This window comes from Aplidium turbinatum, chromosome 2, assembly GCF_918807975.1.
Source record: "Aplidium turbinatum chromosome 2, kaAplTurb1.1, whole genome shotgun sequence".
Taxonomy (NCBI): Eukaryota; Metazoa; Chordata; class Ascidiacea; order Aplousobranchia; family Polyclinidae; genus Aplidium; species Aplidium turbinatum.
In genome coordinates this window covers 18,823,975-18,968,153 of record NC_137473.1, presented here as the reverse complement: position 1 = coordinate 18,968,153, position 144,179 = coordinate 18,823,975, and the positions used below count along the sequence as shown (strand labels likewise).

The 144,179-nt window shown below is 37.8% G+C and overlaps 2 protein-coding genes across 2 annotated transcripts; both read right to left on the bottom strand.

Annotated features, from left to right (window-relative positions):
• Positions 1-59,049: 59,049 nt before the first annotated feature.
• LOC145764844 (cytochrome b-c1 complex subunit 2, mitochondrial-like) lies at positions 59,050-70,196 on the bottom strand. The gene is made up of 4 exons (XM_082576529.1): positions 69,664-70,196; positions 68,884-69,073; positions 68,239-68,394; positions 59,050-59,716 (listed from the first exon to the last, which is right to left on the bottom strand). The coding sequence occupies exons 1-4, from the start codon at positions 70,177-70,179 to the stop codon at positions 59,235-59,237; spliced, it is 1,344 nt and encodes a 447-aa protein (XP_082432655.1). The 5' UTR covers positions 70,180-70,196; the 3' UTR covers positions 59,050-59,234.
• Positions 70,197-84,391: 14,195 nt separating this feature from the next.
• LOC145765046 (cytochrome P450 3A31-like) lies at positions 84,392-129,432 on the bottom strand. Its single transcript, XM_082576784.1, has 15 exons — positions 129,301-129,432; positions 124,557-124,668; positions 123,753-123,802; positions 119,758-119,854; positions 117,899-117,978; positions 117,426-117,560; positions 116,900-116,966; positions 110,172-110,256; positions 108,639-108,769; positions 107,865-107,937; positions 93,429-93,589; positions 89,280-89,368; positions 87,698-87,835; positions 85,908-86,064; positions 84,392-85,435 (listed from the first exon to the last, which is right to left on the bottom strand). The coding sequence occupies exons 1-15, from the start codon at positions 129,369-129,371 to the stop codon at positions 85,358-85,360; spliced, it is 1,524 nt and encodes a 507-aa protein (XP_082432910.1). The 5' UTR covers positions 129,372-129,432; the 3' UTR covers positions 84,392-85,357.
• Between the last annotated feature and the right edge of the window lie 14,747 nt (positions 129,433-144,179).

Genomic DNA, 144,179 nt, shown 5'->3' with positions numbered 1-144,179 from the left:
ACTCAGTTGAAGAAAACGTGTTGAATTTAAAACTTAACGCGCTTATCATCTTTTGCTTTGAAAGAGAAAAAGAAAAAAGTGCTTATGTAGTGACGTCATGACCGGTCAAAATAGTGTTTCAGATTCAAAGACCGGAGCCGGTCAAATAGCCACTGCCTTTTATCATTGCAAATAAACTTTTGATAGTGGTTTGAATTTGGTCAAGTTTAGGTGGCCACCAGGTGGAGCTAGTAATATTTTGGGACTTGGTATTAACTTAGTTGGTTAGATCTATGCTTGTGGTTCCAACAATAGCAAATTTGTTGAAATTGAACAACAAGTCAATAAATGGGAGACAATTTCCTTCCGGTGTGTTTCTGTGCATTTCCACCCCGCACTTCCTCCTTCATAATAATCCATTCCAACGTTTGTGACGTCATGATTTTGTCCGGTTGACCAACAGGCCAACAGGGCGTCTTGTAAAAGAGCACCATTTTTTGTGGGTAGGCCTACGACAGAAAATAATAAATACATGAAAGAAAAAAAATTAGATACAAAATGCAGAGACCAAGGATGGGAAGCTGCAGGCAGGTGATATAATTGATCTCCGATAGCTCAATTGGTTAGCCTAGCGCTTCACTTCTGGAACGAAGAAGCTTCAAGATCAAGCCGCGCTGGTTCGACTCTAGGGGTGTGCGCTTGAGCAACACATTCTAAGGACTGCTCTCCATTCAGCGGCATCTAATGGATGGAATAATTCCCCGGCAACAACACTTCAACAATCGGAAACTTCACTCTGTCAATCTCGGTGACCGGCCTGCGTCAGTGATTCAAAGCCTCTACAAGTATGCGAAACTGCCAGGATTAAGCTCTACAACAGGGGTTCCCAACCTTTTTTACACTGTGGCCCCCTTTGAAAATTTTGAAAAATCAATGGCCCCCCCCTATTTTTTTCAACCTTTAAAAAAAATTAAAATACGTCATTTTAATTAAAAAACTTGTTCATACAGTAACAGGTAAAGACCATCTCATGAAGATTTGGGCAAAATTTACTAGTATTTTTATTTAATTTAGGCTATTTCTTTTGTGATATACTATAGTGTTGGAGTGGACTTAGAGATGATAAATTAAAAAAAATATTATTTTCACATTTTTCCATGGCCCACTTAAAAAAGGCTCATGGCCCACTAGGGGGCCATGGCTCCCAGGTTGGGAACCCCTGCTCTACAAGAAGCTTTCCCAGTCCGAGGATAAAGATTCAATCAATCTCACACCTCCTGTGGCTGATGTAGCAACTTTTGGATCCAACGCTTTAGCTTTAATTGCTAACATACAAGAATCTGACAAATCAAATCTTTGTTTAATTTGCTTACACAGATCCATCAAATACTGTGGCGTAGCCAGAAAAATAATTTGGGGGGGGCCAAATATTTGATGTATTGAAGAGAACGACATAGTGTTTGATTTAAGACATCGCCACCTGGTGTGCTGCGGCGTATTCTGGTGGGTTAAGCAAGGGAAATTTAAGCAAGGGAAAATTAGTTCTAACTAAATTTAAACTAAACTAAATTTAGTTAATTTAGTAAACGAAATTTAGTTTAGAAATTAGTTCTAAACGAAATTGTTCTGTTATTGTTTTTGAGAGGTTCTTGTAATAGCAAAGCTTCACAGCTACCACCAACAACAATTATCTTCTTTAGCTTTGTAATGGTTAGGGTGGCTTTTGTAATGGTCTTCGTGCAAGTTGTAACGAAATATCGTTCTCAGACTCAATGTCAATTTCCATCAGACTGCTCCACTTACCACCTGTCTACTATTATAGCAGTATTTTTAATACCAGGCCTCGAAATTCACGGCGGACACGGCGGTCATGTCCGCCGTCACAGCATGTGATGTCCGCGGGAAGTACCATCTAGATCGGTCATATTTGTCCGCCGAGAAATAATATAGGAACTAGCGATACAAATCGTCATTGCATAGCTCAATTTTATGTTCAATTTTATTACTAGCACGAACGTCGAACAATTGTTGCGACTTGCGAGAATATAATTTCTCGCGCATTCTAGCGCGCATCTAGAAAATTAAAATACTGTACGATATCCTCAGCTTCCATTCAAGCAGGAAAACTTTCGATTTTTACGTTGCTTCAACGATTGATGACATCGAATCAGCGTAACAAAGGTTAATACTTCGCTAAGAATCGATAGGAGTACGGTACGATTTTTCTACAGCAATCACGCGCAACTTAGTTCAAGTCTTCCGTCACAATGTCTGGCTTTGATCGAGTAATATTGATAAGCCAAGGTTGGTTACAAAATTAGATTATACGAGTAGGCTATTACAGCAAGATGCAGCAAAATTTTTGGTATTACGTACAGTAAGAAAAAAAAAGGTCCAGGGAAAATTCACTTTCGCTCACATGACACGCAAAAATAAACTTAAAGAAAAAAATCCTAGTGAAACTTTGCACAGCAGAAAATAGTAGCGTTAGTGTAGAAGTTTTCCGACTCGTGTCCAGAGTATTGTGACGCAAGAAGCTACACAACCTCGTTCGGAGAAGTTAATCAGATATGCGGCGTATTAAGCAGCTACGCGGCGCTTTGACTCTTGTTACGGCCAATCTCTGTACAAATCAAACGTCATATAAAACCGTTCAAGTCTATTGAATATTACGTCATGGAAGTTGCTAGAAAATGTGCCAAAATTGCACCAGCGTTCATAAGAATTGTGTCAAACCTGTCAGACCTGTTTGGGCCTGTTTAAACAGGAAATATTACATCAGCTTTAAACACCTGTTGGAATGACTTCATAATTGTCTTTCATTATTGCGTCACAGTACTGCATACGTGAATTTGAGATATTGCTATCTATTTTGGTCATTCGTAAAATGATTGTTTGAAAGTTGGCCGCACTTTTAACTGTTGGCTTAGTGCTTGCTAGCTGGACAAAGGTTCCGTCTTTTATCCAAGTAATCTGTTGTGTAGTGACAGTTTAAGTGGTGTAGGCGTTGCACCCCTCGTTTTCGGTAGCCGTGGGCTAATTTTACAGAAATACACTGTTTGAAAAGAAGTTCAAGTGTGTGTTTCTTCGGTCATTATATACAGACGAACGGATTCGGGAACTTTATGTTAAAATTTTCCCAAGAAGAGATTATGGTTTACCGCTGTGACCAACTCTTCAAACGCACGTCGTTGGTCTTTTCAAATGGCGAAGAATTATCAAGATAAACTGATTAAGCATGACGATCGACGCTAAAACTCGTGTGTCCGCCGTGAGACTTAATTTGTCCGCCGAGATAGCTGCTCAGACCGGACACGTTTGTCCGCCGTCAACAAAAACGAATTTCGAGGCCTGTAATACTATTATTAAAATTAAAAAAAAAATGACCTGTTCACCTTAACTTGACTAAAGATCACTAGATTGCACCGAAAACAGCAAAAAGTAACTGTCACTAGGTCAGTCTTGAAATCACCAGATCTAGTGAAAAATCACTAGCTGCGTGGCACCACTGCTTAAAGCAATTTTTGTTCTGAGCAGGGTTACCAGATATTATACTCAAGCTACAATAAGGCCAAATTCATTATAAAATAAGGCCAAATTTTTTATTTACTTCGAAGGCTAAATAAACGCTAACAACTTAATTAAAATATTTTTTTGAAAATGCCATTTAACGATCAAACATAACAGAAGATAATTTAACACGGTCAGACCATAATGACCGGTTCGTTCGCATAATTTGATTAATAAAATATTACTGTAGTAGCAGAAAAACTAGAAACCATTATTACTTCAATTCATCATCAGTATGCCTTACTTATACTTACTCATTTTCAATACTTGGCGAATAGGCTATAGCCTAGTAAGGCCTATCCGCCTACCTTTAAAAAAAAAGATTTAAATATAACTGTTTCTGATAAAGTTGGTTCTTTCTATTATTATTAGGGCAACACTAAAAGGCGGAAATGCGGAAACGCGGAAATAAGCCGAAATAACTTTAGAATTAAAACAGTCATGGTATTTAATGATCTCACAATTGCTTCTAAATAATATCTTTCAATGATATTTCAACATAAGAAAATGTTCGGTATTGAGTTGTGGCTAAAAATCGCATTTCCGCCTTTGTCCTATTTCAATAAATTCCATTAAATTTCGAAATTTACTCCAATAAACTGTGGAATTAAAACAGTCAAAGTATTTAATGACCTCACAATTGCTTCTAAACAATATCTTTTAATGATATTTCAACATAAAAGTAGGTTCGGTGGCGAGTTGTTGTTAAAAATCGCATTTCCGCCTTTTTCCATGTTGCAACATTTCATTCTTTCATGATGAAGTTATCGCTATGTTAAACAATATGGACGCCAAGATCGTATTTCCGCGTTTTCTACATCGGCATTAAATCGCTACTTCTGCGGACAATACGCCATTTCACGCCCGGCTTATTTCCGCGTTCCGCATTTCCGCCTTTTAGTGTTGTCCTTATTATTAGCCTATAATCAGCAGGTCTGGGAAGTTTTTAGATGGTTTACAGAATCAGTTGCTTACACCTTACTATGCTGTTGGCAGAGATGGGCAAGATCACCAGTATTGGTGATCTTGAAGATCAACATCACCAACAATAGGTGATCTTGAAGATCAAGATCACCAAACTATGTGATCTTGAAGATCAAGATCGTGATCTTGAAGATCAAGATCACTTTCAAGATCACTTTTTGTGTACTTGAAAAAAAATGAAGTTTTTGATTAATGATGTTGCAAAAAATAATTACTATAAGCAACCTGGGTCTTCCCAGCCAGCAAGCCCATATGGGCCCCATATACTATTTTAATGGGCTTGTGGGCATGTGGGTTCTATGTGGGTTTTTGTGTTTTTGCCATATGTGCCCAATATGGGCTTTCTTGCAGAATGTGTTGCTAAATGACAAGGTGGAATATAAAACTTCCAATCTTCAAATGCGTGATCATATAAATGCATTTTAATAAATTTAGCCACATAAAGTTATTGATCATGGGCTAAGCATGAAATATTGATGGGCTTCCCACTTTGTTTATGGGCAGACCATGGGCTGCCCACTTTGTTTATGGGCAGAACATGGGCTGCCCACATTTTTTATGGGCAGAACATGGGCTGCCTACATTTTTTATGGGCAGACCATGGGCTGCCCACATTTTTCATGGGCAGACCATGGACTGCCCACATTTTTCATGGGCAGGCCATGGGCTGCCCACATTTTTTATGGTCAGACCATGGACTGCCCACATTTTTTATGGGCAGACCATGGGCTGCCCACATTTTTTATGGGCAGACCATGGGCTACCCAAACAGTGATTCAAAGGTTTGTGGGCAACCCATACTAATATGATATACAATTATACATCTCGATCAGCATTTGTCTAGACTATGAGATTTTTTAGTTGTCTCAAACGACTTTTAAACAAACACAAAATGAAAATGAACAACCAAAATTACTGGGGGCACCTTGCTATGCATTGCGCAAAGCTCACTGCTTGCAGTTGAAGCACTTTGGCAAGGTTGGCAGTAGTACTATTTTTGCTGCTTACGTACCACAAATAGGAAAATGTCACATGGAGCTATATACCGTCATGGCCATTCCAGTGTATAAATAAAACAATGTGCACTGCTAATTGACGCTCTTGGCTTACGCCGATTGAGCACACTTTACTGGGGGCACCTTGCTATGCATTGCGCAAAGTTCGCTGCTTGCAGTGTCTTTGGCATCTGTCTGCAGTTATATATATACCTGATATACATATGGGCAGCCTGTATTAGATTTATGGGTTACATATGGGCAGCCCATATTAGATTTGTGGGTTGAGTGTGAGCAACCCATAAATGAATATGGGCAGCCTATATGGGGGCAATGTGATGCCCGCGGACACAATGTGTATGGGCCCCATATGGGCAGCTCACATGGGGCCCGTACATCAGCCCATATGGGTCCCCATATGGGCTTGCTGGCTGGGTTCTTCTTCTTTCGTTTGAGACTAGATCAAATCAAATTTCAGGGCAGGTGATGGAGAGCCAGGTGAGTGTAGCTTCGTCCAGCGTTGCAATACCATGCGTTCCATTTGGTGCCTTATAGATCGGACATTCGAGAACGACATGGTCAGCAGTTTGTTCGTCCGCGCCGCATTCGCAGGCCGGTGAGGGAGCCAAACCCCACTTGTGCATGTTGGAATGGAAGCGACCGACTCCAGTTCGGGTTCTGTTGAGCTTGACCCAAGTCGGCCGAGGCAGGTCCATACCAGGGTGGCGCGCCACCGGGTGAGGTATAAAACGATGTAGTTTCGTGTCGGTGGCACACCACGCTGCATTCCAATTGTCTTCCATGAAGTGTGCTGCGCTGATGGCATGATCGCTGAATGGATGTAGTAATTCAACAGCAGCTGGCACAAAGGGGTGTCTTGACTTTAATTGCCGGGGAGATTCCTGAGGTGGGATGTTGAGTTTTGCATGAAGCAAGTGGTTAGGATCCCCCGCCCGGCGAGCCAGGTGTATAAGGGCTCCCTTTCGGCGAAGCTCAGCAGGTTGGATGCCTGCGAGGATTGGTAAATACTCTGTTGGAGTTGGGCGCAGGCATCCAGTTACAGTTCGCAATGCGTCGTGGATTGGGCTGTCGATGAGACGGGTGTGGACACTGCGGCACCAGGCAGGGGCGCAGTATTCAGCAGTGGAGTGGACCAACGCCAGGGTTGCAGTGCGCAAGGTGTCAGCACCTGCACCCCAAGTTGTGCCTGCCAAACGTCTTAGCAGGGCGACGCGAGATGTCAGCTTTTTGCGTAGTGACTGTAAATGGTGACGGTATGTGAGTGACCTGTCAAGTGTAACCCCAAGGTATGTTGGTTCTGGGCAGGGCGGCAGAATTTTGCCGTTAACGGTCACTTTCAGATCACGTTTTGCCTCCCTGTTGTTGAGATGGAAGGCTGCCGTCACAGTTTTACTTTCGCTGAGCTTCAGTTTCCATTGGTGAAGGTATCCAGATATGGTCATCATGTCTTGGCTCAACGTCATTTCTAATGATTGCCAGTCTTTCGCAGAGTGCAAGATGGCCAAGTCATCAGCATATGCATATTTGTCAGATGTTGTTGATGGTAGGTCATGCATATAGACATTGAAAAGGAGGGGAGCCAAGACTGATCCCTGTGGGACACCGTTTTTGAGTCGCCGCAGTCTACTTGGTTTTCCGCTTCCGGTGGTAAGGGTAAAACTCCTGTTATGGATGAGTTCGGTAGCCACTTTAACAAGTCGAAATTCTGCCACTGAAATTGACTAGGATGAAACCGCCAACCAATCATAAGCTACGGTTTAAGTGACGTAAAAAATGGCGAAAAGAAGATGATAGAAAGCAAATTAAGTGATGGCTTTTTTGTCAGCTGGTTGGCTTAGGGGTTAGGGTTAGGGCTAGAAAGTAGTCATTTCATTGACGCGTGTTCGATTCTCACCACTGTTATTGCTCTTTTTCTTCTGTAATTACCAAATAAAGTTCAAAACAAGCATTAACTCTCTGGATGAGTGCTAGAAGGGTCACAATTGGACGGTAGCCTCTTATAACACGTTCTGATTGGTTGGCGGTTGCATTGTAGTCAATTTCAGTGGCAGAATTTCGACTTGTTAAAGTGGCTACCGATGAGTTCCATGATCATTTTGACCATGTGCCTGTCAGGGAGTAGGCGGAGTAGTTTGTAGACTAGGCCACGGTGCCAAACAGTGTCATAGGCTGCTGTTAGGTCGATAAAGACAGCCCCCGCTTTCTTTTTTGCCGAGAAACTCTCCTCAATATCCTGAGTTAGTAGTGTGACTTGGTCTACAGTTGACCTCCCGTGTCGGAATCCAGCTTGTTCTTTGGGAAGCAGTGGGTCAATTATTGGTTCGACACGAGCGTAGATCAGTCTCTCAAGGATCTTGAAAGGGATGCAGAGCAAGGAGATGGGGCGATAGCTCTTTGCATCGTCTAGTGGTTTGTTTGGCTTAGGGATCGCGACGACCAGAAATCTTCTCCATACTTTAGGAATCTTGAGGAGGCGCAGGCAGGACGACAGGAAATCGCATAACCAGGACTTTAGAACATAACCAGCGTGCATGATAAGCTCTGGACATATCCTATCTGGACCAGGGGCCTTACCAGGTTTTAGGTGCTTGAGGGCAGCATTAAATTCCCTCCGTGAGAAGGAGCTAGAAATGCTCTCCTGGTCGGGTGTGTTGATTTTCCATAGCTTTTTTACTTCTTTGGTAACAAACCGATCGGAGGTACGATCACACGGCTTATATATCCCATTTTTTATTACCTGCGATGCGATCTTATTAGCAGGAATGGGACATTGTCGGAGTAATTGTCTTGATCGTCCCGTAAGGTTATTGAGTGTGCTCCACGCTGTACGGCTTGAGTGCGAGAGATCGATAGATTGGATAGTCTCTGTCCAGCGTTCTTTTCTTTTTGCATCGAGTCTTTCCAGAAGAGCCTTGGCGGCTGAGGGTGTTGTTTGACCATCTGAAGAGCTAACAAAAGATTGGTAGAGGCGCTCGCACTCTGCATCCCAGCATGGAGTGTAGTTACTTCTACGACCTCGAGGGATGGCTTGTTTGGCACATGTTAAGATGGTGTTGTAAAAGTACTGGTAGGCCTCGTCCACATTGTGACAGTTAGGTGGAGGTAACTCATTTGTGAACTTGTTGGTAAGGTGGCAAAAGCGATTCCAGTCGGCTTTACGGAAGTTCCACCGCTTGACTGGTTCCATTGGAATTGGTGTCTTGAGCGGTATTGCGGTAATGAGAGAAGGTCGGTGTTGGGACCGAGGGAACTTCTGTAGCACACGTCTGTCCGGAAGCTGATTGTCGTTGCCAGTGCTAGCAAAGGCCATTTCTGGGTTTGTTCCAGTGCCCCATCGCCCGGATGTAAAGCTGGCTTCGTCTTTGGGGTTGTACAGTGGGGCATAGTTGTTATTTGATGCCCAGTTAGCCAGACATGCACCAGAAGGGCTGGTGATGCGGTATCCCCAGTCGACGTGCTGGCAATGAAAATCGCCAGCATAGAGGCAGGGGTGGGGGTACACTGGGATGGCCGTCGGAGTGAATGGCGAGGGAGGTGGCTTGTAGATGTTTACGATTTTGTAGCCGTTGACATCCACACTTAGCCATTCAATCTCTGAGTCTGAAGGGGATTGTTCAACTAGTCTCCAGTTCAGCTTCTCGTGGACAAATGTGGCTAAGCCGTGTGTCCTGTTTAGGATTGACCCAGCTAGTGAGTAATTTGGGATCACTAGCCTATCTGCGCTGTGGCAGTGGGTCTCCTGGAGGATGATGATAAGGGCCTTTTGTCGTTGAACTATTCTTTGTACGACGTCGATTTTAGCAGTCGTGAGGCCTTCAACGTTAAGCTGTAGGATGTTGGGACTTCTGGCTTCTTTCTTCGAACTCTGGGGCCGAGGGTTTATCCTTTTACCACCCCAGAGACGCCCTGATGTGTCTCTGTTTGTTGTCATTAGCCTGTTTTGTGCAGTTACCGGGACTCACCACGACGAGGTTGACAACATGAGTCCCAGCAACCTGGGTAAACCTGGTAGCATGAGTCCCAGAAACTTGGGTAAAGGTATATAGGTGGTATTGCTAACTTTTACTTTTAACTACTCGATCGCTGGCCTAAGAATTGTAATAAGTTAGTGACTGTTGCTATTTGGCCTATCAATTGTTGACGTAGTTGCGTAGAATCGCAACGTCACACCCACGGCCGAGGTTAATAATTACAGTAATACTGAAAAAGTCGCAAAATTTGCAATTAGTTTTATACTTTTTATTTGTTATAAATAAATAAAAATAAACTTTGAACTGCATCATTTTTTACCAAATTTTTGTGTGGTTCATGCGGAAGTTTTTATACGTGTTACCAAGTAGTTTTAACTTTCACTGTATTATGTCAGTGTTTATTGCACCATTTACCCATCTGGCAACATTGATTATGTTGTCTGCTATCAAAAAAGTTCAGAGGTTTGCGGTCAGACAAACCGCTCCATACTCAGACCCTAAACAAGTCTTGGTCTGGTTGATTTGCTGCAATAAACCACTTTACATGACCAAAGTTGGCTAGAGCACAGTCTCTATAACACTAGTCTGGAAACTCAATGGCGTTGCTAGGCAAGGCTGTGTCTTTGCATTTGAGACAGCGCCTCAAGTGTTGGTAGGGTACTTTTGCAAGTCGTAGCCAAAAGTCTAGGCACTAGGTAGGCTTAGCCGAGTAATGTCAACTGCAGGTTGTTTTAACTTTTAGTAGGCTAAATTCTTATTTGCAGATCACCGCTAAATAGGCCTAGGCTATTTTTTCTTATTACCAGATTATCCTTCTAAGTTAGTCTTAAGTTTTTAACATGGAGACTGTGGTCAAATTACAGAATCTGCTTGGAAGGGAGGCTATGCAAATACAGGCATATTGCCAACTATCAACGGTGAAACTGCATGATATTGTGGTTGCAGACTGTTTTTAACTAATGTAGAATGTTTAGGATGTTAGTTACAGTTAATATCTAGCATGACTACAAGTAGTTAAAATATGATGTGAGTTTTCAAATTGCTAAGGAATTGATTACTTTATAGTTTGAAGTAGTGGTCTTTAAAGTTCATAAGTTTCAATGTACCAAGTATATACAGCAGCTTAATAATTGAAGGGTTTATAATTACTAATTATTTGTGGAAGCTTTAAGCTGAAGTAGGCTTGAAATTAGTACCGTAATTGGCAGATGCTACTTAGCCAGCATCATTTCCAAAAACATTGATTGATCAACTAATTCAGTTGACACTTATTTTAAAAAAGTGCATAAAGTTGTTTTATTTAGTGATAGGCCTACAACAAAAAGTTGATATGTTTCAATCTGTGACACTCAAAATAGTCACTCCCAAAAATAATTTGTAAACAAAGAGCATTAGCAAGACAATTTTAAGTACGGTACTGGTAAGTATGCAGGTTCAGTAATTTAAAGCGACAAAGTCACAAAGGTTAAAAGTTCTGAGATTTAACTTGTATATATAGCATATGCCGGTATAGCAGCGTTTCTCAACCTGGGGGTCGCGACGGTCATTTGAATGTGAATTTCTCTTTCAATTGGCTTGATGATTTCTTTGTTGTAGTTAGCATAGATGATTTATCTGATGTTGAACTGTTGATGCTAATGTTACGTGCTTTGTTAGTGGACACATTGGACGTAGTGTATCTCACCGAAGAAAGTGCTCGGCTTGCAAAGAATTGCTTGTGCAAGATTATAAATGTACATAAAATCCAAGACTGTGTACCAGAGGAATATGCCCAGTTGTTTGAGTTAGCTGATCGTGTAGGTTTGTCTGCTCCTACAGATGCTTGACTGCACTACATGATTTTCTATATGTTTGTGTAGAGATCCTACCCCAATCAAGGAACTTCAAACATCCTCCGAAACCAGGCAACAATGAGCGACGTGGCAGTCGTGATACCCCCCTTTCAAGGGTTAATATGCTTGCCCATGGCAGCAGGGGACCTGGAGCCACCGGAAACACATAGGCCTAACAATGTTGGCGTTGCAGCGGTATTCATTATCTTTGTTTAATTTTCCAAAAAAATGAATATATACAGTCTTATATTATTGGCGATTCCATGTAGTCTTATGATTTTAAATGTTATAGTCTTCTTCTATCGAGTCTTCTAAAGTTTGTTGATACACCACAGATTGACACATTCTTCCGCAACGGAGTTGTACACTGACAGGTCCCACCTACTGCACCGGGTGGCAAGCCGAGGGCAAACAAGAAGGTGGTCCGCTGTTTGGGGCTCGGTGCCACAGATACATACAGCAGGGCCCGTGTCGTAGCCCCACTCCACCATTGCAGACTTCCAAATGTTATAGTGAAATGTTTATAATACTAAAGTTACGTTTTATTAGTGTTTGCATATTTTTCCTCACCATATACTCAATTGGAAGTGGCTATTTTTCCACACTTAACGCCGTGGTTACAAGCAGGTGTTGCCAGAGTTAGGATTAAAGTTAAGAAGGGTCAAGATAAGGGTTAGAGTTAGGAATAAGATTAGCGTTTTCATCTTTGCCCAAGACTAAAAAAAATTACAAAATTCAGGCTTTTGTTTTCAACAGCTTTAAACTTTTCTCAAATTAGACCAGAATTCCTTATCTGGCAACACTATTGAGGTAATTATTACACTATATAGTGTAAATTTCGCCACAGCTTTTGTAGTGGCAAAAAATATGACTCCTCATACGTATACAGCACTTAAGTTCAGTTTTTTTTTATTTCTGACCATCACAGCGAAAACAATACACGTCAACATAGTAAGGTTCTAGAAAAGTTCTTTAAAAGCGCCTTCGTAGAGGGTTTCTGTATGGATTGCTGTATACCTTGCACAGTCCAAGTCCGGCAATAAGCTTTCTTCACAATAGTCATGATATGCATTAGGCAGATTAGGGTTGTTAATTTCATTGCGCGCAATATGTCGGTGTAATACCCCACTTTTCGAAGGGAATATCCCCGTCATATGCGAATTTCCACCTTCCAAATCTTCATTCAACTGTAAAATACAAATAAATTCAGTAATGCATCATTTTCATGAAGTGCCATTAATCTCTCCGAACTTGGGTGACCATTTGATGCCATAGTTCTTTAGCATACCGGTACCAGTAATGTAATGCATATGTTTTGTGTAAAATAAGTCACGTTCAATTGCTATATATAGTAGGCAAAATTGGCACCCAAAGAAGAACGTTCATTACCGGTACCTCAAAATGTAAATATAGCTCGGAATTATTGAATTAATGCACTTCTAAAGTAGAACCATCATAATTGTGTATATTGCATATTATGCTTTCGAAAGCTAACTTTGCTTTCGAAAATTGGCACCCAAAGAAGAACGTTTATTACCGGTACCTCAAAATGTAATTATAGCTCGGAATTATTGAATTAATGCACTTCTAAAGTAGCACCATCATAATCGTGTACATTATGCTTTTGAAAGCTAACTTTTTCAACCTGCAGTTATGTATTTCATTGGCTATATTTCCAAATTTGATATTGATAATATTATTATTCCTATTTATTTGCATCAGACCAATCAGTCCATATTAATTACTATACAGGCAAAAAGACAAAAACAAAAAATACAAGAATAATCACAATAACCCGGTTAACAGATAATGCTGTTGCGGAGAATTGTTAACGAGTAAGCTGCAAAAATATTAAGTGTAGTTTAACATACCTTATCAAAAAATATTGTACGATAAGTTCTTCTTCACTCATGTCTTGAAGAGCCTCCAAACATTGTGACAACATTTTAATGACTTTTTAAAACAATATAATAAAAAACCTTTCTGTACACTTATTGCTGTTTGTAATAAACATATACTGTATTTATGAACATTCTCTATTTGTATTAAGCATATAAATTGTTTTGTATATCATGAGTGGCCCACGAGTAACATGCTAAATGTGACATATAATATCTGAAATATAGAAGTACTGTATTTCATTTTGTATGAAGCTAGCTGTTTGCATTCAAAAGTAAGTACCGGTAACCAATATTTTAGCCCATGGGTGTTTAATTCAAACATAGTTATTTTGCTTACCGTATGTATGTGCTTACGAGAATTACCACCAGCATATTTTTAGTGGAATTGGCTCAAAATCAACCATAGTTACGGTAGTGAATAAGAACCCCATAATATATAGGCTACAAATGTGTCATGTCAAATGCACTTCTTCATTTTGGTGCAAAATATGTAAAGAGGAACAAGAAAGGAGATAACATATGCAACTTTGTATTTTTATCAGTAGGCTAGTAAACAAACAAGTTTTTTGCCAGTATATCTGCAGTCTGTAGTGTAAACTGACAAACAATAAATATTCAATGGCAAGTTAGAATAAACTTATTGGGCCTAACCTAGAAAACTAGCCACAAGAATGGGAAATTTTTTGACTGTAATTCACATATTCTTAATGAACAGCAAAATTGTTGATTGTGACAAGTATAGATTTGACCAGTGCATCATAATTTGCACATGTCTAGTATAGCCTTATCTAGATTTACATAATGTAATTAATATCTTTTAAAAATTCTTCAGTATAAATAACCTGTACAGTGTACATATATATTTATAGACTTTGAATAGACAAAAGTAGCCTACTGTTTAATCTTCAGTCTAGGTCAATTTCCATTGGCAACAAGTGCCTTCCTTTAAACTAACCAGTGCCTAATATTCCTGGCAGAAAAGTTTATCAACTAACCAGCCTTTCAACAACCTATGTTTTGGTCTTCTGCTGAAGAAGCCAAAATTCAATTCCTTATAATTTGAACTTACATCATCTTTTAACTACTTGTAGTCATGCTAACCCAAGCCTCAGAAAAGTAATCCAAACGAATTTTTCTAGATAAATACTGTAACTAACATCCTAAACATTCTACATTAGTTAAAAACAAGTCTGCAACCATAATATCTTGCACAGTTTCACCATTGATAGTAGACAATATGCCTGTATTTGCATAACTTTGGTGCTTTGCTTTCATAATGTACTATACCACCACTAGGGGCGCTGTTTCACGAGCGACGACAACTGCCTTTTTCGTTAGCCTTCCAGACTAGTAATATAGAGACTGTGGCTAGAGTCCAGATTTTTTAACACCGCCATTGTAGACTTTTGAAACATCTAAAATTGGGTCAAAGAAAGCAAACATTTCTTTAAAATTCACACATGAAAATTGTGAACAAAGTTAAATCATTTTTTATTATACGTCAACATAAAGTACACGGAAGTTGACTTCTTTGTTATGACCAACACAGAAAACTTTTTCAATTTTGAAATGGCAACACTAACCAGATTAGATGGAGACTTTAATCGTCTTTTGTATCAACAGTGGATTAATGTTAGTAGTTGCCACTAACTACTTTGTACAGTACGAGTTCTAAAACAATGCCTCTATCTAGTAAGTAAACTTCAATTTTAAAGTGATCTTGATCTTATTGTTCTTCAAGATCAAGATCACACAAAAAAAAAGTGATCTTAGAGCAAGATCACCAAAAAAAAGTGATCTTCAAGATCACGCCCATCTCTGGCTGTTGGTACTATGTAGGCCTACTGACTGCTGACTAAGCTAAGAGACTTCACTAATTAGGCTACTTGGCAATCGTCCCGAAACCAGGTTCAACTCAATAAAACCATCCTGTCCACAGCTAACACATTCTCTACTCTCTACATGACTCTATGCAGTGTTGCCAGATTTTTTTTAAAAAAAGAGCCCAAAAATGCGCCAAAGCAACTTAAAAGTAGCCCAATTTGCCGTCGCGACGTCGACGGTTGAGCAACGAAGGCGCAGGCTTTCTAGGGGGGTTTTTGGGCATGCCCCCAAGAGTCATAGACAAAGCAACATCTTTATCCATCATGCTGATTGTGTAGATACAAAATACATACATTAATACTAATAATACAACATACAATAAGTACAATGTTCAATATTGAATCAAGCATTGTTCAATAGAAAAAAACTTAGACGAGCCAATGCTATACAAACTTCATACAAATTCCTATTTTCAAATTCAAGATACAAATGGTTCCATAGTAGATGCTAATGCATAGCATAAGCCCGTCAACTCAGATGAACTACCAAGAACCAACACCCAACAAAATTCTATCATCAACTGCTGAAGCTTCATTTTCATATATAGAGCTGTCATGCTTCCGCATTGATGACCGGGGATCAAACAGCATTTTTCCAATTGTTGCAGCAAAGTTCTGATCCTCACAATCGCTGACAAAAGTTGAAGTCCGATACGATTTCGCAGTTTGGTTTTGATTGCAGAAACTCTCGAAAAGGCTCGCTCAACTACCGTAATGCATTGCTGATTGGTATAACTATAGGCTACATTGTTAGTGTCAATTGAGCAACTTCTCTAAATTTATACTCCCCTGCAGCATTTCTAAACTCGTACACCTTGGTACAAAAAATACAAGAATCTATCATTGTTTTTCCCTAACAAGGAAGACCAGTTTACATTCAGTAAGTTTCTCCACTGACATTCAATTTTTCCCACTTTAATTTATAGCTTAGACACCAATAAAAGCTTCAAAAATTATGGTACGGTACCGTACTATACCAAGATCATAACTACCGGTACCCTATAATTTCCGATATTCGATACAAGTGCAATTTCGCTTTCGCCACTCGCCAGTCAGTCCTTCCATTCTCCCGGATGAAAATGAATACAGCATTGCTGTAACAACAGTCAAAGCTGCTAATGGTCAGCAGTAAATTTTAACAGTAAACGTCATTTTTTCCGTAATAAACCGAAACTTTACCCACATTTTCAAAGGCTGGTCGGATTCTACCAATTATTCAGTACTGCCAACTCAAAATTCACTGTCAAACAACTTAAAATTCTGCCAAATCTAGGCGCCGTCTCGCGCCAAATCAGAGACTAAAAGTAGCCCAAAAAAGCGCAAGTCGCAAACCAACATTTTTTGGCGCCAAGCCCAACTAAAAAGAGCCCAATTGCAGATAAATCGCCCAATCTGACAACACTGACTCTATGTCTCTACTTAGTATTAGTAATTAAAACGGATATAGGTCAGGCTTTAAGTGATGATAAGTGATACTTTTACTTGCAATTTACTTAAAATAATACTTTCTAAACCAGTCAAAATTTGAAACCATAAAAAGGGCTAAATAAGGCCAGATTGCTGGTATCAAATAAGGCCAGATTTTTTGGCCTTATTTGCATCAATTTTTTTAGGCCAACTGCAATTTGAAAAGGCCATTTATTTGGAATTTGGCCAAAAAAGACCATCTGGCAACTCTTGTTTTGAGTAGAAGAATGTAAAAAAGCCTGTGCTCCCATTTCAAAATTTTCGTTTTCAACTGAGTAGGTGTATCGTATTCGTATCCGATGGAACTCTTGTGTGTTTTGTAGATACACGGCGAGCAGGAACTTTGTTTTTGTGAACACTTTTATTGCAATTTCTTATCATTTTCTCTTTTATCAATTTAAAGTCGGACTTCCTCAAATGAGGAAATTTTTTCACAAGTGAAAACTTTTCAATGCTTTCATCTGCCTCTTTTCAAGAGTTACTCAATTCTACAAAAATAGTCAGATGCAGATCACTCATGGCGATCTCTATAACAGGCCAAGACACCACGCGCCCTCAGTCAAATCTTGAAAATATCAGTTAAAGCCTAAGAAAGTAATTGCCTGAATACAGGGTCATCAATGATTGACGATAACTTACAACTTCAAACAACTGTATTTAATAAGTGGTAGACAATTTTTGAGTAATAAAGGTAAGTTAATTTTTTGTCAAATAAATAAACATTTAGGAAAAACAAGTTTTAAGCTACCGTACTCAACTGGTCACAGCGGTAAACCATAATCTCTTCGTGGAAAAATTGTAACATAAGATTCCCGAATCCGTTCGTCTGTATGTAATGACCGAAAGAGAAACACTCTTCTGAAACGTCTATTCAAAATTGTATTTCTGTAAAATTAGCCACCTGGCTGTCGAAATTGGGGTGCAACACCGTACACCGCTAAAACTTGTGGTAGCCACTTTAACCAGAGATATAAATACAAGAGATAGGCAATAGAATCCGCGTACGCTTTAAACAGGCGGCGATGTTGAAAAGCGGTCACGGTTGACTGGATAGGGATCAAGCCGCAGCTCTCGATGCCCGCAAACTGCAAAACGTGATCATTTCAGTTCAGTTCAGTTGTTTTTTTATTTCAAGCAGTTTACCCAGAGGTTTACAGGTTTAGTGAGGAAGTTCCATGGAACTTGATTGTTCCAATTCAGTTTTGTAGAGCTTGCATTAATATTCGTCTATTGGAAAATTAAATATGGTAGATAACTTAATTGCTATCAAGCTAAGTTACCGTCTGTATTATTGACCAGTCGGCAATAAACCTAGCAGATTACGGTAGCCCTTTTGGATTTATTGATTGTTTTGCGAGTATGTAGGAAGCAACATGCAGGTTTAGCAAGAGTTTCAGTTTTTAAACTACCTGGCTAAATACTTAGTCATGGGCATAGTAGTTTTTATTGCCATTTGCAAGATTAGGTTATGAATTGTGGTGTATTTTACAATTATGAATTCTGTTGTTATAATCATTCATATTTGTTTTATAATTTCAGGAATGTTATAATTATACTATTTATTTGCAGTTATTTATTAGATTATAAATGCCAGCTTCGAATCGCCCAATTCCTCAGTGTCACACGTATAGAAGTAAAAGGTTTTTCTATATTTAAACTGTCAATGTTTATGCGAAAGGGAAGTACAAAGTGTGGCATAATGAAGTTTTGAAGAATGTCATACTTTAACTTAAGTACAGAGATGAACGTGATCCAAGAGATAATATTAAACAAGTTCTTCACAAAGGAAATGCTGGAATTTGTGAGAAACACTTTAATGCAGAGGACATAATAATAAATTCCAAAAGTAGCAGTAAATCTTTGAAGTTTGGTGCCGTCCCATGCTTAAACTTGCCACAGAGAACCGGTGATAAGCTACTGTATCCACTATGCGTCTAACACTGATCCGAGACCGAATTACACCATCAATACATGAAAACATTGGAGATGTCAGGAAATCTTTTAACAGGATAAAACGAATTGGGTGGCAATTTCAAGAACATGCAGATTATATTTCAATTCAAAAGAATGACCTTGTTCTTATTGTAAATATCTCAACATTAGGCTACAATACAAATTTAGTGTGTCTAACTTTCATTTTAAAGTGTCTGAGGACAGTCAGGACACAATGTTCTGTAACAAGCTTGGTGCCCAAATCACAGAATTAGAAGCACATCCAGAAAAAATGTGTCCCGGTATTACAACAAAGCCGGTCATTGGCAGTAGTTAATCATGTGGTTCCATTGCCCCGTGTATCACCGGATGTGGTATCACCACAGGTAGGGTATAGGTAGGGTATCACCGGAAGTGGTATTGACGGAAGTGGTATCCCCGGGTATCACCACAGGTAGGGTATCACCATCTGATTTCGGCGCGTGACATCACTCTATGAAAGTATTTTTTTTAAATTTGATAAATAATAATTGTTTTTGAAATGTGTACCTTTCTTATTTTTCGAATCTGTTAAGAGTGATATTAATGAAACCGTTTTGTTCTTCACAGCTGGTGGTGGTTAGGCGTAAAACTCTCATAACCCAGTAGGTCTAAAGTCCACTAAACAGAGATTTGTCTATCATAAGCAGTGTTGTTGTGGATGCACGAACTCAGCCTGCTTCCTGTATAATGATATCTTCAGAATAGCCTAGCAAGGTCTAAAGTCCAGTAAGCAGAGGCCGGCAGAAGAATTATTTACGGTTTCTAAAGTAGTGAGAGTGAGAGCTTGTAAATGATGTGATTTTAACTATTTTTCATCTTCGCTTCGAAGTACTGCCATAATTATTATTCCAATACAAATCCTAAACACACCTAAAGCATATACTTGAAGATCATAAAGGTTTATTAACGTTATTTATATTTCTTGCTCAACAAACATAAAATATCAACCTCACAAAATATTAGCTAATGTAGTGTTGCTAATTTAAACTGCAGATCTTTTGGTTCTAGGCATATAGAGCATCACGATTTAAATACCATAAACAAATGTTTTTCTTCTCGTACAATACGTAGCGGGAGCTGATCGCGTTTAAGTTAGCAAACTGTCTGTATGTATTTGTTTTGTATATGTTCTGTATGTGTCTGTATGTTTTGTTAATTTTTTATCGGTTTGGTTGCAGCCATGTTTTTTCGCTAAGCTGTTTGCTTGCAGGAGTGGAGTTTTCACTATTGAATCTGATGGATAGGTCTATTGGTTCGATTCCAGGTCTTTCCGAATACTGTGTTGCATTCTTATGGGGAGTGGATCTTTCGAGTTTCATAACTTGTCATTGATTGGTGGGATCTCTTGGTTCTAGGCATATAGAGCATCACGATTTAAATGCCATAAACAAATGTTTGTTTTTATTCTCGTACCATACGTAGTGGGAGCTGATCGCGTTTAAGTTAGCAAACTGTCTGTATGTATATGTTTTGTATATGTTCTGTATGTGTCTGTATGTTTTGTTAATTTTTTATAGGTTTGGTTGCAGCCATGTTTTTTCGTGAAGCTGTTTGCTTGCAGGAGTGGAGTTTTCACTATTGAATCTGATGGATAGGTCTATTGGTTCGATTCCAGGTCTTTCCGAATACTGTGTTGCATTCTAATGGGGAGTGGATCTTTCGAGTTTCATAACTTGTCATTGATTGGTGGGATCTTTTGGTTCTAGGCATATAGAGCATCACGATTTAAATGCCATAAACAAATGTTTGTTTTTATTCTCGTACCATACGTAGTGGGAGCTGATCGCGCTTAAGTTAGCAAACTGTCTGTATGTATATGTTTTGTATATGTTCTGTATGTGTCTGTATGTTTTGTTAATTTTTTATAGGTTTGGTTGCAGCCATGTTTTTTCGTGAAGCTGTTTGCTTGCAGGAGTGGAGTTTTCACTATTGAATCTGATGGATAGGTCTATTGGTTCGATTCCAGGTCTTTCCGAATACTGTGTTGCATTCTAATGGGGAGTGGATCTTTCGAGTTTCATAACTTGTCATTGATTGGTGGGATCTTTTGGTGATTTTATTGGTATATGAGGTTTCACTGTTGTTTGGAATGTTTAGGTTGATTGAACATTTCGTTGTACTTTGATGAATCTTTTAATCAGTGGAATGGTTTTAGTTCATTGTAAGGCAAAACCCATAACTTGACCGAAAAACCTTAATAAATACTGCATTTAATCATCTTGAACACTAATAAATACTGCATTTAATCATCTTGAACACTAATAAATAATGCATTTTATCATGTTTTCGGTTTATGTTGGTTTCAGTAAACCTTTATTTCACCAGGTCTTCGTTTCGCTGTAACAGCGGTTTCAGCTAAAACTTTATGGTAAGGTTTGATAAATGTAACTAGCCTGGAGTAATAGCTTGGTCAAAACAACGTAACTTTAGGCTTATCATGCAGGAATAAATTTTACATTTTTATTTTGGATGATGCTAATACCAGCTAAACAATCAACATTTCTTTTAAACAACGAGAACACCCAAATGAACAGCTATAGAACAAATTGTTGCAACATATACTTCTACAATCTGAGGACTGGAAAAAAAATCTACAAACCTAGCGCAATCTATATCACAAATTGTTACCTTAAGACAAGCATAAAAAAATACAAACTCCAGCAGAATGAGAGCACAAATTTTGCAACACGTAATGACACCTGCTGATAAAAACACACAAACAAATATCCAAACACAGATTTTAACGTTACAAATTTAGCAACACGTAATGACACCTGCTGATAAAAACATACAAACAAATCTCCAAACACAGATTTTAACGTTACAAATTATGCAACAGAAACTTGTGATATTTTGTTATAGTTTTTTAAGCTTGTAAAAATAAAATTGCAATTTGTTGAAAATATTTTTTAAGTTTGTAAAAGAAAACTTAAGTTTGTCACTTAACATAATTTTTCATGTGTATGTTTTCATGTGTTAAACTTTCAGATTATAATTTGTTAAAACTATTTTTTTATGTTCAGTTTGTAAGTTATGGAACTTATAAGTTTGTAGTTTGTTAAAACTATTTTTTAAGTTGTAAATTATGGAACTTAAACGTTTGTTAAAACTAATTTTCAGTTGTAAATTATGGAACATAAAGTTTGCACCTCGTTAGTTAATGTTTTTTTTTTTAATTTATCAATCATACAAACTGAAAGTTTATAGCTTGTGAAAAATATTTTTGGTTGTTGGTTTGTGCAATTAAAAGTTTGTGATTTGTTAAAACTATTTTTCAGTTTAATAAAAGTTGAGTTTGTGATTAATTTTCGTGTTTATGTTATTAGAATAAAACTTTTAGTTTACGATTTGTCAAAACTACTTTTTAGTTTGTAAAACAAAACTTAACTATTTTTTTTTTATTTAAAATAAATTTTCATGTTTATGTTATTAGAATAAAACTTTTAGTTTACGATTTGTAAAAACTAATTTCTAGTTTGTAAAACAAAACTTAACTATTTTTTTTTATTTAAAATAATTTTTCGTGTGTATCTTATTAGAATAAAACTTTATGATTTATTAAAATTATTTTTTTTTAGTTTTGTAAGTTGCAGAACTAACATTTTTAATTTCTTATTTTTTTTTCGTGCTAATGTTTTAAAAAAGTTTTAGTGTACAGTTTGTTGAAATAATTTTGTTTTCAGTTTTAAATTATGGAACTTAAAAATTTGTAGTTTGTTAAAAGTATTTTTTAGTTGTTGGTTTTTGCAATGAAAAGTTTATGATTTATTAAAATTTTTTTTTTTTTTCAGTTTTGTAAGTTACAGAACTAACATTTTTAATTTCTTAAAATAATGTTTTTTTTTTGTTTTTTTTTTTTTTCGTGTTAATGTTTTAAAAAGTTTTAGTGTACAGTTTGTTGAAATAATTTTTTTTTATTTCTCTCAAGAATAATACATCCGCTTATTTATTTTTTTTTTTTTAAGATGAAGTATTTCCAGCAACCATAAGCTTGCTCCCAGCAACCTTAAGCGTATTTCCAGCAACTTAAAGCACACTTATGATTTGCAAACTCTTAAATTGTTTTTATAATCTTAATCTAAAAATCATAAAACACTTTGGATGTGTCTCATGAGACTTTTAAATGACAACACTGTTTACTTAGGGTTTCACCTCCATTCGGTTCTGAAGGTTTTATTGTTGAGCTGTTGGATCCGTGATCGATCCCACGCTTACATTTGTAAAACGGATTAGTGTCTTGTTTATACTATGGTCACAAGTATTTTTTTTTCACATTTTCAACCCCTGTTATTTTTGTTAAACACACGCATGGTTTACTTTGTAGATGATAAAATTTTATACTAGTAGCCTAGTTTTATGAAGCATATTACTTTAAGTGATTTATATTTTCTACCTGCTACAACTACAATTTAATTTCACATTTATTCTTAGCGATTTAGAGATTACTTATGTATATTCTTCCTATTCCATAAGTACAATTCATCTGTGAAGATAATAATTACCTATAACTAACTGTTTTGAAATAACAACACATTACTTTTGAATCGTGGTAAGTTGTATTGTATAAATCAGTCTTAATGCTGTTTTATTAAAAACGTCTTTGGTAGGCTTCATATGCGTTGCATTTTACAAACTCCAGAACCACTCCACAAGATTGTTTAAGAAACAGAAGAAGTCACGGAATGGCATTGTTTTGATGAAATGCTTTGACGGGTAAAAATTTTGTAGTATTGACGTAAATTTACCATTCAAGGGTTGGTAGTTTATAAGTTTATAACACAAGATTCACTTTAGTTATAACTTAAGATTCACTTTAGCTTCCTTGTTGACTTGCATAAGTAACTAATCAATGTTGTTTTATGAACTTTCATAACAGGTTGCAGTTTCGTTAGGGTTCTTCAGTTTTATAACGCTCAGTGCTTAAACTGTTTTGTAATTATATCTTACCCAATATGTAACCTCTAACAAATATACCAAACTATTTTATCACATTGAAAGATGTTTTTCTAGTAACCCATTGTTTTATACGTTCTATATGCCTCTAACTTTATGTAATGATTTTTCCACATCTACTTATAACCTAATTTCAGTGAGGTAAGGTATATTTAAGCCAACAACTTTCTATGAGTATCAATCCACAACTAAATTTTTTCACTTCAATTCATTGCTGGGTGAAAGCAAACAAGCAGATCTCGGAAACAAAAGATTATTTTATACCAGTCCTAATACATTGTCTTGTATTACATCCAAACTTCAAAATTTATCTGTTACACTGATTGATTTGTATAAAAACGAACCCATAGTTCCTTAATTCCTATCAAATTCGTCTAACGAAGTGGATCTTACAACTTAATCGCTTCCCTTAATTGGATGACACCCTTCAATAAACTGCTAGCATCTCCTGTTTGAAAAGCTTAGGCATCTGCTATAGCACATAATTTCATGATCACGAGTTTTCACAGTTGAATTATGACTTTAAACGTCTTTGTTTTATCATAGTCAAAACATTTTTTAAATGAAATTGCAATAAACTGTTTTATGTTGTTTAAAACAGACGGAATATAACAATTTTTAGTTTGGTCATGCGTACTGAACACTAAGTTAAGGTGTTGATCTTAAGAACCAATGAACTAAAGTCCGCGTGGGATCGAAATCCCACATCTAGTATTTCAATTTTTGGGTAAATGTTTAGCACTTAATTCTGTTTGTTTTGTTTCTTAACCTCACGTCAGTTGCTTGTACACACGGTTGTGGTTTTTCTTAATCATAACAAGATTCACTTTTTCACATAAAAAACATAGAAATCTAAAAATTTGCCAATAAGTCTCTTTTGTTTGCTCAGATTCCAACATAAATAGATGAAAAATCGCTTTACCTTTGATCTATTTTACTATTTTCTGACAAACAATCAGGTTTTAGCAACACTTTTGCAACAACTTATTAGGTTTTACGTGTTTTCTAGCTACAATCTACTTATCACGAGTTTACTTATAATAAAAACGGTGGATAAAAATAAAGAAACTTAAGTTAGAATGATGTAACCTTCGTGATTTGCGATAATTTTGTGCCTACAAAATGTCAATTTTGAAACTGAATCAAAGAACACATATAACAAATAACATTTTACTTGTTTGTATACAGAAATACCAAAACTATTAATTATTTCCAACCATATAGCGCCATCCATTCGTTTAGAATCGACATAACCCATTTTTTTTTTTTAAAACAAGTCTGAACACGATTTATATGAAATTAGCGGTTAATTTTAAATCGATTACAATATCGTTTCAAATTGATTTTGTGGCAAAAATGTTTATTTATTTACATCATGTAAAAGTACGATTTTTTTTTTCATTGTGTTATTGTTTGGTAAATTTTTGTTAATATCTCCGCCTCTTGTGTAACTTTAAGTGTTTTACAAGATCTAAACAAAAATCAAGCAGTCTGATGCATTTCATGGTAACTTTTGAACAGGTCTAAACAGGTTTTGATGAAAATATGCTTGAAAACACATGATGATGCTTTATTAAATGATCCACGTTTATCACCACGAGCCATTAAATTTTTGTTAATATCTCCGCCTCTTGTGTAACTTTAAGTGTTTTACAAGATCTAAACAAAAATTAAGCAGTCTGATGCATTTCATGGTAACTTTTGAACAGGTCTAAACAGGTTTTGATGAAAATATGCTTGAAAACACATGATGATGCTTTATTAAATGATCCACGTTTATCACCACGAGCCAAACCAGTTGCAATAATTTTGTTTCACAACATCAAAAAACTTTGTGTTCGTAGATTTTAACAATTGTTTGGTCTGTAATCGACTTTACCGGTTTGTTTACCATCAACTTACGTTTAAACATAAGAAAATTACTTGAACGTTCTACTTGGATACATAGTACCATAGCATTTACGCGTGATGATTACTTTTAACAACTGCAAACCAATGACGCCAATTTATTCAACAGATCCATTAAGCAAAGATTTGTTTATCATTATCCGCAACTTTTTCTATTGTCTTTTCACCATTGAATCAGTTCCTCAGACTTTCTTTTGTCGTATGTTGTGTAATGTTTAATTCTTAAAAATATGTTATTTGAACAATTTTCCGCTTTTATGCTTATCCTCATCTCAAACAGATTGCTTGTGAAGACCGTATATTTTAATAGTTTTCATATTTTAGTAAAGATTTCCATGTTTCATTTAACTCTTTTATCTTACCCCTACATCTAAACTTATTGTATGGTTCCTCTTGAACTGTCTTTTGGTCACATGTTCCTGGTGCTTCATCTTTATTACCTTATCTCACTTAGAATACACTGGTTTGTGGTTAGTCTATGTAATACTGACATGTACACCTGGTACTAATTATTACTTCCAGACAGTAGATTCATCCTCTTTATCTTCACTTAATCTTACAGTACAACGGCTTTAATCTCTTCCAAACTCCTCTTCTTTAGTCTTTCTCTGATCTTATTGGCTCAAAACGTAATCAGTTTACCAACTAGTCTTTCTGTCTTTACATATCCATGGTATTTTACCGCCACTCGTGTGTTTTTCAGATATAAATCCAAAGGTAAAGCTTTAATTTTGTGTAACATTTTCAAAATAACGTCAAACGATTTTTTAAGACATGTACAAAATATCATAAAATTGTGTTTGAACCTACAAACAAATATAAAAAAAATGTATATCTACGTAATACTTTTCACTAAACACAGATGCAAAATTTTTAAATCACTCAGTTTTGATGATCACTGTCTGTTACACAACAACAATCTATTTTTTGCTTGAGTAAACGTTTTTTTTTTCTTTTAGATAAGTCACAATATCTGTACACACCTTTCCACAGTGATTGTCTACCAAAGTGGTGCTCCTTCCACAACACTTGTTCGAAATATTTGTGGTGACGTACTTGTATTTAATATGATTGTGATATGCTAACTGTAAGCTATCAAACAAAATCTAAGACACTGTAAAATATATACCAAAGAGCATTTGTCAAGAAAAACTAGAATATACTATAATAGAAAACTATTTTAACATATTCTATATAATTTTTAATAGGTATAATATGATATATATATATATATATAATAAAAAATATAATAGAGAGGTATAATTTTATAGGATAATCTAGTTATAATATGTTTTTCTGCAAATGCTCTTTGGTATATATTTTACAGTGTCTTAGATTTTGTTTGATAGCTTACAGTTAGCATATCACAATCATATTAAATACAAGTACGTCACCACAAATATTTCGAACAAGTGTTGTGGAAGGAGCACCACTTTGGTAGACAATCACTGTGGAAAGGTGTGTACAGATATTGTGACTTATCTAAAAGAAAAAAAAAACGTTTACTCAAGCAAAAAATAGATTGTTGTTGTGTAACAGACAGTGATCATCAAAACTGAGTGATTTAAAAATTTTGCATCTGTGTTTAGTGAAAAGTATTACGTAGATATACATTTTTTTTATATTTGTTTGTAGGTTCAAACACAATTTTATGATATTTTGTACATGTCTTAAAAAATCGTTTGACGTTATTTTGAAAATGTTACACAAAATTAAAGCTTTACCTTTGGATTTATATCTGAAAAACACACGAGTGGCGGTAAAATACCATGGATATGTAAAGACAGAAAGACTAGTTGGTAAACTGATTACGTTTTGAGCCAATAAGATCAGAGAAAGACTAAAGAAGAGGAGTTTGGAAGAGATTAAAGCCGTTGTACTGTAAGATTAAGTGAAGATAAAGAGGATGAATCTACTGTCTGGAAGTAATAATTAGTACCAGGTGTACATGTCAGTATTACATAGACTAACCACAAACCAGTGTATTCTAAGTGAGATAAGGTAATAAAGATGAAGCACCAGGAACATGTGACCAAAAGACAGTTCAAGAGGAACCATACAATAAGTTTAGATGTAGGGGTAAGATAAAAGAGTTAAATGAAACATGGAAATCTTTACTAAAATATGAAAACTATTAAAATATACGGTCTTCACAAGCAATCTGTTTGAGATGAGGATAAGCATAAAAGCGGAAAATTGTTCAAATAACATATTTTTAAGAATTAAACATTACACAACATACGACAAAAGAAAGTCTGAGGAACTGATTCAATGGTGAAAAGACAATAGAAAAAGTTGCGGATAATGATAAACAAATCTTTGCTTAATGGATCTGTTGAATAAATTGGCGTCATTGGTTTGCAGTTGTTAAAAGTAATCATCACGCGTAAATGCTATGGTACTATGTATCCAAGTAGAACGTTCAAGTAATTTTCTTATGTTTAAACGTAAGTTGATGGTAAACAAACCGGTAAAGTCGATTACAGACCAAACAATTGTTAAAATCTACGAACACAAAGTTTTTTGATGTTGTGAAACAAAATTATTGCAACTGGTTTGGCTCGTGGTGATAAACGTGGATCATTTAATAAAGCATCATCATGTGTTTTCAAGCATATTTTCATCAAAACCTGTTTAGACCTGTTCAAAAGTTACCATGAAATGCATCAGACTGCTTAATTTTTGTTTAGATCTTGTAAAACACTTAAAGTTACACAAGAGGCGGAGATATTAACAAAAATTTAATGGCTCGTGGTGATAAACGTGGATCATTTAATAAAGCATCATCATGTGTTTTCAAGCATATTTTCATCAAAACCTGTTTAGACCTGTTCAAAAGTTACCATGAAATGCATCAGACTGCTTGATTTTTGTTTAGATCTTGTAAAACACTTAAAGTTACACAAGAGGCGGAGATATTAACAAAAATTTACCAAACAATAACACAATGAAAAAAAAAATCGTACTTTTACATGATGTAAATAAATAAACATTTTTGCCACAAAATCAATTTGAAACGATATTGTAATCGATTTAAAATTAACCGCTAATTTCATATAAATCGTGTTCAGACTTGTTTTAAAAAAAAAAAATGGGTTATGTCGATTCTAAACGAATGGATGGCGCTATATGGTTGGAAATAATTAATAGTTTTGGTATTTCTGTATACAAACAAGTAAAATGTTATTTGTTATATGTGTTCTTTGATTCAGTTTCAAAATTGACATTTTGTAGGCACAAAATTATCGCAAATCACGAAGGTTACATCATTCTAACTTAAGTTTCTTTATTTTTATCCACCGTTTTTATTATAAGTAAACTCGTGATAAGTAGATTGTAGCTAGAAAACACGTAAAACCTAATAAGTTGTTGCAAAAGTGTTGCTAAAACCTGATTGTTTGTCAGAAAATAGTAAAATAGATCAAAGGTAAAGCGATTTTTCATCTATTTATGTTGGAATCTGAGCAAACAAAAGAGACTTATTGGCAAATTTTTAGATTTCTATGTTTTTTATGTGAAAAAGTGAATCTTGTTATGATTAAGAAAAACCACAACCGTGTGTACAAGCAACTGACGTGAGGTTAAGAAACAAAACAAACAGAATTAAGTGCTAAACATTTACCCAAAAATTGAAATACTAGATGTGGGATTTCGATCCCACGCGGACTTTAGTTCATTGGTTCTTAAGATCAACACCTTAACTTAGTGTTCAGTACGCATGACCAAACTAAAAATTGTTATATTCCGTCTGTTTTAAACAACATAAAACAGTTTATTGCAATTTCATTTAAAAAATGTTTTGACTATGATAAAACAAAGACGTTTAAAGTCATAATTCAACTGTGAAAACTCGTGATCATGAAATTATGTGCTATAGCAGATGCCTAAGCTTTTCAAACAGGAGATGCTAGCAGTTTATTGAAGGGTGTCATCCAATTAAGGGAAGCGATTAAGTTGTAAGATCCACTTCGTTAGACGAATTTGATAGGAATTAAGGAACTATGGGTTCGTTTTTATACAAATCAATCAGTGTAACAGATAAATTTTGAAGTTTGGATGTAATACAAGACAATGTATTAGGACTGGTATAAAATAATCTTTTGTTTCCGAGATCTGCTTGTTTGCTTTCACCCAGCAATGAATTGAAGTGAAAAAATTTAGTTGTGGATTGATACTCATAGAAAGTTGTTGGCTTAAATATACCTTACCTCACTGAAATTAGGTTATAAGTAGATGTGGAAAAATCATTACATAAAGTTAGAGGCATATAGAACGTATAAAACAATGGGTTACTAGAAAAACATCTTTCAATGTGATAAAATAGTTTGGTATATTTGTTAGAGGTTACATATTGGGTAAGATATAATTACAAAACAGTTTAAGCACTGAGCGTTATAAAACTGAAGAACCCTAACGAAACTGCAACCTGTTATGAAAGTTCATAAAACAACATTGATTAGTTACTTATGCAAGTCAACAAGGAAGCTAAAGTGAATCTTAAGTTATAACTAAAGTGAATCTTGTGTTATAAACTTATAAACTACCAACCCTTGAATGGTAAATTTACGTCAATACTACAAAATTTTTACCCGTCAAAGCATTTCATCAAAACAATGCCATTCCGTGACTTCTTCTGTTTCTTAAACAATCTTGTGGAGTGGTTCTGGAGTTTGTAAAATGCAACGCATATGAAGCCTACCAAAGACGTTTTTAATAAAACAGCATTAAGACTGATTTATACAATACAACTTACCACGATTCAAAAGTAATGTGTTGTTATTTCAAAACAGTTAGTTATAGGTAATTATTATCTTCACAGATGAATTGTACTTATGGAATAGGAAGAATATACATAAGTAATCTCTAAATCGCTAAGAATAAATGTGAAATTAAATTGTAGTTGTAGCAGGTAGAAAATATAAATCACTTAAAGTAATATGCTTCATAAAACTAGGCTACTAGTATAAAATTTTATCATCTACAAAGTAAACCATGCGTGTGTTTAACAAAAATAACAGGGGTTGAAAATGTGAAAAAAAAATACTTGTGACCATAGTATAAACAAGACACTAATCCGTTTTACAAATGTAAGCGTGGGATCGATCACGGATCCAACAGCTCAACAATAAAACCTTCAGAACCGAATGGAGGTGAAACCCTAAGTAAACAGTGTTGTCATTTAAAAGTCTCATGAGACACATCCAAAGTGTTTTATGATTTTTAGATTAAGATTATAAAAACAATTTAAGAGTTTGCAAATCATAAGTGTGCTTTAAGTTGCTGGAAATACGCTTAAGGTTGCTGGGAGCAAGCTTATGGTTGCTGGAAATACTTCATCTTAAAAAAAAAAAAATAAATAAGCGGATGTATTATTCTTGAGAGAAATAAAAAAAAATTATTTCAACAAACTGTACACTAAAACTTTTTAAAACATTAACACGAAAAAAAAAAAAAACAAAAAAAAAAAATTATTTTAAGAAATTAAAAATGTTAGTTCTGTAACTTACAAAACTGAAAAAAAAAAAAAATTTTAATAAATCATAAACTTTTCATTGCAAAAACCAACAACTAAAAAATACTTTTAACAAACTACAAATTTTTAAGTTCCATAATTTAAAACTGAAAACAAAATTATTTCAACAAACTGTACACTAAAACTTTTTTAAAACATTAGCACGAAAAAAAAATAAGAAATTAAAAATGTTAGTTCTGCAACTTACAAAACTAAAAAAAAATAATTTTAATAAATCATAAAGTTTTATTCTAATAAGATACACACGAAAAATTATTTTAAATAAAAAAAAATAGTTAAGTTTTGTTTTACAAACTAGAAATTAGTTTTTACAAATCGTAAACTAAAAGTTTTATTCTAATAACATAAACATGAAAATTTATTTTAAATAAAAAAAAAATAGTTAAGTTTTGTTTTACAAACTAAAAAGTAGTTTTGACAAATCGTAAACTAAAAGTTTTATTCTAATAACATAAACACGAAAATTAATCACAAACTCAACTTTTATTAAACTGAAAAATAGTTTTAACAAATCACAAACTTTTAATTGCACAAACCAACAACCAAAAATATTTTTCACAAGCTATAAACTTTCAGTTTGTATGATTGATAAATTAAAAAAAAAAACATTAACTAACGAGGTGCAAACTTTATGTTCCATAATTTACAACTGAAAATTAGTTTTAACAAACGTTTAAGTTCCATAATTTACAACTTAAAAAATAGTTTTAACAAACTACAAACTTATAAGTTCCATAACTTACAAACTGAACATAAAAAAATAGTTTTAACAAATTATAATCTGAAAGTTTAACACATGAAAACATACACATGAAAAATTATGTTAAGTGACAAACTTAAGTTTTCTTTTACAAACTTAAAAAATATTTTCAACAAATTGCAATTTTATTTTTACAAGCTTAAAAAACTATAACAAAATATCACAAGTTTCTGTTGCATAATTTGTAACGTTAAAATCTGTGTTTGGAGATTTGTTTGTATGTTTTTATCAGCAGGTGTCATTACGTGTTGCTAAATTTGTAACGTTAAAATCTGTGTTTGGATATTTGTTTGTGTGTTTTTATCAGCAGGTGTCATTACGTGTTGCAAAATTTGTGCTCTCATTCTGCTGGAGTTTGTATTTTTTTATGCTTGTCTTAAGGTAACAATTTGTGATATAGATTGCGCTAGGTTTGTAGATTTTTTTTCCAGTCCTCAGATTGTAGAAGTATATGTTGCAACAATTTGTTCTATAGCTGTTCATTTGGGTGTTCTCGTTGTTTAAAAGAAATGTTGATTGTTTAGCTGGTATTAGCATCATCCAAAATAAAAATGTAAAATTTATTCCTGCATGATAAGCCTAAAGTTACGTTGTTTTGACCAAGCTATTACTCCAGGCTAGTTACATTTATCAAACCTTACCATAAAGTTTTAGCTGAAACCGCTGTTACAGCGAAACGAAGACCTGGTGAAATAAAGGTTTACTGAAACCAACATAAACCGAAAACATGATAAAATGCATTATTTATTAGTGTTCAAGATGATTAAATGCAGTATTTATTAGTGTTCAAGATGATTAAATGCAGTATTTATTAAGGTTTTTCGGTCAAGTTATGGGTTTTGCCTTACAATGAACTAAAACCATTCCACTGATTAAAAGATTCATCAAAGTACAACGAAATGTTCAATCAACCTAAACATTCCAAACAACAGTGAAACCTCATATACCAATAAAATCACCAAAAGATCCCACCAATCAATGACAAGTTATGAAACTCGAAAGATCCACTCCCCATTAGAATGCAACACAGTATTCGGAAAGACCTGGAATCGAACCAATAGACCTATCCATCAGATTCAATAGTGAAAACTCCACTCCTGCAAGCAAACAGCTTCACGAAAAAACATGGCTGCAACCAAACCTATAAAAAATTAACAAAACATACAGACACATACAGAACATATACAAAACATATACATACAGACAGTTTGCTAACTTAAGCGCGATCAGCTCCCACTACGTATGGTACGAGAATAAAAACAAACATTTGTTTATGGCATTTAAATCGTGATGCTCTATATGCCTAGAACCAAAAGATCCCACCAATCAATGACAAGTTATGAAACTCGAAAGATCCACTCCCCATTAGAATGCAACACAGTATTCGGAAAGACCTGGAATCGAACCAATAGACCTATCCATCAGATTCAATAGTGAAAACTCCACTCCTGCAAGCAAACAGCTTCACGAAAAAACATGGCTGCAACCAAACCTATAAAAAATTAACAAAACATACAGACACATACAGAACATATACAAAACATATACATACAGACAGTTTGCTAACTTAAACGCGATCAGCTCCCACTACGTATGGTACGAGAATAAAAACAAACATTTGTTTATGGCATTTAAATCGTGATGCTCTATATGCCTAGAACCAAGAGATCCCACCAATCAATGACAAGTTATGAAACTCGAAAGATCCACTCCCCATAAGAATGCAACACAGTATTCGGAAAGACCTGGAATCGAACCAATAGACCTATCCATCAGATTCAATAGTGAAAACTCCACTCCTGCAAGCAAACAGCTTAGCGAAAAAACATGGCTGCAACCAAACCGATAAAAAATTAACAAAACATACAGACACATACAGAACATATACAAAACAAATACATACAGACAGTTTGCTAACTTAAACGCGATCAGCTCCCGCTACGTATTGTACGAGAAGAAAAACATTTGTTTATGGTATTTAAATCGTGATGCTCTATATGCCTAGAACCAAAAGATCTGCAGTTTAAATTAGCAACACTACATTAGCTAATATTTTGTGAGGTTGATATTTTATGTTTGTTGAGCAAGAAATATAAATAACGTTAATAAACCTTTATGATCTTCAAGTATATGCTTTAGGTGTGTTTAGGATTTGTATTGGAATAATAATTATGGCAGTACTTCGAAGCGAAGATGAAAAATAGTTAAAATCACATCATTTACAAGCTCTCACTCTCACTACTTTAGAAACCGTAAATAATTCTTCTGCCGGCCTCTGCTTACTGGACTTTAGACCTTGCTAGGCTATTCTGAAGATATCATTATACAGGAAGCAGGCTGAGTTCGTGCATCCACAACAACACTGCTTATGATAGACAAATCTCTGTTTAGTGGACTTTAGACCTACTGGGTTATGAGAGTTTTACGCCTAACCACCACCAGCTGTGAAGAACAAAACGGTTTCATTAATATCACTCTTAACAGATTCGAAAAATAAGAAAGGTACACATTTCAAAAACAATTATTATTTATCAAATTTAAAAAAAATACTTTCATAGAGTGATGTCACGCGCCGAAATCAGATGGTGATACCCTACCTGTGGTGATACCCGGGGATACCACTTCCGTCAATACCACTTCCGGTGATACCCTACCTATACCCTACCTGTGGTGATACCACATCCGGTGATACACGGGGCAATGGAACCACATGATTAACTACTATTGGCACTAATTGCATTGTATATTACAAAGCATACAATGTATTACAACGTTGACTGATTTTCAAAAAATTTTTTGAAAGTCAACTTGAAGTTAATCAAAAGAATTGTAAAACAAAATATCATCCTGAGATTATCCGATTTGCTCTCAGCCTGCAGTTAAAAAGTTCTTCTGCATATGATCAACTCGGATCAACTTCGTGGAGTTTTGCGCTTGCCATCAAAACGTACTTTATTTGATTATCGTCATATGCATCAAAACCAAACCGGGACATTCAACAATCATATTCCGGATGCATTAAAAAAAAGTCATTCATGGATTCATGCAAAGATTTTGAGAAATACTTTTATATAACGTTTGATGAAATGAAAGTAGCCTACGATCTAATTTAGTATTCAAACCGGAAACCGAAAAAACCATAGATTTTTACAGATTAGCCAATGGATCAAATTTATCAACCGATTTAGATGTGGCCAATTATATGCTGGTGGTTTATGTTAAAAGTTTTGCAGGAAATATCAGTCGGTCTCTGGCCTTTTATTCAACAAACACAGCGAAATGTCATAATTTAGTGAGCATTGTTTAGGGAGGTGTAGACAGCTTGGAGACACATTGTAATTTGAAAGTGCTGGGAACTGTTTGTGATGGTAGCGCAAACAATCAAAAGTGTTTGGAAACTTTGGGATCTGGTTCTGAAAAAGTAAAAAATCCATTCACTGAAGAAGATAGGTTTATTTATTTAATTAATTTATTTAATTATTAAATGATCCGCCCCATCTTATAAAAATAGCAAGAAATTGTTTATATGCAAGCCGAGTTGGAGGAACACGATTGATGCAATACCTTAATGGAGAATTGATCTTGTGGGATCATTTTAAAGAAGTGGCCTTTACTGAGATGAATCGAGAGTTGCGATATTTGCCAAGAATATCAAATAGTCACGCTTACTTGACTTCTTTTTCTAAATGTTGCTGTTGCTGCCCAAACACTAAGTCGCTGCGTATCAATGGAGTTGGAGAAGTATGGTTTTAATGCCACAGCTCAATATTGTTCCATGTTTCACAGGTTCTTGGATTTGATGAACACAAGATGCAATTTTACAGCAGGTAACCCGGATTTAAAACCATATTATTCAACTACTGATGCCAGACTTGAACGATTGCAAGGTGTATTTTTGCCGTATCTTAATGGTTGGCATGAACAGATAAATGCAGACACTCAAGTTTCCAGGGCAATTAGAAAAAAGAAATCATATCTGACCAAACCTTTAAAGGATTGAAATTATAAGTTAATGGCATGATTGGAATTATCGAATGCCTTTTCTTTTGTCAAACAACATGCCATTTGTTTGTACAAAACGTGTGAGCCAAGACGTATTGGAACATAGGTAAAACTTCCATTTTCTTATAGCCTAAAATATATCGTATGTTTTTATAACCTTCGTTTTCAAAACGTGAACTAAGTGAACTCCGAAATCGGAAATACTGTACTGAATGCCTCGTAGCCTTTCCCTTATCGCTTTTGATCCATATCCACGCACCGTGACGGTGACGTCATCATTTTTCAACATCGATTCACGAATTGGCCACTTTGCCTATCTCTGTATTTATATCTCTGCTTTAACAAGTCGAAATTCTGCCACTAAACTTGACTAGAATGAAACCGCCAACCAATCATAAGCTACGGTTTAAGTGACGTAAAAAATGGCGAAAAGAAGATGATAGAAAGCAAATTAAGTGATGGATTTTTTGTCAGCTGGTTGGCTTAGGGGTTAGGGTTAGGGCTAGAAAGTAGTCATTTCATTGACGCGGGTTCGATTCCCACCACTGCTATTGCTCTTTTTCTTCTGTAATTACCAAATAAAGTTCAAAACAAGCATTAACTCTCTGGATGAGTGCTAGAAGGGTCACAATTGGACGGTAGCCTCTTATAACATGTTCTGATTGGTTGGCGGTTGCATTGTAGTCATTCGCAGTGGCAGAATTTCGACTTGTTAAAGTGGCTACCAAAACTTGTCACTACGATACAAACTAATTAGATAAAGACGGAATTTTTTTCCAGCTAGCAAGCACTAAACAAACAGTTAAATGTGCGACTAACTCTCAAGCAACCATTTCACGAATGACCAGAATAAGATATCAATATCTCAAACTCACGTACGCAGTACTGTGACGTAATAGTGAAAGACATTGTCACGCAATTCAAACAGGTGTTCAAAGGTGATGATGCAATATTTCATGTTTAAACACTAATAAACAGGTTTGACACAAGTCTTACGAACGATGGTGCAATTTTGGCTCATTTTTAAGAAAAATTCCATGACGTAATACGCTAAGATTCAGTAGACCTGAACGGTTTTTATATGACGTTTGATTAGGTGAACAATTGTCTGGAACATAGCGGCCCCTAGTTATGACAGTCTGACATGGCATAACTAAAAAATAATTGACGACAATTGTGATCCAATGAATAAAAACACACGATACACAAATTGTTTGAATCACTCACGTTTAAGTTAATACGCAAATACAAAGGGCATGCAAAGAATGAACAGCAATACGAATAATACACGACGATACATGAAATTGGTACCATAGGTACACGCTAAAATGACGCTATGTACAATGGTTGCGATAATAACCGACTGTTCTGGGCTCAGACAAGTGTCGGCCACCGCAGACAAAACCAGGCTCAAACCTTAACACTTAGGTGTTCTTTACGGGGGCGAGGCACGAAATATCCCTCAACACGTAGTCTACTTTCACTTTCCCTGTACTCTCATCATAGTTGTAGACGGCAACTTTAGCTCTACGAACCACAGGCTTCCCTTTCCTAATTTGTGGGACCACCTCATGCACCCTCCCAAGTTGATACTTCCCACGTTTACCAATGTCTTGGAGAGAACCCACCACTACAAGTTGACCAGGCTCCAAATTGTCGGCCATTTTTAACCATTTTTTCCGGCCCTGAAGCCCAGGCAAATAAAAATCGATCCATTTACTCCAAAACTGCTGAGAAAGTGACAAATTGAACCGATAACCCCTTCTTAGTTGGTCACGATCATGTGGTTGCCCAACAGCATAGTATGGGTCTAAGCAGGGCCTCTGAGAGAAGTTTTCATCAAGGGTACGAAGAGTCATTCCGGGCCCCCCTTTCACTCCGGGCCCTCTTTGTCTTGGGCAAAGCGCGTGATGTTTGCTTAGGCGTACCGCGTATTGCACACCATACAACATTTTACTGCAGAATTTGACATCTGTGCGATATAATAGTATCAGGCTGCAATAAAACTATTACTTAATTTTAATAGGCTATGCACAATAATATTGAATATGAAAGATAAATATGTCACTTACCTCATGTGATATAGGCCTACCCTGCCCTGCTGCCAGATAAGAAAAAACTGAGAATCATAAACTACAAGTTTATAGGAACAGAGAATGGGATTGGCCTATTCAAAATTAAATTCTATTTCTATGCATCTGAATAATGACAGTTCATCAGTTTATTTTTGTTTTGTTGGCGAAAAAGAAAAGAACAAAAATATACAAAAACACAATAAACACAAATAATTCACACAACAAGGATGGCAGCGAAAGACCAAAAGGCCACCAAAGTCAGCTGCCACTCAAACATTTAAACAAAAGACCCAAAATTAAGAATATTAACACATATAGCACAATACCAGCACTTTACATAATACATTAACAGTGGAGTAACACAGGGCAACATAAAAAAAACTGTGCAGAGAAATAAGCAGATGATATATTTCAGGAGTGATCATTGTACAAATTCTTTAATAAACATTTATATTTAAATTTAAAAGCATTATAACACTTTTCCTGTATATATTTCTTTTGGTATTTGATTCCATAGTTTCACTCCATTAAAACATAGCATCTTCTTACCAGAGTTTGACGTTGCAGAACATAAATGACCTGGGGCCACAATGCTCTGCACCTAAATATCCTGACACCACAGTATGCGCGCCTATTTGACCGGCGCCTAATTGTCTGCACCTAAAAGATGTGGACCACATACAGCCAGTAGGCTACTATTGTACAAAGAGGATAATTTGTACAGTTTAACCACTACATAACAGTATAATGTGCTATTACTATAGAACTCTGATGTAATGGACCAACACTCTGGTCAGTTTTTTTCTCCAAGGCATTTGGATGTAACAGATGTCAGATTTCTGATACAGAAAAGGACAAAAAATGCTGCCCATGAATAGTCCATTATATCCAAATTCTGCTGAAGATAAAAAATTCACTATTTATATATATATAGTTATTAAACAATCAGTCCGTCATTTAACTTGAACATGCACAAAATTTTGCTGAGATTGAGAATGACAATGACCGTCCAAAAGCAAAAAAGCTCAAGTACTTTCAAAAGTTCACGCTTCAACAGGCTCAAGAGCATCAAATTAGTAGCTGTAGTATGGTATGATTGCAAGTTAGCCCACAATCAAAACTAAATATATATACTGTAATACTTTTACTACAATAACTTCATGATCGGTATTTAGTTACTAGTTAGCATGACAGCTTGTCTGGACTTTTCTTTCAAAAACTTTTATAACTTGGCCAAAATAAACTTTGTCAGAGTCTTCTTTAACTCTTAGCCAATGCTTGCAAGTCAACTATATACCAAAAGCAGTATTTTGTACATCGCTGAGTTCATTTATTCAGCAAAACAGATTTTTCTTGCCTTTTTTTCTGCAAAAACTTTAATAACTTTATCAAAGTTAACTGGTCTGGCTAACTTTGATTCTATGCTGAGCCTTGCCAGATTGACTAAACGCTCTTCACCTGTTGTTGATCTTAAATAATTTTTGATCAGCTTTAGTTTACACAAACTTACCATCTTGCTTTGCGTTTTTAATTAATGTTTTGTGTTGTGCATATCATGTGAATTGTCACACACAATTTGTGTTTGCCAGTTGTTGATGGTGCTGTTAAAAGGTGTCGCTTGTACAGCTTTAATGTAAAATTTTCAAAATTAGTTATTTATCTTAGATGTAGCCTTTAATTATTCCAAATGAGGACACTATGTGGTGTCGAAAACGTTGGATTTAGTAGTTTTTTTTTGTTTTTTGTGTGTTTATTAAATAATGTTAAATTCGTTAACGCTACTAAGTGTCATATGTATCTCGTACAACAAGTCAAGCTCTCTACCAATGCTCAAACACAACATCAGGTCAAAACATAATCAAATTAATCATCTGACCAATCCCCTTTCTTCATTAACTTTTGCATTCACCACATGCTTAGCAGAGATGAATGAAGCCACTTTCAACCTTGCTTTTGCTACGCTATGCCCCCCCCGGACAGGAGAATAACTAACTTTTATGATTTAATTTAGGGTGCTTTTAACAGAACATTTTTAACGTAAAGCATTAAATCACCGCTTTGGGCCCCTAATTTGCGCACAATGCACTTAGTTACCTTTCCGGGCCCTCTTGCTACATTACAGGCCCCCCAGGACTAAATAATAACAACTTTTATGCTTAAATTTAGTCATTTAGGATGGTTTTAATCAAACATTTTTGCGCGTAAACTATAAAATCACAATTCCGGGCCCCCAACAGTCACAGGTTTGGGCTCTCAAGGGTACACCGTACCCTCCGTACCCCCCTCTCACAGGCCCTGGGTCTAAGTATGGGGTCAAAAGTGAGGCAGAGGTGATGACAGTAAAATCCCTAGGGTCGTCACTCAAAGGTACCAAAGGGCGTTCGTTCACGATCCGAACGGCACTGCTGGTGTACGTAAGCAGTTCAATGAAATTGGGTTTACGTATTGAAGAGTCCAAAATGTGAAAAAAGTACTTGGTCATATCGGCCACGAAACCAAATCTGCCAAGCCGCAATCTAGCCAAGAGATCTGCCAGAGGGTTTAACAAATCAGGAGACGAAAGCATTACACCATTAACACAAGTTCCTCGAAATTCAGACTTGCCATCGTAAACAATGCGCTTTTTTAATTGTGACGTCACAAAGTATGGTAAATACCATTCAAATCCCTTGACATTTCCTGCTTCACCAGCACGCTCAATACAGCCATTAGATTTAAGATCCTTCATGGTGTCAGTAAGGAAATCACGAAGTTCAGGTTGTTTTAAAGCCTTCTTCCTTAAAGCAGCAGCTCTGTCTGACGCCAACACAAAATTGTTAGGTAAATCAATATCTTCCTTCAACGGTACAGGTATCTTAAATCGACCATCTTTCAACTCAATATTCGGTTCGACAAGTTTTCTAGCCAAATTATCATTGCGAGACAATTCACAGGTTTCATTTTGCAAAGTCAAATCGTGAATGACTTTATTCAGGTCTGCTATTTCCATATCACGAGACTCAATTTTACGCTGAAAGCCAGAGATGACACCCGACTCTGAAGACGTCTGCACTCTGCACACTTTAGCAACGCTTTCAACTAAGGGTGACTTACCACCACAAGCCAACCAACCGAGAGGAGTGAGTAAAGCATGCGGTTCACTACGATTTTCACCAACACGTTCTTCTTTTGCCCACATCAAATAAGCGTTGTCGTTGCCAATCAGTACATCTACAGTACTACAATCATTCAAATGAAACATATTGACGTCATGAAAATGACGGAAACCGCTTAAATCTTGTTTATGCGGTAAAGTTTTAACATCGTCAGCCCAAGCTGGGTTAACCACCGAGGTTATATCACAAAACAGTTCATCTGTCTCTAACGACTGGATGTTGAGTTTGACAAGGTCAGCACAAGTAGCTTTCTGACCAGCCAGGGTATCCATTTTAAACGACGCTTTATCGTACGGTTTAAGACCAAGTTCGCACACCAAATCACTCGAAACAAACGTCAACTGCGAACCAGGATCATGCTGACAATACACCAACTTCGATTTACCCGTCATTGGATTCAAAAAACAAGCAGCAGTAATGCGGTTAAAAGCTGCTTTAACATTTCCAATCTTAACATTACGCACAAGAACTCTGGCACCAGCATCATCTTTGCCGATCGAATCCAGAGAATCACGTGACGTCACATAAAAATCATGCAGAAGAAAATAGTGTTTCCTATCGTTGTTAGGCCCACACTTGCGACAGTTGTTTGCATGAACGCAATCCCTAACCATATGCTGGCGCAAACAATTCAAGCATTTTCCAGCTTGCACAATAACATCTCTCCGATCTTTAGGTGTCAAGCGCAAAAATTCTTTACAATTAGACAAAAAATGATATTCAACTTGACCACGTGACGAACAATAAATGTATGCCGGTAGGTTTTTACGTCTGGCTTCACCACCGCGCGGCGCGCCAACAGCAGTCGAGCACTGCGAACCCTCTGACACCACATCACCATGGGGTTCCACCGACGTCTGCCTAACCGGACATGAAGGCAATTTTCCTTTGCCAAACTTTTTAAAATGCTGCGACTCACCAGAATCGCCCATTAGCATAATGCTAAAATCAGTCGACTTGCGCGTTTCCTCCCGTACTACAAATTCAAACAAACTCTGAAAAGTAGGCTCATTAGTGCCACCATACTGATCACCTAAAAAGTCAAGATAACGCTGCTTAGCGTCAAACGGGAGTCGCTTAGCCAAATCCAAAACAAAACGTCCTTCTAATTTATCACGCTGACCATAAGCTTGCGCGTAAAGCAAACACTGTGACAATTCATCTTTAAACTCTTTCAAATCACTGGAAGAGATCGAAGTCAATTCACTGGAAGAGATTGCTACCATAGCGATACTTTCTAATTTCCGGTTGGGCGAAAAGACCTCCACGAACTCCAAAACGTTGGGACAAGCGAGCTAACGACATTTCTATCCTGTCTTCCTCTGACAAGCCAGGAGTGTCAGAAACCAAATTAGCAATCGTTTGCGCAGCTGTTCTAACACAAGCTGCTTGTAACAAAGTCAAACGAGTTCCTTTAAAGGGTGAAGCTGCCATCAAGGCCGTAATACAATTTTTAAAGAAGACAAATGGCATATTATTACCATCGTAACCAATCAAGGCCGCCTTATCGAAAAACGTCCTACTATTTTGGTATTCAAAAAAGCAATCCTGTTGTTGAGAACTCGATTTAGCGGGAGAAGACAAGCTATATCCCTTAAGGGGCTGATGGGGCTCAGTCACATGCCCAGCCCGATCACGATCCTTACACATGTTAAAATCAGGAGACGCGACACGCCTCTCACAACCACCCAAATTACGTGTAGCTGGGCGATCAAAACTAGCGGCGCAGAAAACTGTGAAGAGGGCAAAGCATTACTGCTAATGGCGGCCCCGTGACCTGTACGCTCTGGGGGAAGAGTTCGGCTATAATTCGCAGGCCTTGGCTCTACAGCCTTCGGAAGAACCTTAGCCGCGGCCCCGAGACCTCTTGAAACAACTGGAAAACGTGTGGATTGCACTGGTCCACTCACGGACTGAACAGGCGTCTGGAAAAAGTTATGTAAATTAAACTGCGATTGATGTTCACTTCTGGAATGGCTAGAAGAGCCCTTCTTAGAACTACGCCGGGAGCCCACTTCTGATCGATATTCAGCCAAAGCTACCTCTTTACGTTGTTCAGCCCTCAACTGTGCGTCTTTGAGTGCGAACTCAGCAGCTCTGGCTTCAGCTTTCGCGGCGGCCTCAGCAGCTTTTGCCTCAGCTCGTATGGCCTCAGCTCTCGCGGCGGCCTCAGCAGCTCTCGCTTCGGCCTCAGCTTGGATCTGGAGCTCCTCTCGTCTTAGCTGTAGGCCTAGGTTAATTTGTGCAATTATCCGAGACGAAGTCCTAGACATCCTAGTGCTTACCCGCACAGCAAACAATGTCGGCTGATCGTTGGCCAACGGTCGCGAACGTCGCGGTCGGCTTTTCGCCGCCAAACAACCATTTGCCAACTAACACTATTTCTTTAACTGAACAAAGAATCAGTAAAAAAGGGTACAACATGTTATAATTTGGTGATATAAACCACATAAAACATTTTTTTTACCAAATATATATTGTGTAAAACTTGGTTGTGGACACAATGCTAAGACAATGGTGGGCCAACGTCGCATTTGTCGTCGTGGGCATTCAGTTGAAAACCAACCTCCAGCCACCAATTGTTTATTTTGATATTCCGGGTGAAATAATCTTACATAATGAAAAGTACCCATTACAATTCTGTGAATTGAAGCTTTTATAAATTTTTATTTCAACAAACGTCAATATCATAAATAGGTTGTTAACACAACGTTGAACCAACGAAGAACCAACGTCACGTACGTCACCGTGGGCATTCGGTTGTCAGCCAACCTTTTGAGAATAAATCTCAATTTTGGTGTTTCTGACAAACGAATTAAGAAATATGGCAAGTATGTATTATAATTCTGTGAAATGAAGAATTTTTAAAGTTTATTTCAACAAAAATTTAATATGACTAATATAGTTGTTGACGCGACGTTGTGCCAATGGTGGACCCCACAGCGCGTTCGTCGCCGTGGGCATTCGGTTGTGAACCAACCTTTCTACAACAAATATCATTTTTCGTATTCACAACAAAATAATTCGAAGCATTGGCCAGTAGCCTATATGTTACAATTTGACGAAATTAAAGTGAACAAAGGTTTGTTCTAACAAAAACGTTATATAAAAAATAGTTTGTTGAAGCGACGTTGAGCCAATGGTGGACCCCACAGCACGTTCGTCGCCGTGGGCATTCGGTTGTGAACCAACCTTTCTACAACAAATATTATTTTTCGTATTCACAACAAAATAATTCGAAGCATTGGCCAGTATATGTTACAATTTGACAAAATTAAAGTGAACAAAGGTTTATTCTAACAAAAACGCTATATAAAAAATAGTTTGTTGAAGCGACGTTGAGCCAATGGTGGGCCCCACAGCGCGTTCGTCGCCGTGGGCATTCGGTTGTGAATCAACCTTTCTACAACAAATATCATTTTTCGTATTCACAACAAAATAATTCAAAGCATTGGCCAGTATATGTTACAATTTGACGAAATTAAAGTGAACAAAGGTTTATTCTAACAAAAACGCTATGTAAAAAATAGTTTGTTGAAGCGACGTTGAGCCAATGGTGGGCCCCACAGCGCGTTCGTCGCCGTGGGCATTCGGTTGTGAACCAACCTTTCTACAACAAATATCATTTTTCGTATTCACAACAAAATAATTCGAAGCATTGGCCAGTATATGTTACAATTTGACAAAATTAAAGTGAACAAAGGTTTATACTAACAAAAACACTATATAAAAAATAGTTTGTTGAAGCGACGTTGAGCCAATGGTGGGCCCCACAGCGCGTTCGTCGCCGTGGGCATTCGGTTGTGAATCAACCTTTCTACAACAAATATCATTTTTCGTATTCACAACAAAATAATTCAAAGCATTGGCCACTATATGTTACAATTTGACGAAATTAAAGTGAACAAAGGTTTATTCTAACAAAAACGCTATATAAAAAATAGTTTGTTGAAGCGACGTTGAGCCAATGGTGGGCCCCACAGCGCGTTCGTCGCCGTGGGCATTCGGTTGTGAACCAACCTTTCTACAACAAATATCATTTTTCGTATTCACACAAAATAATTCGAAGCATTGGCCAGTATATGTTACAATTTGACAAAATTAAAGTGAACAAAGGTTTATTCTAACAAAAACGCTATATAAAAAATAGTTTGTTGAAGCAACGTTGAGCCAATGGTGGGTCCCACAGCGCGTTCGTCGCCGTGGGCATTCGGTTGTGAATCAACCTTTCTACAACAAATATCATTTTTCGTATTCACAACAAAATAATTCGAAGCATTGGCCAGTATATGTTACAATTTGACAAAATTAAAGTGAACAAAGGTTTATTCTAACAAAAACGCTATATAAAAAATAGTTTGTTGAAGCGACGTTGAGCCAATGGTGGGCCCCACAGCGCGTTCGTCGCCGTGGGCATTCGGTTGTGAATCAACCTTTCTACAACAAATATCATTTTTCGTATTCACAACAAAATAATTCAAAGCATTGGCCAGTATATGTTACAATTTGACGAAATTAAAGTGAACAAAGGTTTATTCTAACAAAAACGCTATGTAAAAAATAGTTTGTTGAAGCGACGTTGAGCCAATGGTGGGCCCCACAGCGCGTTCGTCGCCGTGGGCATTCGGTTGTGAACCAACCTTTCTACAACAAATATCATTTTTCGTATTCACAACAAAATAATTCGAAGCATTCGCCAGTATATGTTACAATTTGACAAAATTAAAGTGAACAAAGGTTTATACTAACAAAAACACTATATAAAAAATAGTTTGTTGAAGCGACGTTGAGCCAATGGTGGGCCCCACAGCGCGTTCGTCGCCGTGGGCATTCGGTTGTGAATCAACCTTTCTACAACAAATATCATTTTTCGTATTCACAACAAAATAATTCAAAGCATTGGCCAGTATATGTTACAATTTGACGAAATTAAAGTGAACAAAGGTTTATTCTAACAAAAACGCTATGTAAAAACAGTTTGTTGAAGCGACGTTGTGCCAATGGTGGGCCCCACAGCACGTTCGTCGCCGTGGGCATTCGGTTGTGAACCAACCTTTCTACAACAAATATCATTTTTCGTATTCACAACAAAATAATTCGAAGCATTGGCCAGTATATGTTACAATTTGACGAAATTAAAGTGAACAAAGGTTTATACTAACAAAAACGCTATATAAAAAATAGTTTGTTGAAGCGACGTTGAGCCAATGGTGGGTCCCACAGCGCGTTCGTCGCCGTGGGCATTCGGTTGTGAATCAACCTTTCTACAACAAATATCATTTTTCGTATTCACAACAAAATAATTCAAAGCATTGGCCAGTATATTTTACAATTTGACGAAATTAAAGTGAACAAAGGTTTATTCTAACAAAAACACTATATAAAAAATAGTTTGTTGAAGCGACGTTGAGCCAATGGTGGGCCCCACAGCGCGTTCGTCGCCGTGGGCATTCGGTTGTGAATCAACCTTTCTACAACAAATATCATTTTTCGTATTCACAACAAAATAATTCGAAGCATTGGCCAGTATATGTTACAATTTGACAAAATTAAAGTGAACAAAGGTTTATACTAACAAAAACGCTATATAAAAAATAGTTTGTTGAAGCGACGTTGAGCCAATGGTGGGCTCCACAGCGCGTTCGTCACCGTGGGCATTCGGTTGTGAATCAACCTTTCTACAACAAATATCATTTTTCGTATTCACAACAAAATAATTCAAAGCATTGGCCAGTATATTTTACAATTTGACGAAATTAAAGTGAACAAAGGTTTATTCTAACAAAAACGCTATATAAAAATAGTTTGTTGAAGCGACGTTGAGCCAATGGTGGGCCCCACAGCGCGTTCGTCGCCGTGGGCATTCGGTTGTGAGCAAACCTTTTGCCAAAAAATCTTAATTTTATTTATTTATTTGCAATCAGACTCAAAGTCCATAGAATTCAAAATGCTTAGCCTATGCAATTAAATCAAATAGTTTTCAATTAGAGAAAACACAAGTCTCACGAAACAAAGTGTTACAATCACTCATACAAATAGCCTATATTAAAATGTTGCATGACCAAATGCTGCATAAATTTGATTAAAGAAATTCATCTTCTTTTGATAAACGTTTTTACAGCTTTTCAATGGTTTAAAAGTCAGTAAATCGGTTGGATATCGGAAATTTTTGGAAATGAAATATAAGCCGTCGCCAAAAATTCATATAAAAATAATATTTTGTTGAAAATATAACCAAGAAAACTCAAAATGCAAAAATTTTGTCTTGTTTGAGGATAAGGATTTTCATTAGCCTACATCTGCCGTATTTAACGTTTGACTAGAATTAACTACATCAAAATAAAATAATTTAATTTGGACCAAAAAAATGATTTCATCATGTTTTTACAATAACCGCAAATATCCCCCATAAAGTAGCCTACAAATGATCATATAAATGTTTGTGGTGGGCAAAAACTATTTCTCAACCATTCAGACTTTCGAGCGTTCAATACAAATTACTTCCTTTAGCCACAAAACTTGTTGTTCTCATCTCGTTTGCTTCGAATTTTCGAAGTATTTCGTTTCGACCTAAAAGTTTCTTTTGAAAAGCAAAGTCCAATTTTTTCACATTCATCCAATGTTTGAAGATGTTGAATCAATGTAAAATGCCTGATTTTGTTCGCCAGTGATTTAACCCAAATAGAATTGTGGTTTAATTAAATCCAAAGTTTGATTGAATTGAATTAAGTTTAACTACTAGATTCACCCGGACAACAGAGCAGAAATTGATTTTCATTGATTCAACGTTCACAGATGTTGATACAAAAGCATGCTTTGCTGGCTGGCAATAAACAGCTCTTTGTTAATTAGGTCATGCATTGGTGTTAATTAGGTCATCCTCTTCTTTTTTCATTTTTTTCCCATGCTGCCCCGCTTTTAAATTTATTCACAGTGAGTTGTGACGGCTTGAGGGCTTGTACGAATTACAAAGATAATATTGCGGTGCTTTGGTATGTCAGCAAGGTCCAACCAATGAAATTGCGAAAGATTTTAAGCCTACAAGCTCCAGCCTCGAATAATATCATTAGTCGCCTGGAAAAGCATTGGTGAGTGTATAGCCTACTAGGTACTGCATATCGCTGTTTTTATTGTTGTTAGCATTTTTGATAAAGCATGAGATGGTTCAATTAGTTTAATGTAGTAGCCTACTATAATTAATTATAATGCAATACCGATACATAATTATTCATAAATTTAAATTTTAGGACACACCTGGGTGTGTACTGTGCAGTGCATTGATTTTTGTGTTAGTTTTGATAATACTAAATAGCTTATCTCCTGTTTTTTCAATGAAGTCAACTTTTTGTAGCAAGCTTGCGCGGTGCTTTTTTTGTAAGGATTCTGAAAGTAAGGAAAAGGTTCCAGATGCTTATTTAATAGATCAATGAAAAGTCAATTCAATACCATTACTTATTTCAAGTCAGTTTGTTTTAAATGGACACTGGTAAAGCAAAGTGTTTCCTCCTACATTGATAAAAAAAGCTAACCCTCAATAATTTGTTTATTTTTATGTCGCCAGTTTTGTGGCTTAGACTACTGTGTTGTATCGCAATTTTGCAATTTTGGTACGATCTAATTGATTAAAAGCAATTAGTTTTAACATAAAATCTAAAAAAACACTAAATTATTTGGTCAAGTTTTTGTTAGGTCATTAAGGTCATTTTCACATTTTAAAGTAAATTGTTTTGAATATTCAGGTCGATGAAAACTTGCTCTATTTGTGAGAAATAGGCTGATGATGATGGATGATGGTGATGACGGATGATGATGAGGCTACATCAGATTTCGATAATCCTTTTTCACTCCAAGCACAAGCATGGTCAGCTTAAGCATTTACCCCTTTACCTTATGTTTCTTTTTCAACAAACTCTCAGTTTTTAATGAATAATAACTACAGACAAAGCTTCTGTAGTTAATTTAACCGTATCTGTCACTGCTTCCTTTTGGAGGCAAGAGTTACTGGCCGAGACCATCAGGTCTACGTCTCTCTTATTGCTAATTACTCCGTCGGCTTATATCAAATAACAACGGGAAAAAGTATGCCTTTGGTCTAAAGCCTTATCTATCACTTCAACCAATTTATTTCGCAAAATATATTCGTGATTGTGTATTTTAGGTAGAAAAGGTGATAAAGACTCGGTTTTTGACCTATTTTCGCCATTTCTTGGTCAAATTTCTCAGTTCACATTTTATTTTGAAAGTCCTCTTGCATAGAACACAGAATTTCATCAATTTTGTTTTTCCGTTTCTGTACAAACAGTATTCCATGCACTTTTTGCACTACAAAGCAATTTGCGCAAATAATAAATTACCTTCCTAATTGATGTCCGCCAGCAAAGAATGACTCATATCGCGTCAAAGACCAACTCCCTGCCCAGACAGCGAAATCGACATTGAATCAATGTAAAAATGACGGATTTTGCTGCCTGGGTGGAGAATGGAATTTTAGCGCTGTCGCGTAATGAATAACAAACACAAAATGAAACCGCACGCTAATAATAAACTGTCAATCAAGCTATTGAATATCAGGAAATTTCTTGCATTTTATAACTGGCTGTGACAAAAGGTTTATTGTAAACTTCACAATTATCGGATACCAGCATAATCGGAATTAAAAGTTAGGGCAAGAAAAAAAACTGAAAGTCAAGAAATCTCAAGTTTCTAGCGTCACTGCTTCTATGTGAAATTGCTGAATTAGCAGAGGGCGAGACCATAAGGTCTACGCCAGTAACAGATACGGTTAATGCAAGGTTGCATGAAAAAGGTGTTTATTACAGTGACGAAAAATCATAATTTTGTATTTGTAATAGAAGTAATTCGCAAAATCTTTGAAGAAATGGTTTCAAAGTTTATTTGTAGCAGGATAATTCTCATTTTCTTTTCCAGACTGTTGTAATCAATGTAATTCTGAGTTTATCCATGGGAGATACTTTCAGAGCTTTTTCAGTGTGATTAGTTCATTGTTTATGGGAAAAAGTTGCTTGTTAGAGTTAGTTACGTGGCTTCAGCAACCAACCTTTTCCACTAGACATATTGGTTTGGACCAGCTATTGGCAATTTATCCCAATGACATTATTATTTTTAGATGGAGTACGAAGAACGCATAACTTGTCCACAGCAACAAATTGAAATATCCATGCCGCTATTTCAGACTGGCTGAAATACGCAAGAGATAGGGATTGAGAAGTTTGAGAAGAGGAAGACAGGAAATTTGATTTAATTTGCCTCATGCCCTTTTCTAGACCGCTGTTATATTTAGCATGTTTTTTGTTTTTGCTGTGATGGTTAGAAATAAAAACAAACTTAACTGCCATCTGTCCTACTTTTTGCTTGTATAAGTGCCTTTTCTAGCAATGTTGTACCGAGTGGAATGCTAGTAGGCTATGGTAGGTGATAAGGTTTACTGCGAATTGAGGCCTCGATCCCACGTCTTCGTGGTCATCATTTTCAGCATAGATTAACTCGAAAAAAGTGAGTTAACAACACGCCATCATGTGGTCAAAGTTAAGAAACGTTTTCGGTTTGGTGAGCAAATGATGGCCAACGCTAGGCCCACGAGTAACCAAATCGTTTTCGCCACAGAGGGGATGATTGTAAATTGCGTCTTCCACGTCGACCCAACGAAAGCGTTTTGTCGTAGGTTGGCCAAAAGTGCACTAACGTTGGTTCTACGATTAAACAACTCTTTTTTGCCACAGTGAGGATAGTTGTAGGCTAAATTGCGTCGTGGATCCCACGTCGAACCAACGAAAGCGTTTGGTCGTCAGGTTGGCCAACAGTGCACCAAAGTTGGGTCTACGATTAGCCAAGCATTTTTTTTGCCACATTGAGGATAGTTGTAAATTGCGTCATGGATTCCACGTCGAACCGACGAAAGCGTTTGATCGTAGGTGGCAAATGGTCGGGAAAGGATTGGCCAACAGTGCATCAACGTTGGGTCTACGATTAGCCAAGCCTTTTTTCGCCACAGTGAGGATAGTTGTAAATTGCGTCGTGGATTCCACGTCGAACCGACGAAAGCGTTTGGTCGTCAGGTTGGTCGCAGGTGGCAAATGGTCGGGAAAGGGTTGGCCAACAGTGCATCAACGTTGGGTCTACGATTAGCCAAGCCTTTTTTCGCCACAGTGAGGATAGTTGTAAATTGCGTCGTGGATCCCACGTCGAACCAACGAAAGCGTTTGGTCGCAGGTTGGTCGCAGGTGGCAAATGGTTGGGAAAGGGTTGGCCAACAGTGTGCCACCGGGGGATCGACGTTTAACCAACCGATTTTTGTGACTGACGATTCGCCCAAGGTGGCCCGCTGGCCAAATTTGTTACGCGCCAACGTCGGAAACCAACGGAGGGCCCACGGGACGTTTCCGATGGTCTAACGTTGGACCAACGACACGTTGTTGTGCGGGTACATTTGAGGCGCTATCCTCAGGATGTATGTCAGCATCCAACATATCTGAGAACTCACTTACTTTTTGTTCGAAGTTATTTTTTAACGAGTTAAATTCGGGATCTACCCTCTCACGAAGTTCTGCCAAGATTGCAGAGTTAAAAATTTTACTCAAAAGAGCATGGAAATGCCGTAAATCCTTTTCCAAAGTAGATAAGTGAGATCGAAAAATTAACAGTTCCTGCTTATCACTCAAAGAACCTAGGGCTACAGAAAGTTCTCCAATTTGAGTCAAAATATCCCTTCTAAGATGCCGGGCCTCTCGAACTGACTTAGCCTCATCGTTACCGGGTCCCTACCCAGAATGGCCTGCCCGACCGCAAAGAACATCATCAGGCTTAAACTCAGTCGAATCTACGGCGGTCGAGTCCTTGTCGCCACCGAGTGTAGACATATTAAATGTTGGGGCTAAATTAACAATTAAAAAAATTAAGTTACACAAACACACAAAATTATTACAGTAGTTATAAAAAACTGAACTGCAAAGACCCTAAAAAATACAAAAAGAATTTAAATGCACAATACCGTAGTTGTTGGAGTATATAAATGAAGTCTTAAAGTTCCACAAAACTTGCTTGGATTCTTCCACTTGAATCTTCAAGCACAGATCGATTGTCTTTAATCTTTTTTCTTGCCAATGAATGTCAATGTTGTTTTTTCTTCAGAACCAACAAAGAAACGCCTTTAATTTTTAACTTGAAGTTCTTCTGCACCAACTGAGAAGAAAACGGCTTTAATCTTTTGCTTCTGTAGACTACCAACCAACAACTTCGTCTTTATTATACTTCTGTAGCCTACCAACCAACAAGATCGTCTTTTATTCTTTATGTGCTTCTAAGTTCCAACTGACAACAACGTCTTTATTATTTCTGTCTTGCCTGTGCTTCTGTACAAACACTAGCCAGAGAATCGTCTTTATTATTTATGGTCACAGCGGTAAACCATAATATCTTCGTGGGAAAATTGTAACATAAGATTCCCGAATCCGTTCGTCTGTATGTAATGACCGAAAGAGAAACACTCTTCTGAAACGTCTATTCAAATTGTATTTCTGTAAAATTAGCCACCTGGCTGTCGAAATTGGGATGCAACACCGTACACCGCTAAAACTTGTCACTACGATACAAACTAATTAGATAAAGACGGAATTTTTGTCTAGCTGGCAAGCACTAAGCAAACAGTTAAATGTGCGACTAACTCTCAAGCAACCATTTCACGAATGACCAGAATAGATATCAATATCTCAAACTCACGTACGCAGTACTGTGACGTAATAGTGAAAGACATTGTCACGCAATTCAAACAGGTGTTCAAAAGTGATGATGCAATATTTCATGTTTAAACAGGTTTGACACAAGTCTTACGAACGATGGTGCAATTTTGGCTCATTTTTAAGAAAAATTCCATGACGTAATACGCTAAGATTCAGTAGACCTGAACGGTTTTTATATGACGTTTGATTAGGTGAACAATTGTCTGGAATACTCAACGTGTCCGCCATTTGCGTCGATAACAAGTCGGAAACGATTTGAAAAGGACCTGCTAGAGCAGGGGTCGGCAAACTTTCTGTACTACTGGGCCAAATCTACAAACTTCCGGTTACGTGCGGGCCGCATAAATTTCAACCTATAAACAATCGCCACATTATCCTTAAAATCATGGCGTAGCTTACCTGCAACTCCTATTCCTGTGTCTATTGCACAATGAGACGTGTTTGTTGCCGTTTCATATTTATTATCAAACACGTATTAAAACGCAATGCATTGTTTTTATTTACTTATCATTTATCAATGTGAAGGATGATGTTGTTTCTGTATCATGGCCAAGGTGTTTCAATCAACTGGTAACTTTGTTGATGATATTTGCAATACGTCGTTCAAATGACGATCTGACAGGCGAGTGCGAAGTTTAGGCTATTCTTTGCGTAGCCTAATTCATTTTTGAAAAAAGCTGCTCACAGCAATATAGGCTATGCTTCCAAACATATGCACATTACACGTTTTGCATTGTCATACAGATGAAGATAGGTGGATTTCTGGACATATTCTTTATAAGAGTTGGCAATTGGAACTGAATCGTATTTGGCCTTCAATATGTAGGATGATTGAAGTTCAATTATTTTCATTTGCATCTCATGTGGCACAGTATTGACATCCATTGAAAATGGGGTACATAATTTTGAGTAACGTCAGACCATAATTTTGAGAGATTTTGTAGCGTACATGGGAGTTACCAAGTAGCCTAATGTCGGGACACATGTTAAAGGTCTTTTTGTTATGATATAAAATAAATTCATGCGTAGGTAGGCCTAATGATGAAACTTTAGTTTATGCACTTAAAGTAAGATCGTTCGAGGGCCGCAAAGTTTGTCCGCGGGCCGCAGCAGTTTGCCGACCCCTCCGCAGCAGTTTGCCGACCCGAGTCACGAATAATTCTTTGGGGTGTTTAGGTCTATTATTTTTTCAGATTAGGCCTAACCTTCAGCGCTTCCAAACTTTGGTGGTGTTTAGTCCAGACCTTGTTTTCAAGGTAAGACCAGATGCCAAAGGGGTTCAGGTCTGCAGATGAAGGAGGCCATTCTTCCTTGGAATGGAGAACGGCACATTGACTGAAAGCCAGTTTTGCGCTCTCTTACAGTCTTAGCTCCATGTGAACGGGCAGAATCTTGTTGGCATGACCAATTAGGCCTACTTTGCTCAAGCCAACAATAAACCCTCAAGGACATCATTTCGGTAGTTTTTTTGGTTCAATTTCACTCCTTGGTCCACAAAAATCAATGGACTCCTTCCTGATTTGTTGACCGTGGCTCACACCATCACTATAATGCCGCTCCTTGTCTCCGAGTGACTACCCCGGGATTTACGTCACCATCTTTTGACTAAACCCGATCATTCTGACTGTTAAAATGATGCTGGACATCAAATTTCTTCTCATTGCTGAACGAAAGGTTTGGCAGCGTGCCTCCTCCTTCAATGCGTGAGAGCAGAATTCTGGCTCTGGAGATAATGATATTTCTCAATGATATTGGCATTTAGCAACTGTTTTTTCATGTGTTTGAATGGGCTCATCTTCAAATCCTTCTTGAGAACTGTGAACATGGTTCGATAGGCCACGTTCGCCTCTTTTTGAATTGGATCTCTTTTAGCCTACCGGTAATCTTAATTAATTATTGATGACCCTATATGTTGTTATTGCTCTTGGTTTGCCAATTGAGCACTTTGCTAGCAGACATCTTGCTGTTGCGCATAGCTCACCTTTCCGGAAGTTCGTCCGCCCCCGTTAGCTTAGGGAACGTTCAAATATTACGTAACTCCTTCGAGGGGGGTTATGCAAAGCGTTACGTTAGCGTCACATCGGGGGTTCAAGCAAAACGCTACGTAACGCTTTCGAGTACGGAATGGTAGTTTTTTGTGGTGAATTCGTAGTGAAAAAGCGTTAGGCTACATGGGGGAGGGGGTCAAAAATTCGGAAAAAAAGCGTTACATAATATTTGAACGTTCCCTAGTGGTTACGTGCCCGACTCAAGATCACGCGGTGCTGGTTCGACTCTCGGTGAGTGCGCTTGAGCAACGCATTTCAGGACTGCTTTCCATTCCGCGGCACTTAGTGAATGAAATAATTCCCACGAAACATTTCAACAAATCGGAAAACTTCACTCTGCAAGTCTCGGTAACCGGCCCTGCGTCAAGAGTCTCTACAAGTATGCGAAACTACCAGAAATAACCTAACTTATGAAGGTTTTGTCAGGCCGAGGATAAAGATTCAAAACCAAACCAACAAGTTTGAGCACTCTGGCAAGATGGGTGAAAGTACCCAAATGTGGTATCTTGGGTAGCCTACCACAAATGGAAAAATCCTACGCTGCATTACTTATAAAGTAATAAGGCGTTCCTTGTAGGCTACGATTCAGGGGCGCCGGAACGATTTTTGACTGGGGGGGGGGGGGCAGGATTACGAAAAAAGGGCACTTTTGCTTAGGCTACTAAAAGGCCAATTTTTTTTCAAGTTTTAAGATAAGATATAGCGATAATGCTAATCTATCAGCTCACTAGCCTACGTATTGAGTAATGATAGCCTACAAGTGTCCGGTATACAAAGAAGGGCATCATGCTATGTTAGCCTATAGCAGTGGTTCCCAACCTGGGGTTCGCGGACCCCTTGGGGGTCCGTGAGAAAGCATTTGAGGGTCCGTGATTACCTTGATGAATTTTGGAGAAAAAAATATACTTTGTTCTAAGTTATATGCACGGATAGAGCACCAGCTATGCTTGGGAACAAATCCGGATTTGCTGCTTTAGTAAAAAACGAAGCTCCTCTCATGGTTGTTACCCATTGCTTCTTGCACAGGTAGCCTACGCCTTAGCAGCAAAAACTTTACGAGCAAGTATCAAAATTCTGACGAATTGCGTGAAAGTCGTTAATTTCATCAAAACCAGAGCTGTAAACCACCGTACTTTTAAAGCGCTCTGTCAAGAAGTAGGGTCAGATGACGGAGTACTTTTGTAGGCTGTCATTCTGAGGTACGTTGGTTATCCAGAGAAGTTTTAAAACGACTGCAGCAGCTAAAAAATGAAGTATCAACTCTTTTGAAAGCAAAAGGAAGTCCCCTCTCAAAATTGTTCGAGAGTAAAAGTTTTCTATACGGCATGACCTACTTTGCAGATATTTTCGGTCATATTAAGAATGTTAATCGTGGCATTCAAAGACCAGGTGTGACGATAACTGATGCAGCTGAAAAACTGAAAGCGTTTTTAGCCAAGTTGCCGGTTTAGAAACGCAGATTGGAAGCAGGTAATTACGCTAACTTTCCAATGTTAGAAGATCTTATCTTGATGGATGAAACTCAAAGAGAATGTACTCTTTTGATCTCTATGAGAAAAATTTTGCGCACACTTGAAACCCAGCAAATCTCATTTCAACATTATTTTAATTAAGAACACCTGCCGAACGAAGTTGAAACATGGATTCGAAATCCTTTTCTTTTTGACCTGAACAACATTAGCGATGACGATCTCAGTGAAGATGACCTAATTGATTTGAGATCAAAAGAGTTATTACGCATTGAGTTTCATTCAAAAACTGTGGAAGAATTTTGGTGCTCACAACTGCAAACGTACCATTCTTTGCAAAGCAAGCGATTATTGTTTTGTTACCATTCATAACCACTTAACCTTTGCGAGGCAGGATTCTCAGCTCTTGTTACAATGAAAACAACATCGAAATCGCCTGGACAGTGGACGTTGAAGATGACATGCGTGTTGCATTGTCAAAAACTCAACCGCAGTTCAGTCGTTTAGTTCGGGAAAGGCAACAACAACCATCTTGTTAAATTTGCTTACGTTGAAAAAGTTTCGGCATGGCACTTTGGGTCACCTTAATATTCAAATACTGCTGACATTTCTTGAACAATCCATTTATTTTCTTATTTGAGCAATTGTTTAACCTGACATTTTCCGCAGGAGTCACAGCGGCAATGCAATATGACACCGTTCAGTAGCTGAGTAGCATAATTATTACAATAGTCAATAGTAGCCTACTGTGATTGAACTGACTCGTGTGAAAATAAATTTCTTTGCAATAGTCAATATAGTATGTTGAGTTTCAGGCAAAATTTAGGTAGGGGTCCGCAGAATTAATAATTTGTCTAAAGGGGTCCGTGACAACAAAAAGGTTGGGAACCACTGGCCTATAGTGATGTAACCTACTGTCAAGCCTTAAAGCAGCCAGGTCCCGCAAAACTGGATTACAATCCCGATAAAGCAGTTATTGCGTGGTGCAACGATTCTATTGTAGGACGTCGCCTAGGCCCAGACTTCAACAACGCTAAGTGATCATTTTAGCATATTTTGTATTTTGGCCTCCAAGCACGCAGATTTGGCCGCCGAAAAGGAGTTCCCGGTAGGCCACGATGGCTGCCGAAAAAAAAAAACGAGTTTCAAGGCCTGTAGACCTAGTGTGTTGCAAAATTTTGTGCCGTAAATATTATTTTGAGGCAAAAATAAAAGATTATAATTAGGCTAAAAGCGAATGGCAGAAATTGTTATATTGCAAAATGTGCAGTAGCTTACATGACTTTAAAAGGGCACCATTGCCCCTCCATCTGCAGAAAAATTGAGGGCAGGGGGCATCTGCCCCCCCCCGCTTCTGGCGCTCCTGCTACGATTTACTGCACTGAGTTATACTTATGTTATTTCCCTTTTTATCCTAATTTATTTTGAAGGTATTGCGATCGTGCCAAACTTCTTTCAACTTAATTTGGTTTCAAGCACGTTTTGTCGCTTCTACCCTTTTCTCAACATTTGCTATGTTGGCGTGTAGGGGAGACCGGGGATAGTTCGGACGCGGGGATACCTCGGATAAGGCATTTGACGTCACAGTAGAGTATTGTTAAATCACGTTTACCAAAGCTTTGTGGCTCTATTACAAATCAGGATAAAGTTTGCAAGTAGCCTATGTCTGGTTTTCTTAGAAAGTTGAGGCCGAAAAAGTAATTTCATCAGTGATATCAAGATTTTAAAATTGTACGTGTAACGTCATAATTCCGTTGCAGTTAATCAAAACAAACTTTTTATTGATTGAGGTTGTAGTTAGAAAGCTATACTCAGATAAGCAAGTGATGATTTTGACCAGCAGTTTATCAGGTAGCCATATTTTCTTCATTTACCTGTAGTCACGTGATCGGGGATATTTCGGACACGATAGCCGAAGTATCCCCGTGGAAAAAATCAAACTTAAACAAAATCTTATTTTCAGATCTTTCGAATAATTTATTGGATTTTAAAGACATAATGATTCGGACATATAAAAGAAAAACAAATATTCTGTATTAACTGTCAAATCAACTCAAAACGTCTGCATAAAATTGCTGTCCGAGATGACCCCAGGCATGTCCAAAATTACCCCGGTACCGGGGTGACTTCGGACCGTAGAAATTATGCTTTTTATAAGCATTTCCGGTTTTCTGAAACAAACGATACTCCTACCCATTTTTGGCAAAGCTTTAAGGTTTACAACAAAATAACATTTACGAACTTGCTGTGTAATTTAAAAAAAATATGGGCTGTTTTCAAAAAATCGTCCGAGCTATCCCCGGTCTCCCCTATTGTTTTTGCTGTGGTGGTCAGAAATGATAACAACTGAACTGATTTTCTTTAGGCTATATATAGGAACATTGAAATAACGTTGTGTTTCAAATAGGCTACAAAGAAAATACGAATAAGCTTCGTTTTTCTTCTCACCTTACAATGAATTAATTGAGTAGATTAGATTATATCGACATTTTCTTGGTTCCTGTAATATTCTAGTCCAGTCATACTGCCCCAGCGGTTGATCAAAACGTATGTTTTCGAATTTTGAAATTGTCTGTGAGTACAGGGTTGCTTAGTTTAAGTTTGTAAATGTCATATAAACACTAGTGTGCGTTTCACCGTTATTGTGTTTCACGAGCAGTGTTACCTTTATGCAAGTTTTTGTTGGCAAAATAGGTCGGTATGCCAACTCAATTTATAATAAATTGGCAAAATATTATATATAAATTTAAAGACTTTTTCCGGTTGTTTTATGAAAATATTTAGCTTAGTAGGCCTAATGCAAAATCACGCAATACAGATAATAATGCTGTATTATGCCGTTTGGGCAGTTAGCTTACTAAATGAACTAGTATGAAGAAAGTAAGTACGGTAATGTAAAAGTTTTAAAAAATGAATTGTATCTTTACACTTAAAATATATTATATATAATATATCTAACAATTAAAACCAAAAACATATATGACTGCTTAAAACAAATCTATAAATCCTGCAAAAAAGGGCCATCGTAGCACTGCCCGAGGGTCGTGAGGCTTTTCTTTCCACTCAAAACTCGACTAGCCGCGTCTGCCACATTTTCCCTCCTTACCGCATCCACCATGGCGCAGATGCGCGATGTTGTGGCGACAGAAGACAGGGAAGAAGCTTGGATGGCGACATCCATAACAAAAGATCCGCTCTCGGCTTCCATTGAAATCTTAGACTTCAACTTTTGTTTTGCGGTTGACAAAGCCGAATCCGGAATGCTTCCAATGGCAATGTTGCGGCATTCGTCGTTGACCGCAGATACCACTTCAGCGATGGAGTAATGAGGCGAGACAACTATCACGCCAAAGATGCCACTGTCAGAGTAATTTCCGGATACGGTTGTAGTGGAAAATAAACTGGCAGTTCCTTTTTCGACAGCAACGTTTAGAAGCCCATTTGCCAACCCAGAAGCACGCTTGATGGATGAAGTTGTTCCTATTAAACATAATTTTTCAATTTAAATCGAGAAATGCACCAAAGAACCAGGCAGCATTAGTTACAAATAGCATGAAGAAAGCTTCAGGAAAAGTGAAGCTGTTTCGGTGAAGCATAAAATTTCTACGTATTATATCATCATCATCATTTTCAGCCTGTGAGAGCCCACTGCAGAGCGTAAGCCTTCCCCTTTTCATGCCAATTTACATGATTATGTGCTAGTTGGTACCAATTGGTTGTATTGCATTGTTTGTCAATGTCGTCCCTCCATCTTACTTTTGGTTTTCCTTTCTTTCTTTTGGTTTCTCGTGGTGTCCATGTTGTTAATTTTTTAGTCCATCTATTTGTCGGTTAGTTTTTTAGTCTAAATATTTGTCGGTTAGTTTGGTGTATTAAAAAGCAAAGCAGTATTCTATGACATCAAAAGCCGTAACAAACACAAGCTATACCGGAAACCACCAAGGGACCGGCCACTGGACATGACCACAATGGACAGTCAAGGAATACCTTCCTCATCACTGACATCGAATCCCCTAAGTGATCAAGAACGAACCTTGCTCATGAAAATTAGTTAGGCAGTTCACGGTTTTTCGACCTTTGTTCTCCGTATTGCGAGTGTTGAATGTCCCTAAATTTCAATCCAGCTTTATAGCGGCTTTTCACGCACTCCAATTTTGAACGTCGATTGCCACAAGGTTTCCCTTTCAGAGGTTGCTTCGCATGCTATTGCACCACCTCTTTTTTAGCCTACGTGGATTACACTCTTCCACTTTTAGCGACTAAACTTTCTTAAGCAAGGAGTCCTCTTCCATTCGATGTGGGCGGCCGTGCCGCCTACAACGGAGTCTCCTCCACCTCACGACCTCTTCTACTGGGTAACTAGTTGGATAACAAGCCTTCTTTTCAAATTCCAATCAATAATTAAATTTATCCGATTTTTTACGACCTTCCTGTTAGCTCTCAACGTCCGCAAAAAGAACATGCAGTGCAAAAACCACTGATGAAAAAGTGTGAATCTTCCATGTACTTGGCTCATGTAACGTTTTAACGAATACTTTGCTCCAGCGGCTCGATATCCCTCTCTTGGGTATGTAATTGTGCTAACGTTGATTTTACGTTATTTCGCCTTTGTTCTCCATGACGTAGCATGCCTGCGGCAACAGGCATTTTCACTCCATAATCGCTTCTGCCACTTGCCAAAGGCCATTATGTTTAAAAAGCCAAATACCTTTGTGTTGAAAATTTGGTATTTTTCGTTAGCAAGCAAGAGGATGACAGGATGCCTTCTCAGACATTTGCGCTGTTAGGTTTGAGTATATAACCGTATTGGAGGCTTTAAATGTGAGACAAAATCAGGTTTTTAGCCTATTCCCACTCGCAGACTTAAAGGATGGTAAGTTATGTATGTGGCAGTAGAGTGAGCGAGGGAGGCAGGGATTGTAGGAAGTCAACCCCTTACTTACTGTTCCGGCGGGTCGATTGCCCTCTTGATTAGAATTGAAATTGTGATGAATTTTGTAACTTGGTTGGTTGAATTAAGCAACGTTGAATTTGCGTTCTTTCACTGTTATACGTTACGTGGCGCGCCTTCTGACCAAGACGTTTAATTTCTGATTGTCGCATTTGCCGCGTGCCGGGAGCCGTGGTTTCTGGAGAGTATTTGCCATTGTGTGTTGAGTTTCATTTCATTATCGAAAAAAGCAAGCTAGAGAAATGAATGTGTACCACGGATTTAAGTTGTCGTGTTAAAGCCATTGTAAGTTTATACAAAATCAGGTTTTTAACCCAACTCGCGCTCAATAAATCAAAAAACAACAAGAAACAATTGCAAGTATGATTCAGGCAGACCGAGGAGGGATTGTAGGTAGGCAGTGAGCACCTACTCATGTAACCAAAAATAAAAACCTGATAATTGGACAACTGAAGTAAAGAACTATAAAGTATCTAAATAACGAAATAAAAGAATTAAAAGAACTAACAAAATTGACAGAATTGAAAGAACAAGAACTAAAGGACTAACTTAAAGACTAACAAATTTAAATTTCAACCAAGGAAGACTTCTGAAGGGGTGGTCAGCACATCCCTGCAACGAAAGGACTTTAATATAACCGTACTTTAATTGTGTTGTAAACTGGAACTCTATTGTACCGGAGCCTAATTGTGTATAATAACTTGTGTAAAATACTGTATTGTTTGTCAAAAGGCTTGCTCCACCGTAACTCAGAGAGCGGTAAGTTACTAATTAATGTTGGTTACGCTGTCCATTACGTTACGTGTGTCGATATTACTGTGTGTAGGCTGTAGTATACAGTAGTGTAATTTATTAAATTGATAAATGGAAGGTGACGGTGGCCATCCGGTGTCTCGTACGCTTCCCGTTGGCAGTGGGACAGGGGGCGCTGCGTCTGGGGGTGGTGCGGCGGAACACCCGGGCGTTGGGCAGGTGTATCCTCAGGGGGTTCATGGCAGCCTTACCCATGCTGATTCCAGTGCAGAAGCTGTGCTCAGGGACGTCAGACACAAAAAAAGAGAGGTGCTGCAGGGGGTTGGAGAATTAAGGAGAGGTCTCCCCATGGTACATGATGAAGCGTTGCTAGAGCGGGCCTTGGTTGATATGGCGGAGTTAGAGGGCAACTTTGGAGAACTGTTAGAACTTGCGAATAAACTAAAGGATAGCACTATGATATCTGAAGCTACAGAACAGGTCAGGTCAGAGATTGAGGAATTGAGACGTACTATAAAACAGAAGCAAATCTCCAAGGTAGATACAAAATTAGGTACAATAAAAGGAAAATCAACCACCAGTGCCTCGAGTAGTCGCTCGCGCCGTTCAAAAGAAGAAGAGATTGAAATCCGGCTCGAAATGGAAAAGTTGCGGTGGAAAAAACAGATGCGGGTGAACAAAGCCAAAGCAGAGGAAGCCGAAGCCAGAGCCGAAATTGAAATGCAGATCAAGGCAGCCGAACTGAGAGCAAGGCAAAGTAAGCTTGACTTGTTTTCACAATGTGGATCGGACCAAGGGTCGGAGCGCGGGCAACGACGGCCTACGGCCAGTAGTCTCGGAGTCACCGACTACATCCCTACAGCGATAGAAAAGGTCCAGAGGTGGGACGCTGACATTATCAATCCGCCTGGGAGATCCCATGACATTCATGGGGCCGCTAGCATAGATGCCCAACCTAAACAGAGCCAGGCTAAACAGGAGAATTTAATGGAACCGCCACATAGAGAAACTCCCCTAAGAAAGCTCTTTCCAGGAAACGCCCTCACAAACAAGTATAGAACGTGGACTAAAGATAATTTTTTGGCAAAACCGCCCGGGGGGACCCATGGGGCCGCTGAAAGAGAACCTCATTATGATTATCAACGTGATTTTTATAGAGAGAAGGTTGTGAAACCGTCACAAACATGCCCCTTAACTGTAAGGAAAGATCTTAAAGGTGAGAGATGTAATTCACCACTAGTTAAAGATGATGGCCGTGAAACTAGACATGTTATGACATCCCCGCCAGGGCTTAATGCAAACAGAGGTGCTGAGGATCAACAAAACTGGTTCTATAAATATCATAATTGTCGCACTTTCTATGACAGGGCCGCATTGATCAACTATGACGGCAACAACATGCCATTTATATTTTTTAAAAACCGTATTGAATCACTAATGGAGAGTTGCCCATTTGAGGGAAATCGGCTGACTTTGCTACAGGCAGCCTGCGTACGTAGCGCCGCGCAAACCATCTCAAACTTAGCATCGGATACTTCTGGTTGGAGCGAAAAGGAAAGGATCGATATGTCGCTGGATCGCTTGTCCCAGCGCTTTGGTGTTAGAGGCGGATTTCTCGCGGAGCCGGAGATTCGGCGGATACGGCATGGCAATAAATTATCTGGGATGTCATCATCCTCAATAAAGGAATTCAAAGACGAGCTGGCTCAGTGTACCCTCTTCGCTAGAGCGTATAACCAGCGTCATCAGCTAGAAGGACGTTTTGTACTAGACTTAGCAGGTCGATTACCTGGATATGCGAAGAAAGACTTTTTGTACTATCTGAAAGAGCAATATGGTAGCACCGAGGAACCAAGCTTCCAAAGCCTAATGGATTTCGTAAATTGCGAAGAGACGTGTCGCTCTACGGACTTCGCCATACGCTTAATGGAGGAAGTCGTTGCTAGAAAAGATACAAAACGGTCGGCAAGTGATAATCACATTATGCGTATTCGTCAAACCTCAGCACAGCCTGTCAGAAATGTCACCCAAGGTAGCAGTCGCGGGTCTGGCTTTTGTTCTGGGAGCCGAGAAGAAACGTTTGGTAGCCGCACTTTTGAGGGTACGAGGAAGGACATACTTTGTATCTATTGTGAGAGTAGGAATAAGCAAGAGCGTCACAGACTACCCAATTGTCCTGAGTTCCTAAACTTGACGCCGTCGCGACGCCGAGATGTCATCGCCACGACTGGTCGTTGTCTAAACTGCCTACGTCTAGGACACGAAGCAAAAAACTGCACCCAATCATGTAATTGTAGGCGCTGCGGCGAACATTTCCGATTTAAGCACTATTATCTACTGCACGACGCCTATGTGAATCCTCAAGGAACATCGGGCAATGGCAATGATCTTAGAACGGCACCTGCCGTCACTAATCGTAGCGTAAGCATCGCTCATAAGAGGGCAGTGTTTAATCGTGTCACGGCTGCGCGGGTCATAAACCCATCTAATGGAGAGACCACTCTGGTTTACTGTCAACACGACCCAGGCTCTCAGCTCACATTTGTTTCAAGCCGATTGGCTAAAGAATTGTATCTAAAAGCCACGGATAATGTATCCTTCCGCATGGACACTCTAGCAGGCAAACAAGAAATACACTCTGATCTGGTTAAATTTAATATCCAATCCTTAGTTACTGACGAACTGTATGGTGATGTGGAAGCAGTGGTAAATGCACCTTGGAGTGACCATGTCGAAACATTGCCGCAGCATCAAGACTTAAATAGGTTTTCACATTTCGATAATGTTGAATTGATTTCGTTACCTAACAAAATGTCGGTCGATATTCTAATCGGGAATGACCATGCTTACTTGATGCGAGTATTAGAAGAACGTGTTGGCATGACTCGGGAAGAGCCCCATGCTATTTTAACCCCACTGGGCTGGCTGGCTAGTGGAGGTCGAGGTTCTATGATCTCTGGTGATTCTAAAGTACGTCGTGTTGCCATTAATGGTAACGTCGCTGAGGAGTCACTTAGTCTTGACAGTTTTGATGCGCAGGAGATTGAAATCAGTCGTTTAAAACATGTAATAAAGGATTTAACCCTAACAGATGAAACGATAGAACTGTCCCGCAATGATGTCATAGCACAAAAATTTGTTGAGACGCAAATGAAAGTTGAAGATGGGAGATTTGAAATGCCCGTACCTTTAAAAACCGACTTTGAATTACCGGATAACCACTCTTTGGCTTTTGACCGTGTTCTGAGCTTACGACGAAAGGCTTTAAAGCAATTTGATGTTCGAATATTCTTAGTAGAAACGATGACTGAAATGCAGTCCAGTGAGTACATTGAGCCGGTAAAAGACGATGACTCATCAGCATGTGTGTGGTACTTACCATATTTTGTGACATCCCAAGCAAAAAAGCGAGTGGTATATGACGGCAAATCTGAGTTTAAGGGTAGGTGTGTTAATGATGTGATTTTGTCGGGCCCAGACATATTAAACCCTTTAACACAAGTTCTGGCTCGCTTTAGATTGGGAAAGTTTGGCCTAATGGCAGACCTAACCAAGTGCTTCTTCCAGATTCAATTACCAATGGAACAACGCGACTTGTTCCGTTTGCTGTGGTTTGAGAATAATGATATCGAAAAGGGCAAAGTAATTCCGTTTAGATTTTGTGTACACCCTTGGGGAATTAAAAGCAGTCCATACGTCGCCTGCTTAGCCATTCAAAAGATGATTGAACAAAACCCCACTGGAGCCAGTGACCTGACCCTGCGTGCCATTCGAAAAAATATGTATATGGACGATCTGATATTCTCTGGAAATAGCCTTGATGAGGTCAGTGAGATTGCTAAACAAGCCATTGACTTGTTCGATAGCCGAGGCTTTAGTTTGGTGAAATGGAGTGCCAACAAAGGGGCGTTGGATGTTTTGTCGGACTTTAAAAAAGGAAGAAGCCAAAAGAAAGCATGGGGATTGTTATTTACCTGTCTTGCGAGTAGAGCAATCCATGTGGAACTTGTGACGTCACTATCTTACAGTGAATTTGTTTTAGCATTTACCAGATTTGTAGACTTGCGTGGATCTATACGTAACATGTACTCAGATAACGGGACCACATTTCAAGCGGCAGCTAAAAGACTACCAGAAATTTTGGAGTCTTCTGAAATTCAAACTTCTTTGCGAAAAAAGGGAATTAACTGGGAGTTCATTCCTCCGTATGCCCCGGCCCAGGGAGGGGCCTGGGAAGCAATGGTCAAGCAATTCAAAATTGCCTTTTCCCACGTTATTGGGAACTCATCACGGAAACCCAACTTTGTTGAACTTCTTACATTTACTGGTAGTGCCACAAGAATAGTCAACGAAAGACCTTTAGTCCCTGTCTGTGATGACCCTAAGGATTCTACTGTTATCACCCCAGCCGCCCTCCTTAACCCATTCTTGAGCCCATTTTCATCAGTAGGAAATCCTCATGACCGAGATGAGTTACGGAGAGACTATAGGTACAACCTGGCTCTATCTCACAGTTTCTGGGAGAAATGGATCTCTTTCTATTTACCTTCCCTGCAGGGTAGAAAAAAGTGGGCCAGTTTGGTGGAAAACCTACAGCCTGGCCAATTAGTGGTGGTTGGTTCTCCAGAAGATATAACTAAGAGAGGAAGGTACCGTCTGGGGAGAGTCCATGAGATCATCCCCCAAATTAGAAAAGGAAAACCGATTGTCAGGCGCGTCAGGGTGGCAGTCTCAGTGGTGGATGAGGCATCGGGTGAGGTCAAAGTGGACCTGGTCCTAAGGGATATATCGTGCGTTGCTCCTGTGGGGAATGCTTGACTGCGTTCAGGACCCGGCCACGCCCTGGTCTGTTGTTAGCTGGTGTCGTCGAGGCATCTGTACCACCCTTGCCTTTCATTTAAATTTGTAGTGTATTGTAGATATGTACCGCGCAAATCTGTTATTAACCTGCGTATTTCTATGTGTCATCCGCAGGACTCCAATATGCGTAACTCAACAACATGTCTTAGTAACGTATGCTCTACAGCAATCTCAGCCATCGGCCTCGTTATAAGTAGCTAGTTAGTTAGGCCTACTGTGTAATGCATTTGATTTGTTTGCTATTGTGTGTTTCATGCAAATGATGTAAATGCTAACCGTGTAAGTATTCGCAAGCGATCTCAGTAATTTGCGTCATTATAAGTAGCTAGTTAGGTACTGTGTAGTGCGTCTGAGTTGTTTGCTACTATGTGTGTCTCATGAAGCTAACGTAGATATTAATCGTTAATCGTGTAAGTATTCGCCAGGCCATTGTGGCCAGGGTGTCCAAGTGCCTTGCACTGCTATCAAAAGATAATCACCGTTTTTGTGTAGTTTTAATGTACATACTTTCTGTGTATTGCATGTCGGGAATCGACCCTTCTACTTCAACCTTTATTTAATTATGTGCCATAATTAGGGGCCGCAATGTTCCGGCGGGTCGATTGCCCTCTTGATTAGAATTGAAATTGTGATGAATTTTGTAACTTGGTTGGTTGAATTAAGCAACGTTGAATTTGCGTTCTTTCACTGTTATACGTTACGTGGCGCGCCTTCTGACCAAGACGTTTAATTTCTGATTGTCGCATTTGCCGCGTGCCGGGAGCCGTGGTTTCTGGAGAGTATTTGCCATTGTGTGTTGAGTTTCATTTCATTATCGAAAAAAGCAAGCTAGAGAAATGAATGTGTACCACGGATTTAAGTTGTCGTGTTAAAGCCATTGTAAGTTTATACAAAATCAGGTTTTTAACCCAACTCGCGCTCAATAAATCAAAAAACAACAAGAAACAATTGCAAGTATGATTCAGGCAGACCGAGGAGGGATTGTAGGTAGGCAGTGAGCACCTACTCATGTAACCACTTACCTTACCTACCGTGCTCAGGTTATCACCTGAGGACGGTAGAGCACCTTCAACAACAAAACTAAAAACCTGCGTGTTCGTTGGAATGAGATGTTGCCAGGATGGCTCACCATCAATATGAATTTATATGACGGTGACAGTAAACTGCAGACGGTATCCCGAGTCTCCTACTACTAAATAAGATATTTTGTCCTCACCAAAGCAGCCAGTAAATAGAAGTTATGATGTCGCATATTTCATGATTTGAACGGTGACGTGAGTTTAGTAGGACCGTATCAAGCCGCTACTAAAATAAGAAAAAAAAGATTGCTGTTTACTAAAACTGTAACTCAAAATTATTCAACGGGAAAGACTTCACGGCAGACCACACATCAGCACATGAAATGGTTCAAGAAAAATTGTCTAGCAGTTTGTCTCACCCATGGCTTGCTGCAGTATCATCAGTGCGATTGCATCTCTGTCATTGATAGCAACTCCTTCATACATCAGTGCTGCATACGCTAACTCATTAGGTCTATCTATATGAACACTGTTGCTTATAAATTCAGGCTGAAATCGGGCAATAGGCACAGGAGCTGCAAAAAATGAAGTGGGGTTTGACATTAATACTTTGCTCAAATACTTCAGCAATGTCGTATTTGCAATTTAAAGACACAAAATTGGCCAGGCCTCAGTATAGCCTATAGTTGTGAGAGATTTCAGTTTGTTTGATTTCTTGGCGAAACAATGAAAAAATAAACAGAGTGTTAGCAAACAAAGTCACCTAAGTCATCTGCCATCCTCACATCTGTAGCCTACAAACAGCATAAACATAAAATCTTGGTCTTCCAGATCACCAAAGCTGGTGATCTTGCCTATATCAGGTTATGTCACAGACCTTTGCAATTAAGCTATTTCGTGAAGTCAAACGTTCATCTCAGGTCCAACGAAAATATATTATCTTCTCTTTCAATACTTGATCAATGATGACCAAAGTAAATTTTTTGCTGCTTTTTATTTGTTGCAAATCAGCGTGTTCCAAGTGTTTGAATAATTGCAAAAAACTAAAGTTTCCGATACCTCACCTGATGGAATTCCATCTATCAGCTCACCGATCTCCGTCAAAGCACTGTGAGTGATTCCCGAACCAGCTAACACCATGTTGTTTAATGTAAATGCAGATTTGAATCTGGACGACAGCATTTCAGTGGTATGCTTGCCAATCATGTAGTTTGGACTGAGCACTGGATTTCCAAAATTTCCACGAAAGGAAGCCTGAAAAAAAAAAAAACTTAAATAGAAACATACATTTTCAACAAGTAGAAACACCTTCAACTATACGAAACTTGCCGGAATACATTAAAGAAAATAACTCTGCTAGAATACAATCTTTAAAGATTACATCCCAAGATGAGTTTAAATCAATTGTCGTGACTTATTTATTGAACTTTTTTTATCAGATGCAATCTTTCCAAATACATGTAGTACGTAGCAGTAACTTACTGTGCCTGCAATTACAAATGATCAATAAGGAATAAATGAAAGTGAATTGATTTGCTGCATAAAAACAATTATTTTATAATGAAAACTTACTTACTGTATACTTTTCAAAAGTGATATATATATATATGCAATAACCTTGCTGAAAAACTACCTAGGCTACACTTCAAACTATTGTATTATACTGTATGCAATGATATGACACAGACGTTTTTGCTAGCCATAATGGCAAGGTTTTGAACCACTACAGACTGAAATCACACTGAAAAAATGTAGACAAGTAACTTTATATACTTCTTAAATGCGCTTCATATATACCAAATACAAGAAAATAATTAAATAACAATAGGCTACTAGTGGTCTACCTTATGAGCCCCTTCCATTAAAACATACAATGGATCATTATCACAGAGTGCTTTTTGGTAACACATTCGAGATGCTGCCATGTCTCTAATTTCCCACCAAGGAAACTTGGCTCCTAACACTGCTGGAGTCAAAGCATTTGTAACCAATTCTTTAGCTGATGATGCATGACAGTTGATGCTGTAACAAAGATAGTCACGTCCAGCTGTCACTTGAAGATCAGCACCAAAAGAAGCAAGAAGCTGAGTGGTAAGAAATGCAGTGTTCTTAGCAGATGTTAATCCAGCACATACTTGCATGCAGTGTGTTAAGCCAAGATTTTTAAAATTATCATCACGACTCCCAGTGTTAACCAATAGTACAAGTTGTGCTGCAAGAGCATTTTCATTACATGTGGCTATTTTTAAGCCATTGTCAAGCATACTGTACACCATACCCTGACCATCTTGTTGTGCAGCATGAACTAGTGTGCCAAAATACCTTTTGGCAATCAAAGAAAATCGTTTGGTACAATGCATGACATTTATTCAACTTGCAAACCTGAAAAATAAAATAACGATAAATAATTAAGCCTGCAATTAGAGATTTATGTAAGTATAATGAAAACTACTTTCTTTTAAACAAGCCAAAAGTTTAGCAAACCAGATTGGCTTTAAACGATTGTTGCAACAAGCCAATAAATAGGCTAATTAACTACATTATTCATACTCTGTCATCATTTGAAATACAGCACCTTTTTTCAAAGTGCTTGGATACAATTCACACACCTTACATAAGTGCATTTTCACAATGCTCAAATTCTGTTCAAAATTTTATGTCCTACAAAGTCACAACCACCAACTGCCTCAAAAACATGGGTTCACAACCAGAGTGCTTAATATTATTATTTCAAGCTTCCTTACATTGACTAAAAACATTAAAATAAAAAACTCACACTTTATTTATGCAAATCGTTACTGTGACTGGCAACATTTGTACAACAGATAGCCTACAAGCCCACTGCTCATCAAGCATTGTGGAAACACACTGTTCCAAAGAAAACAAATGAGTTTACTTAAATCACAGCACTTTACGTGGCGTGGAATTGTAGAAAAAATCGAAAACTTCCGATTACAAGTTTCAATTTGCAGTTTCTTTTGCTTGGTAAGAGATTGGAAAATTTCTGCATGTGGCGACGCCAGACGCTGTCACACTCACAGACGCCATATAATCATCTGTGTTGCCAAGTAGCCTACTCATTACAAATTTCTACTTAATTTCAATGGCTCAGAAATTTCATTTTTTGGAGGTTGGAGCCTTGGGGGATATGACAGACTGTAGCGCACCCAGCATGGGGCTAAGGGGGCTCAAGCCCCCCAAAAACCCGCCACCAAAAATGAAGTTTTTGTATGTTCCCCAATTATACCTTTTGCTTGCAGGTTAGATATGAATAACCATTAACCACAACAATACAACAGGGGTGAGCATTATAACAATAAATTTTACATATTTACAAATAGTTTTAACAGTTGAACGTTTTCGGTTTAACTTAAGCCCTCATCAGGAATCTGAAAATATTTATACAAATGCAATAAATTTCAACTTTTTGAAGGTTAAATTACATTAGGAAAAGGCAATAAATAACTACAAAAAAATTTGCACCACGGGGACGTGATTCACCAAGTAATTGTTGAAGAGAATGAACGCGCCTCCAGCAAATAATAGTTTAAATTTGGGTTGTAGCGTTTGACATTAACAGTGCTTCCTGAATTTTGGTGTCAAATTGGGATTTGCCTTTGCGTAAAATTTTAAATAAGTCAGCAGAGAATTTTCGATCAGTGCAAAAAGAACATTGGTCTTTGATGGCACTTTTCTTTAACTTCCTAAAGTTCAGATGCTCCCGTACTCTCGTGGTCAAATGTCTGGTAGACATACCGATGTACCATACGTCAATGCCGAATCACACGGACATGTAGGCCTAAAACTGTATAGCCTACGACATTTGAGCAGAGAGACGAAGGCGTCTGGGACTTTAGTTGAAAATACGAGCTAATTTTGAATGTTTTGTAACTTAAGTAGGAAAAACGTCTAGCCTACATCAAATTTACTGTTTACAAAATTAGTGTTTTGTTTCAAACTGCTTTCGTGCTATTTGTTGTTTTCGCACTTAGCCTATTTGTGTTGGCAAACGATAATCTAATTCTATTTTATCATAATGGCCTGCCGCAAGGCTCTGTCCTTGCACCTATCTTATTTAACATATAGCCTACACCAACGATCAACCAAAACCCCTCAACGTACGTCGTTTCATTTATGCCGACGACCTCTGCCTAGCTAGCCAATCAAAAAACTTCTCGGTGATAGAAAAGACCTTAACAGGAGCACTCTCCGAGTATTCCAGCTATTACAAGTAGGCCTAGGCTACTGGAGCTTAAATGCAAACCCTTCCAAAACCCAAGTAACATGCTTTCACTTAAACAATCATAAGGCTAGCCAAAAACTTATCATCAATTGGGAAAACACTGCATTACAATATAGGCTCCTTTACTGTATATCTTGGCATAACACTGGACAGGACCCTATACTACAAGACACACCTACTGAAACTTAAAAAAACATTATCTGCTTGCAATAACCTTTTGCAAAAGCTGGGAAACTCAAACTGGGGAGCAGATGAGCACACACTGAAGCAAACAGCACTGGCTCTTTGTTATTTGACCGATGAATACTGCGCTCCAGTATGGGCTAGGTCAAGCCACACTAAAGTAATTGACTCCGAATTAAACCAAGCATGTAGAATAACTGGCACACTCCGTCGTCCAACACCAATCTCCGACCTCTATAACTTAGCAACTATCGCTCCACCTCATATCCGAAGAGAAATTGCTACAAAAAAGGAAAGAGTAAAACAAATATCCGACCAACGCCACCCTCTCTATGAACAAAAACGTATTCCAACAAGACTCAAGTCACGCAAGAGCTTCATCAAAGTCGGCCCATTGGAACACACAAGCGCGGCAGCTGCACGATTAGAAATGTGGACATCTGAGCCCGATAGGACACAACATCTTGCCATCCCAAGTCCTTCCGAAAGTCTTCAACAAACTCCCACCCTTGAGAGAAGAGAGTGGTGCTGCCTAAATAGAGCCCGCTGCGGAGTAGGGAGAAATAAAAGCAACCTTTTCCGATGGAAGATGACTCCTGACCCAACGTGTGATTGCGCCTAGACAATCAGACGATGAAGGACATCCTCACTACCTGCCCCCTTAGCCCTTCATGTGATGACAACGACCTCAAAAACATCACAAACAATGCTCTTACCTGGCTCCGACACTGGCGTGACAAGCTATGAATGAATCATACATGACGAAAAAGTCGAGATCTTTCGAAGATTGCGAGAGTGGATGTAGGGATGAGGATGCTGATGGTGCTAGTAGCATGGGGTTCACTAGGCCAACTTCTAATCTGATTGAAAGAACAAATCATGATGTATCGGCAACCGGTGGGTTGTGAGTGCCTTTAAAGGGCGGGAAAACCCAAATTCACTTTTTGCGAGTTTTTGTTTCAGCGTGATGTCATTGTGTACAACATGCGTTTTAGCAAAAAAAAAATTCAAATTTTGTTGCCCTCGTCTCGCTAAGGCCGCTTTTGTTTGATACCCGTTTGCGAAGTGTCGCGCGTATCAAGCTGTGATTCTGTTCGCTGTGACGTCACAAGGTACATATAGTTGTGGCCAAAAGTTTAAGACCAGACTTGATTTATGACGATTTTTGCATTACTTCAAAATACTGCATCATATATTGTTTCAGTTGCATCATCTTTATGCATCATCTTATATCTGATGCAGTATTTTGAAGTAATGCAAAAATCGTCATAAATTTAGTCTGGTCTTAAACTTTTGGCCACAACTAAGTTATATGTACCTTGTGACGTCACAGCGAACAGAATCACAGCTTGATGCGCAACGAGACCTCGCAAACGGGTATCAAACAAAAGCGGCCTTAGCGAGACGAGGGCAACAAAATTTGAATTTTTTTATTGCTACAACGCATGTTGTACACAATGACATCACGCTAAAACAAAAAACTCGCAAATTTAATTTGGGTTTCCCCGCCCTTTAAATATTAATCAAAGAGATGGGCATTGTCCTATATTGTCACTGTCACTATATTGTCGCAAATCACTCGGCCGACATTTCTGAATTACCCCCCCCCCTAATTTTTTTCTGGGTGCGCTACTGATATGAATAGTCTAATGCAGGGATATCCAACTTGCGGCCCGCCTGAGATTTTTGTGCGGCCGCTAATCATTTTCACTCTAAGTAGTATTTTGAACTTTGAATCTTAGCCTAATTAAAATGTTCCAGTCAGTTTTTAGGGGCGTAGTAATAGTATAGTATGGGAGCAACTGGATTATAAGTCCGATTATATCTGCAGTCCGATGGCTCAGTAGAGCAGCCACCTTAAAAAGATTTTAATTATTGTTACCCAAAATAAAACAGTTCATGGAGAAAAAGAAACAAAATGTGAACTTGATTGAAAATGGTTTGATGATTTGTCTTTCTTAGTTAACATCACAGAAATGCTAGCTGAACTCAATTTGCATTTTCAAGGAAATGGTCACTTGTGTAGTTCAATGTTTGAGCGAATAAGTAGGCCTAACCTTAGCAGGAAATTAAAACTTTTCATAGCACAACTGAAAGCTGGCGCAATTGTATATTTTCGTAGTCTATCTGAAAGAGCTCAAAGACTGTTCTGCAAACTAAGCTATGTGAATTACTGGTTTCCTTGCAGAATTAAAGATTTGCTTGAAGAATTTAGCCTACAGTCAGATTTTTTGACTTCAAAAAGATTGAAATTGAATTAAAATTATTCAGTGACCCATTTTCATTTCAGTGTGATAAAGCGCCACCCGAATTCCAACTTGAACTGATTGAACTGCTAAGTCGAGAAAGTTTGAAAACTTTCCACAGAGAACACACTCTTCCTTTATTTTATAAAGAATTACATTCATGTAATGAATTTAATAAATTAGTTAGTTTGTCCAGAAAATTATTGTGCATGTAGGGCAGCAGTAAGCAGCACATATTGTTGAGAGCATTTATTTTCATTCATGAAAAACATAAAAATCTGCAGAAAGAAATAGACTGACCGACAAACACTTAGCAAACATTTTAAGAATCAAGACAACGTCCTTTAATGCAAATGTTGGTAAAATCTTAGCTGAAAACAATGTCAAAAATATTTAAGAAATCATTTTTTGTTTCCTTCTATATATGTGTTACTTGTTCCTATTTTCAAAGATGAAATTAATGGCTTTTACTTGTTCCTTTATGTAGCCTACCCATTTTTCTTGAAATTCAATAGGTTCTGCAGCCCATTGAATTATTTCAAGTGACAATGCGGCCCACTATAATAAAAGCAGAGGTGGGCAGTAGCGCGCTAATTTTTTGGTAAAAGTAGCGGTAGCGGCGCTACTTTTTAGTTGGGGCAGCGGATGCAGTAGCGGCGTTATTTTTTTCCAAAGTAGCGGTAGCGGAAAAGGCGCTACTTTTTTTCAGTCGCACTCCGCCACCCGCTACTTTTTAATTTAAAATAAAAAAATACCTGTTTTTTTGGCAACACCGGTGTGGTCAAGCAGCAGCCCGTGATTTGTCACAACCTAATATGCGCCATTTTCAAGTTTTCGAGATTGTTCTTGACAATGGTTTACCAAATCAAACGTCATATAAATCCGTTCAGGTCTACTGAATCTTAGCGTATTACGTCATGGAATTTTTCCTAAAAAATGAGCCAAGATTGCACCATCGTTCGTAAGACTTGTATCACACCTGTTGAGAATTGCTTCACAATGTTTCACTATTACGTCACAGTAACTGCGTACGTGAGTTTAAGATATCGTAATTTATTCTAGTCATTCGTAAAATGGTTGTTTGAAAGTTGGTCGCATATTTAACCAAGGATGCCAGAGCTTGGTTTTTCAACCTATATCTTGGTTTTTTTGACCACATCTAGGTCTTAAGTTTTTTTTTTCAAATTTAGGTAAATCTAGGTTTTTTGGTTTTTAACTTTGTATAGAGCTAGCACGGTATTAAGGCACTGGGATCCTCAATAAATGGTCCACAATGCAACAAAAAATGATAAGGTAATGTTTTTTGCATCAGCTACTGCAGTCAATGAGGTACAGGATGCTGAAGAAATGATCCAACTTTTTATGAAAATGTGGATGACTAAAAATTGGAGCAGTAGCCTACAGTTATTTGTGTTACTGAACATTACGTAATTATTGTGAATTTGAGTTATTCTTTTCAACGTTATGTTCAAATGAAAAAGGCTAAGCAGGGTTTATTGCTAAGAACCAATTTAACTGTACACCAAACAACTGTAAGCAGGCATGATGATTCTCCTCAGCCACAGTCTACAACTCACACAGCATAAGTTTAGTTCAAAAGTCAAAACTAACCTTAATGGTTAGCCTATACACTCATACATCTAATCAGTTTTAGAAATTTTGGTTAAACTCACACTGAACCTTGGTAGCCAGACGCTTTACCATGAAGGCAATTTTGAGCCAAAATCTTTGCTGTGAGCCTTTATAAGCCTACCAAGCTTTTGTTTTTGTATATAGTTATATTCCATATATATTAACTACCATACCAACATAAGCATGTATATTGTATAATTATATATACGACTATACCTGTTACCGTACTATTTGCAGCTTTCTGAGGCTTCTGTGTAATGATTTCAAATGGTGCTAAAAGCACACACAGGTTTTTTTAACCGCTTTACTACATATTTTCTGGACCTGGTTTTTTTTTGCCTCAGCTAGGTTTTTTTTAGCACACAATCTAAGTTTATTGGAAATTTGTCGCTGGCATCCCTGTATTTAACTGTTTGCTTAGTGCTTGCCAGCTGGACGAAAATTCCGTCTTTATCTAAGTAGTTTGTTGTAGTGACAAGTTTTTAGTGGTGTACGGTGTCGCACTCCAATTTCGACAGCCAGGTGGCTAATTTTACAGAAATACAACTTTGAATAGACGTTTTCAAAAGAGTGTTTCTTTCGGTCATTACATACAGACGAGCGGATCCGGGAATCTTATGTCACAATTTTCCCATGAACAGATTATGGTTTACCGCTGTGACCAGAGATAAACGACTTATTGTGTTTATAGCAGTAAAATTAACAAGGTAAAACACTCGAAGTTGACTTTTGGAAGGCTGGAACGGACAAGCAAACAAAACTTTTATAAATAAAATTTAAGCCAGGTATTTGTTTGTTTATTAAAATATATACAACCAAGAAACCACACGGCATTTAACATAATCCATTAAAATTGAACATAAACTATAAGCTACAAACGTTTTCGGCCATACACACGTTAGCCCTTATCAAGTAACGAAAAAATAACTGCTATCATATCTACAATGAAAATGAATAACTGATCTAAACACTGAGTTGAAAAGCGAAATGCAAAATGAAACGGCAGAGCATAGGAGAAAGGCACATCACATGGCGTTTAAATTACACGAGGCAAAGACGCATCATGACGCATCAAGAAAAGACGTTGAGTAAATAAGAAGCGCCTGAGGCAAACAACTGTGTAGGCTATTGAGGCGAGGATTGTATGATTTTATTTCAAAGTTGGCTATTATTTTCAGCTTAAATCTAGGACTCCCTCCTACTTGTGTTGAAATGTCGTGTACAAGTTCACTTGTTCGCTTGACGCAAATTATACATACATCGGTATGTCTACGCGGCATTTGGCCACGAGAGTGAGGGAGCACTTAGATTTAACTACTTTGAACAAGCAAAGTGCCATTAAAGATCACATATTCGATTGCCAAACATGTTCAAATAACAAACCATCCTTGGAGTCGCTTAGAATTATGCGTAAATGTTCCACCGAATTCGACACTAAAATCCACGAGGCTTTGCTAATAAAATCATACAATCCTCGCCTCAATACACAGTTGTTTGCCTCAGGCGCTTCTTATTTACTCAACGTCTTTTCTTGATGCGTCATGATGCGTCTTTGCCTCGTGTAATTTAAACGCCATGTGATGTGCCTTTCTCCTATGCTCTGCCGTTTCATTTTGCATTTCGCTTTTCAATTCAGTGTTTAGATCAGTTATTCATTTTCATTGTAGATATGATAGCAGTTATTATTTTGTTACTTGATAAGGGCTAACGTGTGTATGGCCGAAAACGTTTGTAGCTTATAGTTTATGTTCAATTTTAATGGATTATGTTAAATGCCGTGTGGTTTCTTGGTTGTATATATCTGTGGTTGAAGAAAGTGACCTCTTTACCAAAAGTGTATTATTAAAATATGGCGTATATTTGGTTTTGCCAGATAACTAGTTATAAAAAATGTATTAGGTTTGTATGGTAACACCTAATATAATCTCGATGTTGGCTTTATCCGCCTTATTGGTTTATTTAATGTTATGCTTTTGTATGGAAAAGCTTAATATAAACTAAATGTTGGCTTTGACCACACTATAATTTTATGATTTTGAATAGTAAAGCCTAATATAAGATTATTGGCTAGTAAATTGCCTTTTCAGATTTTTTACTTTGACGTTTAGTGTGAGTACAGTACCCTGAAATAAATAAATTGTGGATTACTTTGCTCGTAGTAGATATAATAGAAGCATTAACATACAGTATAATTGAACCAAGTCGTTATGTTGATGCCTCCTTGATTTTCCAAGGAAATTTTTGCTACTTGCTGTGATATGTTGGTTTTAAATCACAGTCATAACATTTCAGGAAGATAATTAATCAAATTTATTTGTCGACCGGATAATGGTGTTATTAAAATAACCAAACTTTTAGTTAGGCCTGTAGGTGGAACCGCAAGGCGTCGTTACCGTTTTAGTTATTCCATGGATGGTTTCTGCACGTTTTGTGAAGTTTTCCTTTTGCCGCTCCTTGTGCTATGATGTCGATTACTGTAAATTCTGTTGCCGCTTTACTGTCGTGTTGTTTGCATTAGTCGTATATAAATAAACGTTAGGTAAAAATAATTGCAGTTTTGCAACTGCATGTGTATACTGTCTCCAAGTGATTTTACGCTTTTATTCAGAATACGGAAATTTTTAAGAAAAATGATATGTTTGATAACAATAAGTCGTACCAGAAAAGAACTCTTGGCTGCAAAGAAGGCACGATCATGTTACCATGTCATTCATACCCTACTACATTGGCTACACAGCATCTGGTTTGGTTGATTAGAAATGACCAAACACACTGGGTAGCGTACTCCCAGGCCTCTGCTTTAAAATCTTAATAAACTTATGCAAGCTAAGCTATTTAGTGTAGGCTACCACAAAGTCAACTAAGCCATCAGTTCACCAGTACCGGTAGGCTACGGAAAGTCAAACTGTTCGGCGAGACGTAGCCTAAATGATACGGCATTTAATGAAAAGCTAGTGTGCTCGGACAAACATTTTTAAGCTGCATAATTAAGCTTACCTAGTGGAGCCTAGTGCTTAACAACATTTCAACCCAATCTACTTTATCGAATGCTTTTAAATCCGCTTCACGCAACTCTAAGAGATGTAAGATGTGAAGTAGCTTGGGCTACTCTGCTGAAATTTTGCCCTTCGCGTGACAATTTCCTGTTACTTGATTGGATAGACGAATATGTTAGGTTTTTCTAACTTTGGGCGAACGTTTAAATAAATTTTTCTAAAAAGTAGATTTTTACGCTTTCTTTACTGCTTTCCCAAGATGACACAATAGGTTTTAACATCCTCACATGTTGAAAAACAAAGAAAATTTGATTTCGAAGGTTTTAGTCAGACTTAATTTTCAATAACAGTCTGATTTTGCGTTTTTCAACTTACTTTTTCTCATTTGCTACTGCTTCCCCAATTCAACAAAAAAGTTTTATGTCATTAGGAAACCGCAAAAAGTAAAAACATCTCGAAAAATGTCAGTCAAGCACTACCAGTAGCTGTAATCAAAATCTACAAAATGTGACAAATCAGGCCACATCTCCAGGTGGCCATGGGTGACCTAAGATCTGTCTGCAGACTCATTCATCAACGTCTATCGACGTTTTTGCGGGATAAGAGTACAACCGAAGAAGTATACTCAGATAACGGCACTAATTTTGAAGATGCAGAAAGAGAGTTGAAACGCGCACTTCAGGACTTGAATTGGACAAAATCGAAAGATATTTTTTCATAAAGAAATCAAATGGGACTTTAACCCACCTACTGCTAGCCATTTGGGGAGAGCTTGGAAGCGCATGGTGCGGACGATTCGACGCGTTTATAAAGTCTTGCTAACAAAGGGTCATTCCTTAACCGATGACGCATTCAACACATTTATGATAGGCTACTGTAGAAGTTGAACAAATCCTTAATTCGAGGCCTCTAACACCAGTTAGCTTCGAACCAGGTGAGTACGAGCCGATCACCCGCAACCATCTCTTACCGCTCCACGCAAACACCAGCATGCCAATCGGCCTGTTCGATGCAAAGTATCCCTATCAACGCCGAAGATGGTGACAAGAGCAACACCTGATAAACTTGTATTGGAAGCGTTGGGTACGCGAATACCTACCCACTATTCAGTGTTGTACGCGTCAATGAAATATATTAACAGCGTCAGCGCAAATTGCCTGAAAACTTTACGGCGTAAGGTACTGCGTCAGCTTTTAAAGAAATTGACGGCGTTAGCGTCAGCGATAATTTCTAACTTAGTGCTATTTTAGCCAGGGTCTCACAAAACAGAAATATTTCAACCAAGTCTAGGCTAACAATAGCTATAAATAAAGAGCAGGTTTTATGTTTTGAGACTGTATTATAATTAGCTGCTTTAGCATATTAGTTATTTCTTTGTAGAAACACAAGCATTTCTAAACGTTTGTCTGACAATCTGCTGCGTTTGGGACACATAATGTCCTTTCCAAACAAAAACATGCGTCCCACAGCAGCGCTGAATGGTATTGGTGTGTTGTATTTCAAAAACAAATCTTGAAAACGTTTATTCGGAAAGGTAGCCTATCACTGTTCTAAGCGTGCTGTGATGGCTTAGCATTATATAAATCTTATCTTAACGAGGTCCACTGCACCAACTTCGCTCTTTTCATGGGCATAGAGCTCTTAAAATAAAGTTTCTTCAACCTCCGCGATGACATTCATTGATTTTTCGCTTTCTTTCTCTGATCCCTCGTTCTCGCATACTGCTCACGATATGAGTGATCACCATTTGGAGAACTTCTTCCGCTTGTATTCCAGGGAGCCATTCCAACCAACGTGAAAGCCGGTAATTCGGATGAGTCGCGCTGGCCAGAATACATTGTGAAACAAGATTTTCCATGAAAACGAAAAATGACGCATAGCGCATGACGCTTAAAATTGGCAAAATAGTTGACGGCGCTATCACTTCCGTCAACTAAAAAATAAACTGACGGCGCTAGCCTCAGCGCCAACAAAAAGTTGACGCCGTCAAATGACGCCGTCAAATGACGCCGTCAAATGACGCCGTCAACGTACAACACTGCCACTATTACACTAAGACAAAAGTGACCCAAAGCTCAGCGAAACCTAATTGCTGGCGACGTCGTCCTCATTGTCGACGACAACGCTCCACGCGGTTGCTGGAGAATCGGAAGGGTTACTACACCTCTGCCCGATAGACACGGGATCGTACGACAAGTCGAACTGAAAACACAATTTGGTATCCTAAGAAGACCAGTTTTAAAATTGTGCTTGATTTGTGAATTAAACAAGCAACAACAAGCGTGACGCGTTCCCACGTAATAGGACGTCGACCCCTAACGTTGGAAAAGGCGGGGCCACACGACAATGTCGCGAACGTTAGGCGTGAGCACCTGAGGGCTCGACCCAGTAAAGACCATAGATTGACTGCGCCTTTGTTTTCGCTGCTCGTCCACTTGAAGGATTCGCCTGCTGATGTACGTCAATTAATTAACAGTAAATTTAGATTAATTTAGATTTTCTGCATAACAAACAGTTAGAAACGGCAATTCACTACAAACCGTGGATAGTAGCCTTAATAAAACACATATTCAACTGCTAAATATTATGCTCGCTACTTCTCATCTGAGTTACAGCCACTTAGTTGCTGGTAAGCGATGAACTGAGAAACCATCAAAGCAAAAAACGTGGTTGCGATGTCAACCATCAAGAGAAAATTATTAACAAAACAAAAAAGGGCAAAGAGGTCGCTTTATGGATATTACTCTCTCTCCGCAGGTATCATGGCTGATACAGCCCTCGATGTACAATGATGTTCCAGTTTGATCGATCTCGTGCGTCTTGCCAAATTTTAGTAGGGTTTTTGATTTGTGGTTGAAAATTGTGCAAAAATGTGAATCTTTGAGCTCCTCTTGACCGTTTTCCTATTATTTTTCCACTTAAAGATAAATCTTCAAGTTCGCCTTTCCTTATGCTGTGACCCAAGAACTTCAGTTGCCGCATTTCTAAAGATCTCATTATCTGCTGCTCCTGGCCCATCTGTTGGAGAACTGCTCTGTTGGTTCGAAAAGCTGTCCATGGAATTTTAAGAATTCTTCGGTAAAACCACACTTCTGCAGCTTCAAGCTTTTTTCGGGTTTTTGTTGTTAGCGTCCAGGTTTCACATCCGTACATCAAAATTGACCAAACAAAGCATTTTAACAAACGAATTTTTAAAGTTTTGGAGAGCTTTCGATCTAAAGATTTTTGTCATGGTGTTGAAACTCGACTTTGATAATGCAATGCGTCGTCTAATTTCTTCTTTACAGCGGGTGCTTGGATTCAGTATTGAATAGCCCAAATACTGAATCCGAATGGATATTACATTCTCCCCCAAACGTACGATACATGCTAAGTATATTTACAAAGACTAATATTTATGAAGATAATCTATTTACGTGCATTAGATAATGGTTCGCTAACCGAAAAGTTCACACGAATTGTGTCGGTTAAAAAACTAGTTTAACCGCTAGCATTTGGATATGTTCTGCGTGTGCAATACAATTATTAAAGTCACAGCAACTGAGTGCAAAGCGTGTTGGCAGAATAATACCGATAGAAAAGATCATGAACTGTGTCAAGAAATAGAAAAAACTGTGTTTTGATTTCTCAATCAAATCTCTATGTCAATCTATTTGTCTGACTGACACCCGAAAAGAAGACCACATGTTCATATGCATCGCAAGGTCTTAAATAAACTTTTAATAATAATAATACAGTATTTAAAATTGTTACTGCATACAGGTCAGGCCTGTTGATGGAAAGCTTTCAAATTTTTTTTTCAACAGTTCCTGTCGAAATATTTTCAATACGTTTTTCTCTGTATGTTACTTTATTCATACGAATAAATTGAAAACAATGACGCTAAAATGTATTAACCTATTTATATTAGAGTAAAAACAAAGAATTGCAAAATTAATGTAAAACAAATTATGAACATTTGGTAAGATGAAATTAAGATATTTAATAGGACTGGTTTGCAAACAAAGATTGCGTGTCATGCTTGAAGTGTAGCTTAAATATACCTTATGCCAGTGGTTTTCAACCTCGGGTTCGTGACAGGACCGGATTTAGCTGATGGGAGGCCCGGGGCACTTTTAGATGGGGCCCCGGTGCAAAAAAATTTTTGCGCCTACGGTGCGAAAAACCACCTCTACAAAGTCGGGGGCCTACAAAAGTCGGGGGGCCCGGGGCACCTGAACCCTCTGCCCCCCCCTTAAATCCGGGCCTGGTTCGTGATCCCGTGGAGGTCGCAAACTGTTTTTCGGGAGTCGCAAGACCCCTGAAAATCTGGTACCCGGACATTTTGCCGAAAGGACATTTTGTCGAAAGACATTTTGCCGAAAGGACATTTTGCAGAAAGACATTTTGCTGAATGGACATTTTGCCGAAACTCCTTTTTGTGTTATATGTAGGGCAACCAAAAGTCAATAAAGTCAAAATTTTTCTGCCTTGTACAAAGTTTATAAAACGTCCATAAACAAAATTTCATGCTGACACGAAGAGAGGTTTCAAAGTTATTAAGTAAAAAAAGTCAAATTTTATGGTTAGGTCAAGATTTTCTTTTTAGCTAGTTTTTCTTCTCTCTATTGATATTTCATTAAAGCTACACAGATACTGATTTTTTGTTGCAATTTTTGTTGCTATTCTGACTTAATAATCCATTTGTTGCAATTTCTAAAGTAATAATCTTGTTTCGCCCACTGCTGACGATTGAATATTAAGTAAGCTAGACATGGAAGGCAGGTAACGTGGTCTTTGTTCTTGGTTAGGTAAATGCTCAAACCATTACACTGTAGTCTACATAGTATTGAGTTTTAGCTTCCTGATGTTCTCAAACTTGTTTTTAGCTAGAAGTATAATACTGCAGAACCCTCTCAGTAATTTCGGGATATTTAAAGACACTCCATATTTATCTTTTGCAGTTTTTCGAGTGACTTTCATTACCTGTTCGTTAGCTGTGGAGTCGTTGAGTCTTCCACATTTTTCTTTTATTTTATTAGAAAAAGAAGATATCCTTGATTTCTAATATGCTTTGTATTTCGCATGTGGGTTGCAAACGCATGAAGTTATTTGTCAAAATTAGGTCAAAATTTGTGAATTATAAAGTCAAAATTTCAAGTTTTTAGGTCAAAAAATTGGTTGCCCTAGTTATATGTATCGATATTCTCCACAGTGTGTTTTAGTCTATCGTTCACAACCTTAGTCCTTTCGGCAATTTGTCCATCGGCAAAATGTCTTTCGGCTAAATGTCTTTTCGGCAAAATGTCCGTGCACGGAAAATCTAGGGTATTTTTACTTTTTTTTTTGCAAAAACAGAATAAAAACTGTGCTTTTGCACAATCGATCAATCCTCGACCTGAAGTATGCATCGAACACGTTTCTACTTACCTCCAGACAGAAGTTCATCAGCAAACACTCTATGGCAAAAAATAAGGTAACAATTCCTAGGCTACCGCGGTATGTTGAATATCGATTTGACAGGACGGTATTGTTTCCAATGGCATTGAAAAACCTCAGCATGAAAATTCTTTCTAACAACAGTTCTAAGCATTGACAAGCTTATTGAAAAGATGCAGCACTAACTGAAAGTGATTTCAATAAATCCTTAAAAAATGGCTATAAATTTAACCGGAGCAACGTGACTTTTATTCAACCTATTTTCTATAATCTAACCAAGCTAATAGGCGTTTTTGATTTGAAAAGTTTACATTAGATTAGCAACAGCTAAACGAGACATTAACTGGATGTGGGCATCAATCAATATATATCGCTGGTTTTATTAAATATTTTAGGGGGAATTGTTGCGAGGCTTGCTTTCAGTGGGTCGTGTTGCAAAAAATATTGAAAACCACTGGGGCTTATAACATGCATATGCACTACACCAGTTTGGCTCAAACTCCAACTGCTTTTGTATTAAAAAAGCAGGTACGCAAAACGTTAGTAAAGCAATAAAACAATCGTACGTTTCTACTTTTAGGCATACTTTTGTATTCATCAGATGAAAGTAGGAAAGTTGGAACTATTGTCATAAAGAAAAGCTCTATTCAATAGCATAACTGTAGGTTAAAGGTTTATAATTGTGAACAGAAATTAGTTTAACATCATAACTGTTTTGTTTTATGATCATTTTTACACAAATTCAATCTCACAAGATACACAAGCTTTGAGTTTTTCAATGTTTTTGCACCAATCAAAGTTTAGCCAGGCCTCCAAAAGTTTATCGTGGAATGGCTTTCAGAAACAATTTCTTCTTTGGTATCATGCCCCCTTTAAACGTGATTGGAAGTGGAGGGGACTGCAGATAAAATTAGACACATTAAAACATGACTCATTAACTGGTATCTTTTGTATGACCAGTTAGAAACATTAAGAGACAAAAAGGCATAATGGCCTTTTCCCACTGTTTGTGTAGGCAAGTGGGCCGCCGGGTGGAAAGCATGGTAGATAAGGTTTTTATTTATTCATGTGATTCTATTTTAATACTTGGCCGAGCTGAATCTTAAAATCACCGATCACCTGCCTAATTTGGCGTGGTTACAGAAAGAAAATGATCTGAGACCAAAAAACTTTCTCTTCTGCTATAAATTTAATACAATAGGTTTATAGTAACCAACTTACCTTTTCACTTAAACACTGACATAAGGCAATGCTTACAACAAACAAAATCTTTTAACTACAACAACTATTTATTATGTAAAGTTGGTTCAAAAACGCAACAAGGTGACTAAATTATTCGATCATCTCTTTTTGTTACTACGTTAACTTACCGGTGTATCTTCGCAAAGATCAAGATCAAAGTGCAAAACTATTTTGCAGATTGTCATTTTTACAACCATGTTAGCAAATCTCATTCCAATACAAATGCGAGGACCTGCTCCAAAGGGTTGGAAGATCATTGGATCAATTTTACTCATGTCTTCAAACCTGTAAAAGTGTAAATGATACGCTGCATATTTTTGTCTCAACAGTTGGTTAGCACGTGACTTCGTAAACGAAGAAGCTTCAAGATCAAGCAGCACTGGTTCGACTCTCGGGGTGTGCACTTGAACAAGGCATACGAAAGATTGCTCTCCACTCAAAGGCACCTAATGGATGGAACAATTCCCGGCAACACGACTTCAACAATAGGAAACTTCACTCTGTCAATCTCGGTGACCGGGCCGCGAAATATTTTTTCCCACGAGATTTCTGTCTCATTTACATATTTTGGTAAAAGTTTGTATTAAAACCGTGTGAATGCAACATTCTCTCGTTGGCACGGTTGGTTCAGTGGTATCATCCTCTGCCTAGTAATCGTGAGAACGAGGGTTCGACGCCCGTCGAAGTCAAACTTTTTTTTTCTTTAAATTAATTTTTGCGGTGCACAAGAGCTTTTCAAAAAAGTAGGGTTAGGGAAAGCTTATATTTTATTATCATTGCAGAATTTTATTGGCAAATAGTTATTTCGCAATCTGAATCAACCAATCTCTCAAACACTTTCGGAAAATCTTACTTTTAAAGTGACTAAAATCAATGAGAGAGAAATCTCGTGGGAAAAAAAATTTCGCGACCGGGCCTGCGTCATTAGTTCAAAGCCTCTACAAGTATGCAAAACTGGAGGGATTAAGCTCTCGAAAAAGCTTTCCCAGTCGGAAGATAAAAATTTCATCAATTAACATGTCATGCTGAAAAATTCTTTCGTATGCTGAACTATGAGACCTTTTGTATAGAATTACGGGATGACCAATTATGCTACATATCTTACAAGTGGAGGATAAAGTGCTGCCAGATATTTTCAAAATTTTTAGAAAAAATATTCCTTTGACGTTTTGAAAAGTTTTGACAATTGTTTTAAAGTTATACAAAATTGATTTTAAAGCAATTTGTAGTCATGTTGCTTTGTAATGAATATGTGAATTTTCGTACAAAACTGAAATTGAATGTAGGCTATAGCTTACCGGTTTAAAAAGTATATTACTTAGCATTTAAAGACAAAAACAACTTAAAAAACTTAAATACACCTCAGAAATGTGAAGTTTTATGTTTTAAAAGTTAAAACCTGTATTTTTTTTTCAGGTAATACGTTTTATGAAATAGAAAAGTTGATTTTTCAAGAAATATGATGGCTTGATAAGTGGATAATAGGCTAAGTTTACTTTAGGCTAATTTTAGAATAGTTGTTTACGTGCAAGTTTTGGGTTACCGCTAGTGTAAAATACAATAGTAGGGCTTCCAAAAAGTTGGAAAATATATGACAACACTTTTGCATAATGTACCTTTCGATTGTCTGGCAGTTGGCCATTCCCTACTTTTATGAATCTCTGTGACAAGATTGTAAAATACAAAGTTACGTAGAATATACCACTTGAAAATAAACAAAATATTCTGTATGATCCTATACCAGAGTCCGGATCCTCCACCTCACACATAACACGCAGAAATACAATATGAATTAATTATAGTTACAGCGCAATCGTATTCCATTTCTTTTTAACGCAGCTTCTTTTAGAGAGCATGCGAAATATACGACAACTCCTTGTTAGACATATCGAAGTTGTTAAAATGTTTTTCTTTTCACCTTTCTGGTTTATATTCCCATGGCTCATCCCAATATTCTTCATCATGATTCATGCCATACAAGGGAACATCTACTTGAGTTCCTGCTAAAATTTTTATTCCACCAATCACGATATCGTTTTCTGTATATCTCGAGTTCCTGAAGTAATCATAGAGTTTAAGTCATCATTTTTATGTTTTATAGGCAAGGTTGCCATACCGTCCTTATTTCTAAGATTTGTCCTTATTTTAAAGGGCAATATCTTGGAAAAATTAATTGTGCTTATTTCTAAGAAATGTCCTTGTTTTTGACTTGAGTCTTTATTTTGTCTTATTTTTAAAAATTATAAAAATCTTCTATATTTTTTTGGGAGTATATCAATGAGTGGTATCGATTTGAGAAGCATGTAACATTCCAACACACATCAACTGGACCCTGCTAATGCTAAGAGATCAAACAATTGAGTATAAGAATGTTAAGGGGTTAGCGAAACAAATTGATCTGCCAAGGGCGATGAAGTATGAGTTGTTCGATGAGATCTCGGCAGTCATTGCTCTGCTCAAGAAGATTCCAGATGTTGTGTTCCGTAAGGATGAGTGGATGAAGATCTGAGGACAAGTGGATGAAGATCTTTACTAGAGACAAATTTTTTCCGTTGCTCTACAAGCTGGTTAGCGTCGTCGTCTCCCTTCCTGTCAGTAATGCGTTTGTGGAGCAGGTGTTCTCTCTTGTTTCGACTCAGTGAACCAAGAAAAGGAACAGACTAATTGATATCTTTTCTACAAGTAAAGGTATGCCTAGACTTGAGCAGTCATGAGATGCAGGAAATATTTTCTACGAACAAGGATTTGCTGGAACAGATTGTTTCTGGCAAAAACTATGGCATGTGATATATCATAGCTCATATAGGCTAAGTGCAAAGATTTGCTCAAAAACGTTTGTTTCCTTTCGTATGAAATTTTTTATTTTTAGGTTGTCCTTATTTAGGGGTCCATGTCGATGGCAACTCTGTTTATAGGTGTTTTTTTTTACCAAAAGTAAGTATTCAATTGGGGGTAAAAGCACCCATCAAGAGCTCTTTGGTGGTGGTGCGATACTGATGAGCGTTGAGCGCAGCCCCATGCACAAAACACGTGTCTAACGCTGTCAATTCTTGCTACCTTCGATTGCACAGAAACACTTATCATTTTTATGTTGCTAAATGATAAGGAGTATAATGTTGCCTTATTTTCAGCTACCTTGAAACTAGGATTACAAAAACTTTAAAAAATCTCAATAGGGTGGTAAAGGAAAGAAAGTACTGCAGATTGGCAAAACCGGACCAGTGGTAAACATCAGAATAAATAATCAAAGAAGTGTTCAGGTTTCTCGCTTCAATCTCAAAAGCATGCTCGCAAAACGGGCACACCTTTCACTGTCATCAGGGTAGTTGTTTACTAAAAGACGCCATCGAAAATTTTATCGAAGGCAGACCAAGGGGAAGAAGACAAAGTTAGATTTTTGGTTTTTGAAAATCGATTAGATATGGTGAAGTGAAGAGGAAAACAGAGTATAGAATTGCGGAAGAGAGGAGAGCAGTAAGACCGAAAACTAACTAAGTTACCTTGGAACTGCCCCATACAGTCTTTGAGATTCTTTCAAGCACATATCCAAAAGTTTCATGTTGTTTATTCCTTTATACGTTAGTCTATTCTGGAAAAGTCAAAACAGGTTTAAAACAAAAATTATTATCAAAAACCAGTTGGTTACGCCAACTGGTCTATTAAAAAAATGAATATTATAAGAAACTAATCTGACTGAAATAAGGTTGTAGGTGCGTAGTTGACCTTATGATGTTGACAAACATGTCTTATATGAAACTAGGCGATAAAATCGACGAAATAGTAACGAAGGGCACAATATATAATGATTGAATAATGTACGTAGGAACATGCGATATAAACACCTGTTTATAGTTAGATAGCCAGCGAATAAATTGGCACCCCATCCAAACACTCGATGAGAAGGGCATGTGGTATCCCAGCAGGACCAATAAAAGGGCCATAAAAATTTCAACAACTGAAAGACACCATGAATAACTTAACAAACCAGACCTGACCTCATTCCGCATCGCTTGTCCCGCGGAATACGAAGGAGCGCATCCACCAATGAGAATTCAGGCTGGTGGTGATAAAAAAACTGCAACTGGAAGAAGCCAACTACTGAAGTGCAAGCAAACAACCACAAAATACAACAGTCTAGATGAACTAATAGCTCTTGCAGGTAACTACATCTTGACGTGGTCAATATTCAAGAGCACTGCATTTATCACCCTGACACTAGAATACGCTATAAAGATGTTGAAAAAAGCTGGCAGCTTGTCTGAAAAAAGCTGGAAGTTCGGCAATCAAGAACTCGGAAAGCACCACAATTGGAGGCATTGGAATACTGCTCAGTCCGAAAGCACTCAGGACCCTACACAATGTAGCATCAATAAATTCAAGAATTCAGAGTTACATTCAATGGAAACCCAGCAACAATTATTTTGAATTGCTACAGCCCAACCAATGCATCCCCAAAAATGAAACTGAAAATTTCAATGATTCAGTATGATCAGACTCAATGAATGAACAATGTGCTCATTCTAATTATGAATCAACTACACAAGCGACTCACAAAGCCGCCGAAGATATTCAACCTAAAACAAGAATAACAAGAAAGAATGGACCACGAGAAGATGAAGATATATCTGCCAAAAGAAAACAAGTGAAACAAGCATACCACACAACCAAAACAAACTCGAAACAATACAATGATGTTATGTTAAAGCGAAGAAAGAATTAATTAACAGAAGTGTAGACCTACAGGAAAAAGCAAGAAACCTATATCAAACAAAAAACTACTCTTATTCAGTGCAGCATGACAAAAACAAGGGAAACTAGCATGGTAAAGCATTATTGAAATAAGTAGCAATAAAACAAAAATTGAATAACTACAATCACAAAGATAAACTCACCCAATGGCAGGACAATTTCAGCAAACTTCTGGGCGATTAACAATTATCAAGATGACGAACCAATAACCACAACACATAGGCTACGCAACTTCCCATTAATGAAAATCTATTCATCATCAGGAAACTGCAATATGCCAATCAATCTCTTTCAAATATTAAAGCATCAGGTCTTGACCAGATGCCAACAGAAATATAGAAAAATGAAGCCCTTAATCACCAACTACTCATTGTGTGCAATAAAGTGCTCGAAAATGATTCACCACTTTTAAAGTGGACCGAGGCAGCAATCATACACTCACTAAAACAGGTGATCTTGTAGATCTAAAAACAACCGTGGTAGGCTATCAGTCTGACATCCACTGCTGCTAAAGTCTTTAATAAGATGATTCTTAATCGAATAAAACCTCACATCGAACCTATCTTGAGAAACAATTAGGAAGGTTTTCGAGAAGGGAGGTCAACTGTATGCTAAATTCTAACAATAAGAAAAAAAAATTGAAGAAATCAAGCCAGGAAACTAGATGATGTCCTCACATTTGAAGGTTTTAGAAAAGCATTTGATTCGGTTAAGAAAGAAAAGTGTTTAACATTCTAGAATCTAGAATTACATGGTGGCCCACAAAAGACGATTGGTGCAATTAAAGCATTGTATCGTACCAATATACCGAAGCAAAATTTGTTACCGAAGATGGCCAAACTATCTTTTTTTAAATCCACACTGATGTATAACAAGGGGACCACTTTAGCACCATACTCGCTCATTAGGCTGTGCTTGCTTATGCCTCGAGAAAAATCTACGCTATTGAGGTATTGATCTTAGGTATTGAGCAAAATCTATTTGGGTTTCACATTCAAACAAAATGCATTGCCAAGATATCCAGCAACATATATCACTGACACCTACTTTGCAGATAACATTGTTTTGATATCTGACACCATTGCTGATGTCGAAAAGCTTTTGCACTTAGTAGAATTTGCTGCATTAGACAATGGACTGTAAATGAATGAAACTAAATTTATGATGCTACAATCAAGACGACACCATCTATAATTTAAAAGAAATTCACATAAAAAGAAGTCATTATTTTGAATACTTAGGTTTTTGGATTGAGTCCACATGAAATGATATTAAGTCTCAAAAAGCAAAGACTTGGGCAGCTGCTAATAAATAAAATTTGATATGGAAATCAGACATTGCAAAAAAATCTAAAAACACAATTTTTTCGAGCAACAGTTGAAAGTGTCTTGACTTACGGTGCTGAAAGTTGGACTCTAACGAAAAGCATGAAAAATCGCCTCAATGACTGCTACACTATAGACTTCTAAGAAAGGCACTCAACATAAGCTGGAAGCATTACGTCACAACTAAAAACCTTTAAGGTAATCTGCCGCCTGACACTAAGACAATCGGAAGATGAAGGCTAAGCTGGCAGGTCACTGCTTTAAAAACCGACAGGAAATTAGTAATATTCTTCTTTGGGAACCAAACTGTGGCATTGAGGAAAGGGGTCTACAGATAAAAAAATTTCTTCACCAGTTAGAACAAGGTACTGAATACAAAAACATTAGTTTTGAAATTTCATTAGGGACAGAGATGTTTGGAGAAACAATGTTGATGGTGTTCGGGCACGCCCGAATGGAGGATGATGATGATTAAAATATTTGAATACGCCTACCTCGTTTCATAACATATAAGTAACCATTACATTATGCTAAAAGTGGTATATTAACTGCATATTTGAAAAGCATGCAACATAATTCTGTTCAACACAACAAAAATGTCGACTGATTTTAAGGAGGTTTTAAAGTACTTTTGTAAGAGTGAGCAAGTTACAGTAATTATTTACACATTTTAACACATGGAATATATCCCTTGCCAGAAAAACAAGCCCAATATCGATTTAAATCGGCCTTCTAAAATAATTTCTGTATCTTCAGGGAATATTAAAAAGTTTTTTAGATTGTTTAATTACTGGTTACATTTTTAATACGATTTGGGTAGAGAGTTAACTTTTTTAAACCATAAACCGATATAACTCAACAACAACACCACATTTAACAGTATAATAGCAAAAAACAATAAGCGAACGTTTTCGGCTAGTCATATCGCGTATGTCCACGCGATATTTGGCGAACAGAGTGAGAGAGCATTTGAATTTAGCTACTTTTAATAAAAACAGTGCAATTGAAGATCATATTAGAAACTGCCAATCGTGTTCAAACAATAAACCCTCATTGGAGTCCTTCGAAATTGTTCGTAAGTGTTTGTCCGAGTTCGACACCAACGTTCACGAGGCATTGATCATCAAATCTTTCAACCCAGGGCTTAACAGGCAATTACTTGCTGGCGGAGCCTCCCATCTTTCAACAGTTTTTGATTGAATTGTCACGTTTTGTGCTTCACTTATTTTTGCTTTGTTTGTGCCACTATCTCGTGTGGTGCTTTTGTCCATCTTGCGTAATCTGCTTGAGTCCTTTTCTGAACGATTAATTAATTTTACCTCTCAAATACTTGACCGGTAGCGCTGCGTAATTTTTCAGTTATCATTTTGTGTGAGCGAGTTAAAAAGTATTTCATATGTTTAGATTTGACTATATTTTTGCTGTGATACTGTGCGATTCTTTAGTCTTTCTTTAAAAAAAATATTTTTTTATAAGCTTGAAAAGGGCTGTATGACTAGCCGAAAACGTTAACTTATTGTTTATTGTTTTTAGAATGTTAAATGTAGTGTTGTTGTTGAGTTATGTCTGTTTTACATTTTCCTCCACAGAAGCTTCAACTTCCTTTCTCACTCTTTCTTGTATTTCTTTGCAAGTAGCAAGGCAATAAACAAGGAAGGTTAAAGTATTTGCTGTTGTTTCATAACCAGCGACGATCATTGTTATGGAGTTTCCAATAATCTCCGACCTTGACATTCCTAAAAGTAAATAATGGTTATCCAAAACTCAGCTTTAGACTCCCTTTTGTGTTTCATCAAATAAGTGCATTTAGGGATAGTGTGTACTGTAGTTAGGTTACTAGATTATAACGTTTGGGCTGCTATAACAAACGTAGTAGCTTAGTCTTGACGACGGGGCTGGAATACAAAGCATTGTTTGATGACTAGATCAGGGGTGTTAAAATGATTTCTTCCATGATCCACTACAGCCAAATCTGACAACATGATAAATAACACTGGTCAACAAAAAAAAAAAAATTCCTTGTTGCAAGAGATTTTTTGATCGATTCTGAATGAGTTTTAGCCACTGATTCCAAATCTTCAATCAGATTTTTTCTCCAAGCTCTAGTTTTTATGCAATACACCAGTGGATATTTTGAGGCTTGCAGCATTTGGTCTGAAATTTAAAACAAAATTCCAACTATTTAGTTACCACGGCCGTTAAACTCCATTTACAGTCAATTTACAGTTAACCTACGATTTATTCGTGAAGCAGGCCTACAAAGCTTATTTTCAAGTTCCTCTGGGAGATCAAGAGATGAAATGGGCTCCACATATTGTCTGCCATAATTGCGAAGAAATGCTTAGAGACTGGACAAAGAAAACACGTAACGGACTTCCTTTTGGTGTCCCTATGATGTGGCGTGAACCGAAGGACCACTGCACTGATTGTTATTTTTGTTTGATTAGCACCAAGAGCATTGGCAGGAAAAACAGACAAAACATTTCTTATCCAAATATTCCTTCCGCTATTCAACCTGTCCTTCACTCTGAAACGTTTCCACCTCCAGTATTTAATGGTTTTGCATCCTCCGATGATGAAGAAACAGACTCTTGAGATTTACCAAGGTAGTATGGAATGCGAGTATACTAAGGAAGCAGGTGCAGACTCAGAAGGCTCTAGTTCTGAAACCATTCAGAAATTTAACCAGTCAGAACTAAATGACTTGGTACGAGACTTGGACTTATCCAAGCAAGCTGCCGAGCTTTTAGCATCAAGGCTTAGTGAAAAACACGTATTGGACCGTTCCACAAAGGTTTCGTTTTTCAGGAAACGAGATGAAATGTTTATGTCTTTTTTTTTTCAGAGGAAAAGCAGTTAATTTACTGCAATGATATTCCAGACCTTCTGGTCCAACTAGGAGTTTCTTCATATGATTCAAGTGAATGGCGCTTATTTATAGATAGTTCCAGGCGAAGCCTGAAGTGTGCTCTTTTGCGCAATGGTAATGCATATGGACGAGTTCCAGTTGGTCATTCAACTGTCTTTAAAGAATCATATGATGATATTAAGCTAGTTATTGAATTGCTAAAATATCATTAGCACAATTGGATATTATGTGTTGACCTGAAAATGGTTGGTTTCTTACTTGGTCAGCAAAAAGGATACACAAAGTTTCCATGTTATCTTTGCATGTGGGACAGCAGAGCTGATGACAATCAAGCATTGGACCCAAAAGGATTGGCCCATACGTGAAACACTTGAAGCCGGCATGCCAAACATGTTAAACGATCCGATTGTAAGTAGAGACAAAATTGTTTCCCCTACCTCTTCACATCAAGTTAGGGTTGATGAAACAGTTTGTGAAAGCTTTAATCCTTGCTAGCGACTGCTTCCAATATATTGTTCATACATATCCCTCCATTTCATACAAAAAGATTAAAGCTGGTGTCTTCAATGGACCACAAATTCGAAGCCTTGTGCGAAACCAACAGTTCACCGATAAGACGAAAACCAGAGAGCAGCATGGTTGTCCTTTGTGGATGTCACTAAAAACTTTCTTGGAAACAAAAAGGCTCACAATTACGAGGTTCTTGTGAGCGAAATGCTCTTTGCTTTTCGCGACTTAAGATGCAGAATGAGCATTAAAGTTCATTTCTTATTCAGTCATCTGGAGAAAACCTTGGAGCTGTCAGTGACGAACAAGGAGAGCGGTTCCACCAGGATCTTATGAAAGTAGAAGAACGTTACCAAGGCCGATGGAATCGACACATGATGGCAGAGCTGGGTTTACTGCTGGAGCATTAAACGAGACTGCCCCCAAAAAGCTTACAAACGCAAGACAGGGATATCTAAAGAAGGGGATACGAAGGCTTTTATTACGCCTGACAATAGAAGGGCTTTTGTTTATCGTAAATAATCTGTGTTTATCGTAAAATGACAATTGGCAGTGGCACCGATAGTAGTTTAATAAATCTTGTTATGATAACTTGCATTGCGCTATTATAGAATCAGGCCTGGATATTCACAGCATGCTCATGGTTGCTTGTAAATTCAACTACCCATATACTTGCGTTACATCCAGCCTGCTGCAAAGGCTTTGTTTAAAAAAACAGCTTACTGGTAACTTTTCACCTGTGTTTGTAAACAAGTATTCTTTAAATATGCTCTACGTAACATTTGCTAACTGTCTTCTGTAGCTCATTGTACGAGCTGCACTACAAAACTTTCTACGATTTTAAAAAGAACCACATGTTTAAAGCACTACAAACTACCGCCCTGGTAGTGTCATGAGAATAAGGCAATCGCTGCGAGCCTTCATATCCCCTTCTCTAGATATTCCTGACACAAGAGCCTCAAACGCCAATTTTTGCCCAGCATGTAGTGTGGATTTCGCTTTCTATTTTCAGCCGGTAAACTTTTCTCACAACATCAAACTTTTAAAGGAGCTTATTTATGCTTGTAATTGCAATAGGTCTGCAGGCAGTGCTATGGTTACTACTGTAGTTGTGAAAATGATTCGTTTAATTGTTATGTATATAGCCTATATAGTTTTTAAAATTTTGTTCACGACGCTTTTCGAATGATTTTGTAATGTTTTTTTCAATATTTTGGTGCATTTCTATCAGTAAGTATAGATCTAAGCTATAGACAAAACAGTTAAGCAGTTATTTCAGTCGTAAAAGATGTTTTTTTGTCCAATTCCTCAAAACATAATTGTTTTGAAAAATATTCAGTTTTTACTCAAAAAAAGAAAAAAAAATCAAAATTTGCAAAAAATCTAGAGCTTCTAGACCAAAAACAACGTCATATTCGGATTCAGCACCCCAAAATTACCCAAAATCAAGTGAATTTGAAAATGCAACAAATTTTTTGTTGACCAGTGTAATCCACTAAATACGAATAGTAAACTTATTGCACATGCTTTAATTCTTATGGTGCCTTATTTATTTAAATTTACCCAACATATTAGCCTAATAACTTTGTAAAAGTCAAAAGTGAAGTGTGCTACATCTGCAAGATTGTTTCAGTGAGAAAAATGATGAGTTGGTTTAGATCTCACAATAGCATCGAATCGGGGCTTTCTGTCACTTGCTGATATCCTCCAAAGCTCAAGAAGATGAGCGTTTGTGATTCTCATTCTATGCTTGTTTTTTACAAAACTCATTGATGAAAACAACGACTCACAAAGGTAGGCTACGTAGAAGCGAAGCAAGTAAGGACCCTTCTAGCCAGCCTGATTATAATTGGGTACCTTTCCAAGGTTACAAGTGAACCAAAACACATTTGGATCTGCGATACAAATCTTATCTCGTTTGAGATTACACATTTCTACCAACATTAGACACCAGCAGCAATGCATATTCAGTGAAAAGTTGGGTTTTCCAAGTGCCATCAACATCAGCAGACAGTGAACTGACTGAACGGATTTCATAAAATTCCTTGAACCTGTTACAGAATTCAGTGTCCAAATTTTCCAGGAATTCGACAAAGCAAGGCAAATCGTTATCGCAGCTAACTTCTTGTAGAGTCACTTTCAAGCATGGAAAGTGGAGCATGTCTTGGTGAGATCTGAAACGAATAGCAACAGCTGTTGCTTGAAAGATTTCACTGCTGACCACAGTTAAATGATAGTGCGCCCCTTGCCCTGGAGCTTCAAGTTCAGAGTAGCCTATTCTATTTAAATGGTTAAAACAGTCAGCAAGAAAAGCCAAGTTACATAGATTGGTACCTTCAAGCAGAGTACAAGTTTCACCCTTTTCATTCAAAAACATGACTAAGTCTTTATGAAGGTACCACAGACCCACAGCCTTTTCAAAGCATTGCCCTTATTTAGCCATCTCACGTTATTATGCGGAAGTCACAAAATTCAGCATTATGCTGATCCAGAAAGTTCCTTAGTTGCCGGTGCTTTAGCGATGCTTTAGAAAATGCTTCACTGTCATCCGCGGTTATCGCATCTTTTCCGTTGACATTGGAAAATCCATACTAAAAGTTGAACAGGATCGAGATCCGCCATTTGAACACCACTGGACTAGATAAAAAGTATCAAAAGAAAACAAAGAAGAATGTTCTAATGTGTGTGAGCAAGTTTATCGTATTTGCAAGCTGTTTTGTCAATTCCTTCCAATATCAGAAACAGGTCTTAGGTTGCATATGCGTGGACTGGAAGTTACATCACACACGTGACTGTGATGAAGAGTTGTCATTTATTTAAGTTAAAATCGAACTGTTGCAGTACGATGACTATAGGTTATATAGAGCAAGGGTTACCAAACTTTTTACCATCTTGTACTACTTGGGCATCCCGTATTGTCAGCGCGTACCACTTCTTGCACTGATTAGATTGGACTTTAGTCAGTTCAGAAGAAGAATATACGATTCATTATAATAACAATGTTTGTCGTATCCAGGCTTACACCAGGTGGTTGAAGATTTAAATAAAGTGGACGGGAAGGCAAGGATCCACTCTTCGTGTCCACCTTCAGGCATTCCCTTGTGTCCTGCCAAAGACATAGCCGCATGCTATTAAGCGGTGTCGAACAGGCGCCCTTTCGATTGCCGTTCCAGGCTAGAATAACAATAAAAGACCACGACTAAATGTAATGAAAATTTGTTATTGTTGATCTTCTACCTATTGGCTGATGCAGGGCGATAATTTGCACACCGCATCGAACGTTATGTACCGGAACCACGTCATGACTGAAAATCCCTATTCGCAATCTCACGTAGAAGGGGAAATCCGTAGCTGTGGAACAGAGTGAGAAGCTAGCATTGAGTATGAAGAGGCCATACAAAGCTTTACCAAGCTAAGCTAGCGTCAAGTATGAAGAGGACAAAGTTTATCAAGAGAACACTATTCATGTTTTGCAGGATCAGTAGCCCCTCCAATTGTTTTTTGTAGAAGAAAGCAGTTAAAGTAATATTCTTGCTAAATCAATTAATTAATAACCTATATTTTGAAGATTGTAATATTACGAAACAATAGCATAGGCATACGAAGCCGAGCAACGTTATCAAGTTTAACATATTCAAGCTTTACATCCGGGCGATGGGGCACTGGAACAAACCCAGACATGGCCTTTGCTAGCACTGGCAACGACAATCAGCTTCCGGACAGACGTGTGCTACAGAAGTTCCCTCGGTCCCAACACCGACCTTCTCTCATTACCGCAATACCGCTCAAGACACCAATTCCGAGTGAACCAGACAAGCGGTGGAACTTCCGTAAAGCCGACTGGAATCGCTTTTGCCTCCTTACCAACAAGTTCACAAATGAGTTACCTCCACCTAACTGTCACAATGTGGACGAGGCCTACCAGGACTTTTGCAACACCATCTTAACATGTGCCAAACAAGCCATCCCTCGCGGTCGTAGAAGTAACTACACTCCGTGCTGGGATGCAGAGTGCGAGCGCCTCTATCAATCTTTTGTTAGCTCTTCAGATGGTCAAACAACACCCTCAGCCGCCAAGGCTTTTCTGGAAAGACTCGATGCAAAAAGAAAAGAACGCTGGACAGAGACCATCCAATCTATCGATCTCTCGCACTCAAGCCGTACAGCATGGAGCATACTCAATAACCTTACCGGACGATCAAGACAATCACCCCGACAATGTCCCATTCCTGCTAATAAGATCGCATCACAGGTAATAAAAAATGGGATATATAAGCCGTGTGATCGTACCTCCGATCGGTTTGTTACCAAAGAAGTGACAAAGCTTTGGAAGGTCAACACACCTGACCAGGAGAGCATTTCTAGCTCCTTCTCACGGAGCGAATTCAATGCTGCCCTCAAGCACCTAAAACCTGGTAAGGCCCCTGGTCCAGATAGGATATGTCCAGAGCTTATCATGCACGCTGGTTATATTCTAAAGTCCTGGTTATGCGATTTCCTGTCGTCCTGCCTGCGCCGCCTCAAGATTCCTAAAGTATGGAGAAGATCTCTGGTCGTCGCGATCCCTAAGCCAAACAAACCACTAGATGATGCAAAGAGCTATCGCCCCATCTCCTTGCTCTGCATCCCTTTCAAGATCCTTGAGAGACTGATCTACGCCCGTGTCGAACCAATTGACCCACTGCTTCCCAACGAACAAGCTGGATTCCGACACGGGAGGTCAACTGTAGACCAAGTCACACTATACTAACTCAGGATATTGAGGAGAGTTTCTCGGCAAAAAAGAAAGCGGGGGCTGTTTTTATCGACCTAACAGCAGCCTATGACACTGTTTGGCACCGTGGCCTAGTCTACAAGCTACTCCGCCTACTCCCTGAAAGGCACATGGTCAAAATGATCACGGAACTCATCCACAACAGGAGTTTTACCCTTACCACCGGAAGCGGAAAACCAAGTAGACTGCGGCGACTCAAAAACGGTGTCCCACAGGGATCAGTCTTGGCTCCCCTCCTTTTCAACGTCTATACGCATGACCTACCATCAACAACATCTCACAAATATGCATATGCTGATGACTTGGCCATCTTGCACTCTGCGAAAGACTGGCAATCATTACAAACGACGTTGAGCCAAAACATGACGACCATATCTGGATACCTTCATCAATGGAAACTGAAGCTCATCGAAAGTAAAACTGTGACGGCAGCCTTCCATCTCAACAACAGGGAGGCAAAACGTGATCTGAAAGTGACCGTTAACGGCAAAATTCTGCCGCCCTGCCCAGAACCAACATACCTTGGGGTTACACTTGACAGGTCACTCACATACCGTCACCATTTACAGTCACTACGCAAAAAGCTGACATCTCGCGTCGCCCTGCTGAGACGTTTGGCAGGCACAACTTGGGGCGCAGGTGCTGACACCTTGCGCACTGCAACCCTGGCTTTGGTTCACTCCACTGCTGAATACTGCGCCCCTGCCTGGTGCCGCAGTGCCCACACCCGCCTCATCGACAGCCCAATCAACGACGCATTGCGAATTGTGACTGGATGCCTGCGCCCAACTCCAACAGAGTATTTACCAATCCTTGCAGGCATCCAACCTGCTGAGCTTCGCCGAAAGGGAGCCATTATACACCTGGCTCGCCGGGCGGGGGATCCTGACCACTTGCTTCATGCAAAACTCAACATCCCACCTCAGGAATCTCCCCGGCAACTAAAGTCAAGACACCCCTTTGTGCCAGCTGCTGTTGAATTACTACAACCATTCAGCGATCGTGCCATCAGCGCAGCACACTTCATGGAAGACACTTGGAATGCAGCATGGTGCGCCACCGACACCAAACTACATGGTTTTATGCCCCACCTGGTGGCGCGCCCCCCTGGTATGGACCTTTCTCGGCCGACTTGGGTCAAGCTCAACAGAATCCGAACCGAAGTCGGTCGCTTCCATTCCAACATGCACAAGTGGGGTCTGGTTCCCTCATCGGCCTGCGAATGCGGCGCGGAGGAACAAACTGCTGACCATGTCGTTCTCGAATGTCCCATCTACAAGGCACCAAATGGAACGCATGGTATAGCAACGCTGGACGAAGCTACACTCACCTGGCTCTCCACCACCTGCCCTGAAATTTAATCTAGTCTCAAACGAAAGAAGAAGAAGATCACATTGTTCGTCGTATCCAGGCTTACACCTTGTAATTGAAGATTAGATTAACCGTATCTGTTACTGGCGTAGACCTTATGGTCTCGCCCTCTGCTAATTCAGCAATTTCACATAGAAGCAGTGACGCTAGAAACCTGAGATTTCTTGACTTTTAGTTTTTTTTCTTGCCCTAACTTTTAATCCCGATTATGCTGGTATCCGATAATTGTGAAGTTTTCAATAAACCTTTTGTCACAGCCAGTTATAAAATGCAAGAAATTTCCTGATATTCAATAGCTTGATTGACAGTTTATTATTAGCGTGCGGTTTCATTTTGTGTTTGTTATTCATTACGCGACAGCGCTAAAATTCCATTCTCCACCCAGGCAGCAAAATCCGTCATTTTTACATTGATTCAATGTCGATTTTGCTGTCTGGGTAGGGAGTTGGTCTTTGACGCGATATGAGTCATTCTTTGCTGGCGGACATCAATTAGGAAGGTAATTTATTATTTGCGCAAATTGCTTTGTAGTGCAAAAAGTGCATGGAATACTGTTTGTACAGAAACGGAAAAACAAAATTGATGAAATTCTGTGTTCTATGCAAGAGGACTTTCAAAATAAAATGTGAACTGAGAAATTTGACCAAGAAATGGCGAAAATAGGTCAAAAACCGAGTCTTTATCACCTTTTCTACCTAAAATACACAATCACGAATATATTTTGCGAAATAAATTGATTGAAGTGATAGATAAGGCTTTAGACCAAAGGCATACTTTTTCCCGTTGTTATTTGATATAAGCCGACGGAGTAATTAGCAATAAGAGAGACGTAGACCTGATGGTCTCGGCCAGTAACTCTTGCCTCCAAAAGGAAGCAGTGACAGATACGGTTAAGTGGGCGGGAAGGCAAGGAAGCCAATCTTCATGTTCACCTTCAAGCATGCCTTTAAGTGTCCTGCCAAAGACACAGCCGCATGCTCATGAGTGGTGTCGAACCGGCGACCCTTTCTATTGCGGTTCCAGCGCTCTCACCACTCGGCTATGCAGCCGACAATCACATGATGTGGTAGAAAGGTAAAGTGCAAAAAAAATAATTTTAAAATACAGAGAGCAAGAAAGATGAGCGCAGGCATACAATTGTCTGCTCAAAGGTGAATTGTTACGTTTTATGTACAAGGCTTCTAAGATCTTAGTTTGATACTCAGACCTGCCTCTGGATATGATCTCAAACTACTTGATAGAAACGTTGTTTTCGCATTCTGTAGATGAGAAAATGTGATCTTTAATTGTACTTTTTTGTATAGAATTCACATTCAGGTGTTCCCCAGCTCTAGTCGATAAACGTTTTATTGACATACCGATGTAGGGGAAAGCGGGCAAGTTGTGCAACGGGGTAAGTTGTGCAAGTCCCCGTTTGAAAGGAAATAAAGAGCGTAATGAATCTTTAACGGTATTATTATATTTTACCTATAATGCCTTTAAAGCACGTGAACCGCAATTATCAGTTTTTTGAGCAGGTTAGGCTTGATCAACGATATAAGGTGTTTAGGTCTTGGGATGTAAATTCGGATGCAAGCAAAATTTTGATTTTTTTGGATGCACAGTAGAACTAGTTAAACTTTAGCAGTAGGGGTCAGTAGACATATGATTTAGTTGTATTTTCGCAGGTAAAATTTTTTCGTACATTTGTTAGTTTTCCTGAAATTTTTTGTTCTTTAAAAAAAGTGTGAATGGGGCAAGTTGTGCAATTGATGACGGGGAAAGTTATGCAACTGTTCCTGTAAACCGCCTTTGTTAATTTACAAATGTTGTAGCCTATTAGCCATTTTTACTTAGTTTCAAATTCTGGAGATAGTGAATGAATGTAAAAATAGCTGATTTGTTAAATTGTCTGTATTTTTGCTGGCCGTAATATGTTGCTCAACTTGCCCCTAGTGTTGCTCAACTTACCCCATGGTGCTACACAGCTTGCTCCATGGTGCTGCACAACTTGCCCCGAAAAAATAATCCGGGGTAAGTTGTGCAATCGTTACTTAAACTTGAATACAGTGCAAAATAATAAATAAAACCAACCAGTTTTTGTCTTAAAACTTAGCTTATTAGTATGTTTTTGAAATGCAACACTTGAGTCTTCGAAAAAGTTAGTGAAATAAAAAAAAATTAGATATAAAAAAAAACCTGCTTAACTTGCCCCGCCTTCCCCCTATGTCAGGCTTGCATCACGCAAACTGAATTTATATATACGACATTAGAACATAGAGGAAAGGGCGTGGACGAATTTAGCTGGAAATATCTGCTTTCTTTGAACATTCTTTTTCAACAATTTTTGCTAGATTTTTTGAAAATCTTACCGAATTTTTTCCCAAGAATGGTACATCAAAAAAGCTGCTAAAATCGTCTTTTTCGGGTATATCTTTCGATTTTTTTTTATTCAAAAAAGCTTTCAATATTTTATCAAAAACATATGACAGGTATCCATTCAAATGTAACATATTGTTCAGCTTATTACTAGGGTGATTTTTTTGTAACCTAAAAAAATCAAAAAAGTGACTTTATTTTTGCAAAAAAGTAACCAAAAAATAACTTTATTTAACGAAAACAAGAAAGCGAAAGAAAAAGCAGCAATTCAACATAAAAAACATTTAAATTAGCTTCAATTTGTGCTCAAATTATAGTTACACATTCAAATTACACATATGTAATGTTTTACATTCTCTGGCAGAAAGTTTCTGTCAATCAAACACTTTAGCTGCTGCAGGGAAAACAAGTGATTAAATATAGTTAACACAATTTTTTTCATCGAAAAAATTACTTTACGAGTTTTCGGAATACACGCGATACGTACAAGCATGGGCTCGTGCAAACCTAAAATCTACATCATAGTAGAAGATATATTAAAAGTCTTGGCATTAGGCCTACATAGAATGTAAATTCATCTCTACAGTAGCGATGAAAGATAAATAAATAAGGGAATTAGGCAAAAAAGTATGCAAATAAAGTGACCTAACAAATGAAAAGTAACCTAAAAACACAAAAAGTGACTTTTGGTAACTTTATAACTTCTTAAATATTTACCCCACAACCATGAAATTTTGGTTCTACATTTCTTTTGTTAATTGGTACAAAAAAAAAAGTAATTTTAGTAACAAAAAATTGCCCTACGTTATTAGTTTCATTGTGGAACAACAAGTCCGTCGAACAAACCAAACGGGCACGAGATAAAAGACATAGCATTAATCCAGATTTCCACTTATTTGGACAAAAAGCGTTGTAATTTAAAAGTAGGCCAGTGTTGGTGGGTTTTTGCCAGATCTGTGTCAAATGAATCATAGTTTATTTTTACTTCAACATCTAAAAAGGCAATAGTGTTATCAGATTTTTCAACCGTGAATTAGATGTTTTGATGTTGAGCATTTAAAAGGTTTAAAAATTGAGAACAAGACCGATCGTTGCCAAAAATTGCAAAAATGTTGTCAACATAACGTACATACATTTTAAGGTAAAAATCACGAAACACTTCAAACATTTTCGTTTCTAAGTGCGCTAAATGAAGTTGGCCAAAGTTGGACCAAGTGGAGAACCCATGGTGACGTCATCGGTCTGCTTAAACGAGCGATTATTAAACATAAACATACCTTCAGTGGCCAGATTTAACAATTTTATGAAATCCCTTTTCTCAATGAGTGGCTGACGCGGTTGGTTGTCATTAAAAGTGTAATCAGAAATAACATTGATGGTTTCTCGAAGCGGCACGTTAGTAAATAGCGATGTCACATCGAAACTCACCATAACACTATTAGGAGGAAATTCAAAATTCCTCAGCTTTTCCATGAATTGTTTAGTCGAATTTAGCATGTAAGTGTTGGGAATAGACGGCTTTATGATATTGATAGAAAGAGTAATGTCGAAGTTATGAAACTGGCAAAAGCAGAAAGGAGATTAATAACAACATTTAGAAGGCGCCAGATGCAATTTGTAGGTCATATTCACAGTCATGGAGATTTGGAAAAATTAACATTATTGGGGATGATACAGGGAAAAAGAATGAGAGGTCGACAAAGATTAACTTATTTAAACAGCTTGAATCAATGGGTCACAAACACAACAGTCAAAACGAACGATTGTATACGAATGGTAAATGACAGAGAAGTTTGGAAGACCATGATCGACATCGTCTGTATCAGATCAGGCACATAATCATCATCATGATATTGTCCAGAAATTTTGCCAGTTGATATTCCGGAGTGCCAATCATGGAAACAACCGGTCTCGCAGGATTGCCTCGCTTATGTAGGCTACTTTGATCAAACCATATAATTTTCCAGGGCAGCTTCCAGTCGGGATCAGAGATTTTATCATGTCTTTATCGAATTTTTTCAAACATTTTTGAACATGATATTGAATAGACCTTTCTTTAAAAATTAGTGGATGTAGCCTACTTTAACAGTGTCATCGATTTCAATGAATTTGGTTTTACCTTTAATAATTTGGTCCAGTTTTTCAAAATAGTCTTCGCTGTCCAAAATGGCTACACCTTTGCCTTTATCAAATTTGCACACCTTGACATTAGGGCGTTTTGAAAGGGTGTTTAAGGGCGGTGGAGCGAAACAATAGCAATAGAAAAGCTTGAAGAAAATTGATTGATTTAAAAAAAATACCTGATGAGCAAGCTAGAAAGCTGTAAATCCTTTTTATAGTCTAGTGGAAAGCGTACCACTGGTTGAGAACCCCTGCCATAGAGGGTGCTGCGAGGTAGGCTACATCCCATTGTTTTTAAATTGCGCTTGACAATGCGACAACAAGAAGTAAATAAATATTGAATGGGGAGAATTGAATACTTAAGTTATTACTGTTTATGCATTATGTTGACAGCAGTGCATGGATTTGAAAGCGTGATTTAAGCTTGTAGCCTAGTAGGCTATACTAAGAAAAATGTTATGGTTTTATTTATTGTCGCTATACAACAGCTAAAGTTTTTTTTTAGCGACAGGGCTTATTTTTAATTTTATATCAGATTTACGATGTTATCACATTATAACCCAACTCACTGCGTCATGCAAGAAAGAATACATTCGGTACCGTTTTTAAAGTCTTCGGTTTGACCCGACCTGGGATCGATCTCAGATCCATCAGCACTACTGTAGAGCAGAAGCCAAAAACCACTCGGCCACTGAGCTGGTGTGGTAATGTAATAGGCCTAGGTCTATTGTTGACTGATCAGACATCACTTACACGAGATTTGCGTTAAAAGTTTAGTAGAGGCCGAAATTTTGACATGCCTTCAGATCGCTGGCGATATATTTTGTAATGAAGTCTCTTGTTGTCTAACTCTAACAAACCGTGCAGTTGTTTTAACGAAGTTGATTCAGGATTTGGTATTTGACTTTCATTCACCAACAGAAATTCAGTTATAACTATAGTCTATAGCCTATGTAAGTGAATCAACTTTCTTAAAACAACAGCACAGTTTGTTAGGCGACGAGAAACTTCACTACAAAATATACCGCCAGCGATCAAAAAGCATATCAAAATTTCGGCGCCGCCATTAAACTTCGGCCTGCACAATTGAAGGAAAGCGATGTAGCCTACAAATTGATCATTTTGTTTATTCTTCAAAACTACTGTCATCATTGGTGATAAAAGAAATAGGAAAACCCGAGAATAGTGAAAGAGCATGGACAAACTTAAGCATAGGCTACCGGCCTCTACCCGGCTGGGTAACTAGTTACAAATGTAGCAATGTGATTTCTGTTGTTGCTTATGTGTGATCAATTTCTCAATTCGAGGCTTCGTGTTGGTCAAAAAAGCCACTCTCTTATCATGGAGCAACCCATGTTGAAGGCGGTTCTGGCCAATTGTTATGATTTGGAGCATGGTGGAGAACACCTTTTCACACAGGTAGGTGGTCAAAAATGGAACGATCAATTCCAATGCTGCTCGTGCCAATGCAGGAATGGGTCTGGGAGTCGAAGTATTGGGCAGAGTTGCGGCATTGAGTGACCATTCTAGTAAAGTGTGCGTTGTATTACCCTAGTAGGCTAAAGATCATTCAAATTCGAGTATACACCATGGCTACCTGAAGGTGCGGCCAAATTGTCATATTTTGCAGATTTTGAGTAGAGCTAACGCTACTGTCTTACTGGTATTTCATAAAAAAAAACATTACTGTTTGCGGACTCGTAATGATATAAAACCTTTTTGCTGCTATGGGGAAGCATAACGATTGTGCTTATTTTTCAAAGCCAGGTGAAGTAAAAACCCAATTTTTCACGTGAGAAAACAATGAAAAAAAAACTTAAAATATTATTTTTAGAAAACTTTATTCCGACATTTATCAAAACTTGGCAAAATTTGGAAAAGTCTGCAGAATGTAGCAAATCAGCCCGTATCTTCAAGTGGTTATTTACGTTTATGCATTTCTATAACATGTAATTATTGCATAATATACTTGCGGTATTTTGACGAATGGACGATACAAGCTATGATTTACCTTTAGTGGGTTCATTTGCAAGCTCTTCTTCGCTAATTTCATGTTGTAGCATTTGTTGCATAATGTCGACTCTCTGTTATGCAACAATTTAAAGGTTTTAGCCAAGAAAAAACGTCAAACGCATTAATTTTAGCTTTGCGATGCTTTGAAAGTTGCAACTACAGCATCTGCTATTGAAAAATGAAACCAGCCCTGTCACATTTTACAAGTGCAACGCTGGTTAATAATGATATATATATTTCGAAGAGATGAAGCTGGAAATATAGCCATGAAAACTTTCCATTGTTATTATTGAGTGAAACCTCTACAAAGTTTAAATATATTTGGTTTGAGTTCCTTGCTTTATCTCGTTACACTCATAAAAATAATCTTGATGTACCATATGTTTGGCAAATTAGACTGATAACGTTGGAAGGTCTTTGGTATGCACTACATTCCTTCTTTCCCCATTGCTGCAACCCGCAATAATTTGTTTATAATATAGAACTATCAGCTAAGTGAAGTGTCGTAGCACCAGCAGTGCCTACAATATTTAGTCCACCAACTGCTCGACAAACATTCACACCTTTTAATATTGTCCACAATGTTTAATATTGCATTTTGGCACCAATTAAAACAATTGTCATACAGTACCATACGCATGCCTAAATAGTGGAAATGTCATTTTAACAACTTCATTAGGTATTAGGCGTACTTATACATTTTAAGACTCCAGGCTACATGTAGAATTATATAGTTAGAACTATAATTGAAGATAATTTGGAGCGTTCCTACCTGTTTCTGGTTAGGCTCATTTTTATTTTTGATGATTTTTTCTGTTAACCTCCAATAGTAGTTAAGAAAGTCTTTCGGAAATATGCTATAGTTCATCTTTTCCGCTATCGTTTCTGTCCACGGTATCAACACTGGAAAACAAGATTTTTGTCAAGGTTTACTCACAGACTCATTAGATTCAGACCTCACTGAATAATGCAACGCATGTTTGTCATTCTTGGTGACTGATGTCAAGTTGGGATGTTTACACTCAGTATCTGAAATATTTTATACAGCTTTAGTAGGTTTAACTGTAACATTTGCCGTATAGTTAGATCTAACATATTATGTTGGTAGTGTTAAGCTTTGGTAGTTTTATATGTTTGTGGTATTGTCGTACTTTGCACGAAGTAGCCTACTTTGCAAGAAGTTTGTCCGCCCCGATAGCTCAGTTGGTTAGCCAGTCACTTCTAGAACGAAGAAGGTTCAAGATCAAGCGGCGCTGGTTCGACTCTCGGGGCTTGCGCTTGAGCAATGCACGTTAAGGACTGCTCTCCATTCAACGGCATCTAATGGATGGAATAGTTCCCCGGCAAAAATACTTCAACAATCGGAAACTTCTCTCTGCCAATTTCGGTGACCGGGCCGCGAATTTTTTTTTCCCACGAGCTTTCTGTCTCATTGATTCTAATCACTCTAAAAGTAAGATTTTCCGAAAGTGTTTTGAGAGATTGGTTGATTCAGATTGCGAAATAACTATTTGCCAATGAAATTCTGCAATGATAATAAAATATAAGCTTTCCCTAACCCTACTTTTTTTGAAAAGCTCTTGTGCACAGCAAAAATTAATTTAAAGAAAAAAAAAGTTTGACTTTGACGGGCGTCGAACCCTCGTTTTCACGTACACTAGGCAGAGGATGAAACCACTGAACCAACCGTGCCAAAGAGAAAATGTTGCATTCACACGGTTTTAATAGCCTACAAACTTTTACCAAAATATGTAAATGAGACAGAAAGTACGTGGGAAAAAAATTTCGCGACCGGGCCTGCGTCAGTGATTCAAAGCCTCTATACAAGTATGCGAAACTGCCAGGATTAACCTCTGCAAGAAGCTTTCCCAGTCCGAGGATAAAAATTCATCAATCAATCAAAATAAAATGTTTGTGATGAGCAGAATGGTAACACTTGGAACCACCTTTTTGTTAACGTATAGCGTCAAGAGGTCAGCGCTAATCTATAAGAAAGGGGAAAGTTGGAAGTCAAATATGATGCTATTGGTAGTCTATTCCTTCGCATCGCATTGGCATGCAGCAGAGGCCCCCATGTCTCAACATGTCAAACAAGCATTAGGCCTACTGTAGCCTACCTTAGTGTAATGACAAATTTTCATCAATTTTATATGGAACAATGTGTACGATTAAGTCTTATTTTATTATAAAGCTTCGGGCCTGTGAGTTTTAAAATTTTTGCATTAAATTTCACTTACGGTTTCATATTTCTAAATATTCCGCTTTGAGATAATAGATACGTATAAATGTAATCTACAATACCTACTGAAAAGAATAACAAGTGGATTTTTAAAAAAATCATTGCTCAGCAGCGTCTTTGCTTTTCTGATCAGCTCTGAATCTTCACCGTCCTGTAAAACAATGCGGTTCAAATGCTTTGTGTGGGTAATTTTTAAATGCGGTGATGTTTTGATTGGAGTCGGGTATCAAGCTACGGAGTATCAAATGACAAGCCATGACATTGTGCAAGATTTTGAATGATTGCAAGCCTGGTGTTGTCACTGACATGATTACCTGGATGCCTGTCCTTACTGCTTTTATAAGTTGCTCGTCTGAGCAGTGGTAGATAAGTATAGTAGGTTGTTATCAGAGGTGGGCATCTGCTACTCAGTAGCACGCTTCTCACTACCGCTACTCTGCTAAAGTAGTGCGCGCTACTGCTACTTCTGTCGCTACTTTTATCTTAACTGACACAGAACGTCCTTTATTGTGACGTTAAATGACCTTGAAAACGAATGACATCATTCGTTTACTCTGCCATTTCAAAGTCGTTATGGAAAGCACGTTGTAGGAGAAATTTATTGTTGCGCATATTTCAAAAACACGAGCATTTGGAAATGCTAGTCGCTGAGTCCTTCCGCTTGGCATCAGCACGTCTTTTCCGACAGAAAAAGGTCTCTCCACCGCAGCACTGGAAGGAATGAAGAGTTGCATTTAATGAAAAGACGTTGTACATCGGCACTGGGTAATCTTTCCAGAAACTTGCTTGAAGAATAGACTAACAAGACATAAATGGATATACGTATCACTGAGAGAGAAATGAAAACGGACAATGCCTTCTTCATATTCAGGGATATCTATAACTAGGCTACTTCATATTTTAGAAAAACACTCCATGATAGTCATTAACAATAAATTTCAAATGAATCAAAGTAAACTTCAAACTTTCACGTATCCAACTAGCTACAAAGCACAATTAGATTACATTCTTATCAATAAGAAATGGAAAATTTGTGCTCAAAAAATCATACCAAAGACTGCGAATCCTACTACATTATCCTCCCACATAATTCAGAATATTGAATGGACACAAAAAGGATTCGTTTGAGTTTACAAGCGAACAAACCACCAAAAAATAAAATAAGATTAAACTGGACTGCCCTGAACGACTTGAAAATCAGAGAACAATTTAGCGTAGAAGAACGAAGCAGACATAAAGTTCTATATGCTTTGGATGATGAACAATGTGCTCATTCTAATTATGAATCAATGACTCAAGCGACTCACAAAGCCGCCGAAGATATTCAACCTAAAACAAGAATAACAAGAAAGAATGGACCATGAGAAGATAAAGATATATCTGCCAAAAGAAAACAAGTGAAACAAGCATATACCACACAACCAAAACAAACTCGAAACAATACAATGATATTAAAGCGAAGAAAGAATTAACAGAAAAGTACAGGAAAAAGCAAGAAGGCTATATCAAACAAAAAATTACTCTTATCCAAAGTGCAGCATGACAAAAACAAGGGAAACTATCTAGCAATAATAAGCAATAATGAGAATCAATGTTGATGATGTCCGGGTTGCGAATATTTTTCCCACGAACTGTTTGTCTTACTTGCATATTTCTGTAAGTGTAGCCATTACAAGTTACCGCGTGCGGTAACTGGTGTGGTTTTACCGATTCACTTTTTTTGCCTGGTTTTCAAAGTCAGCAGCCAATTTTCGCCCTCCAGGTATGAATCTAAACATTGAACTTGAAAAATAACAAAGCCTGGAGACATACCTAGTCAAGCTAAGTTTAAAAATTTGAGAAAAGAAATGGATTCTGGTCACTTTAAAAGTAAGATTTTCCGAATTGGTTAAGAATTAACCCTAACCCTAAGAATTAACTCTAACCCATTAACCTTAACCCTCCGGTTTTGAAAAGCTTTTGTGCACAGCAAAAATTAATTTAAAGAAAAAAAAATTGACTTGGATGGGCGTCGAACCGTTGTTCTCACGAACATTAGGCACAAGATGAAACCACAGAACTAAACATGCCAACGAAAAAATGTTTGCATTCACATATTAATGCGAACTCCATGCGAAGTAACCGACAGATAAAATTACCGCCGGGTAAACCATAATGGCTTCACTTACCGAAATATGTAAATGAGACAGAAAGTTTGTGGGAAAAAAAAAACTTTGCGTCCGGGCACGCCCGAATGCAAGGTGATGATGATTAAAATATTTGAGTACGCCTACCTCGTTTCATAACATAAAATTAACCATTACCTTATGCTAAAAGTGGTATATTCACTGCATATATGAAAAGCATGCAACACAACTCTGTTCAGCGCAACAAGAATGTCCACTGATTTCAAGGAGGTTTTAAAGTACTTTTGTAAGAGTGAGCAAGTTACAGTACTTATTTACACTTTTAACACATGGAAAATGTCTCTTTCGATTAAAACATGTCAATCTATGCCCGGATTTAAGGTTTTTCTATAATTTTTTTTTTTAAATTAATAGAATTTTTGCGACATTCACAAAGAACTTTTGATTTTTTTATGTGTACCGTAACATAGCATGATTGCTTTAGACTTAAACATTCAAAGTAATGCGGAAGGACAGAAACACAATCATGATTATGTATTTAATTTGGACCTACAAACTTCATAAAAGTAAGCATGGTATTATAAGCTACTCGATTTGATTTGACTAAGGTGCATCAAAAGATAGCATTAGAAAACAAAAATTGTCGTTGCATTGACACTGACACTCGCCCTTGCCTCAATTTGTGGTGCTAAATTCAATATTCAATGTAGTTGGTTTGATAACTGAAAGTTTTTTTGTTTCAAAGTGTTTATCAAAACGTTTTCTAAAACATTTCGTGTCTTTTCATACAGTGAATTTTTTTTTTCAAATATATTTATTTATTTTTTGTTTCCAACTAACGTCATTAGATATTGTGAAGGGAGCGCTCTTCCTGGCCATCAACACAGGACTGATAGCTAGAAAGAAATTGTCATTAGAAATTGTCTAAGAAATTCTTATTTACCTACTAAAAGTGAACATTACTGAAAATAAAATTATTTCAAAAATATTTATCAAAGTTTTTTTAAGACATTTTATATCTTTTCATAGATTGAAAAATACTTTTTCCAAAAATTTTATCAGTGTTTTTATTTTGTTTTAAACGAACGTCATTAAAAATTATCTAAGAAAGTTTTTTTTTACATACCACAAGTAAACATTTTTGAATTTTTTTTTCAAAAGTCTTTATCAAATTTTTTTCTAAGACATTTTATGCCAGCCAACAGATTTTCTGCCATTCAACATTTTTCTGTTTAGCAAATTTTTAAAGTTTTATCGCAAAATAATAGGGCTTGCTTTATACTAACCATACATTTATAACAAGAATTTCATTCTGAAATCACGTTAACCACCGCTCAAAAAAAAATTGTGAGCTTAGGCCTGCCAGCAGGTTATACCAAGAAATTTAATAAGGGCATCGTTTAAGGGAGCACCACTTAGACCCCCATTTTGTCAACTGTTTCAATAAATAACCAAAAGTGTACGTAAGTTAGAAATAAACTATAGCGACAATTTTGATAAATAACCTAAAATAGGCTCATATAATTACAGAATGTTTTGCCTCCAGGGTGTGTTAACATCCAAACCCAATCACCACCCCTTGCACACAGTTTAGTATGCAAGCTTAACTACATAGCATAAGCGAATACAAAGTGTTCATCTAATGTGAAACTACTGTACAGTCTCTGTGGGTCGAGTCGGTTAACAAACCGGTATATGTTTGGCAAGCTGTACCCCAGTCTTCGAGAATTGCATGCGTCCACTGGTCTACAAGGTGTTCTCAAAACAGTCCCAAAGACAGATTGATGAATGACAGTTTCCACAAAAACTTTAAAACAAGGCATAGAAAATCATTTTGAGTGCCGCCAATACTCAAGTCTGAAACATTTTACAAATATGATGTGGAGCCAGTTTCCTTTGCTCCCTTTCGTTTTGTGTTTTATTGGTGCTCTCTATTGCCATCTCCCCATACATGTCTTGTAAATTACGATAAATTTAGTTTTCTGGATTTATGTCCGCCATAGAAAGGAGCACTAGCAAGTGAGTTTCATCTCAAATTTAATTATTGTTTTTATATTTCAGCAAAGTAACAAATTGTTAAGTTAAAATCAGTTGATCTAGAAGGCTACATTGGAATACACAATTGTTGTGTCATAAACAACATTGAAGGTTATCGTCCACTGATACCTGTTCGTTTGTCTCTGGCGGTATAGGTGTTTGCTTAGGTTCAGGGACGCCGGAGCGATTTTTGATTAGGTGCAGGATTATGAAAAAAGGGCACTTTTGTTGTTGAAAGGCCTTTTTTAAGTTTTAAGATAAGTTATAGCGATAATGCTCATCTATCTGCTCATTATCGAGTAATGATTTAACAAGTGTAGGCTATACAAAGAACAATGGCACGAAAGGACATCATGCTATGTTATAATGATGTAACCTACTGTGATACAGACTTTTGTGTTGTGAATGTTATTTTGAGGCAATAATGAAAGATTACAATTAGGCTAAAAGCGAATAGCAGAAATTGTTAAATTGCAAATTGTGCAGTAGCTTAGCCTACATGACAAAAGGGCACCATTGTCCCATCTGCCCTACCTTTTTTCTAACTATGCTTTTTACCATGTAGCCTACGACCTGGGTGACCTATGACCTATAATTTTGGCTTTGTTGAACACTTGTTATACTTACCAATCCATAAACTGCATATTAATACAAATTTGCTAGTGCCATTCTAATAACGACGACGACGACGACGAGTAAAGTTTCTACATCATTTTAATTTAAGTCCCTTTAAAGTCTCAGACCATTCGTTGGTCGGAGCTCACTGCAGAGCAAAACTTGCTACTTTTTTCAGGAAAGTGGTTGATGTGGTGATTAGTACCACAACCTTTTAGATCAGGGGTTCTTAAACTTTTTGGGCTGCCCCCTTCTTGACATCACCTTTAAATCTTATGCTCCACTTTTTTCGTTTAAGTTACAAATCAAAATCAAACTGCATAAGTTCTATATGTTTTGGATTTTAAAGCACACAAAGATAATGTTCCGTCATGATATCAATCAAAAGATTAAGTGGAATACAATCTCTTTTTCCTGGCATGAAAGAAAAGGATGTAGCAGCTTTTCTGAAGCCAGCAGTTTAATTCGTGGCTTAGTTGAAGACAATGCACATGGCATGTCAGGTTCACAGTCAAGTTTGTTCCAAGCTTGCTTTTTCACACTTAGCTTACTAGTGCAGCGAAGCCATTCTAGTCAATCTCTTTTGGCGAACGAAAATTTACCAAGAGAAATTTTCTAACTCCAGCAAATTTAAAAAATGTTAACAACTAAACTTGATTATTCATACAGTTACAGCTGGAAGCTGCAAAAGAGCACATCGATAGTTTAAAAAAAAGCGCTCCTGATCGGTGTCAAACTGATGCCCTTTGGAATACGAGATCGATGCGGTCGCTTTGGGCCACGGACATTTTACACTAAAACTTGTCGAGTTTAGAGGTTATAAAAGCAGCTTTTTTGTTGTTGAGAGCAGATAAGGCGAGAAAAAATACGTCATGCTTGAATGAACAAGTGCATAATATTCACAATATGTGATAAAAATAGCGATTGCGTTCTAGATATCTCAGATTCGGATCCGAAGTAATTTTATGTCTGAAATTTTATAATAAATGTATTTCACCACACCGTCCACACGAAAGATTCACCCTTTTGTAAAAGTCGTTTACAAAATGGATTCATTAAATTCAGCAGCTTGCTATTCAGTAGGTGTATCAAGGTCTACTTAACCCAGGCATGTCTAACCTGCGGCCGGTGGGCCACAGTGCGGCCCGCCTGAGATTTTTGTGCAGCCCGCTAGTCATTTTCACTCCAAGTAGTGTTTTGAACTTTGAATCTTATCCTAATTAAAATTACCAGTCAGCTTTTAGGGGCGCATTAATGGTATAGTATGGGAGCAACAGGATTATATAGACTATAACTATGAAAAACGAGCAATTATTTTCATCCATGAAAAAGATCAAAACTGCAGAAAGAAACAGACTGACCGACAAACACTTAGCAAACATCCTAAGAATCAAGACAACGTCCTTTAATGCAAATGTTGATAACACCTTAGTTGGAAAACAATGTCAAAAATGTTATTGACGTTGTATTGTAAAAATAAATTTTTGTTTATTTCTATGCGTGTGTTATTTGTTCCTATTTTCAAAGATGAAATGAATGGTTTTTAATTGTTTCTTTATGTAGGCTACCCATTTTTTTGAAATTTATTAGGTTCTGCGGCCCATTGAATTATTTCAAGTGACAATGCGGCCCACTATAATAAAAGGTTGGGCATCCCTGACTTAGCCTACTACTGTACGTCATGCATGGCTTGTCACCTCTTATGGGATTTTTGGTCCCACATAACAAGCATCTGTATGTTCAATACAATACTTTATTCAGCGCTGTATTAACTCCGGCAACAGTCTGATAAATTCTGACTGTTTTTACAGATCAGGCTATACTTCAAACATTATCAGGAAGTTCTTTATCTTGATCATTGATTGGTTATAGCCTACTGTCTGGTTTGCTTGTTTTTTCGTTTTTGTGTGGTTACTTTGGACAAAATTTTGTTTGCAATTGACACCTATTGACACAAAAAATGACACCTATGTCCTATAGGTCTACTAACTTTACTAGCTTATTCACTTATCTTACCTGTGAATGTACGTTGGCGCTAAAAGCTGCAGAACATATCACATCCATGGACAACTTTCCAAACGTTCTGGAGATAAAATACAAGACAACGAAATTCATTTAAAAGTTTTAGCAGTGAAAACTTTGACAACAGAAATTGCACCCTGTTTGTTATTAAAAAAATTATGCTTTTGAAACAATGTGCTTTTTGGCGTGATTTGAACACTATTGTACATTACCCTTTTTTATGTCTAGAAAAATAATAAATTTGGCTAATTACTCGATTCCATAGCTTGATCAACCAGCATAAAGCTTTTTCAATGACATTAATATTGAAGGTACCAGCAACTACGATTTCATTCCGTGCCTAAGAGTGTATTTCAGAGATAGCTTTATTTCGCAGCCACGGGATTGGAAAAGGAAAATATATAAATGACATCTTGTGCTCTAAAGGAAACCATGAAACAACAGATCTCGATGACCTGGCAATCAGGCGTAGCCTACGTCAATGGAGCCTTTAACCATAAACGTTTGACTTTATACTTACTCTTTTACGTCAAACTTTCCATTTTCAATCGAGTCATTTTTCCTCAAAACATCCATCAAATTATCAGTACACTGTTCAACTATGCCCATCATTTCTTTTAATTTTGAAGTAGAAAATGTAGACGAAAGCGTACTTCTGCAATAAAATCTGTAATGTAGTAGGCTACTCTTCAAAGAAAAGGCTTGGCAGTTTCCGAGTATTTTTTCTTGCAACTAATAATCATTAGCCCACGATTCGCTTTAGCCTGACATATATAAATTTCCAACCTTTCAAATAGTCTATGCCTAAATAAATGCTAAAACCAAGCTAAGTTTAAAGTTTGATTAAAATTTGGATGCATTTTGAACTAACGTAGGACTTAGCACAACTTACTTATTTAACAAAAAGTTATGAAAATTTGTATTAGCCTACATGATTGCTACCAAGCCTTCCACTACTATAGGCCAAAATTTTCACAAGACAAAGCTGTTTACCTTATTCTTTTCCACTGTTTACCGGTAACTATATTCAAAGCAGAATTCATTTCTTTGCCGTTTACTTTGTTGAACATTTTCTAAACACAGTTAATACGTCTAAAACTGTTTTTCTTATTTATTTAAAATAAAATGACACTGTATACTTTGCAAAAATTGGCTAGGCTACAGTAAAATTGTCTTCATTTTGGTAACCACATTTATTTTTAAGAGACCAGCAGAAGGCTTTCAAATATATAGTTGTTTGCTTACTAGAGAATATTTGTTAGAACTGGCTAAAAAAATGAACAAGTTATAGTTGTTTTTCGAAGATTTCGAAGGGTTTTCAAAATTTTTCTTGTTGCGTACCCTTTCGATTTATTTGCATGCATGGCGCACTTCTTAAAAATAATGTAGGTTAGCATAAAATGCACGCGGTTGAAAAGACAGAACGCACAGCCAGTGAGGCTGTTGAGTGTACTCCACGTGTCCAGCGCTCCTTTCTCTTTGAATCCAATCTTGCCAGCAGGGCTGTTGCTGAGTTGGTGGTGGTGGTGCCCTGGGGGGAACGGAGGAAGTCGCGGTAGAGCCTGTCGCATTCCACATCCCAGCAAGGTATGTAGTTTTTCTGTCGACCTCGCGAGACGGAGTCTTTTGCCGCAGATATGATTGCATCACAGAAGTCCTGGTAGGCTTCGTCCACTTTCATGGTGTGTGGGGATGGGAGGTAGCCTACTGCGTAGCTTCGTTTGTGAGGAAGCTGTAGTATTCCCAATCGGCCTTTCTGAAGTTCCACTGCTTGACAGGCTTGCTCGGAATAGGTGTGGCGAGCAGGAAAGACGTGATAAGCGAGGGTCGATGTTGAGACCTTGGGAACTTCTCTAGCACACGTCTGTCCGGCTGGCGATCATCGGGGTCATCACTTGCAAAAGCCAGGTCTGGGTTCGTGCCAGTGTTCCAACAACCGGAGAGGAAGCTCGCTGCGCCCTTAGGATCGTATAAGAGAGCGAGGTTGTTGTTGGTTGCCAAAGCGGCCAGACTTTCTCCGTCGTTGTTGATGGAGTTGTAGCCCCAGTCAGTGTGGTGGCAGTTAAAATTGCCAGCGTCGAGGCCGGGGTGGGAGAACACCGGGATGGCTGTTGATGTTATCCGCGAAGGTGGTGGCTTGTAGACATTGACGATGTTGTAGCTTGCTACATCTACACAAAGCCACTCGATCTCCGATCGAGCTTGGGATTGATCAACCAAGGACCAGCTCAGCCGGTCATGGACAAAAGTGGCAAGGCCGTGTTTCCTGCTGTAGGTTGCGCCTGCGAGTGTGAAGTTGGTTAGTACCAACTTATCCACAGATGTGCAGTGGGTCTCCTGGAGGAGGATGATGAGGGCTTGATGCTTGGTGGCCAGGTGCTCAATGATGCTGAGCTTGCTGGCCGTGATGCCCTCGGTGTTCAGCTGCAGTACGGTAGGTCGTCGGTACTTTTCGACAGTGCGAGCACTGCCGTGCCCTGAAAAGGGCACCCCCCTACCCATTCTGCGCTGAACAGTCTCGTTAAGTCAATGAATTGTGATTAAGCGAGCAAGAAAATTTTAAAACTTTAGAAAAGTTATACGATTTTTCTCGATTTTAGAAAAGGTGATTCATTGAGCAAACTAAACAAATGAAGCCGACTTTATGGCGGACCGGAACAAACATTACAACAGATCAACGGTAAAGAACCACTGGTTTAAACAATCACAAAAATCTGCATATTCAAAATAAAAAAAAATGTTACCTTGGTTTTGATAGGTGTTCAGTGAACACCTCAAACACCTGGAATATGGGGCCATTAAAAAGTATGTCTGTGCCTCTTGCTTGGTTCATGTCGAAGTTAATTTATTACCTGCCTGTCCCTGAATGTCGAAGCTTCTTTTATAAAAATCTGTTTCAAAATTTCTGGATCACTGATGAATACGCTTGGTTGCAGGAAATTGTAAGCTCTACAAAAACATAGTGCACAACAATAATAAAGAAAAATTGAAGCGTTTCACTAGATTGCTATCAATACAATGAGATGTTGATTTATCTGTAAAATGAGGTTACTGTATGTAAATTTCCAATTAATTGGTATTTTTATGTAGGCCTATTGTAAAAATAGGCTGAGAGACATCTTAAATGATTGGGTCACGTCGTGGGAGACAAATATTTTATGTCGCAAGAAGAATGAGACAATCAGAAGCTGATAAAGTGAGGAAGGTCGAAAATAAGATGGTGAAACTGTGAGAAAGAAGATATGGAAATATTGGAAGCGAAGAAAGATGCTGCTGAAAGCGTGATGTGGAGGACTGCAATGTGCATCGGCGACTCGACTTGAAGTGGGAATAAAGCCAGAAGAAAAATAATGTAGGCCTACTGTACAAAGTGTATTTCGAATCAAAAACCTTTAAATAAAAATTTGACTTATGGCGTTGGGTAAGTAGGGTACGTTAACATAATTAGTCTTGTAGTTGTAAGTTTAAGCAAACACCTAAATTGTGAGGAAGCACCACTGGATACGCTTACTTATTGTAATTCCAGAAAATTATGGAGATTGTGCTAGAACATCATGCAGAAAATAATTATTATGGTCAGTCATTTGTGTCGACAAGTTTTTGGTGGCATACTACCTAAAAGAGATTGGTTTGTCTTGATTGGTTTGTTTGTTTTGATTTGATTGCATTGGTTTGTCTTGATTGGTTCGAATTTTTATCCTCGGACTGACAAAGCCTCTGATAGGTTACTTTTAGCAGTTTCGCATACTTGTAGAGGCTTTGAACCACTGATGCAGGGCTGGTTACCGAGGATGACAGAGTGATGTTTCCTTTTGTTGTTGTAAATAACTTCATCCACTAGGTGCCGCTGAATGGAGCAGTCCTGAAATACGTTGCTCAAGCGCACACCTCGAGAGTCGAACCTGCGCCACTAGATTTTGAGATTTCTTTGTGTAGAAAGTCGGGCGCTTAACCACTGAGCTAGTGGGGCGGTTTTAATGACTTGCGTGACTAAAATCACTCAAGAAGGTCGATATTTTGTTTTTTTGATTTTCAGAAACTCGATTGAAGTTGTTTCATTTAATTACCTAAATAATTACAGATTTCAATCAGTGGTTTTCAAACTGGAGATTGCGACCCTTGTGGGGTCGCGAGATATCTGGAAATCCAGTGCCTATTTTCATTTGTTTATTTTTTATTTTTCGAAAAATGTATAAGAACCGTAGTTTTTCGCAATTGACGATTCCTCAATCTAGAGTTATCCTACCGTTTATCTTTAAGACGTTGCAAAGCCTACAACAAAAGGAAAGCATTTGATATTTTTCACCAAGTAGCCTACGTTGCTTTGTGCAGAGTAAAGTGAATCAGAAACCGTGCTATGGCAGAAAAGCGAAGTTATTTGGAATCAAATTCTTGTTGATTTATGCATATCAGTTTCTACCCTCTGTGGATCCTTCTCTTGCGTCATTGATGAATCTTAGAGATATTTGCTGGTACAACCCTTCATTTTCTTTAAAATTTAATACATAGGCCTATTGATGCCGCTAGTATCCAATTTTTTTCTATTTTGGATCCATCTTAGATGATTGTTATGTCTTACCTTCAGTGACAAGTTCCTGTCTTTTTCTCAGATTTTTATTTTTAACAGATTCAAATAATTTCTTAGCACAACTTTTCTCAAAAAAAATCGTATCTTCTAATTGGCGAGAAAATTACGTTTCGCTGAAGTCCAAAATTACAAATTAAATCAATTCTCATTGGGCTTATTAATCACTCTAGGAAACCATCATCTTAACTGAAACTATATCTTTACTTTCATTTCACTACAGAGATGCATAAAGTCGAAACATTGGCCACTGTCTGTAGTTAACATTGTCTTTTTAGACCTTATCTTAAAAGAAATAAAATTAGAGTCAAAAGTTATGTAATTTTCACTTTGTGTGGAACTACATGTACTGTACTTAAAAGAGTACTGATATTTATTTATTCAATTGTTGATATATGCATATCAGTTTGTATCCTCTGTGGATCCTTCTCTTGTATGAGTTGCCAATCTTATTGGTGTTTGCTGGTGATAGCCTACAGTTCAGTAACGTTAGTTTTGCGTTATGGTTATTGCCTATGGTTCTATGCAGAACATCGGATAGGCAACCTCTAAAGCAACGATCAACGCATTAAAACAGATCTTTACGATAGAAGGTTGCCCAGACACGATTGTCTCAGAAAACGGAAGTCAGTTCACGTCTGGGGAGTTCAAGAAATTTTGTTCGATATTAGGAATAGATCACATCACCTCACCACCACCAGTATTCCATCCAGCTTCAAATGGCTGAGCGGAACGCTTTGTACAAACCTTTAAAAGGACATGGACACAAACTGCAAGGGAGAAGTGAACAAGCAAGATGCTCATCTGTTAGTTAGTACTTACGACGTACAGAAGCACACCTCACCCATGCCTCGATTAGAAGACTCCAGCCGAACTTCTTATGGGCGCCAGCCGGAGACGCTATTGTCTTTGTTCTCTCCAATCGAAAAAAGTTATTCAAAACAAGGACCTGCATCTCAAACAAGCGAAGCTATGAAGAAGGTCCTTAGTTTATGCTCGAAACTATGCATCTGGTTCGAAGTGGCTACCAGGTGGGGTAATTGAAAGACGGGGACGTATCCTGTACAACGTACGAAAGGAACGAGACGTTCGGAGGAGACATATAAATCAACTTCAGCCCAGGTTTAAAAACGTTCAAACTGAAAATAAAAGTGAATTTTCTGATTCAAATAAAGATAAGATTGCACCACTTCTAAAGAAAAAGTCTGAACTGACTAATGCCAATGAACACTCTGGGCATAGTGAAGCACTGAAGCTGTCCCGCAGAGACGCTATCCCGTTCGAAACAGACGCAAACCTAATTTTTATCAAGCTTAGCCAATACGTTTGTTAGTCGTATGTGCTTCTGACCCTAATTGTAATATGACCATTATTACAGCGATCTGTTAGAAGCACTATATATTATTGTGTATGTTGTGATTATTGTGATTGTTGTAATTATTGTGATTATTGTTGTGATTATATTGTTGTGATTATTGCCTTAGTGTTAGTGCATTGCACCGAGTCACGTGCACTTGATTACGTCGTGCCGCCGTGTGGCCGTAAGTAGTTTGTAATTATTGCAGCAGGACTTGGTACCTTCTGCACAGTGATTTCTGACTTGTACACATAGCCTTACTCGTGTTAAGACCTTTTTTCAATTCCTTTGCGTTTGTGGGTTTCTGTAGCTATTCTGCAGTACCTACAAGCGTAACAGCTGGTACACCCTTTAATTTCTTTGAATTTTTATTTGGAATCCTTTGTCAAATACGAATTTTGTCAGTATCGTTTCAAATGGCATTGAAAAACTTTAGTGTGTACTTTGTATGAAAGTTCTTTCAACAACCGTTCCACGCATTGACAAGCTTGTTAAAAAAGATACAACACCAACCATCTCACTGAACCTGATGATTTCAATAAAGCCATTAAAGATTGCTATAAGTTTAACCTCTAAAAATGTAGCTCTTGTTCAATATTTTTACTCCTAATGTAGCCAAGCTTAATAGGAAATGTAAATAGTAAGTTGGAGGAAAAGTACCATAATGCAAGCAGTAGGCTAATAACATTGTGAAAAGACGTTTTTGATTTCAGAAGTTTACATTAGAACAACGAAACGTAACATAGACTGGACTTTTTTTTATTAATTAGTAAAATTTAACATTAATTACGTTTTTATTGAACAGTTTTATGGGGGTTGCAGTGCAACAAACTTTAAAAACCCTTGAATTAAGTGGTATTGGAACATTAAGCTAGTCAAAGTTACCACTGTCATAATTCACTTACCCATAAACGAGACCGAATTTTTTCTTTCGAACAAGATCTTGATTGAATAGCTAAAAACATTTTTTTGTCGACATATAGCCTACATGTTGTAGCTTAGTTACTATTTTCTTTTGGAATATAATAGCCTATGTTATTGCAATAACATCTCCAAGTAATAATTTTTGCTTTGATTTTTGCAATAGACTATACTATACGAGGTCTACAGTACCGCATATTAAAAATGAATGATCGATCAAGTATTTTTTCGAAACTAGCTTCTTATAAAAAGTGTTTGATCCATCAGCTAACTATATTGTATAGCTTAACTTAACTAACATACAGCCAACTATATCCCATAGCAATCTTTCCTCAGGCCATGCCAACGTGCAGCTTCAAACTTGACTGGAGGCCGATCTATTGTAGCCAAAATCGCTAGTATAATTTGACAGTTTAAGTAGTAGTTAACAAATATATTCTTTCTGTATATTTTTGGGTTTTTGAGCTACTTTTGGGCTATTGTTACCATACAAAAATGGACTAGCTTTTGGTACTTCTGCTGGACATCCGAAAATCATCTGGCAACAGTGGTAATACAGAAAGATTTGTCATTTTTAAATTAACTTAAAAAATTTATTGATTTGAAATTCAGTGATCACACTTTGGCATTTTTGATTCTCGAAACTATCATTTCAAATTTATATTAAATAAATTTAGCTTAAATTTTAAAGTCGAAATTGCATCAGCCTCCAGTCAGGCCTCTAGGTCGCAGTTTGGCAAGGCCTGCGTGTAGCCTACTGTGTATAGAATGCTATGCTTTATCCTCACCGTGTCATTGTCTTTCATTAGTTCGCCTAAGTTGCCAAATCCCAAAATTGAAGGTGGGTCATGGGGAATGTTAAGGTTCTTCAGTACCTGCCATCTCTTGTGTATATAAAGGCTACAAAACATCAAAGTTAAACAAAGCCAAGACAAGATTTTTTTCATAAAAACTGAATTGAAATTTCAAAGTGCTTCATTGAATATCTCTCAAAAAGGTTGTAGGGGAAGCCGGGGCAAGTTGTGCAACGGGGCAAGTTGTGCAAGTCCCCGTTTGAAAAGAAATAAAGAGCGTAATAAATCTTTAGCGCCATTATTATATTTTACCCATAATGCCCTTAAAGCACATGAATCGCAATTATCAGATTATTAGGCAGGTTAGGCTTGATCAACGATATAAGGTTTTTAGGTCTTAGGATCTAAATTCGGATGCAAACAAAATTTTGTTTTTTTGGATGCATAGTAGAACTAGTCAAACTTTAGCAGTAGGGGTCAGTAGACATAAGATGTGGTTGTATTTTCGCAGTTGTTATTTTCGCATTTGTATTTTTTGGTTGTAATCGAAGCTTCAGGTCCTACATCAACTTACCCCATGGTGCTGCACAACTTACCCCGGAACAATAATCTGGGGCAAGTTGTGCTATCGTTACTTAAACTCGAATACAGTACAAAATAATAAATAAAACCAACCAGTTTTTGTCTTAAAACTTGGCTTGTTAGTATGTTTTTGAAATCCAATACTTGAGTCTTCGAAAAATTTAGTGAAAAAAAAAAAAAGGATTAAAAAAACCTGCTCAACTTGCCCCGCCTTCCCCTATAACTTGAATCAGAGTGTAATTTGGACAAGTCCCCTTAATCCCCAAAAAAAAAATGTTTTGACAATGTTTGGACACAGCTTGATATTATAGCTTTGGTAGAGAGGTACTTTTTAAAAACCATAGACAGACAATCGATAACAACTTAATAACATTGAATTGCATAATTCAAAATTAATACAGAAATGAAATAGATACAGACTTGATACAGACTACAGACTTGATATTAAGACGCTAATAGCCCAAATGTGAAAAAAATAGTAGCTCATTGGTGGAGAAACATGCAATCTTACTTTTGCTGCTGAAAAATAATGTTTACCGGTAGCCCCAGCGACCGAACACCCCTTTCTGAGAATACTCTGCTCGCCTCCGTAGTCTAAGGGCAAGGCTAAAAAGATACTCTAAAAATAGCCTGCCCCATTATACCCTGGCCAGCCTGCCGCAGCTGGTGGGAATCCCTACAGACGGTCGAAAAAACAAAAACAAATAATTTAGTCTCAAAATGCTTCATAGAATGTCTGAACTTTGCTCGACAACCCAAATTCCAACAGACCTGCTCATAAAACTGCTCTTCTGGCCAGAAAACTAATCCGCTAGAGTCGGCTAGACCATTGATATTGCTGCCCTGAGTGAAACCTGCTTTGCGGATACAGGACAATTGTCTCAAATAGGAGGCGGCTACATCCTCTTCTGCAGTGGTCGCAACATTGACGATCGCTTTAAGTCTGGTGTTGGATTGGCCATTAAGTCTCTTCATGTGAAGAAGCTAACTAAAATATCAGATGAGGATCATGAGGTTAATATCACCGTCTAATGTCAATGCATCTTCTCATGGAAAAAAAACATACCACTTTGATTAATGCGCCAATCTACCATGCCTTTGATTAATACGCCAATCTACCAATCTACCATGACCAAAACACTGAAACAAAAAGGAAAATTTTACGAAAAACTAGATTCTCTTATTACTTTCATTCCAAAATCGGAGAATTTTATTCGTTTTTGGCGATAGCGACTTTAATGTTCGTGTTGGCTGTAAACCCCGCAGGTCTGGAATAGAGTTATTGAAAAACATGATATAGGAAAGTTCAATAGCAATGGTCTTCGTCTGCTGAAAGCCTGTGCCACTTAATGCACACGTTTTTAGATGCATAATAGATGTACCCCCGCTTTAAGCACTGACATCTCGTTGAGTATATACTATCAAAGACAAAGAAAAACATGATGTACTTGTGACTAAAGCCATGTGTGGCACTGACTGCTGGATTGATCACCGCTTGATAGTCTCCAAACTATCATTTCACATCAAACCCAAGAGAAGACAAAATGGTTCAGCATAAAACGGCTAAATTCTCCTGACGCTGTAAAAGAGTTTGAATGCGCTCTGAGAAATAATCCTTCATATACAACCAGTAGCGGCAACTTCATTGAAAGTCAGTGGACCACTTTACGAGACACATTACACTCCACTGCATCTGAGATAGCCTACTATAGGCCTTGCAGTCAGAAACCATCAAGACTGGTTTGATGAGAATAATGTTGAGATCACGGACATGCTAGAAGTCAAGCGACTTTTACTCAGAGATCATCAGCGCAACCCCTTGGATGCTTCCAAGACAGCTGTTTTTACCAACATACGCAGCAGTGTGCAACATGCGACCCTCTTGGCCTAGCATCAAAGCTGATGAGATCCAAAGCTATGCCGGTAGGCACGACACTAAGCGTTTCTACACAGCCCTAAAACTGTGTATGGCCCGTCCTGTCTACCACCAAATCACATCTTCTTTTAACATCAATGGTTCAACTCTACTCAGTAACAAGAGCCAAATTTTAAAAAGATGAGCTGAACACTTCCATGACATTGTCAAAAGGCCAGTTGAAACAAGCAATGAATCAATTGGTCGCCTCCGTCAGATGTCCATCAATCGTGAGCTTTGAACAACTATCGAGGAATCTTCCTCCTGTCAATTGCTGGAAAACTTCTTGCTCGTGTTCTATTGAACTGCTTCCTAAAACATCTTGAGAAAGGCCTCCCTCAAAGCAAGTGTGGATTTTGCCAGGGCCCAGGAACTGTATACATCAGCGGTTCCCAAACTTTTTTGTTGACGGCGCCCTTTGAAAACTTATAAACACTCGCGGCGCCGTAATGAATTTAAAATCTTGCAAATTTCGAGTTATATTAAAAATTGTTTTATAAAATCATGATTGTTCAAATGCAAAATACTGAAAGCATCTAATGTGAGCAATGAGCTTGTTGCTCTATGCACATTTATCAAAACGCTTGCAATGTTTGATATTGCAATACGCATCTCGCCTTCAATGTCAATCTTATTACGGTACTTCGACTTGATTACTGCTACAGCAGAAAAACCGGCTTAGCACAAATATGACGTTGCAATCGGGACAAAAACACGGAAAGCTTTACAGCCTACAAGATGAAATTCAGATTGAGCCTTAACCCAAAATGAAACAAGTAAATTAGGTTTGTATTTGCTTTTTAAAGTGAGATCTAAAGAAAAATCAGTAAATTCTTCAGCCTATTACTCAATAAAAAGAAGGCCAAGAAAAAATAGACATGTTTATTGTTGCAAACACAAAAATCGTGCGCTACCTTACAAATACAGTAGCATAGGCTAAATGTGTGCGTGTTAGTAGTTTGTCAGCTTCTACCTGAATACCAAAGTTATGCTCCTCAAACCAAACCCAAATATTACAGTAAAATAAGTACAAATTAAAAATTGTGATTGTTGTAATTATTAAGTTATGCCGTTACGCAACTTCAATATCGTTGATTTTCTTTTGGTGTTCCACATTTTTTTTTTAATTAGCCTACACAAGTGTTCCTAAGTTCAAAAAAGGTTGAAAAACAATAGACGAAACCACAACGCTTTATACGTGAAAGCATATAATGTGAAAAACGCAACAAATTTCACGGTGCATCTGGCAAAGTCTTGCGGGGCACGTCCGCCTCGCCCAGCTTAGGAACCGCTGCAAAGATTATTCTATGTAAATAAGGATCTTCTGATGATCCCTCTTTTAGGGTGAAACAGGCTGTAGAGGTTTCAGAAAGTAATAGCTATGATGCTTGGCATTTAGCTCTTTTGTTGTATTGCCTGTCTTAGATAAAATTTCAAATTTTTTTTTTATAAAAGATTGGTTGATCTTGTAATAACGAAATAGTTGATTTTCTTACAAGCAATTCGTGGCTTCTAAACTTTTGTTAGTAGGGGTTTCGTGACAAACACAAAAGTAGATCAGGAGTAGCGCGATGACAAAAAGGTTGAAGAGCGCTGAAATAGATATAACCGTTTTTTTTTTGAGCTTTTATTTAGAATGCTGAAAAAGAACTTTTCCTAAAACGCCAAAAAAGTATTCACATGCCAAATCAAAAGTAGCTTGCCAAATGCATTCAAAAACACCAAATTCCTCAAATTTAACATTAAAAACGCCAGTATGGTAACCTTTCTAGGTTAGCCTAGGCTACTTGGTACAAAATTTCGAATGCTTCTCTATTTTTAACGCTTTGTTGTTTGAAAAGTTTAGACTATGACGTACCCCAAGTCAAGAAATGGTAGATTATGAAAAAACAGTTCTTAACCTATTTTTCTCACAAAAAAGTAATTGAAAAGAAAGACTACATTTTCAGGCGTTTTGCGAACCCAGCAGGTTGAAAACCCCTGGCCAAGCCTATATCTTAGAGAAAATAATACAATTGATCGAAAGCTTGCTGAGTTGCGATAATTTTTCTTTCAGGGATTCAAAATACACACATTTTTTCTGTATAAATACGCTACCCCATAATCGAGAGCATAGTTCTGCTATGAAATGTTGTCGCCAAAAATTACGGTAGGCTATGTGGTTTGAATATGTAAAATCCGTGATGTAAGAAGCAAGAAATCACTTTTTAGTTGAACTAATTTGTTTTAAAACTGACTCACCGGATCAAAATCAGCACAGATATGATGAGAATCCATGTTTCCAGGGATATGATATCAAGAGGAGCGACCATGGTGCGAATGCAAACAATATTGAGATGAAATCTAACTCTTAAATACGGTATCTAAAAAGCCTGATCGAACGCGAAACATGATATGAATGGTCTGCCAGTATCAAAACCAATAAAGGCGCAATAACTGAGCAAACAAGCTGATGTCGCAGCTTATAAATTAGTTTAAGTTAGGCTAACAGCGTACAGGTCAAGTTACAAAGTTATTTACAGACAAAACAGTGATCGTTACCAATTATGGCTTCAAGGCGTTTATCACAATTATCACGATAGCTCAGTTGGTTAGGGAACGTTCCAATATTACGTAACGCCTTCGAGGGGGAGGGGGGGGGGGGTTATGCAAAGCGTTACGTTAGCGTCACATCGGGGGAAGGGGGTTCAAGCAAAACGTTACGTAACGCTTTGAGTACGGAATGGTAGTTTTTTGTGCGGAATTTGTAGTGAAAAAGCGTTACATGGGGGAGGGGTGGATTGAAAAAAGCGTTACGTTGGCGTTACATGGGGGAGGGGGGGTCAAAAATTCGGAAAAAAAGCGTTACGTAATATTTGAACGTTCCCTTAGCGCGTCACTTCGTGAACGAAGAAATTTCAAGACCAAGCGGCACTGGTTCGACACTTGGGTGTGTGCTTGAACAAGGCATACAAAGGACTCCATTCAGCGGCATCTAATGGATGGAACAATTCCTTGGCAACAACACTTCAATAATAGGAAACTTCACTCTGTCAAACTCAGTGACCGGACCTGCGTCAGTGGTTCAAAGTCTCTACAAGTATGCGAAACTGCTAGGGTTAGACTCTCAAAAAAGCTTTCTCAGTCCGAGGATAAAGATTCAATCAATCTGTTAATCTTTGAAACCTTTTCGGTCATACAAAAAATAAATAAATAATCTTATAGTCTACCACTTTTACCCTGATAGTTTACTCTCTATCCATATGGCAGTGGATCATACTTAAAAGCACTGTAAATTAGTATTCGTAGCCTATATGCTCAAACAGCCGAAATTTAGACCGAGCGGACATAGTTCATAAATATAGGCCTGCTGTTGGCTATATAGGCTTAGGCTATTCTTTTATCAATGGAGCCTCGTTTTGATATGCTAATGACGAGGCATCGCTTTTACCAGTAAAAGTTAGGTTTATGCCTGCAGCACTACAATGTGTTCCTTTTTACGGTGGGGAAAAATTCAATATTTGCACAAGCAATCAGTTAGAGACAAAAACTAGTCGAGCAACAAATCCGATGCCCATCACCTTAAAAGGCAATTTGCTTTCCACTTCTCTCAGTACTTGCCATGTAAAGACATGAAATAAAGTTTGTGCAAATTTGATATTGTGATGTAAGCTGTTGATTTAGTGCTTTGTTTTTCTACCGATTTAAAATGTTTGCTCATACCGAATGCGTTTGCTTTATATAGTGGCTACGAGAAGCAGCATTATTTTAGACCTAATAAGCTTACAAGTCGTGGCCTAAGTAGCGCTTTATTTCCTTATTTAGTATTACTATGCTTCCCTGCGGATTGAACAATCTTAATAAAATTATCTTATTTTATTTCAAAGTCTAGTTAAGCACTACACGTTCAAAGGAAAGCTCATGTGCATAATAGCCTAATGTGCAACTACAGTAGACTAAGCATACTTTTCATACGTACCAGCTATTGCATCAGGGCTCTGTTTACCACACCTCTCAACTGGGGGCCTACTCGTTTTAGTCTATTTAATGTTTTTGGTTGTTTAAAAAAGAAAAAAGTCATGCTGCAGAAGCTCGATATTTAATAGCTTAAATCACACAAATCCGTATTTAACGCTTCCCACACGCCCGGCTAGAGGGCTACTTCCGCCTAGAGCAGCGGACACCACTAAGCACCCGTTAAAACTAAGACAACATTTTTATTTTGAATATGCGGATTTTGTGATCGTTTGAATTAAGTTTTTAAAATCAGTTTTCTTGCCCTTTTAAAATATATTTGAATTCATTTTTTATAGTTGATTTATTTCATGTGTTCTCTTCAAGAATTTAGAGTAGAATTACTTTAATTCTTTTATTTGTATTTCGTCAGACTAATAAAATAATGTCGTAGCTCATTTTTTCTAGTTTTTAATCGTGTCTAAGTTAATAATCGAAAAAAACTGTCTAGACGGTTGTTTTTATTATATTTCTTGTACAGTTAAACAAAAATAGCATGTCAACACAAGTACAATGAGCATGTATAGCCTACTTTGATTTACTTCATTTTGCATCCCATAATGTGCTGGGATGACTTAGGCCATTTTTCGAATGCACAGTCATGACTCAGGCCATTTGATATTTTGAGTTTATCAATATGATTTTTTTAACGGTGACATAATAACAATAATAATACGACTAGAATTAACAGGATAATCCCTAGTAGCAATTCCAATCTAACAATAGGAGTTATATTTCATGCTAGACTGCATATTTCGCCCAACAACAGTTCAGAGTTGGCAAGACAAGCTGAATAACAGTGATGAGGTAAATTATCAAAAAAGGAGTGGTACCCTGTTGGCATAACATGTTTCATAGATTGGAGATCATTGTATTTCCTCAATTTGATTGGAAGATGGCTTGAAAAAATAGGAATCCATGTAGTGTCGCCTAAGTTCGTTTGTGCCCGCTGTGGCAGATCCTCCCACTGTGCATTCTGATCCTCACATAATGGGACCTTGTACAGTACCTTTCCACTGCTTTCATGATTCAGGCCTCTAAGATCATGAACTGTGGGATTTCCAGCTTTCATTCCAGGGCTGATACTCAACAAGCATCATCCATCGATTTTCATAAAATCACTGTGTTGCATCCTCTGTACGTTGTTGGGATGCGGTCTGATCCTGGCATTCTGGATGATAATTTCGTAATCTCTCGTCGTAAAAATGTTGTTTACCAATTTTTGCTCGATAGTACTGTGCATGCTATCGCACTCCATTTGAGTGTGACCAGCCACGAGGTACTTCTGCGTTTGTTTGTTTGTCGTATCCAGGCTTACACCCGGTGGTTGAAGATTTAGATTAAGTGAACGGGAAGGCAAGAAAGCCAATCTTCGTGTCCTCCTTCAGGCATGCCTTTAAGTGTCCTGCCACAGACACAGCGCATGCTCTTGAGCAGTGTCGAACCGGCGCCCTTTCGATTGCCGTTCCAGTGCGTAATAGTGATGATATGCTTCCATGCAATTGCAAGGGCACAGTAGACACTAAAGACATTAGAGTTTCTATTTTGATATCCACACCCATCACTCCAAATAACTATCTCCTTCAGACCGGGGCTTCCAGAAATTACCCGTTCGAAATTATTAAACTGCAAGGAAGCGAATACTTCACTGCGTAAATCACCTTCTGTTTCATTCCAAATAGAGCAATAAGCATCTTTTGATTCAAGATTAAATAGTGTAAAATTGTGTACCTGCAGCTTGGTTTTATAGTAGGGGAAAGCCGTGTAATATGAACTGCTGTGTATTATGAACCCCCTGTTGTTTAAAAACACGTGGCAATAAAAATGTTTGACTTTTAACAGCTTGAATTAAGTAAGTTTGCTGGTCATTCGACCGGAAATGTTCTTGTTGAAAGTTGGCGTGTTGCTGAAGTTTTGGGGGTATGAAGGTTTAAAGCTTGTCTGATATTATTTTGCAGATGGAGAAATTGCTGTTTTTTTTATCAGTGTATCAATGGACTTGTAATTTTTTGATTAATATACCCTCAAATAAACTTGATGATGGAAATCACAACAAGTTTTGTTTAAAAAATGCGTTATTTAGTTGATTATCAACAATTTAACTGGAATCACCACAAGTGTGTAACATGAACCCTAGCTGAATGTGTAATATGAACCCAGGTTCATATTACCAAGTGCTTTATGATGGTGTAATGAATTTTTGTAAACTGGGGTTCTGTAAACAGGGGTGGTTCTGTGTCCTGTAAACTGGGGTTCAGGCTTCAATTTTACCAGCATTCTCAATGCAGTGCACGTCATTTGATTAATGTTGCTTATTTTTTTGTGAATTTAATGCTTACATTTAAAAAGTAGTGCATGTTTACTAAAATTGCTGTAAATTATTTGAAAACCTTATGGTAATAAATTTTGTTATGCTGCACATGTAATGTGGCTTGCTTTAGTGCAGTTTTGTGTAGTCAATCCACCTCTATTCAGCAATGATTCAAAGCGGTTCATATTACACATCACAGGGGTTCATATTACACAGAGGGTTGTGTAATATGAACTCTTTCGGTAAATTAATAAAATTGAAATAACTTTTTTATTGCAAAATATCCCATACTAATGTATTGATGGGGAATAGGTATGCATGTTAGCTTGCTGTTCTGTAAATATTGTCCATATTTTCATTGAAGTTGTGAAATTAGGAATGTTTATTGTTAGGGGTTCATAATACACGGCTTTCCCCTACATACTGCTTGCTTTAGTTTTGGGACACAGAAGTACAGCCTGTAAATCCATTGTCTATACGGATTTTATTGTGCTAGCGGACTCTTTGTTTGTCTCCTTCTCATCTAAAGCTTCATTCTTCAACTTGATATGATCATCGTATTGTTCCTGGGTAATATTATTGTGTTTGAATGAAACACACATGTCGCACTTATCCTTACGTGGTATGAACAGAGCACCGGCAGCCCGTTGCAACCAGTTCCCCTGAAGCAGCACGTTTCAATTTTATTGGACCGCAGTGGACATGGGGCTGGCAAGAGTGTGTGCATAGCCCTCGCGTAGTCACGACCACCTCAAACAATCATACAAGCGAATGGGCTGTGTCTCAATTTGGACCTGGACCAAACAAAGCCCAATGGCGATGATATCACGGGTATCGGGGGCAGGCTTGGTAGAGTTGGAAGCCTCCAGCCCGGTTTCACACATTGGCGGCGGATCTATGATGATCGTCTCCCAGTGACTTTTTCCCACGTTTTTTCCATCATAGAATGGGCCCCCAAAGCCACGTACGACATCACCATCCAAAGACAAATTCAATTTGAACCCATGGTCGGACACGAGCTGGAGCCGACGATGAAGACGGAGAAGTTCTCATCATGAAATACTTCACTAAAATAGGCTGTGCTCAATGATCGTATTCCTGGTGATTCAGCAAGCTCTTTGTATTGCTGATGAAGTTGGATTATGGTAGTTCCAGGGTACAATAATTTCATCTTTCTGTACGTGTGACCTTTCTACAGTAATGAGAATCTACAGTAGGCAAGTTATTGAGAAATTTCGCCAAAACGTGATTCTCCTCTTTTCCCACTTTGGCACATTTGCCTACACATTAAAGTCAATTCAAACGTTTTGAAATCTATGTTTTCCTATGCTCTCCTTCTTCCATAAATGAAACTGAAGAATGATGGCGAAGAACCAGCAACGAGCTTATAAAGTTGCTAAGTGTGATATTAAGTGTGATATTCAGTGTATTGTTTCCCACTGTGTCTGCACAATTTCTTCAAAGTCGTCTTTGCAACACCTCCGAACGTCATCGGCAAATCTCCAAGAGCGTGAAGAAGAAACATACCATCGATTAACGTACAGTCAACAAAAGGCGGATCTGTACTTTCAATTTTCTTTTCAAGAGCCTTCAAAAGCATTGACTTTTGGGTTGATTTCATCGTTGCATCCATATGGCACAAAGACAGTGGTACTGGTGTGAGTGGGTAAGACAGCATCAATTCCATGTCTACCTCGTGATCTACTGCTAAACATAGAAGCCTTCCCATCAAATTGCGTTCCATTCTCAACTGAGAAAATTTGCCTTTGCGGGTTATGCTTTTCACAACGGCAGCTTCAGAAGCAAAGTTGCAGATTTTGTTTCTACGTATTGGCTTGTTGAAGGTGCTAGCGTCCTGGTGGCAGTGACTTATAAATTTGTTTCTATCCTCAGTTCCTTTTTGAAAAACATTCAAAAGAAAATTTGAAGTGGCAGAAGCGACTGCTTTTCCTGTGCTAATATTAAATAGAAAGGATACATCGAAGCTTGCACTAAATGGATTAACTGTACTGCTTATTTTTTGCATTAGTTTATCCAAATGTCTGCGATCTCTATCGATGCTTGAAGGACGAAGGTCAAATGATGCTTCCTGTGCTGATGTCATCCCCAGATCTTCATAGAAGTGGTGAAGAATCGATCGGCGCATATAGTGGGTAAGTGCCCAACTGCCCATCTCTGTCTGGCACCAATTGAATTGGTGAAAGATGTAATCCCAGTGAGTCGATTGGCAGATTCTGCATTGATTGTTTGCTCCAAAGTTTGATCAACAGCACATCCACAGAAGTTTTTTCAGTTCTTTTACGGACAAGATGCCTTGTTCAAACAGATCACTTATTCCAGGGTGAGTTTCTTCCATTTTTAGCATGTTATCCTGCAGTTGCAAAATCCATCTTGCATAATTTGGTTGGTTGAAAATGAACAACACTTTTGACATCTCTCCTATGCAGTGCACAAACAACTGATGATTTGCATAATGAATACTCCGAGCAAAGTGGAGGTACGTCTTGACAGGTTTTAAGTATCCATACCAGTAGCCTACTGGGCAGTCTTGCCATTTTCTCCTGTTTCGGTTTTCCTTGAAAATTCTTGGTAGGAACTCAAAAAGTCTTTAACAACGTCATCCAAAAAGCCAATCGTTGACTGGGATGGACGAATACATAAACGACGTAGTTCTTCGTCCAGATTTTCAGGAGCAGGGCATTGTAACAAGAATTGATTAAAATGCAAGATTTCTAAAGCTGCTGCTCGTCATTTTGTAGCGAGCAATTTTTCCATTCCTTTCAGCACAAATCACATGTTATTTGAGAAGTCCTCTCAGTTGTTTAAATGAGACCACATAGTGTGATTTGTTTCTGTTCAGTGTTTAGTCTAAGAGAAACTTAAATGCAGGTAGGCCTACGTACAATCAGGGGCGGATTAGCAAATTGAATTAGCCCGGGAATTTAAAAATAATAACGGTCCACTTCTATCAAAATAGATTTAGCATAATAATGCTCGTTTCACAAACAATTTATTTCATTTCAGAAAAAGTCTTTCACTGGTAATATGATGTAGGCTATAAAATTAGACATTGTACGTATTTGCATAGCAAGCTTCGATTTGTAACTTGAATCATTGTCAGTGTTATTCAAACAAAGAATAAGGATATAGCGCTACGACTATTATATTTCAAATAAAATTTTCTTTTGTACATAAAACAGGACAGTGAGTCTCTGACCGGCCAACCGGGAACGTTCTCGAATTCCCAGTAGGCTAATGATTAGCCGCCAATCCACCCCTGCGTACAATATCTATTTTCATAGTGATAAATTTTAACCTAATAAGCAAATTTTATGCTGTGTAGATATTATATCTTACATGCTTCGCTGATTTTCCAAAATATTTGCAGACGTTTTGAAATATATACGAGAGACACTTGGTTTTATACCTTATGATGTTAATTTTGTGAATTTTAAGGGTTATACCCCAAAATGAGGTTAAGTCCCACCTTGGAGCCATACGAATAGTTGTTTAAAACTCAGTGGAACATGCCCCAACTGATGAAAGAAGTTCCATTTTTGCACCTTATGATGTTATTTTTACCGGTACGTATTTTGATCCAATTTTGGGGCCCTCGTTATTCGAGAATGCCCCACCTGGGGCGACCAAATTTGATGTTCTGAAATCCGTAAGTGAGGTACTATCACCTACACTTGGTTTCATCCATGTACCTTATGATGTTAATTTTGTGAATTTTAGGGGTTATACCCCAAAATAAGGTTAAGCCCCACCTTGAGGCCATAAGAAAAGTTGTTTCGAACTCAGTGGAACATGCCCCAACTGATGATACAAGTTCCATCTTTGTACCTTATGATGTTATTTTTACGTATTTTGCCTCAACTTTGGGGGCTCCTTATTCGAGAATGCCCCACCTGGGGCGACCAAATTTGATGTTCTGAAATCCGTTAGTGAAGTACTATCACCTACACTTGGTTTCATCCATGTACCTTATGATGTTAATTTTGTAAATTTTAGGGGTTACACCCCCAAAATGAAGTTAAGCTCCACCTTGGGGCCATAAAAAAAGTTGTTTCGTACTCAGTGGAACATGCCCCAACTGATGAAAGAAGTTCCATTTTTGTACCTTATGATGTTATTTTTAGTTTGCACAGAAGGCAAAGTAGAAGGAAAAAGAAAACGTGGCAGACAACCAAAACGATGGCAAGACAACATTCAATTATGGACCGGACTCAACTTGACGACACTGGGCGAGTTGGCTCAAAATCGCCACTCTTGGAAGCAAATAAGCCATGTTGATGCGCAATCTGCCGCAGGCGGAGATAACGACTGATGATGATGATGTTATTTTTACGTATTTTGTCCCAACTTTGGGGGCCCCTTATTCGGGAATGCCCCACCTGGGGCACCCAGATCGACTTATTCCAAAGTCTACAAGTGAAGGCATAAAATCTGGCGTAGGTTTTATTCTTGTACTTTATGATGTTTTTTTGACCCCAAAAATGGGTTTTTCACCGGGCCGTAGCCCCCAAACGCCCCAGCAGTGAAACCTCGGATGTGGGTTTCTGAACATCCCACAGTGGGGCAAGATTGATAAAACACTCAAACCTTTTGTACCTTATGATGTTACAAATACGTCACGGGCTGCCGGACTAAAAGAAATAATATTTTGCTACTGGATTTACGGCACGTTGACGTCATATGTATTTACAAAATGTTGTTTTTGAACAACTTCATTAAGAAAGAGATAAAAAAATTTGAGATGAGATTTGAAAAGCTTTGTTTTCTTTAGATAGTTTCACACAAGGTGGAAAAATATTTTTATATACTGGATATGAGTTTGCAAAGCGACGATAGCATAATACAGTTTAACCCTATCTTAGTATGGGCTGTTTTCGTACGCGGAAAGTACGTCACGGGCTATCTTAGCTCCGTGCTAATTAATTGCTAATAACGGGAGCTATGAAAATCACAGAGCCAAAATATTTTACAAGATAATAGCCATGTGTATTGTGCGTATAGAAATTAAATTTTTACCCAACAAATTTATTGAAATAAATTGTTTGAGATGAAAAAAACGTCTGACAGTCGGTTTTTATTCTAATTTCTCGAAAATAGCTTTAAACTTGAAATTTTTGAATTATAACATAGGGTGATGCTAAACTAAACAAAAAATAACTTTTGCTCATAAATATAAAGCATTTTTGGGCGTTTTTACATTTCAAAGTAATTGCACTAACATTTATATTGCACTAACATTAACATATATATAACTAGTATTGCACGAAAATGTCTAGTCACCTGAGACGAAATGCTTATTGTGAAGGGCAGGAAGGTAGAAAAATTACCAGTGTAGGTTTAGAAAATTCGCAAAGAATAAAAACTAAAAGTCAAGAAATTTCACATTTCTAGCATACTTCCTTCTGTGAAATATTTCACTGCTAGAGTGGGGCGTCCTCATAAAGCCCCGTGTTGCTACAGACAGGGTTAAGATTGTGCGCATAAGCGGGTTACGTGAATATACCCCTGAAGAAAAGACAACAACTATTTTTCTTGCCAGTAAATAAAACACGATTTCTAATGAGATGCTAACGGATGTCATCTGCTAATAGCCTACTAGTGTAGAACTCCTTCTTTTTTCTGGTTGTCCTTGAAAAACAAGAAAGTACTTACTATTCTTTTTTATTTCACAAAAAAGTGACTTTAAACCTATACGGTACTTAGTGCCGTATTGAAATATTACGAAATCTGTCTAACGCGTGAGGGATACACTCTTGCTTGCAATGCTTTTGGTATTGAAAGCACGGATCGTCTGCCCCGTTAACTCAGTGGTTAAGCTCCCGACTCAAGATCACGCTACGTTGGTTCGACTTTCGGGGTGTGTGCTTGAGCAACGCATTTCAAGACTGCTCTTCATTCAGCGGTACATAGTGAATGGAATAGTCCCCGGAAATAACATTTCAACTTCACTCTTCCCACTCAATTCATTTCACTCTTCACTCTGCCAATCTTGGCAACGGGCCTGCGTCAAAATCCTCTACAAGTATGCAAAAATACCAGAAATATATCAAACCTATCAAAGGCTTTGTAAGTCCGAGGATAAAGATTCACAACCACATTAAAACCATCGGTGATGCACGTTATATGGAGTAAACTACATTATCCTTGCATGTGCGCAAACATGCATGTAGGCTACAAAGACAATATTGTGTTGCACAAGTTGACTTTTCATGTGCGTATTATTAGCCTACATCGTTTGATCACGGTTGTATCTTAAACTTAGATAAACAACTTATCACCTAGCGGTGATAAGAAGCTTGTCATACTGCGGTGGTTCCACTGCTAGCATTCACTCTCCAGTCAATCAATCAAGCGAAAAGCCTGCATGTCTTAAAATAATGAAACGAAAGACGCTGCTTTTTAGTAGCCTGTCAGTAAAGTTCGGGAACATCTTGAACCTGGCATGGTAAAAGAATAAACCATCAGCTCCCAGAGACTCTGAAAAAAAGCGAGATTAGTTCTTGGTTAGTTTCTATACCATCTTAATTATTTGTTTGTTTATACAACTGACACAATTTGCTACCAGTTTTTGGATGTCTCAGAAAGAAAACGGGGTTGAAAAAATCATCCAAAGAGACCTTACAACCGATTTATTTTGGAAATCTAAAAGTCATACTTAATACTAAAGTTTCTCTAGCTCTCAAGTTGGATGATACGTGGGATTGGTGGGAAGGTTGATTTTATTTTGAAATCATACAAAATCCCCTGACATCACATTTAGCGGTCACTTTGAGATCATGGAATGGAACACTTGGATTATTAGTGCAGTGACAATTTCTCAATCTCCTCACTCAATGAAATTGTTGGGTTCTAGACTTTAAAACCGAACATCGGTTGATTTGTTTGACAATTTCTCCAACGGACATCGCTAGATTAGCAGGTAGAAGTAAACGCTTGTAAAATAACCTTTGTTGCTGCATCTGTTATGTTTAATTGAAAAACTTCTAAAAAGCACACTTTCTTCTGAAGCGTAACTGATGTTTATAACTTTTAGTCATCATTTTAGTCTGATATACTCCTATATATAGCCTACAGTAGGCTACTGTTATTAGCTCTGTGATATTTGCTAGTCCTCCACATCTGCTGCCTCGTAAGCAAGATAATGTCCATTTAGCCTATATATAGTGCAGTATTGCTACATCACGTTCTTCGCACAATGCAGTAGGAAAAGTCTCTCAGGCCAGATCTTGCCCGTGGGTTGTAGCTTGGTAACCTTTGGTGTATTGCCAGAAAAGCACCTTGTCTGGAGCATATTCTATCCTCCGTACATTCTGCGTTGGGAAAAGTTATACTGATTAAGGCAAGCATTGATTTACTTGTGATTTCGAACTTATAGGTGGAATATTTCAATCAACGAAATATAAACTTAGAACTTTATGACGTTTTTAACAGTGGAAATTTTATTTGATATTAGCTTACAATGTAAATTAATATAAGTTGTATTGTGATATAGGCCTAGCTATGCTAAAGAATGGCTCAGGTTTTATCGCAGTAACTTTCGAATTTTAGCAGACAAGCAGGTGCAGTGTATCCATTTCATTGATTGCTACCAGTAAGCAACAAATAGCCTACACAATTTAAGTATCGTTTTTGACTGAATTTCATTTTATGGTGAACAGTGACTTATCACAATTGCAAGAGGACCGTTTTGGCAACGCTTAAAAACGTCCGAAAAGTGATGTTCTCCAATATATTACTTAGGTGTGTATAAAGCTTTTCTGTTTAGTGAATTGAGTTACTTCCGTGTCTGTTTATAAATGGCGTGGCATATACATTATACAGAATGCTTTAATTTACACAGAAATTTTGTCAACACAAACTATGAAAAACACCATAGCCCTGGATGTAAAATACTGATAGCTTAGAATAGATAGATCAGGTTACTTAGATATGTAGCTACCGCAGTTTCCTTTGCAGGCTGCAGTTATAGTTGGAGTCTACTTATAGTTAACTATTCAAACAATTTTTACCTTTGTCAAGCTAGTATTTAAATGCCTGATAATTCATTAAACTCTATTAGTAAAATTCTACAAACTCGCTTGCAAATGCCAAAGAAATTTGTCTGATTTGGAGTCTGGGTTTTAAACGCCTTGGCAGGTAAAATACCAAGCAATCAGTTTGTAATCAAATCGTGATGTTGCTGGGTATTTTCGGCTTGTAAGAAGAATTGCGAAATTTCTTTTGAGCATAAACTGAAACTTTGTTCAGGCTGACAGATGAGTTAATGTCATGCTGTTTACAGTAGTGTTAAAGCAGGGACTTTTAAAACTGTCAACTGATTTCTTTACAAAGTTACAACGCTATTATTGGAAGTAGGAAATTTCAAAACTAAAATTTCCAGTTTTCTACAGTGCAGGTTTGATTGTGCTCAGACGTGAGCCAGTTGCGCTCCACTTTCTGCTGCTTAGGTTAAAATTGTTTCGTATAAATTACAAACTGAAGCGTGTGAATATACTGTATTTTGAAAATGCAAAAACAACAAGCAAGAAATAGTGAAACAGATGCCTTGGTATGTGTTGGAAAGCCATGCAAAACGTGAGAATTGGCAGCAAAAGAAAAAAAAAATAGAATAGAAATGCAGGGAACAAAAATTAGCCTATGTGAAGAGGGTCGTGAGCGCAGGCAGACCAGCAGACAGCACCCGTAGGCCAAATTATTAGGCAGCTTTTTTTTAATTTCCATTTTAACAAACGTTTCTTGGTCATGCTTCAACATGTGTGTCTGTACTTTTTGGTAATTTGCTTCCGATACTTTACTCTTTTTCAAATTTGACGAAATAAAAGTAAAATATGAAATTTTAAGAATTTTATTTCCTAGAACAATAGCTTAACTTACCATAATTTGATTGTCCTCATTTGTTCTCATAAAAATAAACTCACTTAACATTGTTTTTATTGTTATCCGGTACCGTAGTTCCAATCTTTCCCTGTCACGGACCCATTTCAAAAAGTATCAAAGCTGCGGACTCTTAATAATTGGAAAAATGATCTTAAGTAAACACGTCACGTATATGCATGAACGATAGTGGATGAACTTTATTTTTATTTTTTTTTTAAGGTTAATGCATTCATGGACCCTTTTCAAATTCAGTGGGCCCCAGGTTATCAACCATTGGTGTAATCGAAGCTGTTTCTACTTGATAAGATAAAACAACATCGTGTGAAAAAGATAAAAAAAAGCATTGAAGCATTCATGATGATATTTTGCAGCCATCGTTGGAATAGGGCTGGCCATTGCTGGCACCGCTTTTTAAGTCTTTGGTATAACCTGACCTGGAATCGAACACGGACCTACTAAAAAAAAACACTCGGATATCGAGATGGTAAACGCTTTGCAATCTACACTGTTGCCTACCAGCAATGACATGACTCAAAAGTGGTTCATAGTTATGATGGCGTGTAGTCTGCAGTCTTACTGTGGAAGCCAGTGATCGAGCAGATGATCTACAACAAAAGACAATAACGTTCAGAATAACATGCAGCCGCCAGCCAGCCTCTTCCAAGGTTTGAAATGTAGACGTTTTTTTAAAAAAAATATTGTCTGCTCTGTTCGAAATAGGCCTAAGTTAGCATAGCTAGGAAAATATTATTACTTTTAAAAAAATATAGCGAGCTTAAGTGCTGCAGAACACTTCGACCACCACTGGCGTAGACACGGGGGTGGGGACGGGGGGTCCAAAAGATACTTTTGAATCCGGGCCTGGGGTGATTTTAAGAGAGTGTAAGTTTTACCAAAGGCCTAGAAACTTTAAAGAACCACCGCGTATTCTTTTGATATTCTCATGATGATGTTGATGATTCTTTTGATATAGTAAGCTTTTCATAAAAACGTATTAATTCAGGACCCGAGAATCCTATTGTACCGCGCCTAAATTATCTTCTCAACGGCCTTAACTTTGACTGTGACCTTCAGCTGATTGCTACGGCTACGAAGCCTAAGCTTAGCCTACACATGACGTATCAGGCTAAAAGAATCCTAAAAGCAAGAGCAAATAATGGACCAAACGATACACGCAGTATTATTAAGGCCTTTTAGCATTTCGAAATCTGTTCTTGGATTGTTATATATGCATGAAAAATCGTGATCCTGCACTTCAGGTTGATATACAGTATGAAAATAATCTGAACAAAAAAATTTTCTACAGACTCATTCTTATTTGCACATGTAGGCTAACATCCGTCACGTTGGCTAATCAATCGGCCAACGTCACTGGTTTGTCATATCACTCATTAAACTTACGTCAAAGTAATGTTATGCGTCAAAGAGCTGTTATATGTAAATTAATGTAGAATTAACTCGTTAGTCAACTAGTTCAACTGCAAAACATTGGCAGAGAAAAAATGAAGCAATACAAAATCGGCATCGGTGTGATTCTTAGGAAAATTTGTTTTTATTTTTTGTTTCAAAAGTGAAATACCACCTTGAAATACCACCTTGCAAAAGTGAAATACCACCTTGCAAGCTATTTGTTTAGAAAATATTTGCCTCAAATCAATGACTTTGGTTAGGCAATACTATAGAACCAGGGGGAGGGATAATTTTACTGGCCTAGATTATTTCAGAACGCCTATTGATAAGATAATACAATATCTTCTTCGGAATCTTGTTTTTTTTTAAAGTGTTCTGCATGAGGGCTCAGGAACTGGTAGGCTACAAGGCCCAAATTATTCTATCAATAGCAGCTCGGAGTAACATTTTCATGATTTTGTTTTTAAGATGCTTTATGCCAATTAATTTTTTTCTGGTTAGATAATCAAAA

Bases quoted from the DNA above. Each gene is read 5' to 3' on its own strand.
- LOC145765046 (XM_082576784.1), bottom strand. From the start codon at position 129,371: ATGGTCGCTCCTCTTGATATCATATCCCTGGAAACATGGATTCTCATC. The intron at 124,669-129,300 runs GTGAGTCAGTTT...GATGTTTTGTAG, and splicing joins TCTGTGCTGATTTTGATCCG to CCTTTATATACACAAGAGAT. The intron at 116,967-117,425 runs GTAAGTATAAAG...TTTTATCTCCAG, and splicing joins GGAAAGTTTGACGTAAAAGA to AACGTTTGGAAAGTTGTCCA.
- LOC145764844 (XM_082576529.1), bottom strand. From the start codon at position 70,179: ATGCATTGTACCAAACGATTTTCTTTGATTGCCAAAAGGTATTTTGGC. The intron at 68,395-68,883 runs GTGAGGTATCGG...CATTTTTTGCAG, and splicing joins GATAGATGGAATTCCATCAG to CTCCTGTGCCTATTGCCCGA. The intron at 59,717-68,238 runs GTGAGACAAACT...TATGTTTAATAG, and splicing joins GATACTGCAGCAAGCCATGG to GAACAACTTCATCCATCAAG.